Source organism: Podarcis liolepis (assembly GCF_965112155.1).
Source record: "Podarcis liolepis genome assembly, chromosome: 14".
Taxonomy (NCBI): Eukaryota; Metazoa; Chordata; class Lepidosauria; order Squamata; family Lacertidae; genus Podarcis; species Podarcis liolepis.
In genome coordinates, this window is record NC_139569.1 from 22,698,096 (window position 1) to 22,816,445 (window position 118,350).

At 42.8% G+C, this 118,350-nt stretch overlaps 2 protein-coding genes across 11 annotated transcripts; one reads left to right on the forward strand and one right to left on the reverse strand.

Moving 5' to 3' along the window:
- Positions 1-10,757: 10,757 nt before the first annotated feature.
- Positions 10,758-21,484, forward strand: LOC310692714 (lipopolysaccharide-induced tumor necrosis factor-alpha factor homolog). 2 transcript variants are annotated; one of them, XM_083473903.1, is made up of 5 exons: positions 10,758-10,944; positions 18,356-18,547; positions 18,987-19,082; positions 20,018-20,177; positions 21,125-21,484. In XM_083473903.1, exons 2-5 carry the CDS (start codon positions 18,370-18,372, stop codon positions 21,231-21,233), a joined length of 543 nt encoding a protein of 180 aa, XP_083330029.1. In that variant the 5' UTR covers positions 10,758-10,944; positions 18,356-18,369; the 3' UTR covers positions 21,234-21,484. The 2 variants fall into 2 exon arrangements, with proteins under 2 accessions (XP_083330029.1, XP_083330028.1); XM_083473902.1 differs by lacking the exon at positions 10,758-10,944 and adding an exon at positions 11,114-11,251.
- Positions 21,485-27,611: 6,127 nt separating this feature from the next.
- On the reverse strand, positions 27,612-111,442 carry USP7 (ubiquitin specific peptidase 7). 9 transcript variants are annotated; one of them, XM_083473618.1, is made up of 34 exons: positions 111,297-111,442; positions 106,263-106,363; positions 73,146-73,297; positions 67,520-67,624; positions 61,942-62,140; positions 60,390-60,528; positions 59,765-59,853; positions 59,219-59,327; positions 53,222-53,352; positions 51,813-51,867; positions 49,911-49,991; positions 49,719-49,809; positions 48,940-49,022; positions 48,666-48,775; positions 47,049-47,205; positions 45,547-45,691; positions 45,163-45,293; positions 43,742-43,876; positions 43,523-43,624; positions 42,265-42,370; positions 41,241-41,339; positions 40,699-40,791; positions 40,408-40,475; positions 39,616-39,716; positions 37,807-37,960; positions 36,990-37,057; positions 34,724-34,832; positions 34,556-34,633; positions 33,852-33,952; positions 32,835-32,934; positions 32,117-32,236; positions 31,643-31,714; positions 29,712-29,802; positions 27,612-29,193 (listed from the first exon to the last, which is right to left on the reverse strand). In XM_083473618.1, exons 3-34 carry the CDS (start codon positions 73,177-73,179, stop codon positions 29,087-29,089), a joined length of 3,363 nt encoding a protein of 1,120 aa, XP_083329744.1. In that variant the 5' UTR covers positions 73,180-73,297; positions 106,263-106,363; positions 111,297-111,442; the 3' UTR covers positions 27,612-29,086. The 9 variants fall into 9 exon arrangements, with proteins under 9 accessions (XP_083329744.1, XP_083329741.1, XP_083329748.1 ...); XM_083473615.1 differs by lacking the exon at positions 73,146-73,297; XM_083473622.1 differs by lacking the exon at positions 41,241-41,339.
- Positions 111,443-118,350: the final 6,908 nt, after the last annotated feature.

A 118,350-nucleotide genomic window follows, 5' to 3' on the forward strand; every position in this document is an offset into this window, starting at 1 on the left:
GCACAGCACATACCGTATTTTTTGCTCTATAAGATTCACTTTTTCCCTCCTAAAAAGTAAGGGGAAATGTGTGTGCGTCTTATGGAGCGAATGCAGGCTGCGCAGCTATCACAGAAGCCAGAACAGCAAGAGGGATTGCTGCTTTCACTGCGCAGTGATCCCTCTTGCTGTTCTGGCTTCTGAGATTCAGATTTTTTTTTTCTTGTTTTCCTCCTCCAAAAACTAGGTGCGTCTTGTGGTCTGGTGCATCTTACAGAGCGAAAAATACGGTAGTTAAACTATGGAATTCACTGCTCCAATAAGTAGTGATGGGCACAAACTTGAATGGCTTTGAAACAGGATTGGGCAAATTCATGGGGAACAAAGTTATCAGTGACTACCAGTTCTGATGGCTATGTGCTGCCTCCACAGGTTGAGGCCCCCCGAATACCAATTGCTGGAAAGGACAGGAGGGGGGATTTCGTAGGTAACAGAATTCTGGACTAGATGGGACTTTGGCTCTACTTACCTTATCAGCGTACATTGTCTGTAATAATCTAGATAATTACGTAGGCTACTTTGGCAGCTGCAGCATCCACCACGTCAAGACAAAGATCTGGACCAGTTAGTCTTCAAAGTGGTTGCAGACCTATAATTGTATGAATTAGTTGCTGGCAACTGCATTATACAGCAAAGTGGCCAAGAAAACAAGATGCGTTGTTCTAAGATGGAAGATTAAAAGATCTGAAGAGAGTCACAATTGAAACAGGTGGTTGTTATGTGTGGTTTGCTTCAGCTGTGTTTAAGTTAGATTAAGCATTCGGCTAAGTACTCCGCAGAGGAGAGCCCAGGGCAAGCTAGGTTGCAGCCTGTCATATTACCAACACCCAGGTGTATTTACATCCACCATCCTTTCTTGGGTTCCTGATGTCTTGCTGAGACTTAGTACATGCTAATGAGGTGGTCTTCCAAGGCAAGGATGGGGAGTCTGCTGGACCACAACTCCCATCATGCCTGCTCATTGGGCCAGGATTGCTAGGGTTGATGGGAGTTGAATCCAACAACACCTGAAGGAGATGACGCCAAACATAGAATTGTGTTTTATCCAGAAGTGATGATGACCAAACCTGTTTGGGGACCTGTGCAGGCACAGCAGGCTAGTGTGTGCATATCAACATCCACTGCTTGAGTCACCAGGACAGAAAATCATTGCAGGATGATGGGTGTTGTAGTGACTGAAGTGAGCTGGACCCCCATCGTTCACCCCGGACACTGAGGTTCAGCCCAGACACTGTGAGAAGTGAGGCTACTGGGAACCAGGCAGAAGGCCTTCTCAGTAGTGGCACCTGCCCTGTGGAACGCCCTCCTACCAGATGTCAAGGAAATAAACAACTATCTGACTTTTAGAAGATATCTGAAGGCAGCCCTGTTTAGGGAAGTTTTTAATGTTTGATGCTTTATTGTGTTTTTTAATATTCTGTTGGGAGACGCCCAGAGTGGCTGGGGAAACCCAGCCAGATAGGCGGGGTATAAATAATGTATTATTATTTTATATTATTATTAATTTATTAGGATTCGTGTTAAATATATATATACAAAGTCTAAGGTCTTAGGACCTTCAATCAATGCAGATGCCCTACAGTGGTTATTTCCTGGGGAATCTTCCAAATGCCCTGCTTATTGACCATCCATCCTGATGGTCTCGCTCAGAACTTATCTGGTTATAGACTCTGTCCAGTATTTATTGAGCATTTATTTTGATTTGTTTGTGGGGAGGTGATGCAACAATGAGCATTTACCCAGATTTCTACATCTTCCCATACTTTTCAGCTAATTCTTCAGTCATTTTCCTAACTACACACAAACAAAAAATCCATTTCCTTTTAGGAGGGGTTTCGTTGCACTAAAGGAACACAGACTGCAATCTACTGCAGTTGCAGAGACCTATATTTCCGGTACGCACTTGAATCACTCACACAAATTAATGACAGTCTAGAGGAGGCCTGGATTAAATTTGACCCACCAGTTTGTCCATTATTTCCATCCAGGGTGACCTCCCCACCATCTGCTAGTAAAACGAGGACTTCAGAAGTAGATGCACTCATCCTATTGCCAGGGGAAACACTCAGACCAGAGAGGAGCCAGGGTCCAAGCATTCTCAGAGCTTCCAGCTCGCAGGCTTCTGCTTCAAATCTCAGCTACAGCTAGGCTGGCATTGATCATGCTGTGATTTCTGCATTGCAGGGGCTTCATGACCCTCTTGGTTCCTTCCTTCTCCACAATTCCATGATTCTATAGAGAGAAGGGATTGCTTCTTGCAGCAGATTCCTAAAGTGCAACCATTACACAGCACACACTGTCCGAAAGTAATCATTAGCACCATCTCTCTCGTCCTGACCTAGCCACTGTGATCCATGCGACGGTCACCTCCAGACTGGATTATTGTAACTCGCTCTACGTGGGGCTGCCCTTGAGACTGACCCAGAAACTCCAGCGGGTGCAGAATGCCGCGGCGAGACTCCTTATGGGGTCTTCGCTGCGAGAGCACATTCATCCGGTATTATACCAGCTGCACTGGCTCCCGGTGGAGTACAGGATCAGGTTTAAGGTGCTGGTTTTAACCTTTAAAGCCCTATACGGCCTAGGACCCTCGTATCTACGGGACCGCCTCTCCTGGTATGCCCCACAGAGAAACCTACGGTCTGCAAATAATAACATCCTCAAGGTCCCAGGCCTCAGAGAGGTTAGGCTGGCCTCAACTAGAGCCAGGGCCTTCTCGGCTGCGGCTCCAAACTGGTGGAATGCTCTGTCACAAGAGACTAGGGCCCTGCGGGACCTGACATCTTTCCGCAGGGCCTGCAAGACAGAGTTGTTCCGCCAGGCTTTTGGTCAGGGCGCAGCCTGACTCCCTCCTCTGGCAACCTGCACAGAATTTTGTTTAATCGGTTGCCATCAATTTGATTTTAACTAATTTTTATAATGAAATATTTTTAGAATGTGTTATTATTTGATTGTTTATTTGATTGTTGTTAGCCGCCCTGAGCCCGGCTTTGGCTGGGGAGGGCGGGATATAAATAAAAATTATTATTATTATTATTATTATTTCAGGCAGAGGTGGTGCAAGGAGAGAGCGTAATCATTTTGTAAAACTTTCTTTAAAGTTTATTTTTCTTTTTTTAGTAATGTAAATTGAGAAACAGAGACAAACAAAAATAGCATAATCAAAGCTACAAAACGTAGGATCCGTACAAATAAATAGACATCAGATCATGTAGGAAAATAAAAGCAGCAAGTCTCATCATTAAATCCATTGGTGGGGGAAGAGATATGTGAATATCTGAATCCGACATGTAAGAAATGAAATTCCACCAAATGGCGTAGGAGTGTTCTGGATCTTCCTTAACCTCAGAAATGCATCATTGGTGAGTTATTTTCTCTGCAATAGCCAGAGTCCACATATTCTTGTACTACAGAAAATTTAAGTTCTGCAGTGTTTTCTATTGCAAAGAAGATCTCGCTGCAGCCAGCACCCACATGATAAGTTCCTTAGATCAGAGAATTACTGTTCAATCATCCCGTAAACTCAAAAAGGGCAAGTTGTGGGGAAGCTGGAATGGGGCATTTAATTTACAAAAAAAAATAATCCTCAAAAACGTCAGTCCAAAATTGCCAGCGGGCATTCCAACCATGCCAACAATCCTGTGAGCCATTTGATATCACATAAGAAGGATGTACAGGAACAGGGTTTTTGGCCGCATGTGAGAGCCAATGAGGGGTCCCTCTTTCCCAACTGTCAAAGGTTTTCAGGATTGGCTTATGACATTATTTTGCCTAAGCAGAAGAACAAAATGGTCCTCCTTCCCCATTGAGATGGGCAGATGAATCTGATTCCAACACTGGCAATGGGGCAGAATCCTCCTCTGCATCCAAAACAGAAAGCTAGTTTTGGGGGAATGGGGCTGGGGTGGACAAGCTAAATAGCCCGATTGGCTCTATCTTCCAGCAGTTGGGAATGGCTGGGTGGGGCTCAAGAGCTTTCCAAAAGAATGGGGAGGTGTTTAAACCGTGTGAAGAAAGACAGAGAGACAGACAGACAGAGAGAAGTTAGAATCATAGAATCATAGAACTGTAGAGTTGGGAGGGATCTTGAGGGTCATCTATGCTGGAGCTTCCATACAACCAAGCTGTAATGGCTCTCCTCCTCATCGTATCTTTGGAATCCATCGACCTCTGCTCTGACAGTGATTAACGACCTAAGCCCTTAACGAGGCTTCAGGTACGCTCCCCATTCCGCAGAGTACCCGAACAGCAGCAGAAGAGCGAGAGATGTGTGCTACATTGCTATGTTTATTTCTAACTACTCAGGACAGAAAATAATAGGCATCTGCTCTCTGTGAGAGACAGAGAACAACGGGAAACAAAGAAACAGGAAACCAGTAACATCAACATCCGTCTCCCGTCTCCTGTGAGACTTCCAACAGTCTGGAATGTCAACAGAGTCTTGTGACTCCAAAAACTGCACAGTGGCATAACAGGAATCTAACAATCTAGTGCAATGCAGGGATCTTTTTTGCCCAACATGGGGCTCTAACCCATGGCCATGAGATGAAGAGTCTCATGCTCTATTGACCAAGCCATCCCACCATTTTTTCTCCCTCTCTCGCAGGCCTAGAACCTCACAGGGTCATCCAATGAAGCTAAGCACTGCATGGTCCTTCAGGGTGGTCCTTTGCGCAATGTGTAACCAAAGTATGGAATTCAATACCACAAGAAGGAGTGACGGCCACCAACCTGGGTGGCTTTAAGTGAGAATTAGAGCAATTTGATGAAGCATATCAATAGCTACTAATCACAGGGGCACCTGTGAACTTGATGGACCATTGGCCTGATCCAGCAGCCATGCTCTTCTGATGTCCTTAATAAACAGCCAGGTTGCTGCCACTCACCTCATTCCACGTCATCTAAATGGTAGGGTTGGCCCCAGTAACTATTTGTGAGAAGTATAATCCGTACATGACCTGACAACTTGTTGATGTTATAGATACACAACATTAGTACACAATGCACAGCTACCTGAAGCTCGAATTTCAGTTCTAGGGCTTAAAATTTCAACACTCTTGGAGGGTGATCTGAACCTCACCCTAGCAAAGCTCTCCTAAGATAGTTTTCTGCAGTCAGGGCAAAAGGTGAGATGGTCTCTGCCTCCCATTCCAGGGACCAGCGCTGAGAAAACTTCTTGAACGAGGCACAGACTGGTGAGCTCTCGTGGAGGTAAAATGGCCATCTTGTGCAAGCACCCGCAGTAAAGATTCCAGAGGGATGATAAAATTGGAAAAGGACAATAATCATCATGAGCAATGATTACAGCCCAATTTGTTTACCTGCTGTTGCTTCAGAACTTTATATTGATTTCTTTTTAGACCGGTTGGGAGAACTGATTCCAATAACAATTTTCAAGAAGTCCAGGAAGGGGGAAAGCACAATAAATCAATCTGTGATCTTCCAGCTGATTCATAAACCCACCCAACGTGGCCCAATGGAACAGCAATGCCTGGGTTTTGTTGACACTTCCTTCAGCAAGGAGAAAACTGTGCTGACGTTATGCAGCATGAGTATTGATGGGTGCTTTGCCCTCTTAACTGAGTAGCTTTTTGTCAGGAGTGGAGAACATCTGTGTCCCTTCAGATGTCACTGGGTCCCAGCTACAGGCAGCCAGCATGGCTAAAGGTCAGGAATTATGGCATCTGAAGAGCCACATAGTTTTCACAACACTTGACCTTCAAGTTGTGCTTTTCCCAGACCTGATAAATGATGGGGTACAGCCAACTAAGTTCTACTCAGAGAAACCCCATTGAAATCAATGGACCTAAGTTAGCCATGTCCATTAAGTGGGCCTACTCTGAGCAGGACTAGTATGGGATACAGACAAATGGATTTGGAGTTAGAAACACCGAAAGCTGTCAGACCATTTATTTCAGTAATGTCAACCCTGGCTGGCAGCAGCCCTCTACAGTTTCAGGCAGAGCTTTTTCCCACCTCTACCAAGAGATGTTGGTGATTGAGCCAGGGACCTTCTGCATGCAAAGCAGATGTTCTATGACTGAGCTACAGCCCTCCCCATTGCAAAATCTGCCATATTAGCATAGGTCTCAAGATCCAAACTTACCATGACAAATGCTTTTTTAAAAAAATTAAATGTACACACAGATGTGCCTTTAAACATGTAGGCAGGGGTCAGCAAAATTTTCAGCAGGGGGCCAGTCCACTGTCCCTCAGACCTTGTTGGGGGCCGGACTATATTTTGAAGGGGAGAAAAATGAATGAATTCCTATGCCCCACAAATAACCCAAAGATGTATTTTAAATAAAAGCACACATTCTGCTCATGTAAAAACACCAGGCAGGCCCCACAAATAACCCAGAGATGCATTTTAAATAAAAGGACACATTCTACTCATGTAAAAACAAGCTGATTCCCAGGCTGTCTGTGGGCTGGATTTAGAATGCAATTGGGCCGGATCTGGCCCCTGGGCCTTAGTTTGCCTACCCATGGTGTAGAGGGCTTCCACCTGCTTTGTTTTTCTATAATGGGCGTAAGCTTTCTTTAAGCCTTTTTATTGGTCTGTAATCAGGACAGGCAGCAGTGTTGCAACCACCTAATTGCTTAAACAATAAATCTTTTGGCAGCCCATGAGATAAGAAGCAAGGACCCACACCAAAGCCCATGCAAGCCCTTCTTGATAGGAGCCCCAGCAAAAAGATAACAGATGACGTCTTGGTGTTGACAACTCCCAACAAGGTCAAAACAAAACAAGGTTTGCCAGAAAGGTGCATGTACCTGAGAGGGTGGAACTCAGGTTATTCCTTTCAAAGCCATCAGAAAAACCACATTAATTAAAGACAGCCAAAACTTTCCAAGCCTGGATATAATCAAGCTACCACAGTAAAGGCATAGCCTGCCTCTGGATGGGTGAGTTTGAGCAAATACAACCTCCCATAAAACCATCATTTGTGATACAAACACATCTGAACAACAGGAGTCAGGAACGAGGAAGCTTTCTGGAAGATTCCTGGCAAGTTGTTGCGGGTGAGCAAGAAGCCACAGTGAGCAGGCTGTGAGAAAAGGCAACACCATTAGCTCTACCAGCTTGATGATTCTATGAGTGTATGATTCATTATGATCCCCCTCTGTGTATAGGGTGGTACATAAATTCAATAAATAATCACAATCATAATAATATTTGCTCAAAAACATATAATACAATAGTGAACAAAAGTGAAGCAATTGTTTGCTAAATAGTCTCCCCGGTGTTTAGTTTCCATATGGCTCATTCCAATAGCCCACAAAACATCTCCATGAAAATATATTATTTCTTCATCACAGAATCACAGAAGGGAACCAAGGAATCATCTAGTCCAGCCCTGTCTCTTCAAATCTGCAACTGTCAGTTTGTCCATTATTGCCAGTTCAGCGCTTTTACATGAACAGGCAGTGGCTCATGAACGTTCTGACCGAAATGATATTTGCGGCCATTTATTTATTTTATTGCCTTTATAGCCCACTGTTTTCCTCCAAAGAGCTCAAGGTGGCGTACGCGGTTCTCTCCATCCTCATTTCATCCCCACAACAACCCTGTGAGGTAGGTTAGGCTGAGAGGCAGCGACTGGGCCAAGGCCACCCAGTGAACTTCATGGCGCCGAGGGAGGATTTGAACCCTGGTCTTTTCCAGGCCCTAATCTGACATTTTAACCACTAAGCCATACTGGCTTTCATTAATTAGTAAGATAGAAACTGGAGATCTTAATCCCTTCTCTATCTCATATCTAGTGAGGATGAAGTTTAACGGTTTGCCAGGAGTTAGGATTTGCTTTGGGAGCTGGAAGTCCGGTTGAGAATGTTGGTTTCTGTTTCCCTCACTGAGCAGCAGCTGCAAGTCACGGGACTATGTTTTCATTCCACAGTTCAGTTACTGTTGGATTCCCACGGGAAAGGGAGACTGGATGTGACGTTCACTGGTTTCCTGTTTCTTTGTTCTATCATTTTTTTGTTGGGAGTTTCTCTCCCAACAAAAGCTCATCAGTTTCCTGGGACTTTGCTTCCACCTGAACGCATTGGACTCCTACACCCATAAATGAGCTTTAATCAGGCTCCTCTGTGGGAATTATAGCTTGGATTCCCCAACCTTGTATGAATCCCATAGCACCAGTTGTGGCTGAAAAGTGTTTGGAAATTCATCCCTGCCCTCCAAACACACAAGCACACACAATCTGGAGCTTACATGACCCAGATCCAGTCCCAAATTGGTTCAGGGGCTGGAGCTAATGTTTCATTAGTATTTTTTTTAAAAGTCTAATTAACTATGTAGCTGAGAGAGTAAAGAGTAAAGAAGGGGAGGCTGTATCCCCATGTCTTCACTGAAGAGAGCAGGACTGAAGCTGCTTCTGCACATTTGGGATAGCTCAGTCAGTAGAGCAAGAGACTCGTAATCTCAAGGTCAGGGGTTCGAGCCCCACGTTCAGCAAAAATATTCCTTCATTTCAGGAGGCTGGACTAGACGACCCTCAGGGTCCCTTACAATTCTATTACTCTATGCTCCATCTTCTTCTCACCTCACACCCAAGACCCTGCCCCTTGACAGCCTTGGATTGCTCTGAGCAGCCTGACCTGACCTGAAGCTGTCTTGACCCAACTCGACAAAAGTCCCATTCTGCCTGAATCAAGCTGATTTGGTTTGTGCTTTGTCCAAATCCTAAGCCTAACCCTAACCCTAATAATAGGTTGCATTCAGCTAAGTTCTACTTAGAATAAGCCCATTAACAGATCTAAGTCATCCATGTCCATATATTTTAATGAGTCTCTTCTGCGTATGACTCAATATGATCCATCTCAATTACTATTATTTGAATAGAAAGATAATGCACCTCAACAGAGTGAGGAACAAGATATTTAATGCACTGCGACACCACTTTAAGCAGTTACAGCTTCCTCCCTCCCAAAAAATGGGATCTGTAGTTAAAGGCTGCTGAGAGTGGTTAGGAGACCTCGGCTCCCCTCTCACAATTCCCAGGGTTTTGTGAGAAGAGGGAGTGACTGCTGAACCACTCTGGGAATTGTAGCTCTTGGAGGGGAATAGCGGGTGTCCTAAGAACTCCAAGCACCCTTAACAAACTACATTTCCCAGAATTCATTAGGGGAAGCCATGGCTGTTTAAAGGCGTATCAAAGTGTTTTAAATGTTTCCTGTGAATGTGGCCAAGGTGACTGGTATTCCTGCTCAGTCAGCTGTCAAGGTGCTAAAACTGTTGATGGGCAACTTCAAGCCCTCCCCACTCCTTCAGCTTCAGGGTGCTTGCTTCTTATAGTTCTTAACCTTAAAATCAGATTTGTGCCGCATCTGCACTATACATTAAAGACTGCATTGTATACTGTTTTATACATATAGGGGAGGAATAGCCTTGTGATGAGAGAGCCCTTCAAAGGGTTCCTTCAAATAGAGGACGGTCCTCTGTAAATGACAGCAAGGCAACCCTACATACAAAACATGATTTTCCATAACTTCCAACATTTCTCTGATGAAAATAGGGACGTCCTAAGGAAAAGCGGGACATTCCAGGATCAAATCAGAAACTGGGACAGCTTCTGTAAATCCAGAACTGTCCCTGAAAAATAGGGACACTTGGCGGGTCTGGATTTTCTTGCAGTGAAAAGAGTTGCAAATAGAGAAGATATTCACAGCCCTTTGGGTCCCTTCCAGATCTACAGTTCTATGCTTCTATATAACTGAGCACTGAGCTGACTGTGGTCCTGGCAGATTTCAGCAGCTTCCATTGCACAGAATCTGAATTGGTCAACAGCTTTTCCACTGGGGGGGGGTATCTCTTGGGGGAGGGGATGGGGACTTCGAAAGTAAGCCATTTGTGTGTCAGGGCCATAAAAAGTTAACTTCAAAACTGTAAAACCAATCAAGTGACACATTTACACCTCTGTAGGGTGGCGCTGTGGGTTAAACCACAGAGCCTAGGACTTGCCGATCAGAAGGTCGGTGGTTCGAATCCCCACGATGGGGTGAGCTCCCGTTGCTCGGTCCCTGCTCCTGCCAACCCAGCAGTTCGAAAGCACGTCAAAGTGCAAGTAAATAAATAGGTACTGCTCCAGCGGGAAGGTAAACAGCGTTTCTGTGCGCTGCTCTGGTTCGCCAGAAGCGGCTTAGTCATGCTGTACGCCGGGTCCCTCGGCCAATAAAGTGAGATGAGCGCTGCAACCCCAGAGTCGGCCACGACTGGACCTAATGGTCAGGGGTCCCTTTACCTTTACCTAAGTTGTATCATGAGATGTCATTAAAAAAGAAAACCCGTTCTCCACTGGGTGTTCTGTTTCGAAGTTTTGAGGAGCCCTGGCCACTCTTTAAGCTAAAGAAGATGCTTTCTACACGAGTGAACTTTGAAATGGAATTTGCCCAGGAGGGTGGAAGTGCAAGCGGGTCATGTCTTGGACTTGTGCCTGTGTTGATCCAATAATAGTGAACACCTTTCCGTGTTGTGGTTCTTCTGTTTAAAGAAAGCCTTGAGCAAATGCTCCGGGGATTATCTTCAATTACCTTCCATGTCAAGCATGAACCCAAATAGCTGGCATGGGATGAATGAGCCACATCCCAGCCCTCCCAGCAAACTCGTTCCCCCACATTCCTTAATTGGATGTTTGCAACAAGCCAAGTGTATGGAGGAGGCTGGAGCACTTGGCTAACCTGGGGGGGTAATTAAATGCTACCTGCCTACCTACCTGCCAACAGTCCCTTCCTGTCATTTTAAACTGGGATAAGCCATCTGTCAGCATCCTCATCTCTACAAGGGCAACACCATGCTCTTTCCCTTCCGTGGGACAACGACAGCATCCAACCTGAGGATAAAGTGATTGGAAATTTTGGGAGGGGAAACCAGTCGTCTCATCTTGTTCACAGTCTACTGAGGTATGGAATTTCCTTGGTAGTTAAGTTTGCTGTTCCATTGAGTTGCTGGGGAAATGAAACAGAAGGTGCAGCAATGAAAGCAATAGTTAACTATGTTTTACTCTGAGTAGACCCACTGAAATGAATGGAGCAAAGCTAACCTTGTCCATTCATTTCAGTGGGTCTACTCTGAATAGGACTAGCATTGGAGACAATCCCCCCAAGGTGTGAGGTTTGTCAAAATTGATACAACACATCAACAGATCGGCCACTTGGCAGAGATTCCTAAGCAAAACATAGATGAGTCTCTTCTAAATGCTGGATGACGGTAAATGTTAATTCTTTATATCTGTGTATATTAGGGCTGTGTTTTGTTTATTTTAATATATTTATATTTAATCAGAAAAGCCTGCAATAAGCCATAGTTTGCAGTTTCATCCAAACTGGGAAACTATGGTCAACAGATCTAGAACAAGTCAGGATATTAAACCAACTTCAGTTTGTGGCTTTACATCCTGGCTTGTTCCGAAGCTGGCAACCTTAGTTTCCCAGTCTGGGTGAAATGGGGAAAACTGTGTTTAACTGGCAGCTTCCTGGCTTCTTTGCTCCTGCCACATAGGGGTGTATGCGTGAGAAAATCTCTCATTCAGATCTTGGCTGAATAATGTACTGTGATGAAACTCCAGGTGGTTCACACTGGAATTCCCAAGAGGAGGTCTTGGGCTACAACGCCCATGAGCATTGGCCATACTGGGAGGAGAGGAACACAGGGTTCCTCATCCTTGGTTCATGGCGTGTGGGCAGCACACAGCAAGAGCAGTGCAGGACTTTGCTAGGACGGGATTTTATTCCCAAGCTATGTTTGGACGACCATATCTCAGTTTATTCAGCCAAGATATGTACAAGACTTTTCTATGCCTGCCTGCAGTCCCTGTGCACCTACCTTTCAAAGAACCAAGAAAGTTGTCAATTAAACACAGTTTCCCCCGTTTTGCCCAAATGGGGAAACTTTGGTTAAGAGCTTCAGAACTAGTCAGGATGTTGAAGCCAACAGTTGAAGTTGGTTTAATAGCCTGACTTGGAACAAGTAACCAGAATTTCCCAGTTTGGATGAAACTGGAAACTATGATTTATTAAAGGCTTTCCTGATTAAATTGTGGCTCACACAAAGAGAGAAGAATCTGCCCATGCAGGGAAAAGGTTCATTCATATCTTGCAAAGCTGAAACATGGTGATTCAACCAGCTCCATAATGGCTTAATTTAGGGTTGCCATACGTCTGGAATTTCGTGGACATAGCCGGCCATTGTCCATCAGAAACAGTGTCTGGGCAGAAATATTGGGGGGGGGGGAATTTTCACTTTTTGAAATATGGCAACCCTAGCTTAATTTGTCATGAAGACTTAAGCTTAAGTCTTTCTTTAAAAAAAAGAAAAAGTTACCAGCTTTACCAGCTTGTAAAGTCAAATTTGAAAAGACTTAAAACTGGAACGGATGGTGGAAGATTAATGGGAATTCTTAAACTTGGCTTTTAACTTCTGATATGAATCTATGGTGCAGCCACACTTGGAATAACGATGGACAGTGCTGGATGCCTCACCTCAAAAGTGGTGTTGTAGTGTTTAGAGCTACAAACTTTTCATGCTGGTGACACCTTTTAGACATGCATCATTTTGTGACACAGTAATTCAATTTTACTAGCAAACCAGAGGTTAAATTAACCTCTTTCCAGCCCCAGGAGGAGCACAGGGAACATTTGCGCAACACACCTACACACAGCAGCCAACACATTCATGTGTCAAGACACACAGTTTGGAAAGGTCTGAGTTGGGGTATGGACTAGGCCTGGGAGACCAGGATTCAAATCATCACTCGGCCCCATGAAGCTCAGTGGGTGACCTAGGGCTAGTCAGTGCCTCTCAGCCTAACTTACCTCACAGGACTGTGGGGATTAAATGAGGAGGGGGAGAACCATGAAGCGCTTTGAACTCCTTGGAGAAAAATAGATGGAAAAGGTTCCGAAAAAGCAAGCAAATTTATCAAGGGGTTGGAGCAACTTCCCTATGAAGAAAGTTGGACAGCGTTTGGGGCTTTTCAGTTTGGAAAAAAGGCAGGAAAGAAGGACATGAAGAAAGGTGTATCAAATCTGAGAAATTCAACATAGAAATATTTTTCTCCATCTGGAAACAAGTAGAAACTGGTAGTCATCCAATAGAGAGAGAGGAGAAGTGAAAGGGTACCCTGATTGGTGGGTTGGAGGTAAGACTATTGGAGAACTCCATGAGAAGCGGAAAGAGGAGTAGAATTGCTACAGGTTCCATGTTTGGAGATCAGGAATGGAAATCATGCAAGCAAATACAAGTGGTATTTGCTACTGCTGCTTTTTTTAAGTCCACAAATGTTATGTACGGTAAATAATTGTGTGTCGTTGTCTGCATTGACAATACATTCCTCTGAAATGCATTGAAATTGATTACACAATTATTAATTATGCCAGCTTTGGCCATAGCGAATTGTGAGGCTAGCAGACTGCTTTTAGCGGAAACAAACCGCAGTGAAACGGAAGCAGTGCTGATAGCGGAGAACACTCGATGGGATGAGAATAGCTGCTGCTCCTCACATCCCTAGTTGCAGGAATGAATTGACACAAGCTGCCTTCTACAGAGTCATGTCTTGGTCCATCCAGCTCAGCATTGTCCACCCTAACTGAAAATGACTCTCCAAGACCTCCCACAGAGGTTTCACCCCATCTCTTTGCTGCTCGAGGTTCCTTAACTGGAGAAGACAGGACAGAACAAGGTTCATACCTGTGCAAAGCACATGCCCCTCCATTAAGGCCTCATCTGAGCTTTACATTCAAAGCATCATTGTACCACTTTAAACTATCATGGCTTCCTCAAAGAATCTTGGGAACTGTAGTTTGCTTAGGATGCTGAAAGTTGCTAGGGGACTCCTGTTCCCTTCAGGCAGCTAGCTCCATTTCCCAGAGTTCCCTGGGAAGATGGATTGATTGCTAAACCATTCTGGGAACTGAAGCTCTGGGGAGATGGGCATCAACACCTTTCAGCGCCTACAGTTCCCAATATAATTGGGCGGAAGTCATGACGGTTCAAAGTGGTATGATATTGATTTTAATGCATAGTGCATATGGGGCCTGAGTGATGTTCTCCTCCCACTGGAGGAGGAGAGGTATCTGTAATGACAGGCAAGTCTATTTCTGGCTTCATTGCACATAGTGATCTCATGGGGCAATATAATAATAAATAATAAAATTGTATTTATATCCCGCCCGCCCCAGCTGAAGCTGGGTTCAGAGCCTCTTGCCTCTCTGTCCTGCCCCTCCCTTTTCATCTAGGCAGGTAGCCCTAGGCCAGGCTTCCTCAACCTCAGCCCTCCAGATGTTTTGAGACTACAATTCCCATCATCCCTGACCTAGCTAGCTAGGGATCATGGGAGTTGTAGGCCAAAAACATCTGGAGGGCCGAGGTTGAGGAAGGCTGCCCCAGGCCATTGGGGACCAGTGCCTTGGCTTGTTTCCTCACAGGGGCAGGGGGAAAGGCATGTGAACCAGTGCTGCATGCATTTGCTCTGCGTTGAGGTTATGTAGAATTATTTCCCCCTGTATTAATGATTATGATGGTGCCTTTGAAGACCAGTTCCTGGGAATCCCAAGTGGGAGAGCTACCGTTTCACACATGTCCTGCCTGTTGGCTTTGCTTTAGGGTCATCTGGTTGGCCATGGGGGGGGGGCAGGATTCTAGACTTGATAGGCTTGCTCCAACAAGGCCCTTCTTATGCCCATAGTGGCTGTATAGAAAGAACCTTCAGGATCAGAGGTGGTATACCTCTAAATACTGCTTGCTGTGAACCATAAGTGGGGGAAATGCTCCTCCTTCTTGCTGTTGTACTTCCCAGAGCCATCCAGTTGGTCATTTTGGAAAAAGCATGCTGGGTTAGGTAAGCCTCTAGCTAGCCTGATCTAGAGGGACATGGGCGGCGCTGTGGGTTAAACCACAGAGCCTAGGGCTTGCCGATCAGAAGATTGGGGGTTCAAATCCCTGCGACGGGGTGAGCTCCCGTTGCTCGGTCCCAGCTCCTGCCAACCTAGCAGTTCAAAAGTACGTCAAAGTGCAAGTAGATAAATAGGTACCGCTGCGGCGGGAAGGTAAACGGCGTTTCCGTGCGCTGCTCTGGTTCGCCAGAAGCGGCTTAGTCATGCTGGCCACATGACCCGGAAGCTGTACGCCGGCTCCCTCGGCCAATAAAGCGAGATGAGCGCCGCAACCCCAGAGTTGGTCACAACTGGACCTAATGGTCAGGGGTCCCTTTACCTTTAGCCTGATCTAGCTAGAGGGATTTTTCTTAAATGAATAATTACTCACTAATTTCTCTTTAAGTGGGCTGTCTTCAGACTGTCAGCATTTCTTTGAGTGGAATTCAAGCATATCCGGGGAAATTTAGGTTTTGCTAAATTTGTTGCGTATTTGGCAGATTACTTGCACTGCGGAAAGCATGCTGGGGAGACCTCACGTTCAGGAAACAACGAAGAAACACAAAAATAACTTTTGCTTGGCTTTAATTACAAAAACAAAAACTCCTCTTACATCAAATTACATTACATCTATAAGTATGACCCATCCATCAACCCATTCACCAGGGTACTGAGAGAGGTGCACGCTGCTCTTTACGTACTGTAAACAATTGCTGACACAGCTTAATTAACACAACTTAACAGCACCTGCTATACTGCTTTACAGCTGTAAAACTAGGTCATAAGTTTTGCTCTGGCCTTTAAAGAGATACACATCTTGTGAAACAATAATGAACCTTAGTATTTTTCAACAAATTTATGCATCCTGCCATGTCCTAGCACAACAAATCTACACTTAAAAATAAACAGAGTTTTGTGGTTAAGAAAGTGACAGGGAAATGTATTGAAAAAATGAATAAGATGAAGACTTGCATAAACAGCCTGAGAGGAACTTGGGGCGATCGCCTATAACCACCCCACAAACAAATCAGAATGAATGTTCAATAATGCCTTGCCTTCTGCAACATATGATTGCCTTAATCACAGCACATTAGTGGTTCTGTGATTCTTCCTCACTGTTCCTGCATTATTGCCATCTAAAAGGCCCTTGCCCACCCCACAAATATTTGTGGTTTGAAAAGCTACAGGAATTTAGCAGGACATGCATCTTTTGCAAACGAAGTACTGTGGGAGCCCCAAAACTTTTGTAGGTACAAATGGTATTGAATGCATGATCTTGTGCAACCACCATGATAACATCATGAGCATAAACCTTGCTGAATGTGCAATAAAAAGGATGTTGGGAGAGGCTCGTAATCTAAACTGTATTTTAATACTTTGTTGGAAGCTGCCCAGAGTGGCTGGGGAAACCCAGCCAGGTGGGCGGGGTATAAATTTATTATTATTATTATTATTATTATTATTATTATTATTATTATTATTATTATTATTATTATTATTTACTCCATGTAAGCCTTGGGCAAGCCAATATTGGCAAACGATCAATATATAAGTCCTATGGAGAATCCCCCGTTACGTAAAAGCAAGCTACAGTCATACCTTGGAAGTCAAACAGAATCTGTTCCAGACATCTGTTCAACTTCCAAAGTGTTCAAAAACCAAAGCACAGCTTCTGAAGTTCCTGCAGCCAATCAGAAGCTGTGGAAACCCCATAAGATGTTCGGCTTCCAAAAGAACATTTAAAAACTGGAACAGTCACTTCCAGGTTTCAATTGTTCGGCGCCAAAATGTTCGAGAACTAGGCTGTCTCTATATGTGGGGCACTCAGGTCCTGCCTGTGGGGTTCCTGATGGGATGTTGTTTGACCACTGTGAGAACAGGGCATACTGGACTAGATGGGCCACTGACCTGATCCAGCAGAGCTCTTTGTAATGTTCTTACATTCAGCTTTAGATTCATCAACCTACATACTGAGGAAGGGCTGCAGCTCAGTGACAGAGCATCTGCTTTGCATGAAGAATGTCTCAGGCTTAACCTTTCACTGCACATTTCTTAAACCTTTACCATATATTTGCACTGTGGTAGTGCTCCTGTTGTGACTCACCTTGGATCATGCCATGGCCGGTGATGCTTAAGACCAGTGATGCTGACAATACTGAGCTAGATGGACCACTGGATGTAGCTGCGGCAGAGCATCTGCTCTGCATATAGAAGGTCCCTTCTTCCATCCTAGGACCTTCCCTGGTATTGACGATCTCCATCGTCAAGTTGCTTCATAAGCATGCATAGATTAACTTAGAGATTGCTGACATGAAGAAACAATTGCATCACACACAGGTGATTTAGCTCGGGTGCAAGGCTACATAGTGTGTTCAGGACAGATGCAAGGTCCAAACCACAGGCTTCTTGAGCTGCAGCTTGTTCTCAGTTGCATCAGCACTGCAAATGAGTTGCATCGTCCAACAACCATGTCATTAGGATGCCACAAGAGTCTTTGATTTTTTGCTACATTGTATGTTGGTGTAGGAGGTGGGAGGAAGAGAGAGCATTTCCTTACTGGCAAGCCTGCTTTTTGTATAATGATCCCCTGCTCTGGAACAGATAATGGTGGGGTACCTGGAAATTTTAAAGGGAAGCGGGTGGCACTGTGGGCTAAACTACAGAGCCTAGGACTTGCCGATCAGAAGGTCGGCGGTTTGAATCCCCGCGACAGGGTGAGCTCTCGTTGCTCGGTCCCTGCTCCTGCCAACCTAGCAGTTCGAAAGCACATCAAACTGCAAGAAGATAAATATGTACCACTCCAACGGGAGGGTAAACGGCGTTTCCGTGCGCTGCTCTGGTTCGCCAGAAGTGGCTTAGTCATGCTGGCCACATGACTCGGAAGCTGTACGCTGGCTCCCTCGGCCAATAAAGCGAGATGAGCACCGCAACCCCAGAGTCGGCCATGACTGGACCCAATGGTCAGGGGTCCCTTTACCTTTTTACCTGGAAATTGTGAAAGTCAGATGCCTGAAGCTGCACACCCTAGACCAGCCACTAGTCCTGCTTGCTATGAATGATGGGAGTTGTCGTTCAAAAACATCTGGGGACCCAAGCACTGGCTGCTCTAGGGGAGGGATAGAAAACTTGCGGCTCTCCAGATGTTGGACTCCAACTCCCATCAGATGGAAATCTTGGAGAGAGCCACTGCCAGTCACTGTAGCTAGACGAACCAATGGTCACATTTGGTACAAAGCAACTTCCTATGTGTCACTTCAGAAATACTTTATGGAACCACCACAATAGTTTCAAAGATGTTTACATTGGCTAATCTGACATTGGTGATGTCCTGATTTTGCACCTGATCTCCTTGGTAGAAACCTATGTGTATGATGCCTCTCTCCCTAATTCAGTGAAACATTAGCTTCCACCCCTTACCTTGCCTTTGCTGTATCACGTGCAGACAAACCACCAGAAATGGAGCAACAAAAAAAGACCGTCTCGATCCCCATGATACCCCTGGCACAGCAGCCGGAACCATTTGCACCAGGATATTCATCACCATACCCACAACAGTCATCATATAATCCGGAACCTTACGCCCAGGAACCCTATGCACCAGATCCATTCTGGCCAGAACCTTCTACTTCATCAGGTAAGCAAGTGGCAAATGTTATAGGATGCACAGAAACACACTCACAAGTGGGCAGCTTTAGTCCAAACTAAATTAGGAAGGTTGGCCACTTGCCAGCCCCACGTTCAATACCGCTAACAGAAGCTATGACCCACACTTTATCCCAGGTACTAGGATGGGTTACTCCCTTGTACGCCTCCTTCTGGCAACTCCTGCAGCCAAGCTGGCACCAAACGAATTGCTCTGCTTTCCTATGGACCACATCAGCGAGGCTGAGCAGGGGAGGTGACTTCACTGAAGGTGCAATCCATTGTCTCTTGAAACAGATGCCAACAACAACAGATGGGTTATATTGCAATTATTTAGCAGGGCTCTTCGTACGTTCTCAGCTGAAGCTGCCTGGGAAATCCTATGCAACTAAAGGTTCTTCTGCTTGTTTTTTCTTTTTATTTTGGTGCAGGTGGCTATGGCTATGGAAAAAGCAGCGATGGCTACGACTGTCCATCTCCACCACCATATTCATGTCAAGATGTCCCTTGTGATCAAGTAGGACCAAGTATGTGTTAGAAACCTATACAGATCGGATTACTGCGATGTGCTGTGTGTGGGGGATTTCCATGGGCTTGATCCGGAAACTGCAGCTAGTGCAAAATGCTGCAGCACAGTTGCTGACCAGATCAAGACCCCATCAGAATATAACACTCCTGGCTCAGTCATCTGCACTGGCTGCCAATTTTTTACTGAGCCAGATTCAAGGTGTTAGTATCTTTTTTTAAAAAAAAACAAAAACCTGTAACTGCTTGAGATCAGTTAACTTGAAGGCTCACCTTGTACCATATATGCCCGCTCAACCATTATAACCTGTGGAGCTGGGATTTCCTTTTAAAGCATCACTTGTAGGAAATTGAGCTTTGGCAGCTGGAACTCTCTGCCCATTGGCATCAGGCAGGTACCATCACTGTCCTCTTTTCAGTAACAGCTTAAAACCTGGGTAGGCAAACCTACCCAGACCGGTGTGTTGACATTTATATTGTTGTTTTAATGACCTTCTGCCCAGAGATGAGTAACTGCTGGTCTGTGGGCAATACAGGGCTCCACACCCACCCCACAGCTTCTTTCCCTTGCCAAAGCCTCTACCCAGCACCATGTTTAGACTTGAAAACATCCACATCATATGGGTGCCAATAGGAGGGCTTTTTGAAGTTATTATTTTTCTCCAAGCAAATCAAGGTAGCATAAACTGTCCCCCAGCCGTCCTCGTTATATCCTCACACCCACCCAGTGAAGTAGGTTTGGCTGAGAGACAGCAACTGGCCCAGTGAGCTTGATGTGAAGGAAAGAATTAAACCCTTCTAGCCCAACAACTCCAAGTGGCTGCTGTATCACAAACGCCGTGGGGAGGTATTCTCGATGGATGGGCTGCAGCTGGGAAGTGATAGTGGAACAAAGGTAAATGCTCAGACAGAACAATTTTGTTTTTGCAACTCCTAGTTGAAATGGACTCTGGTCCTCCGGTGGTGGTTGCGGGAATCTTCTCGAGCAAGCCAGCGTCCACCATCTGCCCTTGCTGCCGCCAGATCATTACGACGGAGGTTGTCTATCGTGTGGGAACTCTGACATACATAGCTTGCAGTGCTGTGTGTGTGATGGGGTGAGTGCTTTTTCTATACAAAGAGATATACGTACACAGAATGTAATTCCACAATTAAAGCCAGTGCTAGATGAAATGTGAATGTCCTCTTGCCCTGCAGAGAAGCTTGCCTGGTGCCAGCAAATAGGGGTTGGCATGGGCAAACAACTGCAACGCACTGGGAGTCCTTGGTTGTCCTCCTGGAAAGACCCTGCTCTTTTGACACTAGGCACGGTCTGTCTGGGAATGCAGATACATACTTATCCCATTGAAAGCAGGGAAGAGGCCATCCCTCATGGTCCAAATGGATGGATGCTCTTGAATGCTAAAGAATACACTCCACATTTGGCATTTGGCAGTATTTGGGAAAACATAAGTAATCTAGCTTGAATTTGAAGCTTTGTGAGATTTCATTCCTTGCAAAATGCATGCACACGCAACACACACAGAAGAGTGCCTCCTCCTTCAGAGGCAAGGAAGCTATCAAAAAGGGGAGATGAAAGTTTCTGTCTCTGTATAAGACAGCATCCTAACTTCCTAAAGGGAAGGGCTACAGGTAAAGCACCTGCTTTGCATGCAGAAGATCTTAGGTTCAATCCCAAGCATCTCCCAAGTAGCGCCACCTGAAATTCTGGAAAGCCACTGCCAGTTAGTGTAGACAATATTAACATAGATTGACCAATGGTTTGACTCAGAAGGCTGCTTCCTCTGTTCTTAAGAGGGCCTTTTCAGATCCTAGTGAGTCTTGCCTGGCATCCACCTAGTTATCTTGTAAGCACCAAACACCTTTTCATTTGCCCAGTCATTTAAAGAGCATTCTATCGCTGAGATTTTCTCTCTTGTGTTTTATTAGTGTTATTGGGGCTATATTGTTAAAATTGTCAAACTATTGCAAACTGTCCTGAAATCAAATTTTTGATGAAGGGATAAAAACAAACCTCTTTAAAACTTTCTGCCCTCTCTCCCAGAGGCTGCATGGGCTGCTGCCTCATCCCTTTCATGACGAATTGCTGCAAGGACGTAGACCATTACTGCCCTAAATGCAGGTACCACATCTACCGATACAAGAGACTATAGATGCCTGGAAGAAAAGCCATTTGAGGCCAACTCGCAGGGAATCAAGCTGGAAGAGAATCTCCTTTCCTTCGGTGAATTCATGCATTGACTCTTGGGACTGTTGCGGGTGCAGAATTGCTCAGCAATTTCCCACTCCTGCCAGCTTTCCAGTAAAGCTTGCCTGGAATGTGGTTGCTGCAGTCTCCTTGCCCCTGCTGACCCCAGAAGGATGAAGCAGGAAGAGGCTGTTGGTAGGTTGGTCAACAGCTTTTTGCCTGGGCTTTGGCATCCCTTGATTTCATACTTGCCTCGCATCCTTGTTAGCCTTATTCCCTGAACCAATCACAGCCATTCTTAGCCTGTGGCCTGGTTGATCATGCACAAACTCCCAAATCAGAAATTGCACAAGAACCTTTTGCACCCGTTTCCCCAAAGCTCCTTTTAGAACACACCTATTTCTGTGAGTAGAAGTTGTTTTGCAGCCATCCAGGTTCCTCCATCTGCCCCTTGAGACTCTCCCCAGACCACACCTCTCACCAGCATTGCTTCATTCCTCCCCCCCCCCCCGGCTGGAATATGTCCTTGAAATCCTATATTTATTTGCCTGAATGGATCAGAGAGGGGTGTGGGTTTATAAAAATTAGACTACTGTACAAAGGTTACACTTGTTGATCTGCCAGTTTTGCCTCTGGTCCTAGCCACTGCTGCCATGTGGCCCTTACGAGGTTGTCTCAGAAGGAATGTGGCCCTTCGGCTGAAAAGGGTCTGAGCTTAGCAAATCACTTTTCTTTCATTCTCTCCCAGACTGTTTGCATATTGGAAATGGATGGTGAAAAGTTTTAGGAAGTTTACAACAAGTTGTGACTATTTATAGAGCTCCTTACTTTGATGTACACCAAAGCTTTAGACCTTTGTGTAATTTATGCAGGAGAAATATTACATTGTTTAGAAAAAAGAGAAATGTTTCTGGATCACCTTTTGTACCTCCGTGGCACTTCATTTTCCTGTGTGCAGCCTTGTACTTTGCATTATTCAGAAATTGTAAGAAACCATTAAAAAAAATTGATATGTTGTTAAAATCAGTGGTGGTAATGGATCTTTCCTCTGTAGCTCAAACCTGACTCAGACAAAGCAGCTTTGTCTTAATGCCTCACCCTTCTTGGGATATAGGGATTCCTATGCAGGACCTGCTCTGCTGGTCTGTTGTGCAGATTACTGATACCATTCATGACATGCCCTGAAAAAGCCTAAAACGATGTACAACTGCAAAGTTAGAAGCAGCAGAAATTAACTTTGCATAAATCTGAACTTGCTGACATTATTAACTATACAATACTTCCCAACAAAACTGTGTGAAAAATTTATAGCAACAGCACTTGTTTTGACATGCAAAATAAAGTATGTTCTGTTGTTGTTAGTCTGGCAGTAGGCAAAACTGGGAATGTTTTTTAAAAAAAGGAAATGCAGAACAACCAGCTATCGAGACTTTCCATGCCAGATCTCTTTTGAGTATGACACAAGCTCTCCATTGCAAATCATGGTCTACTACAGAACAACTTGCCCCTACCTGTTCATCTCATATGATAAAAAACAGGAAAATAGTTCAGAGATCTGATTAACATGTTGTGGGTGTACTTACCTTATTCACAGGGGTACAAACTAGGGCAAGATTCTTGGTCCAAGTGATTGAGTTGGCTAGTTTTAGCATCAGCTAGCTAATAAATTAGCACGCCGAAACCATCAACTCCTGTACCTTTGAGACGTCAAATCCCACCAATTTCCTGCTGAACGTCACTGAACAAGAGAGTGTGCACCATCTAGTGGCAATGCCACAGGCTTCAGGCTTCAATACACCTCATTATTTTTAGTACAGTGCATACTGGATTTTTGTAGCACAATTGACAATATGGCAGGCTTAATTTTGAGGGGAAAGCATCACTTAATGGTCAGCTAAAGCCAGTACTGTATTTCAGGAATTCTAATAGAGGTAGCCCATCTTGACTGGGATAAATTATTCATGAAATTTCCTAAATTCTAGTGTTTTAAAAAATCATTCAGTTTCAGCTGAGATGGCTCAGCTGGTAGAGCACGAGACTCTTAAACTCAGGGTCATGGGTTAGAGCCCCACACTGAGCAAGATATTCCTGTATTGCAGGAGGGTTGGACTAGATTGCCTTCTTGGTTCCTTCCAATTCCGATTCTGTGGTTAACTCAATTATTTTTCTAGTTCATTTGTGTGTGCATGTGTAACTCTTGAGTACGATCCCGAAGATGCCCACTTTTTCTTTTCTTTTTGCTACATTTATATTTTTGCAGCCATCAGTCTGCTACCAGCAGATAAATTTTAGGTGCTCAAGAGGTGGAACCCTGCAGTCCAGGGTGGGTTAGGGAGAGATGATGTCACAGGCATAGGCAAACTCGGCCCTCCAGATGTTTTGGGACTACAACTCCCATCATCTCTAGCTAACAAGACCTCTGGAGGGCCAAGTTTGCCTATGCCTGGATTATGAGCTGCTCAAAATGGCATCCAACCACGCGTGGTTCTTCAGGACAGATAAAAGAAAGCCCTTCTTCGTGCAGTGCAGTTAAAATATCGAACTCTCTCCCCAAAAAGGCAGTGATGTCCACCAAGCGTGATGACTTTAAAGCAGGCTTCCTCAACCTCAGCCCTCCAGATGTTTTGAGACTACAATTCCCATCATCCTGAACCACTGGTCCTGCTAGCTAGGGATCATGGAGTTGTAGGCCAAAAACATCTGGAGGGCTGAGGTTGAGGAAGCCTGCTTTAAAGGAAGATTGGACAAATTCATGAAATGGAAGGCTACCTACAGCTACTAGTCATGATGGCTATGCTCTACATCCACAGTCAGAGGTAGCAATGCTTCTGAATACCATTTCCTCCAGCCCAAAGGAGGTGCTGCTGTGCTCATGTCCTTTGCAGGCTTCCCAGAGATATCCAGTTGGCCGCCGTGTGAGCAGAATTGTGGATTAAATGCAGCACTGGCCCGATTCAGAAAGTTCAGCTTATGTTCTTATCTGGTGCAAAAATCCTACCCCATGTAAAATCTCTGCATGCTGCATTTTTCATTTTGGCTGGCTCAATGTATAAAAGAGAATCTTTAACACCAGTGTCCACTCCTCCACCCTAATCTAGTTTTGAACAAGTGTCCCCAAACAGGGTGTCTTATAACAATTCCTAATACAGTATACTGTTCCACCTGCGTCAAAATATCCCATTATTCCTTTCTAAATATGAATTGATACTTCTTCCTAGGTTAGCACTGCCTGGCTGGATTTTTGGGGGGAGTGGGGTAGGGTTCAAAGAAAAGTTCATATAGGCACATCTTGATTTTTGATAAAGTGCTCAAATCTCTTTGGAAGACACCTGCTTTGGAACACACCTGCTAAGAGTCAAATACTAAACTGAACACTGATGGGAAAATATTTTAATTCTTGGCAAATGAAGAGAGCATTAAAAAACAGCAACAATCTTGGGCAATTTTATGGATGCTTCATCTGGTAAGAAAAGGGGGTATTAACACACACCAGAAGGGGTTTCATTATGGTTCTGGAAATAACCACAGAAAGACCAAGGAAGACAGGCCTTGTAAAAGTTGGCAAAGTTTACCTACAGGGCTGCCTGTAATCTGAGATTAAGACCATGTTAATATTGCAAAATTCATGTTCTAAGCAGTGCTTGTGGTCAGGTGTTCCCCTCCTTAGGAGATGCTTTGGAGATTTCACAGGTGCTGTCCACACACACTTCCAAGCCTATTTTACAACCTTAAGGGCTAGAAACCTGATTTATCTTGGGATAACTAAATTCTGAACCAATACAAATTTACATGTTTCCACAAGTGCACCTATGGGCACTTCTATTAGATTTTTATTGCAGAAGCTTGAATTTTAAACACCTGGTTATGAACATAAGGACAACGTTGCCAGGAGGGCCCAGAACTCTACAAAGCCTCTGTGCTTGAGATGTTTTTGATACCTGGAATATCTTCGTCACAATTAAGCGTCATTTAATGCAGAAACACACAACTTGGTAAAGCTCCAAAATGTTGCTACTTGGAACTCTAACCACAGGGATGGAGAATCTCGGGCCAAAAGCAGCCTTCCAAGCTTCTCATGACCCCCCCCCCCCCCCGGTCACAGACCTCACTAGAGTGGGCTTTGACCTGTGATAATGGCTCTTTATTACTTTGATGGAGGGATGAGATGGAAGAGATTCTTTTTGTGTGTGTGTTAGAAACCTCTGGCTTTTGCATGGCTGGAAGGTAGCTTACTGTAAAGGTACCCCTAACCGTTAAGTCCAGCAGCGAACGACTCTGGGGTTGCGGCGCTCATCTCGCTTTACTGATCGAGGGAGCTGGCGTTTGTCCACAGTTTTTTGGGGTCATGTGGCCAGCATGACTAAGCTGCTTCTGGTGAACCACAGCAGTGCACGGAAACAGCGTTTACCTTCCTGCCAGAGTGGTACCTATTTATCTACTTGCACTTCGATGTGCTTTCGAACTGCTAGGTTGGGAGCAGGGACCGAGGAACGGGAGCTCACCCCGTCGCGGGGATTCGAACCGCCAACCTTCTGATCGGCAAGCCCTAGGCTCTGTACAAAGTTTAAATCAAACCTATTGCTCCATCCGCCACCAGTAAGAGGTGAATGGAAAATAGTTCCCCACCCCCCTGCTCTGCCAAGACCGTTTCAAGACTCTCACAGCCCAGGGAGTGGTGTCAGTTGAGGCACAGAATAGACACAGGCCTTCCGCTGTCCCTGAAGAGGCCTGAATAGGTCTGAACTGCACATAGTGTTGCACACGCATGAGGCTCCCAACATGTACATGGGAACTGAGAGGGAACTTTCTTCATTTTCTTCTTCTTTTTTTAAAAAAGAGCAGGGAAATAAGAGTGCCTCTTGAAAAGAAATACAGAACAAAAGAAAAGCACCCCAGAAATACCAGTTTTCAAATCCATGGCCAGGGGCACAGAGATGTGATAAAGAAGTCAAGCCCTTCACATGGCATAAATCATATGTGGGTGGGAGAATATCAAAAGAAAAGGAGGTGCTCAGAAAATAGACCACATAAATAATGGTGCAAACCAGTGATGCAGAAATGGAGAACTTCTGGCCAATGCAGCCCACAATGCAGTTTACCCCAAATGGCATCCGCTTGCCATATGTGACATCTGGAATGGGGTTGGGAAAGCTGCTTTCTGCAGGGATTGACTGTGCAACTGAGTTTCCCAACTGACTTCCATGCTTGATGTCTGGAAACCCCCAGCACAGGGCTCAAAAAGTCCCTTTGCACTGAGGTTCCCAGGCACCTAGTCCACTGCCGTAAGACGGCTGGCAGCTGTACTGCACCACTTGCTTGTCAAAACTGGCTCACAGAGGTGGGGACCAAAAAGGATCTGGCCCCTGGGGTGAAAAAAAAAGGCTCCCCACCACTCCTGCTGTAAGACTTGGGCAGCGGAAAGCATTCCATATGCCGCTCCCACCCCAAAACCATTGAACTATCAAGGCAGAGAGAAGGCAAGACAGAAGGAAGTCCCTTTTGATGTGTGCTGGCAGGAAGGCGGTACTGAGAAAAGGAATTACGAGTTGATAGTGCCAGGTACATAAACTAGTGTGGGAGTGCCTCCTCTGATCCAGATGTTTAGGGGAGAAAGAGGGCTGTAGAGGGACAATCCTGCAGGGCTGGCCAGTTTGTGGAAATGGGGACAGAAGCCCAGAGAGTGGAGGGCAGCTTGGGCATCCTCTCAAACTGGGAAGCAGGTCTACTAGTTGATACTGTCTGTGAGTGCTGCCTGGCACAGCATCAGCAATCAGCTGTCATTCCTGTATTGCAGGGGGCTGTAGTAGATGACCCCTGGTGTCCCTTACAACTGTACAATTCTATGAGCCACCGTGGAAATGTGTTTAGAGGGCAAAGAAAGCAGGTAGAATCAGTGGAAATTGCACCACAACAGGATTAAGTTCTCAGTATGAATGTGGTTAACTGACCAGTGTTCCCACCGAGTGTCTGGAATTTACCCAAGTGCAGTTTGAACTATTTGGCTGCAGAGGTTTGACAGTCCTCTATGAATTTCACCACCGCATCTTTCCGTGCTACAGACACAGCTCTGCATAGTCATTTTATTGCCTATCAGTATGAACCCAGATACAGCAATGCCTCTGGAGCAGTGCCTTTCGTTTTGAGGATTAGATAACTGATGCTGCTCAAAAGTTCAAATATGATGAATGGATGACACTTACCCTTATCCCTAAATTAAGGCCAGATTTCAAATGTGGATTAACTGGCAAAATAAAAATAGAAGATTCTGTCTAAACAAAATCTTCAGAAAACTTGCAAGGAGAGTGGAAATCTTCTTCAACGTCCAGGCCATCACTCACTAAAGTAAAATTTTATAGAAAATTTTTATTCAACATACAACATTTTTTTCCAGCAAAAAAAGAAAAAAAGGCAATATACAGGAAGAATTGTTGCACACCGCAGCTACAGAAACAAAATAAAATATTGGCAGGAGGGAATGGAGGAGGGGGGAAGAAGAGAAATAATGAGAAATAATGTTGGGCGGGGGAGTGTAAATTGCTGCTTCTATATTTTTACCGCACTCAAAAACTTAGGAGAGACACATGGGGCTGCTTGTAGCTCCAAACTAAAATGGAAAAGCAGTCTGGGGATTGAAATAAAACTACACACAATGAATATTGACATCTGTGAAATTCACTTGCAGACTCACCCTGCCCCCCCCAGCCCCCCCCAAAGGAACCCCAAATGTTAAATTGTACATGTTCCTCTGTTAAATATACAATTTGTTTTCTTCCCCCTCCCAAGCCCCACCCCCGCATTTTTTACAAAGTCAACAGCTTACTAAATGCTAGTGAACATGCCCTCAGTGCTAAAAGGCTATTTTGTTTTGTCTTCCTATGTCTTCCCAGATTAACTAAATTAATTATAAAACAGATGCCTTTTCCTTCTTCAAATTCTCTGGGAAGTTGGTACTATGCTTGTAAATCTCACTGCAACCAAGGGATTTTACTCTCAAACCGTTTCTAAAGGGATACAAATACACTGCACCTCCTTTGGGGGGGGGGTTCCCCAACTTCTTCCTTGGCAAAAGGTGATGTGAGAAAAACAAATTTGACTCAAAATCCATTTATTTATAATAATAATAATATTATAATAATAAAAAGAGAAATTCTAGGCTGATTGAAGAGACAAAATCTCCCCCCCCTCGAATAAGTGCCAACAGTGTACACAATGAAGTAGAGATTGCTATTTATTGATGATGTGAGTTTCTCTTTGCATTTACAAATGCACAAAAATGTCATTTAAAGTATATAACTGAAGGAAATAAATTGGGCGTGAGCCTAACCATAGCGCCAACTAGCTGCAGTGATGGCAGGTACCACGCATTTGGGAAGTGGGGGAGGAAGGAGGGGAGGGCAAGGGAGGGGGAGGTCAGCCAGAAAAGGCTGTCCAGTTAACGTACTACAGACAATATTTCGCCAATGTCAACTGCTCTAACTCAACCCTTTCCTTCTTATGCTGACAATCTCGCTTTGTTTACATTTCCCATAAAAACTCTCATTGGCACCCAAGCTTTTATAAAACACCTTCATTTTTGCTCAAAAAGAAAAAAAAAGAAAGGGCAGTCAATAATAGATACAGAGAAGCCAAACTGAACAGCCTCAAAATAAAATTAATAAATCAGCAGCAAATCCTCTTGCTGGAGACTTCCGATCGAGTGCACGTGTACCAAAAGTCCTACAGTTGTTAAAAAGGTGCGCACACACACACACGCACACACACGCACACACACACACACATTGTTGCCCCTTTTGCCTCGAACAAACTGGAGAGGGTAAGTCAGTTATGGATTTTAATAGCTTTTTCAAGGTACGTGTAGCGACTTCTCTTTGGGGCTTTGTTGAAATGGTCAAGCCCTAGCCATGGCCTGGGATGAGACATGTTGCCTGGAAGGGAAGAAAAACAAAGAAGAAAGAAGCGAGAAAGAGGGAGAGGGAGAGACAGAATGAACACACTTTCAGATTGTTTTGTACAAAATTTAGAATGTCAAGAATTGAGGGTGGCATTCAGCGACGTGGTTCTGTCAGTGCAAAAGAACTTCCCCTCCCTGTCCTCTCTCCCTGATTCAGCTCTGCCAGCAATGGGGGAACCCCAAGAACAGATTTAGGGGGCCCATGGGAAGAAGAAAGAGAGAGGAAGTTCTGTTGCACAGCCAAGTCCTAGCTCTAATGGAACGACTTCATTGGATGCTGCACTGAGTAAAGTTGTCACTCTAACACAGGCTTCTATGACAAAACGTATGCAAATATACGGAGCTGGTGGGCTGTGTTCACCTTGGAGGGCAAGACATTGAGCAGGCCAGAGAATAAACGCCACACATGGAAGTCTGCCCCATTGATCTTCAAGGAGCCAAAAAAAAAACATAAACCCCTCCTAGAAGCAAAGTAAATAAATGGACACTCACCAGGTTGGGGCTCAAAATCTTTCAAGTTCACTTCATATTCATCTTCATTTAGATACTGGTGTCGACCCATCATTACAATGGCAAACTTAAACTTCAGAAAGAACAAATAAATAAATAAAAACGTCAGAGCTCAAATGCTAATTTCTCAAGGAGTATTGTTAAGAAAATTATTTTCGTAGACTTCAAAGCCTCCCAGTCTTGTGGTTGCATTTCCTTGGCTCTCATCTCTCAACCCAGTCTCCCTTGGAAGGTGGTGGACTCTCTTTCCTTGGAGGTTTTTAAGCAGAGGTTGGTGGCCCTCCGTCATGGATGCTTTAGCGGAGATTCCTGCATTGCAGGGAGTTGGACTAGATGACCCTTGGGTCCCTTTGAAATCTATGATTCTAACCCACAGCATGGAAACAGGCCAAAGTTAGCGTTCTCATTGAGTTGTTTACTATCAGCACCAGCCCCATACCATAGACAAGTGCCAATTCCTAAGGTGGGCAACCTGGCGACCTCCACTGGCCATGCTGGCAGCTGGGGCTGACAGCAGCTGGAATCCAACAACATCTGGAGGGCACAGGGGGTTCAGCTGTGGTGGGCTTCTTGCCTTTCCCATTGCCAGGACAGTAAGATTTGATCGCCTATTACATTACAAGCAGGATCCCACTATTCTAGCACCAGTGGAGATGGCCCCCTGGCACAGTGGTGCTGTTGCCCCTCCTTGTGCCACCGTGACTGAAGTGGCTGTCAACTGACCCACCCTTTACCATACCTCGCAGTGCCAATGCGATTCCTAGGGGAGCCCAGTGGCTGCTTGGATCAAGGCATTCACTATCTTTAATGTCCCATAATACAATGTCGTGGAGCGCCCTCAGCAGAATTATGGGGAATTAAGATAGAGGTGATACAGGCCTGATGGGAAGCGTTTGGTGGGGTTAATTTCAGAGGGGGCTCGCTCAGTGGTTCTCACCATCTGCGGAGCAACTGGCAGGGGGTGGGGAGGCCGGGCTCTACCAGCTATTGATATATGCAAGATATAATAATAATAATGATGATGATGATAATACTACAGTCATACGTTGGAAGTCGAATGGAATCCGTTCCAGAATTCCGTTTGATTTCCAAAATGTTTGGAAACCAAACTCAGCTTCTGATTGGCTGCAGGAAGCTCCTGCAGCCAATCGGAAGCCCTGTTGGATGTTCGGCTTCCAAAAATAGTTCGCAAACTGGAACACTCACTTCCGGGTTTGCGGTGTTCGGGAGCCAAAATGTTTGAAAACTAAGCTGTTCGAAAACCAAGGTACAACTGTAGTAGTAGTAATAATACAGTGGTATCTCGGGTTAAGGGCTTAATTCGTTCCGCTGGTCTGTTCTTAACCTGAAGCACCACTTTAGCTAATGGGGTCTCCCTCTGCTGCTGCACCACCACTGCACAATTTCTGTTCTCATCCTGAAGCAAAGTTCTTAACCCGAGGTACTATTTCTGGGTTAGCGGAGTCTGTAACCTGAAGCGTATGTAACCTGAAGCGTATGTAACCCGAGGTACCATTGTAGTAGTAGTAGTAGTAGTAGTAATAATAATAACAATAATACCCTGCCCATCTGGCTAAGTTTCCCCAGTCACTCTGGGTGGCTTCCAGCACAATATGAAAACATAATAAAATGTCAAACATTAACAACTTCCACAAAGGTGGTTCCGATACACAGATGCTGATGCCAGACCGAGCAGGACTTCCTAAAATCCCACCCTCAAATCGCAGAGCATCAAAATATGCAGAGAGCGACTTCCTGTGTGGGGACGCAGGGGGAAGAGGAGCACTTGCAGAATTATAAGAGACATTCATGTTGGCAGGGCTAACATGTTGGCAGGGCTAAAAGATGCAGGTCCCTTCAGAAGCTATGCTATGCTGAGCAAAATCTTCCTGAGTGATCTGCTGAGGCAATACCTTTTCAAATTCCTTCTCCTGGATGTCCAGCACTGTCTGAATCCTCTTCATCACCTCTCGAAAGTGTTCACCCTAGGCAGAAAAGCACAACCCCAGCGGTGCAAAAAAATTAATGCCAACCAAAGTTCTGAAACCTATGTGGCTAAAGATGCCACTGAACATGTACTAAAATGTAATTAGTCAAACTTGGGTATCAGCGAACCTCTAAATACAGACAAAAGGAACTAGATGACCAATTTATGTAAGGCCACCCAAATCACAGAAGCTGAATAAAATATGCATACAAGAAACAATGACCGCAGGTGATTATTGCTACTCCTGGATAATCCAGGATTTAATGCAACAAACTTTCCCTTCTAGCAACACCAGTCTTCTCCAATGTGGTGCCCTGCAGCAAACCAGGATGGCACAACATTGGTGAAGGCTACCACCTGCGTTGCAATAGTACATAGTTAAGAGAAACAGGACTCTCACCTGGTGTATCCTTAGCAAGAAAGGAGTGCCAAACGTCCCAAAAACCTCTTTCTGGAAATGAGCCACTGTGATGAGCATCTCATTCTCCTTATCTAGATCTACCTGGTCCAGGGGGATTTCCTGCAATCAAAGACAGCAGCACACATTTCGCATCAGGCAGATGTACCACCAGAAGCAAAAGAAGACACAGGCAGAAACACCACCAATGGAAACTGAGTTTTTTAAAAATGAAACTCATGAAATAATGAAAGCCACAGCAGCAGCACAACTTCTTCAATATTCTCTTTGTGTCTAGAGATGAATTGGGCCCTGATAAGGAGACTTCCTGGTTCCTCTTCATTGGGGTAGGAAGAAGTAAGCCCCACCCACCCACCTGCAACTTAGCTGGGGAAGGTTGCTGCAAATGCTAATGAGGTAGAATGGCCACCATCCATTGTTGCTATTTATTTGTTTTTTTATTTAGAAAGATTTATAAATTGCTTAACCAAACGTGGTGTTAACATAATGAAATTGGGCACAAAACACAGCTAAAATAAAATAAAATTTAAAACAGAGAGAGAGAGAGAGAATGGAGCAGAAATTTTAAAATGGACATAGTTAACTAAACTAACTTAGAATCCTGCTCTAGACACATTATGTCTGCCAATGGCCTCAATAACGAAAACTTGGAGCTGTTAACTATGATAGTTCAAATATTCACATTTCACACCATACTGACCTCTATTCGAAACGTTCGACTTGTTGCTGGTGATAAACACTCTAACAATTCATCTTCCTGATGGACACCAATTATTTTGTAACTTACAATTTCTAGCAGCCTTAACAAGAGAAGAGAAATAGATTAAGTAAAAACACTAAATTAGGGTTAGTGGTCTATATAAACCAACAGTTTCATGGGACAAATTTCCTTTTGCGCTGACTGGGCTTGTGCAAAAGCAGCTCCCAGCAGATGGTACCCAATGTCTTAAGTGGAGTAGACATCGAGTTCTGCTGAGCTAATTATTTGACCCTCCAGATGTTGCTAAACAACATCTCCCATCAACCCCTGCCAGCTTCGGTCTCAAGACCGATGGGAGTTGTAGTCCAACAACATATGGAGGACCAAAAGTTTCCCACTTCTTTAGGGAGTTTTGGTTAATGTCTGATGCTGGAGATACTTTATTTGACATTTGGAATGTTATTAGGTGAACTGTGGAAGAATTCATTCAAGAATATGGGAAAGCATTCCAGGTTTACAACAAAATAAAGATTCTGTTTTGTAAAGATGTTTAGGTACACCAGTGCTTTTTTCTAAAAAAAAATGTTTAGGAGTAGTCTCTATTCCCTACTCATATTGAAATAATGTCCCTCAATGAGGCCAGACTTAGATTCACAAAATGTTTAGGGGTATGCGTACCCCTGCATTCCCCCCCCCAAAAAAAGCACTGAGGTACACACATAAGCCTTGCTTATGTGTACAGCAGTCGCAAAGGGAAAAGGGATTATGGCTGGCCTTCTCACCCAGTCCATACATTGCAACCCTGTGCTGTTCCTGCCCTCCCCTCATCCAAAGAACTCCCTATATGCACAAGCAGGGAACTGGTGTCCAGGGCAGGACTAGTGCAGCGATCTGTTTGGAGCAGGCTGAGAAGTGTAACTTCTTTATTGAACTACCTTAATAAGAGTGACATGCATTAAGGGCTACCCACACATCCCTCTCAAGAAGTGATATGAAAGTTAATGAACAAGCACTTGCCTTAATTTCCCTGAACCTCTCTCAGCAAGTTCTACAGCTTTTTTACATTCGTCTAATAAGTCCCGTACACACCCATGCTTGTCTGGATATAGTGTTATTTCCTAAACAAACATTAAAGGGGGGGGGAGAGAAGGGAATCAGTCAAGAAATAAAATGCTATGGGAAACACGAGGAAATGAAGCATATAACATAAAAAGTTCTTGTTGCTACAGGCAAGGGCCGAGACCTGCCCAGGGACTCCTCTGAACCAAAATGAATGAGCACATCTGTTTCCATGACTTTCAACATGGGGCTTGCAACATAGGCAACTTCCCTCCAAAACACGTACAGCTTGTCTATTAATTACACCCTTTATGCGATACATAATGGACAAATTGCAACCCTGTTGTGCAGTTACTCAGGTAGAAGTTCACATAGGGAAACCACAATTTTATGGCACTGAGTAATGACATGAAAGATCAATACTTTAGACAGAAAAAAACTCATTTTCAGTTTTGGAAATTTCATGGCATTGTATTTTTGCATTATGAGAAAAAGGGATGTCAGAATTTAAATTTTGTAACTAACCAATATTTTGCAATCACTGCCTCACAGGAAACAATTGTGGGGCAAATTTTAATCTGCGAATGCATTTAAACTAATCATCCAATCCTACTTCTTTGATTGCAGGCTAGGTTCGATATTTTCAAGGAAAAACAACTTACCTCTTCTCTAAACTGGCTGTTTAACCATATGCACTTAAAACTTCTCCTGTTTTCAAAGTCTGTGATTTTCATTTTAAGCTAGGGAGGAGAGAGGGGAAAAAGAAATGTTGTCATTATGCAGATGAACCAAAGAATCTTCCTCCATATATGGACAAGAAAGTCTCCTACCTGCTGATAGTAAAGTTTCTTGGGCTGTCTAGGCTTGAAGAACTGCAGGAGATCTCTTAAAGTTCCATCATAATTATGTCTAAGAGGGTTACCTGGGCCATCTCTATAACTGAACAAGGAAGCCAGGAAAGAAGATTTTTGAAACACAAAGTTAGTTCAGTGCTCACAATCTGTACAGTTGGGTGACACAACTGAGAAAACCCCTACCCTACCCCGGTCACTATCCACTAAACTTTAGATAGCCATAAGGCCCAGAAGAGGGCCTCCAATGAGAAACGAAGGGCTTAGGCAGGCTCATATTCATCTGCAGAGTGTTTCTTGGACCATCATCTTAAGATTGACATATTACTGTCAGTGCTGCTACTATAACTTTTACCATATTGACTATAAAACTTGAGGAAGAGTTAAAAGCTGCATCACTGTTTTGTGTTTTAATTGATGCAATTATGATACTGTGCTTTGTCCCAAGCTTTTAGTCTGTGCAAGGTTCCCTCTCATTATGTTCTTTCTATATATGACAAAACTGGGAGATTTGGGGCAGAGGGCACAGAACCAGGTTACTCTAGGGCAGTGTTTCCTAAATTTTTCTCAACCATGCCCCCCTTCCGAACTTTTTTCCTTCCTGTGCCCCACCACCACCATCCTACCAGAAAGGAACTGCCCCTGGAAAATAGAGACACTTGGAGGGTCTGCAAAAGGCGCACAGGGATTTCTGTATATATGGGAGAATTTTAAAAAGCAAGTGGTCCTCACTAACCTAGTGTAAAATGATCTTGTCATCTGGAGGAGCCCTGGCTCCTTTACCTGGAAGTAAGGAGCGCCGCAACCCTAGAGTCGGTCATGACTGGACCTTTACCTTTACCTGTTAAGGCCCACTGAACTCAGTGCAGCTTTCTTCTGAGTAAAAAGGGAACCCTGACCATTAGGTCTAGTCGGGTCCGACTCTGGGGTTGGGGCGCTCATCTTGCTTTATTGGCTGAGGGAGCCGGCATACAGCTTCCGGGTCATGTGGCCAGCATGACTAAGCCGCTTCTGTCGAACCAGAGTAGTGTACGGAAACGCCGTTTACTTTCCCGCTGGAGCGGTACCTATTTATCTACTTGCACTTTGACGTGCTTTCAAACTGCTAGGTTGGCAGGAGCAGGGACCGAGCAACGGGAGCTCACCCCATCGCGGGGATTCGAACCGCCGACCTTCTGATTGGCAAGTCCTAGGCTCTGTGGTTTAACCCACAGCGCCACCCACGTCCCTTTCTTCTGAGTAGGCACTTAGTTATTTACTAGATGAAAGTCAGCAGTACGAGACGACCCTGCTTGGCTAGGCGCTGGGGTGGATTGAACCCCGCATCTTATGGAGTCACGCACAGGCTGCCAACTAGCACAGCACTGGCGGCAGCTACAAGCAGTGGTCAAAAACAGGAGCTTCAGCGATTCCCCTCTTACACTGGAAACAAACCAGGACAGCTTCAAGAAAACGCATGTGGCAAAAAAAGTGCTAGACTGCCCTCTAGTGGGTTGCCCCCTTAGCTGCTTGTGATTGGCCAAGCAGATAGCCAGCCAATCAGGATTTTTTTTAATTTAAAAAATGATTCCCCCCCCCTTTCTTCTCACTTCCCTCTGTGGCCCCCTTTGAATATCCGGGGGGGGGGGGCGGTTGGGAAACACTGCTCTAAGAAACGGGCCAGAAGCAGTTATGCAGATGTTACCTTTTTGACTCTATTTATCCTGAGGTAGTTATTTTTAGCTTGCTTTTCAATCCCATTGGATTCCCTGCCACAAGTTAGTTCCCTGTGCTTAGACTTAAGACCTCTCCAATTCTCTCAGACCCAGCACTGACAATGCTTAGGACCTGGGTTCTCATGTGTACATGTTTGTAACCAGCAGGCACATCTTCCACAGGAACTATAACTTAGATTTAGGGCTTTAGTAACTTACCCCAAAGACTACTACAGTCATACCTCGGGTTGAAGTAACTTCAAGTTAAGTATTTTCAGGTTGCGCTCCGCGGCGACCCGGAAGTAACGGAGTACGTTATTTCCGGGTTTCGCCGCTCATGCATGCGCAGACGCTAAAAAACGACATCATGTGCATTCGTGGAAGCGGTGAAACGCGACCTGTGCATGCGCAGACGTGTGTTACATTTACTTCAGGATGTGAACGGGGCTCCGGAACGTATCCTGTTCGTATCCAGAGGTACCACTGTACTGTGCTAAAACTGCATAAAAGGCACTACAGCTGAAATATTAATTCAGATGATTGCTTCTTACCCTTGGGACTTGAAAAACTGTAGTAGCATAGGGTCTGTATTCAGCCTTTGGGCGACTGTCTTTGCAACCTAGGAAAATAAATGTTTTAAAAAATCAGAATAGAAAGAAGCCCAGTATTTGGTAAAGGTAAGACAGTGAATTTGAGATTGTACTGGGAACAGTCCACAATGCTTAGGTTTTCTCACTTTTGTCTGAAGGATACTTGCTGCTAATGAGCATTGGAGCCCTTTTAGTACATGACGGGGCTCATGGTTTGCTTTAATTTTAAGTAAGACAAAGTTACCGTACACATGCAGGAGAGAACAAAGTGGAAGAGGTGACTATAACATGTCAAGTTGGAGAAGGGTGGTGCACTGTCAGAATACCCCACCAGGTACACTGAGCTAAATGAAGCAACGGTCTGGCCTGGTTTAAGGCAAGTTTCATATGTCTCATTCCAGAAATATTTTATGTGACTACCACAATCTGGAATAAAGGGGTATTATTTTCAAAGACGTTCGCCAATCTGATGGTTTTGCACCTAATTTCATTGATGGAAATGTAAGGGAGTATATTTAATACAGGAACTCCGCAACTTACGCACATTTCACTTATGCACATTCAGCTTTATGCACTCGGAGAGAAAAAAAAGTGTGTGTGTGTGTGTGTGTGTGTGTGTGTATGGCAGAAAAGAGGCAGAAAGGAGACAGGCGTCCAGGAAAAAAGGCTTTGGCAATCCCACCCACTAGGGAACCCAATGTTTTTTGACTATACACTGTTTTAGCTTTAGGCAAGTTCCCCAAAGATAACCCCTGTGTAAGTTGAGGGCTTACTGTACCTGAAAATAATTCATTCTGTTGGATAATGTGACAACAAAACCGGGATCATTGGGGATGGTCTTGTCACAGAAGATGACATCAACTCGGTGGTAAAGGTCTCTGAAGTACTCTTTTGCTGTTGGTAGCTCACTGCTATCGTTCTCAGGGTCATCCCTGTTAACAGAAAAGATTGCAGCTGGTTTAACTACACAAAGGTTGTTTAAAAGCTCAGATGACGCAGGAAGTCTTTAAAACCTTGAAGCTTTTTGCGCGGCCTTCAGAAATAATCCAAAACAGCTGCACAGATCTGTGCTGCATAAAGAGAGTTTCTAAACAAAGCACAGACAGGTCTAGATCACTGGTTCTCAGACTTTTTGGGCCATTCCCCAGCCCAGTATCCCCTACCCTATAAAAAAGCATTATTCAGAATAGCTGTTTGCACAACCCACTAAGGAAGATAATAACACAATAAAATTCAAACCCATAACAATGAATTGCACATTTATTAAAAATCCAGTTTGAAACTATTTAGTTTAATTAACTCAACAAAATTTATGAACTTGATACAGAGATGATATTGCATGAAAAGCATCTTTACACAGTCTTACTAATGAAAACATAAGTGTGAAGAAAAGTAGCTTAAAATATTTATATATAACCTCTTACCAAATATGCACAAACCTCCACCTACTGTAACTAATTTATAGGAAAATCAATAGCTATTGCCAATAATTGGCCATCTTGTGACTTGCGACAACTCAGAATAATAAATGCAAACAAACAAACAAACAAACAAACATGACCAAAGGAAATCATTTTGAAAGTGATTAAGAGCAGCAAGTTTAAACATGAAGCAAGGAAGCTGTTTGCTCTAGGCTCTAGACTGGTCCATCATAAATAATCAATCCACACACTTGGAGGGGCCCAACTTTAACACCCCCTGCTGCCCCCCATGACTCTTAGTGCCCCCCTCAGGTAATCCCACCGCCTGCCTGGGGAAAGACCTGCCCACTTTGGGAACCACTATATGAACATACACGAGCCTATTCCTTTAGGAACCAGGGGGTTGACACAGTGCTCCCTCCAAATCAACCATTTATGGTGAAAATTACATCATCTATGTGGCAAATGAAAACAGAGTCTTTGTAGGTTCAAACCAGCATTGGGAACCTTATGTCAAGGATTGCATTCCACAAACCAGGGTGAGTGAGGCCAGAATCAGAAGTGGGCAGTACTGGAGCTGATGGTGAGCCACATATTTTCCTTTTTTGCTACCTGTTTCTCTCCCCACTTTATTTGCTGCTCCAGAGAAGCGGACATGGAGCAATGGATCCAGACTACAAGAAAGAAGATTCCACCTAAACATTAGAAAGAACTTCCTGACAGTAAGAGCTGTTCGACAGTGGAATTTGCTGCCAAGGAGTGTGGTGGAGTCTCCTTCTTTGGAGGTCTTTAAGCAGAGGCTTGACAACCATATGTCAGGAGTGCTCTGATGGTGTTTCCTGCTTGGCAGGGGGTTGGACTCGATGGCCCTTGTGGTCTCTTCCAACTCTATGATTCTATGATTCTCTTCCATCTTTCTTCCAGCTGCCCCCAAACCTGCCAAAGCCACGCTCCCCTGCCCTGAACGCAACAATAATCAAATTTGCCTGGGAGATTTCTCCACTTTAGCCTAACTAGGACAGGTGGGTGCAGGGACAAGGAGGGGCTGATAGTTCCTGACCACTGGTTCAAGCTATCAAGCAGACTTCTATACCGATTCTATTTTTTAAAAAGCACTGCAAAGCTTGTGTGGTGAATGATTGTAGTAAGCCTCAGTGATAACCTACTTTTGAAACACAATGATGTCACCATCCATGAGTTCATCAAGAGCTTTGTCTAGGGAAACATCATAGTCCTGAATTCTCTCCGTTAAATTCGGCTTAACTTCCTGAGGCAAAAAGGAAAGAGATATCACAAGACAGTTATCATCAAGGAGGAACCAATTTCCTTCCAATCCAAAATTAATGTTGTGTTGTTTCCATTCATACATACACAGTGCACTGTGACAGCAGCCACAAGGGGAGGTATCAATAGTACACACACCAAACACTCCAAAGACAAAATGCAGACAATGACATCTCAGCTTCATAAGCCAAAACATGAACCATCATTTTGATTACACACAGCCCTTTTACACAAGAAAAGAAGCAAACCAGGAAGGTTCATTAATTTCAATGGGTCTACTCTGAGCAGTAGGCGGGATTCACCTAATGATGTTTATAATAGAGCAACACTGGATTCCACAAAGTATTTTTAAGCTGGGTGAAATTTATTATTCAAATGGTATATTTAAAAGGGGGGGGGGTTATAATCACATTATTGACACCAGGGAACAATTTTGTAAAGTCTGAAACTGTGTAGTTTTTGTTAGATGTGAGCTTTTCATTTTAAAGAAAGTAATTTTACAGAAATCCCAATTTTTCAAGAAATTCCTTAGTTCAGGTTGCATTGTGTCTATCTTGCAATCATGGAATTTGGAGACTCCTTTGTTGTAATGATACACAGTACTTCAGCAAAAGTTTCTAAACGAACAACCATAACATTGTGACCTAGCTTAAGGAATAGTAAGTGATGCAAACCTCATAGAGGATAAGATTAGATTCTTGGGGAAATCCTGCTCTTTCACACATAACCGGCAGCAAGTCACCTTTAAGGAAAAGAAAAGAAAGAGTATTTACCATTTACTACTCCAAATTTGGGAGGGGACAGACATTTCTTACAACATCCTGCTTTTAAAACATTACATCTTCAAGTTTATAACACAACAAAGATAAAATGATGAAGCTACTCAACCAGCTGAGTTCAGGTAGGCTGTAGCACTAACATATGCAGTTTCACAGCATTTTTCAACTATAACCTTGCGGACTTACGTATTTTGCAGGATATAGGTGTGTAGATATGTCCACAATAATTCAAACTCCGTGTCTTTGGATCATACATCTTCAGGAACAGCATTACGTCATCTACAAATTGAGAAACAAAAGTTTGTAGCAGAAGAAAGCCTCCGTTTGAGGACAGGTTGCTTTTGTGCAGGTTAAGGAACACTTTCTTTAAATCAAGAAGAGGGGAAATGGTATGGATACTTCGTTATCCAATGAAGTAGTTCCATTAGCACAGGGGTGGACAACCTCTAGCCCAAGGGCCAAATATGGTCCTTCAGGCCCCACCCCTCACTGGTTTTACTTTTCAGCGAAAATGGTTTGCCCAGTTGGAATGAGTCCTTAAACTCTGATAATACCATTTTTCTCTGAATGGACGATAGAGAGGGTGTGTACCTGCAGAAATGAACCTACTGTACACAAAGGTAAAATTTACATTCACTCTTCCACCCAGTTGCACCAGGCCCATTGGCAGACCAATTCTGCTTTACAAAGACGTCTGCAAATATGACATGAAGGCTGGCAATATCTACCCTGCCGTGTGGGAATCCCTTGGAGATGACTGCAGACAGTGCCTGGAGACAGACAGACAGTTCGTGCATCCGTACCAGTGACCACAGGAGGAATGACCACTAGGAGGAGAGCAGAGAGAAGAAACGCCATGGTACTTCTGCAGCAGCACAACCGGACACCTTCACATGCCCCAGCTGCAACAAAACAGGTCTCTCCCATATCAGTGTCTACAGCCACAGCAGGCGCTGTAACCTTCCAACAGTTTGACTTCACAACCCAAAGGTGCACTCCTCCGTTGTCTCCAGAAACAGACACATGCCAACCATGGCCCTCAGAAGGTTGTCCAGAAGGGAATGTGGTCCTCAAGACTGAAAAAAAGGTTCCACATCCTTGCCTTAATGCAACAGAACTCTTCCCTTTCCTCTCCCCATGCCCTACCAAATCTGTTCTAGAGGGTTGGGGAGAACCACAAAACAGATTTAGAAAGGGGCACAGGATGATGAGAGGGTTGGGAGGATGGGCAGTTCTGTTGCACAGCCAGAAGTCCTTGAGATAATAGAACTACTTCATTGAACACTATCCTAAGTATTAAAGAGTTTTATTATCAGTCTCTTATCTACCTAAAGGGATTTGCAAATTTGCAGTCTGTGCTGTAATTTCAAAGTGACAGTTATTTATTCACTCTCAGAGCAACTTTGTGTCACCTGAAAACTTGTACACTCCACTTCCAAGCAATTTTTTTTACAAAAGTCATAAGCTTCTGTACATTCCAATGGCTGGGATCCAAATGGCCTGGATATACCTAGTGGAATTTTTGACTTATTCACCTTGAATGGAAGATTCCCAGAGAACAACGGACACTACATGCAAAACTTCCCTCGGGTTTAAAAGAAGCTTGCCATGTGGTACAAGGAATTGCTATTTTGCGGGGAGAGGGGAGTGATTTTAACGGTGATAACAAATACACAAAAAATAACATGGATATGTGGGAAGGTAGCCACAAGGATCTTAGGAATCAGGTCAACATCTTAAATGAATGCTTACGGTCTTTGTCAAACTTGGGTAATGTTGCTCCTGTAGCAGCCATTTCTGGATCTACAGTTTCTAGGAATATTGTCCATGGATTTTCATTGTCACTAAGCTCAATCATCTGTGAAGTTAAGGAAAGACACCAGATTGGGGTGGGGAGGGGAGAGGTCACACTGTGAAGAAATGCTTTATTCAGTATATATTTGTTATGGTGGCAACAGGTTGTTTGAAAGTGTGAAATACTGCTGTGGACTACTTAGAGGAGGGGTGAGATAAAAAGATGACAAACATGCCTACATCAGCCCCACAGCTACTTAGAGAAAATAATAATCTCTTTTGGACAAATAGGTTGCCGGAGTCATTGATCAAGGTGCCCTGAAATATAGAGATGTGACAGAACATAACAAGAGCCTGGCTGCTGGATCAGGCCAATGGCCTATCTAGTCTACCACCTTGGTCTCACAGTGGCCAAACAGATACCTATGGGAAGCATGCAATCACACACCCCTTCTCATGCCACACCTCTCTTCCAACTAACATTCCCAGCAACTGGTACAGGGGAATCCCCACTTATGTGGAGGTTCTAGGGATTCCCCTGTTCCGCCCCGGCCCCTTTTTGGCGTTAAGATAGTGCATCTATCAGCAGGAGTGTGTGTGCTGATCACACACAAGTGGGGAGGCCCTGCCTGTATTCACAGGCATATTGCCTCCCACAGTGGAGATAGAACAAAGTCAATGGGGCTAGTAACTTTTAATCTGTGAAGTTATCTAACCCCCTTGTAAAGCTATAGAAGTTGTCGCCATTCACGACATCCATCTAAAGGGGCAGTGATAAAGCATTTTCCTAGTGAAGTACATCTCTACAATGAGATCCATGTTTTGGCTCTGTTTAGATCCTGCTGCATATCCACCTCTACCCTCACCCCTATATCAGAATGCACTGAGGCAAGGATAGGTGTTCTATCATTTCAAAACAAGCCATGCCTTTCTGGCATCTGAACAGCAATCTTGCCAACCTCCAGATGAGACAATTCCTTACATCCCACTTCTACTGAAGTTCTGGAAATGCTGCCCTATTATCAAGAGGCTATAAAATGATTATTAGCTTTCTGGAGGACCTGAGTTACAAAAGAATTAAGCATTCAACCAGGACTTCACTGACATGTATTAAGAAAAAGAATCTCTTATTTCACTGGTGCATCTTTTACTGCTCAATGCATAAGTGCTACAACAAAATTTAGAATTAACAGTCCCTCTACCACGGCACACTCACAGTTTTATTGCCATCAGCTTCGTTGTCTAACATGGCTGGCCTTTTTGTCCCATTACTTCGGGCTTGCATTGGCCACAACCGTATTTGATCCTGTGGAAAGCCCTACAAAGGTGATGGTGGGGGGTGACATTTAGAAAGAGGTCAGTCATTACAGAATTACAAACGGTTCCATAAAAAGTAACACAACTGATTGGCCAAGGTCTCTCACAGAAAGCTCACCATTGTTTGAGACAGGTTTTGAACGAATTCTGCTAGTGTTGAATTTTTCAGCACTTTGAACACAGTGTATTTCACTTTTTCTTCATCATACATGTCGTTGCCTTGATGGCCACAGAACTGGTCCTCTGTTACTATCTGAAATTACAAAACATGATTTGTTATTGAAATCGCCAAGCAATTGCAGGAGTTCACAACTGAAGCTTAGCCTCTTTTCTTCAAGGCCTTACCACGCCACAGGATTGAGGAACCTTTTGGCGCTCCAGATGTAGCTCCGCTACAAGTCCTATCGTCCCTTCCTGAGGCTGATGGGAGTTGCAGAGCTGAACGTTTGGAGGGCCAAAGTTTCTCCACACCTGACTTATAGGATCATGGCATGCCCCCGACCCATGTAAATCCCAGTGTGAGGATCCTAGCAGTAGCACAAAAGGACCAGGTTTCCCTATGCCAACATTAATACCCAGTTTGGGTTCCAGCATCACAGCTGTGCTCATGTGTTTTCAATGACTTCTGCTTAGTACAGAAGGCTCAAGCAAGGGGCTCCTACACTGCTCAGTAAGAATATCCTGCAGTCTAACAATCCTATGGCTATATGCGATGAAGGCCAGCCCACAAAGTGGTTATTTCTTGTAGCAAACATAAGGATTCCCTGCCAAGGCAGTTCTGCTGAAATTTTCAGGCATCCTACAATTGTAACAGGGCAAGCTAGTGTACAAACATCTGCAGTGAAAACTGGGGTACTACTGTGGTTCGAAGCATGAACTGTGACTTAGAGATTCTCTGGCTGACATCTAACCTCTTATAGGCAAGTCACTCTCTTTCAGCCGCAGCTCCACATACGTAAGATAGAGTAATAATGTTAACTTATATTAATAAAAATTATCACAAGGAATTGAGAGGGAATCTATATACATTGTTTTGGGAACTTGGAAAAAGAGTGTCATGTACAATTAGCCATTATAAATGGCAAGTACACAAAACAGGTGATGTTCTTGGCCATGCCACAATTTAAACCCAACAACACCGGTCAGTTTGGAGCAGAAGGTGGCATCATTGCTAGTCCTACTCAGAGCGTACCCACTGAAATTAATGGACAATACTAACTGAGGTTCATTCATTTCAATGGTTCTACTCTTTGAGGATAACTGAGTTGGACACAGTTTCTTATTCATTATAAAGCACTTAATGCCAAAATAGGATTCTAAGTGGTTATCAGCACAAGACACCAGGTAGCTGAGTGCTGGACTTTGACTGGAGAGGTTCAGGTTTAAACACCATGAAGCTGACCTTGGGCTGCTTTCGTTCAGACTAACCTAACTCACATCCATATACAGTGGGATACAAATGTGAACCTTATCAACAAATACTGCAAAAGGAACTGGTATGTATTCCCAGGCAAAGGATCCTGGGGTGGCAAAGCTTACCTGTACTTGCATGTAGAGGTGGGCTTCTTGCCTCTCCTTTCTCTTTTGAGCCTCTATTCTTTTTTCTTCTTGCAGCCGTTCTACTAGTTGCTGAGGAATATCATGATCAGTGACTGCTTGCAAAACCTCACCTAGAACATATGAAGTGTGACAATTATTGCGCCTTTTCAAATACTGTCATCCAAACAAAAGCATCAAGCACAATGAAAACCCTGATTTTTTGATATGTAATATTCATGCAAACACTATCCTTCCTGCACCCCAGCTCAACCAATCATCATTGGTTTGCATGCACACAGACTTTGGAGTTTAACTGTGAATGTCTGCTGAATGTTTTGAAAGATGATCCCTAGTGCTACCCAGAACTGAAGAAAATATACGTACTTAATTTTGACTCCCTGATATAAACCAACATATACGCATTGGTACAGTGCCGTACAGATAGGTCATCATCGTGGCCTCCATAGTTATGCTCAATTGCTTCTTCTTTTGTACATCTAGATACAACGTCATCATCAAATTTACACCACTGTAAAGGAAAACAAACAAACAAACAAACAAACAACATTTAACAGAGTTAAGCATCATATGTATAATCTAACCTAAAATGTCTTTAAAAATTGCATATCTGTCTCCTTGGAAGAACATGATATTGTTTTGGATGCAATATTACAAACTGACAGTACAAAAAATGAACTATTCAAATAGTCATTCAAATTACAAAACTTTCATGAAACCTTAGCCAACCTTAAGTCTTAATTAAGGGAAATCAGCTTATATGTGATGTGGTCCAGTCAAGAGAGCTGGCCTTGCTTCTGTCGGGCAGTAAAGTCTCCTTCCTAGCTTAAGTTTCCTATTTTTAAAACGGTAAATGTTGCATACCTCACAGAACTGGTCAGATGGAAAACCAAAACAGTTAAAGTTTTCTTTAAATGAGAAATGTAAGTTAGTGTGCCATCTTACATCAAAAGCCATCAATGTTTTCTCCAAAGAACTAAGCTGCAATTTTCCCCAAACCACCCCTAGAAGCATAGATTTAAGTTGAATTTAATGAAGCAGAAGAGAAATATAACTTGAGATTCTAAAAACACAAATTTAAGTAGCGTTTCTTTCACTGTGGTTCTTCAGCTGATACACAGAATGCTGGTGGGTGATATGAAGTCTAAAAAATGCTGGGCTGGGCTTCCTTTAGCTGACTTGCCGGTACATAAACATGCCTTCAAGATTAACTTCATATCGCAACAAGCATAACCCTGGGTCCTCCTCTCAGCTTACTGCATTCAAATGCTACCAATGTGCAGTTAGTTATCTTAAAGAGGAAATGGGGGAACTTGTGGCTCCAGATGTTGTTGGACTCCAACTCCTATAAGCTTCAGTTATCGGGGATGATGGGAGTTGGAGTCCAGTTGTATCTGGAGAGAAGTAGGTTCCCCATTCCTGCCCTAAAGCTCCAGATCAATATTATTTCTATGTTAGTCATAGGCCGTATCAGAATACAAAACGCAGCATATAGTATTTTCTGGAGAGCAGTAAGTGTGGAAGCAAAATGCTCAGGCATACACAGAGATTTTGCAGTTTCCCACTTTCTTTGACAGTGCACCCTCCCTGCCCAAATATAAGGGGCCCTCCAGAGTAACACGCTATGAGGCAGGAGGGCCCACCAGCAGAAGTAAAGGTGAGCCAACCATGCCATGTATTTGTGGAACTTGACCTGTACATTTTCTCTGGAGTAGACTCTCCTTCTTAGAAGCCTATATTGTAACAAAAACCTTAAGCTAAGGTTTCAAAGTTGCTCTATTAAAGGATTTTCAGCAGGCTTTTAAAAGGATACTACAATATCTTCATAGAGCTATACTTAAAAGGTTGGCTGTTTTTCCATTACTTACTTTTCCATCCCCTTTAGGGTTCAAGTAAACGACATAATGTCCACCATGGTTATCTCCACTGTGAACTAGCACTGCATGAAGTATGTAGTTTGCAGCATCCTTAGGGTCTGTTTTTTGCAAAAATTCATCAAGAGGCAGCTGATCTGGAAATTCAAACCTGTTTTTCATTTTTGAAAAAAAAGTGTGTTACATGTGGCTATTTTTTATTTTTAAAAAGAACTATTTTTGTGAATGAATGCTGACAAACAACTCTTAGGACAAGAAAAGGTTGGAAAATTGTAAGTACATCGCCTCTGACATCAATTGCACTGACTGGGCTCATAGGTGCTACGTTTCACTGGCACAAAACTTTCTGTAATCAAAGGAAGAATCCTATGGGGTGTTGCCAAAGGTCAAGAAGTAGTTTTGTAGGCTCTGAGACTAGACTCTTGTTTCCAATAACTGTACGCAAAGATGCAGTGGAGAACCAAGAGCAGATGAATTACTTTTTATTCAACATTGCAAAAATGCATAGACACAATGCTGTAGGGATGTTTCCCCACAGTGGATCTAATTCCGTGTCCATTTGTGCTGATTTCTGCCCCATCCCAACCTTTGGCTGGTACTGCATTAGCTTCTGCTAGTATTGCAACAGCTAAAGCAGCAGCCTGCAGAAGGCATGCAGAGTGAAGCTGAATATCTTTACCCCATTTGACAAAGGTGAGAAAGACAGGTGTAGGAAGATGCTTTATACCAAATCAAGCAACTCCATCAAGTTCACTATTACATACTGGGGGTGTCTAAGTTGTGGCCCTCCAGATGAGGTTGGATTCCAATTCCCAGTAGCTAGCATGACTAATGACCAGGGATGATGTGAGCTGGGAGTCAAGCAACATTTGGAGGCTCACAGGTTCCCCAACCCTGGTATATAGTGACTTGCAGCAGCTCTTTAAGGTTTCAGACAAAGGAGCTTTCCAGCCCTACCTAGGAATGCCAAGGATTGAGCTTTGGGCCCTCAGCATGCAAAACATGTATGGTGCCACTCAGCTATCTCTCTTCATAAAACATGGAGGGGCACAAGATGGCAAGACATACCTTGTGCCAGCACTGGGAGTCCTCAACTCATTCTAGACCAATCTATGTATGCGTAACTATGCACAGAATTGCAGCTGACATATTGCATCTGAAACCTGTAGTTTCATAACATCAGTGCAAATATCACTGTGCACTATATAACATCTGTGTGCTGTAATTATGCATTGTTCTTGATTTAAGTTCTCCTCAAAGTAGACCAGTTTACATTCATGGGCCTCAGTTAGTCATGTCCACTAATTTACATGTGTCTAAGTGTTGTACACAACAGGAATTTGGACAAAATGCTGGGCAAAAAGGATTTATCTCCGTGCTTCCTGAAGATAAATCCTTTTACACACAATGATTAGATTACAAACAATGATTAACAAGACTGCAAAATTATTAAGTCAATGTTCTGGAATCATCGTTACCTTGGGCTATGTGTTGCTGCTGTTCTTTGGCTTTTCAGAATAAATTTTAAATGTGGCAAGCTAGAATTCTGATAATGATTTAGCATTTCCAGGTATCTAATTTTTGGCTTTAATATAGCACAATATTGATTACCTATCATTTATCTTGATGTTCTGGTCAGTCTGGGGATCATACATGAACCTCATGAGTTGTAGATGCAACACTGGTGGCAGCGTTAAGAACTTTACACCTTTTTCTGCCTCCTGCATGTTAAAGGAAGAAACATCTGCATTAATGGTGGAATTGACCTCACCCTCTGAAACAATAATTTTACTTACAGAATTGAGGTTACCACCATGATACTTAGCATGCAGGACTACCCTGAAAACGTTTGTTATCACACAGACCTCCATGAGGAGTAGCATACCTGCAAACCATGTTCTCCTGCGTCATATTTATTATCCCCATCCAGCTGTTCCACGGCAACATAATCAATGAAGGACTCAAATACTGAAAAAGAGAAGGGGTATGAAGAAAGGAGGTGTTACCAATCACACACAGAGGCTCCATGTGCAGGAAGAGAGAAATGCCACATTCAAGCACCCAGCACAGTCCCCAGACCCTAGTTGTGCAGTGACACTAGTGCAGGTTAAAGAAAATGAAGATCCAGGATGAACAGCCCTGCTCAACTCTGTATCTGCCACAATCAGCCAGTGGAAGCTAGACCTATTCAGGCATTAGTAACTGGAGGGAAATCTCACGCCAGGAGCCTTGGTTGCAGACTCATGCCCTGCTCAAGTGGGGAGACTATTAACATGGGCAGGAGAAAGACTGCATTGACTGAATTGGTACAACCTGGTTCAGATGTCAACATATCCCAAAGGAAAAGTGAGCGTAGGAAACACGTTTGTCAGGTTGAAAAGTTCTAGAGAATCAGATATTTAGAAGTTACCCAGATGCCACTGTCCAGTCCCATGCCTCACAGCAGAGACTAGGTGCACCAGCACAAAAGGTGCTTGTAGGACAATAGATTCAACCAAGCCAAAGCCCAGAGGGAAAGGGAATGCCCCTCAGGTTCTTTGAACTTGATGCTTTTGGGGGGTGGGTTAGGGTTGATTCCCAAGAAGACAACATATAGCAGGCAATGAATATCTCAGGAAAAAAGGGCTTATCTAAACCACATGGATTTATAAACTATATACTTACTGCTTTTCTTTCCCTTTATACTTAGCTGAATGTCGTAATAATCCTCTATTCGTTCAGAACGATAGTCTACGTGTTTGCACTGGATATAAGACTGTGAACAAAAATAGGGTAAAGAGATATCAGTGCATACCAACAACAAAAGTAGCACACACAAACAGTGTCTCAAAGTTAGCTTTTAAACCAAATACATACCACCATTTTCCCCCTAAATAATTTAGGGATAGTGCCTTCTACACAGGTGCCTTTCATTTTATTTTCAACATTATCAAGCAACTGAAAGAAAGCAGAAAGTTTGCATTGGAAACACACATCTATTTAATTTATATACCCTTTAAAAGAAGCTGGGTGGGGCATGGGGGCTCCCATTGCTCTCCCATCCAGATCTGGCCCACCTCCCCTCAGTTCCAGCAACACTGCAACATTTATTTTATTTTGTTCCATTTCTGTTCCATCCATCCATCAAGTCATGACTCCCAGGGCGGGTTACAACATGACCAAAAAACACCATGACATACAAAAATAATACAAATATAGCAATTAAAACATGAATCTAACTGACTTGTTCACAGAGCAGCGAGTTAATAACTCAGATACAGTGGTGCCTCACAAGACGAAAATAATCAGTTCCGCGAGTCTCTTCGTCTAGCGTTTTTTTCGTCTTGCGAAGCAACCCTATTAGCAGATTAGCGCTATTAGCGGTTTAGCGGCTATTAAAGGCTTAGCGGCTTAGAAAAAAGGGGGGAAGCGAAAAAAATCGCAAGACTCGCAAGACGTTTTCGTCTTGCAAAGCAAGCCCATAGGGAAATTCGTCTTGCGAAGCGCATCGAAAAACGGAAAACCCTTTCATCTAGCGGGTTTTTCGTCTTGCGGGGCACCACTGTATAGCTAATTGGGAGTAAAACAAAATCCTTAAAAATTCTGGGTACAACTTTAACTGGTGCTGAAAGGTCAACAGCACTGGCATTTGTGGCACTATGGAAGGTAGGGGTTCTGTAATTGAGGTGTCACATCTTAGAACTTTGTATTTCACCCAGTGATGGGCTGGGCCTCTGCTACAGTTCTTAAACAGAGGCTGGTTGCAATAGGGAAAAGTGTTCCTTTGGGTACTTGGGATCCTAAGTCATTTAAATCTTTATATACAAACACACTGAATTGTGCTCTGTAGCATACAGGCAACAAATCAAGGATGTCAGAATTGGTATTATGAGATACCTGCTGGCTATGCCAGTCAAAATTCTGGCAGCCATATTATGCTCTAACTGCAGCTTCCAAGCAGTCTTCAATGGTAGCCTTAGGTAAACCTCACTGCCGTCATCCAGAGCTGTTCTAGCCAACAACAACTGTATCCCAATATAGGGTCTCTGCGCCACTGAAGCCAAAGGCAGATCTAGAGCCAAGAGTGCCCCCAAGCTATGAACCTGTGCCTTCTAAGGGAGAAGAATCCCACCCAAGACAGGCTATCCACTTAATTCCAAGACTGGAGGAACCACCAATCCACAGTGTTACCCAAGTGGGATTTCAACTTCAGTGTACTGGTCCTCATCCAGGTCATTACTGCCTCCAAACTACAGTGCTTTCAGATCACCCTCTCAACACTTCAAGCTACTTCTGCTTTCTTAACAGAAAATTATTTGTTTAGTTTTAATTCTAGCTAAAGGTCCTGAATGCCTTAGGGTGGCACTTTCTTAACACAGAAATATAAAGAGACCCTACTTAGAGGAGTTCTAAAAGTTAAGGTTTTCCCCGTCAGATATTCCTCCTCTATGTGCAGGAAACACAACTCTGCACATATAAGGGCAGGACACTAATAATGTCTACACAAATTCCAGGGCTGAGATTTCAACAATTAAATTAAATTTGATCACTGGCTCTAACTAAACCTGGAGTATAAGTAAAAGATGATTTAGGGTGCAATCTAGCAAGAAACAATTTTGCACAGTCTAATCAAACCAGGAGATATTCTGCAACTTCAGTTCATTTCCGTGGGGCTTGTGTGGAACAGCCTCCCTCTGGATTACCCTGTGAGTGACATGATATGCATAACTGCAACAAAACTGCATGCTAATCTTGAACAGAAAAAGGGGAAATACATACCACTCGACATAGTTCCTGAACGTCATGTTGCATGAAGCTGTCTAACGTCTCCCATCTTTATTAAATAGTGGGGGGAAAGGCACTTATAAAATGGTCACATTTGAAAACAATTGTGAAGTTATTAAAAATATACCTCGTGCTGTACACCAACAAAAAGCCCAGCTAAGAAAGACTGTGCAACCTTTGAAATCCCAGAATGAACCATTCTCTTCATGTGTGGACACGTAAGTGCATGAAGCATGAGCAGAAAACCTGTGACCTAGATCACGCCTACCATTTCAAATGGCCTGCCACTCCATATCTTGCTCATTACAGAACCGGGCTTGGTGCAGTTTCCTCTCTTCGCATCTCAGTGCTTGTGTGTGTGTGTGTGTGTGTGTGTGTGTGTGTGTGTAGTGCATCTGCATCTATCTCAAGCAAGCCCAGTACTGCAGTGGGGAGATTGCCTAATAGCTAATGCAGCCCTTGGGCTTAAAGGCTTAGCACAACTGGCACACACTTTTCTTTCATAGAAAAATTGATCCTGATTTCCCTGTGAAAAATCACCTGACTGTTGGTGGGAGAGCACTTCCAAACAGGCTTGCGCCATAAGAGGTATGCATTGAAATCGGGGCTCCCCATTCTGGACCACCACCACCACCCATTTTAGCAAGGGGTTTCAATGCAAACTGTTTTGCACTAATGGGGCAATCCCCTTTGAAGGCACACTGGTGCTGACTGGTACTGGGAGCGCACCTTCAAAGGAGGTTGCTGTAACTGCCTAGTAATCTACTTCAAACTTCAAAAGGTGTTTATCGCCTGACATCAGTATGACATCAGGAGACTGACAGGTGGGTGGGTGTTCCCACCCAGTTGTCATAAACTTGACCTTGGGTGTGGAGGAGGCTCACGGATCTGGCATGCCAGCCAGATCCAGTTCCCCACTCCTGCCTGGTCCACCCCAACAGGGAGCATCTCTCCATGGTGTCAGTCAGAGAGTCTTCTCAATTACAGTGGTTTTCCTAAACTCTAAGTTGGCTAGAGATCTTCTGTTACTGGGCAGCATATAAAGAATATGAACCACCTCTTGAGATACTTTTAACTGCAGATGCCAAAGGCAGAACTTGAGGGCTTCAGTGTTCTACCACTGGGCTATGTTCCCTCCCCATAGATTCCTGACAAAATGGTGGGCAAAATGCACATGGAAGGGTTTGCTATACTAAAAGGATCCGTCGGGGCATGCAAACAATGGCATGATCCCCTTCAGCAAGAGCCTGTCAGGAACGGACGGCTTCATCACAATTAACATACTCAGTCTTGGTTCATTTAACAGATGGTGAAAGCCACTTCTGAGAAGAAGTAGACTGAGAATCTCTGGTTAAGAAACTGGCCAGCCATGAAAAGCCATCTGATATCTTGGCAGCACTTACCCAAAGGATTTTGTCAGCTTCTTAGTTCCTACTGGTTTGTCGCTATGCTGAAGCTCATAGAACACCCTCTGCAATGCTAAAGGAACACTTTTTGATGAGTCATCTCCTTCTGTGGGCATCATGTACACAGCCTAAAAAAGAAACCAATTTAATTAGGACTACAGAAAAGGGTCTCATAGCTCACATGGTTGTATTTATTAATCCATTTCATCGTGATCAAAAATCTGTCAGACAGGCCAACATCAGTAAAACATATTTGAATAATCTGCCCATGTACTCTGCTGAAACTAAAGGGAAGGGGAAGGCCCTGCAATATCCAGCAGTTTCATCATATTGCTTACAGTGGAACAGTTGCTCAAATCAGACTGACAGCTTAATTTTCAAGATGCCCAAACTATTGCTGCATCACAGCAAGCTAACTGCCATCCTACATTCTGTTTGGGCCTTGACATTTGATGCTTATTTAAATGAACCTTCCATTATGACATTGCACCAGATTATTTATTTGGAGGGAGGGGTGTCCCTAAAAAAGGCTGCCCTTAGTATTCTCTTCTCCCCCCCCATCCTTTCCAAACATATCTGAAATTCGTTATGCCCAGAACTCCAGATGTTTCAGAGAGCAATTCTGATACAGAGGTGACCACTATACAGCACAACTCTCCCTCAGGGATGGCATGGACCCCAAGCTAGCCTGAGGAAGAACAATCTGCAGGAAGAATTAATCTTGGCACCAGATTAACCCTCTGAAAATTAGAGGTGAGTTCAGACCTCTCAAACAAGGAACCAGAATGCACAGCCTCATCATGTCTCCACAGGTGAACCCTCACCTGTAACGTTCTGAGGAGAGGAGAGGAAGTTTAACTGAAGACCATCAAGTGATGCTGGAGTGCAAGGCACCAAGCTGGGCAGCTAAGGGTAGGCTGGTCTTGGTCAACACTCGGCAGGACGGCTTTACTATTTTTGTGCCCATCTCAATTCAGACCCTTATCAGAGCATTTTACAGTGAGAGTGGGAGCATGTAATGGGAACTGTCCTAGGTCCTGTCCTGCCTGACTCTAATCAATCTGCTACCAGACACACAACACAGTAAAGTTTCCTCTAAATCATGTTCAGCACCTTGCAGAACTGGAATTATGCACAACAGCACAATTTTTTTCGCTGTATTGTCTCAATTCAATACACAGATCCAACATCTTGGGCATTTCCCTACACCAGGGAAATATTCCAGCTCCCAATGATGCAGTGGTTCAAGTACCCGAGGATCCAGCTACATATCGGACTGTATAAATCTAGGGAAACATTTGCCATAGATAATACTGCATCGTTTTTTGCTAGGGCTAAGAGAATGCATAATTAAAATTTCAAGACTAGGTATTTTCACATTGCAGAAAACAGACGCAATCTTCTAGTCATTGAGGGGGCGTTCCCACCTGGCTCAGTACAAGGCAGCTTCCAATGTTCCTGAAGGGAAGGGCGGTGGCTCAGTAATGGTGCACCTGCTTTACACATAGAAGGTCGCAGGTTCAATCCTCGGCATCTCCAGGAAGAACTGAGGAAAACTGCCTGAAATCCTGGAGAGCCACTGCCAGCTAGTGTTGACCATGCTAAGTTAAATGATCTGAGCTGGTAAGAGGCAACTTCCTACGTGACTGACAGTATGCCCATTTAAAAGCATGCAAGAAAGGGGTCAGATGGGTTTTACTTATCTGTTAATCGCCAGAAAGAGGGAGGAAACATACACCAATTCAATTCTCAGATTACATTCAACTGGGAAGGACTGAGAACACCAGTGAATTTAGACAAAGGGCCCTAAAGGGATTAAAATGTGACATGGCAAAAGGCTGCATTGTGTGGGTGACTTAATCGAAGAGCAGGGGAATAGTTCCAGCTATTCACTGGTGACACAGGAATGAGGGAGAAAACTAAAAACATAGAATGCACATGAAAGGGAATTAGGAGAGCAGCTTGTGTAGAAAAGTCTGAAAAGGAGACTAATGCAATCCAAGGCTGTGCAGAAAATGTTGACATCACAAGGGCCATGTTATGCTGCTAAACTCCCTTGGAAGGATTGCATCCTGAAAGAATTAACTGCAATAAATAAATAGTACACTTAATGGCTACAGACTCTACTATGTATTTTGGAAATGTGTGTTTGATATGCATTTGGACCCCGCTTATTTTAACCAAAGTTTGCATGAAGGTTTCTGAGATCAAGGAGCAGGGTTGGCCGCTCAAGGTGGCAAAATTAACCTTTCAATACTATCCTGATTTTAACCACTGACTCGAAAACTGCACAGTCTCTTCGGTTTCTTAGAATAACAAACAACACTGGGTTAAAGGCTGCTAGTGACAAATGAGTAGACCACGAGAAAGGAAAGTAGAACTCTGGGGGATTAATACCAGATTAGGATGAGGAGAGACTAAGAACAGGAATAGCAAGGCATATTACAAGCACGTAAAAGGAAAAAAATAGAAATACACCCTTGAAGAATGAAGACAAGCAGCAAATAAAAGGGAAACAAATAGGAAACTTAGGGGCCAGGATCATTGGTATATCTAGCTAGGTGTTGTCTACACTTACTGGCAGTGGCTTTCCAGGATTTCATACTGGGAACATTCCCAGTCCTACCTAGAGATGGTGAGGATTCAACCTGGGATCATCTGCAAGCAAAACACTCTACCACTGAGCTGTGGTTCCATCTCAATACCTCAGTACAAAGCCTGCTGATATTTCAGTGGGCAAAGTAACATGCCAGGCTGATATGCCTAGGGAAAAGGGGGAAGGGGCACACCCAGCCAACAAGACCACATCAATGGCAGGAAGTTGAGCAAGTTTTTTTTTTAAATGGCTGGTATCAATAGAGACAAAGGAGGCCATAGGAAGCGGAGGGAGATGAAGAGTAGTTCTGACCCACCTGCTACATAGCGAAATTAAACCACTGAAGTAGAGAGAAGCTGGGGAGTTAACAGGAGCTGAAAAACTTTAGGAGCTGGTTTAGGTGATAAAACAAATCTGCTTCTATAACTAGCAGATTATGAATGGAAATCCTAAACAATACAAAGTAGGTGACTGAATTTAGCATGGTAAAAATAAAGGGTTTGGGGTTGGGGGAGAAAAGCAACTGAAATCACTGCATAAATGCAAAGTAACAAAATAATTTATTTGGCAGGGTTGTCAAAAAAGGAGGTTCTGAAACTGCAACTTCTCTTGGCAACTTGGACTGTATGTCATTCACAATTTTATATCGGTTTGGGGGGGGGATACAGAATGCATATGGAACTGAGTTTGCAAAGTCTCAATTTTCTCTCTGGGTGGTAGAGTAAAATTGCCACGTGAGCTTCAGTATCCTCACACAGCTCTTTGTTAAAAACTTGCTTTTAAAAGAGTTGAGATCCTTAGTAAACCGGGCCAACATCACACCCTGCAGAACCTAAACCCCTAGCAGAGTTATTATATGGGGCTCAGATTTGGACAGGCACTCACCTTGTATCTATGGAAGCTGTCCAGTCAAAGTTCTTAAGGCAAATTTTATCTGTGCCACCCTGTGTCCCAAACGCTTCATTATGCTTAGAGGCTAATCTTCCCTCGGTAGAATTGCGGATCTGGCATAGAACACTTAACTATTGGCTTTGCGTAAATTCAAATCCCCCCAGTCTACTATCCCTAGGGCTTCAAGATTGTCACAAGAGTGCCTGGACTAAAATTGTCTATCAAAAACCTCACTCTTGTGCTTTATCACCACAAAGGCTACTTTGGGTGAGTAAAGCAAACAGTCTAATTTGTCAGCGCCTAAATGATACTGAGTATCAGAACAACTTGGCCACAATAAGGAAATTTTGCCCATGGTATGAATATTTTCCACCTTCCCATTTCAACTCTCTGGCACCCTATCTGCATAACCTAGCAATTCTAAAATATAGATGCGCTTTTACTCTTGCAAGATTGAATGTATTGTCCTCGACTGTACTTGAGGGACGATTCCAACAGACATGAAAAACACTTATGTGCCTGTGGAGATGGCAGTACTGAATCGGTGGTGCATGCCCTTCTGGCTTGCACTCTTTATAAAGACTTGAGGAACGAGAATATCACCCCTCTTTATCCATTCTGAGAAAGGCTACAGTGTCCTTTCGCTTGGCAGATCAAGATGAGAAGGTGACAGCAAAGGCTGCAGTGTTTTTACCTGGGGCCATCAGAATAAGATCCATTATTTGACTATTGATTCAAAACCCTAAAATGTATTTTATATAATTTTATATAATTATTTCTATTATTTGTATATCGTATTGTTGTCTATGACAGGACCTAATGGTCAGGGGTCCCTTTACCTTTACCTTATTGTTGTTTTACGGCTATGGCTGATGGTTGACGCAAATAAAGATTCATTCATTAATTCATTCACACCCTGCAGAACCCTAAACTTGGGTACACAAAGTAGGGCCTGATAAATTGAGAGTGGCAAGGAGAAGCAAAAGTGAGAAAGCAAGAGTTCTTTTCTTTGACCAACCTAAAAGGAAATCATAATCAGGAATGTATTAATATCAGAGAAGCCTCCCTTAGGGAATGACCATAAAAGAACCAGAAAGACAGGAAAAGACAAAAGATACCACTCTTTGCAGTAACAGGTGGTGGTTGTTTGCATAAAAGCCTAAGAAAAGCACATTCATTGCTCAACTAAAACACTGTGACAAGGAAGTTGAATAGCTGGGTGGTTGGGAAGTTACTTAAAAAAATTTGAGCTTATTGCAAGACTATGAATTGAGCAATCAGGTCAAGTGAAAGGCCAAACACTATGCTCGCTGAACTCCTGAATGATCATAGCAGACAGTGCTACCTCCAGAATGAACCATTCATCTCCTAGACACCATAGACAGTAGTAATTTGTTAGAATCAGTTGCATGCTTAACCCCAGAGTGGGGGGGCTGGCCCCATAGAACAAAATACTGGACTAAATAGGCCTTATTCTGATCCAGCAGGGCCCTTTTTTGTAGGCAGAAGGAAGAAAAAGAGAGATAATGGGCACAGACAAGGAGCTGTATCCAGTACTAGTCCTACTCAGAGTAGACCCACTTAAATTAATGGGCATAACTAACTTAGCTATATACAACCTGGTGATTTCAATGGAGCATTTAATTCACTCTTGCATCAGGCCTCCACTGTACATTTAATGAGAACATGGCTTCATTTAATCCCTATAAGCCACAGTAAGCAGCAGCAAGTTTTCTCCTCTTCTTCAAGGACTGCTGGGGTTCTAGAAGAAAACCCTTCGAGTGTCTCTTCATTGCCAAAAGGATCAATGGTACCTCAGGCAGGTTTTGCACACAAGCAGCAGCTGTTCGCAACAGCATTGGAGATAGCTAGTGACTATAACCTTTTGGTAAAATCTCATGCACACTTAACCATTGGGTAGAATAATAATGTTAAGATGGATAGGTATCAGCTAGGGTGGGGCATGTAGAAGAAATACTGAGGAGTCCGAAGGCACAAGTTACAAAGAAGCAGAATGCAGGTGACCTACAAGATGGATTTACAATTAGAGAATGCTTTAAGTTGAGGCTGCCCTGAACTTCAAAACGGCAACTGGCATTTGCTAGCTCAGAGGTGTTCTCTGCCTCAAGGATGAACTCCATGGCAACTACCGCCAACTAAGAGATCAAGCTACTCTACCTCTTCCTTCCACCGGCCTCTATTGCCATCTCTATTGTATTCTCTACTGCCAAGGCTGCCTCCCAGGACCTGGAATAGCTCTGTGGTGCTGTTTCCTTGGTGTGGTTGTGGATGCTGGTTCAGGCAGCAAGTTGTAGATGCAGGGCAGGACAAGCAGCTACTACAGAATAATTTACCAGCTGCATTCATAACATGGATTATCACCTATAGCATCCTGCACATCTCCAGTGCAATAACGTTAGGCTGCACAGCTATGGAGGGTCGCTCCTAATATCCCCATAGTCATTCAGCAGCATAAAAACAAATAAGTAACAAAAACTTTGGTTTACCTTTCGTAGCTGATTTGTGAAAAATAATGTCTGTAATAAGCTGTTCATATAGCAGGTTGCTCCCTGGTTCTTCAGTCCTACATATCCTGTATGCTTCTTGGAATCCCACCTATAAAAACCATGAATTGGGTTACAAGAACCACACACACACAAATTAATGTATTTCCAGTGTGTGAATACAATGGACAATTATTGTGGAACCAAGCTGTATCCACCAACACAACCTTGCTGGTCATTAAGGCGATATATCCATCGTGTAATATTTAGAATTTTGTTCCATGTATTCAGAAATCTGTTTCTAAATTTTATCCTTTTGAGTATGCTCTTCAAGGACCTTCTGAAGAAAGATTGCAGGGCGGACTGAATTCAAAACCACAAAATGAGCAAGTGCTGCTTAGAAGTTGACAGTAATGTGAAGTGATTTGTTGAACACTGAACACAAGACACTTACCAAATTCACAACGGATATCAAAGATTGTTAAGAAACTTGGTTACTGACCCACAATCCAACCACTTGTTCCAGTCAAAGCATCATAAGCTACTTACGCCACGCCATGTGGAGCATCAGCTTGAACGTACACTTCAAAAGTTACTTTGTCATCTTCTATATAGCCTTTATCTGGATCAGTAACTTCCTACAAAAAGTAAAATTGACAACAAGAAGATTAAAAATCAAATCACATATAAGGCCAAACTAACTTCACTTTGATGACTGGCAATCTTGAAAGCTCTTTTCTTAAAACCTGAAGTCTATAAATGCACACTAACTTTTAACAGTGAGTCTGAATGAAAGGAATGTCTCCTGCTATTCAGAGAGGAAGATCACTGCTCGTCACAATTTATGTGAGCAGGGCCACCAGTTGAGAGCTTAACATGGGACTTCTTTCTCATAATGTCAATTACATTGCGTTGTATTCTTTATCCCACCCTTCCTCAAACGATCTCAAGGAGGTATTCACAGTTCTCTCCAACCTATGAACCTGTTTTATTCTCACAACCCAGTGAGGTAGGTTAGGCTAAGAGGAAGAAATAAAGGAAGGAGGAAGGAGACTTGCTCAGAATCATTTGGTGAACCTCATGGCTGAGTGAGGATTTGAACATGGATTTTCTAGTCCAAAACTTATTCATAACCATCACACTGGCTATTGCGCTGCTGCACGCTGTTACTTACACTCCATGACATAAAGTTGGAAAAGCCCCAGTCATTTTCCTTATGAAAGAACAAGTGGCTGATACGGCGACTGAATGATTTCTCATCATCTTTGTAATTTATTATCTTGAGCACTGCTTGTGCATGACAAGACCATGACCTGCAACAATTAAAGAGATAACAGTTGACATGCTGAGCTGCAGAAAAAAGATGCTAATAAACTGTGCTTTACTGAACAAGCCTACCTTACTTCTTGCCACCTCTGGATAAATAAAAAAACTTTGCTTCAATGCTTTCAGAGCCATTACAAACTATTAACATCACGGAAAGAGTTTGAGTAGCGGCTCAGTTTCTCACAGAGCTGTTTTTATGTGTTCACTCACCATGGAATTTTTCCAGCTCGGTGCATTTTCTTCTATAGCTATCTAAGAATGCTACAACTCCTCTAAAGCAGGTAGGAATACTTTGAAAAGACTCCTGCTACTACAGGTTAAGAAACAGCAAATGGAGATGCCACTGTTCTCTGAATGTTTATTTGCTTGCATTCTCAATCTGAGGGTTAGGAGACTCCTTCAAAAGGTTGCACATAAACTCCACTATGCCTCCCACTCAACCAAGATTGTGGCTTCTAGTTCTTAGAGTGATGTGCTCCAATCCCATGTATACAAAAATCTGCTGTAGTCACCTTATTTCCATTCCCTGTTTTGTTAATGCTGTAAGCTTTGATTTTTAACAACGTAAACTGAGTCAGCCAACATCAGCTTTAGATGTTAAAACCAACTTTTAAAAAACATACAATTCAGAACCTGTGCTCACTTTTTCAAATGGACCCCTGCCTAGCAGCTTTGGTAATATTCAAGTTTATTAATTAAAATTAGCTGATTTACCCATTTTTTTATCAACTGACAGGCTCTAGTCTTTTCCTACGGGAGGCCTTTCTCCATTTAGCGTTTTTTTGTTTACCAAAAAACAAAACAAAATAGGAGCAACTGAGCATTCCAACATGCTCAGATCATTTTGTGCTCATGCATGAGGGATTTCAAAAAGGCAGCACCTCACCAGAAGGAAGCAGCAGTAAGTATGCAGCAGTGCAGCCAATTTATGCTTCAATAAATCAGCTCTGTATATAGATTCACTGAGCACTTGCTGCTTTCTTCTTGTTGGGAAAGGTCAAATAGTCTGCATCCTCATCTGGTTCATGTATTTGGTAATTAACCTATTAACTATTCAAAACTATTAAATACCAGCCTGAATAGCTTATTAATTTGGTCAATATATATCTGAGAACTAACATACATTACATTCATCCCAAATTAAGTTATGTCAATCTCAACATACTATACCCAATATACAGCAGACAACAAGGAAAACTACTTCAGACTGATCAGGCCTCTCTAATGCGACTTTCTGTCTCTTTCCTCCACATCTAAGCACATGCCCCTATACACCCTTCCTGAATGCCAAAGCCCCATTCCTCATGCTGTCCTACCAATCGACACAGAAGTTATAGTCAGAAAATGCAATAGGTTAAGATAGTGCTATACAGAAATGTATTGTGTATTAAATATCTTACGTGGAATCAGACTCAGCATTGCACTGAAGAAAGAATCCTACACTTTTTTGGTGCGGCCTGTCTGGGTAGAGTCGTGGCATCACCATAATCTTCCATGGCAGGTTCCGTACAAAGCAGGGGGGACTTAGGACTGATTCATTCAGCCTGTTGAAACGTTCAACAGTGAACTGGAAAGTTGCTTCCGACCGCCAGCTTGTGTCTGCAAAATACCAAAGATCAATTAAATGCAAATTAATCAGCTTGGTCTTTCAGTCCCCATGCAAGGCCAAAGGTGCTCGGCCTCCACTCACCGTGTGGCATTTCATCTGAGCAGCAAAACACCCCGTATGCATTGAACAAGTCAGAAGTAGAAACAGTAAGAACACTGCAGAGCAAGGATAAAGTCTTTAATAGACTGTCTATTTTATTTCTGATTTTTAATTACAATGGGAATTTATTGTGCAGAGATTTGGAGAGCACTGTACCAGTATGCAGTTGACACCTAACTTTCTTTGTCCCCTTTCCAACATCATATTCTAAGGAAGCAGTAGAAAAAGTACACTGTACCACCAGCTGCCTTTGAAAGCTGAAAATTTTAGTTGCAGCAATTTGTACCAATGCAATTTTGACCAGGGCCAGATACTTGAATCATGCACCTCTGTTATCATGCCAATCTCAGTGGCTTACAGGCTGGTTCCAAGTTCAAATGCTAGAAGTTCATCTCCTCCCTGTGTGAGTTGTCTGCCCACTAAGATTATCATTAATTCCCCACCACCACCAGTTGATGTGGATACAAAAGAGGGACTTCTTTGTAGTGCAGGACCCAGACTCTGGAACTTCCTGCCATGGGAAATGTGCCTCCCCCTGCTATGGAGTGCTTTATATTAACAAGTCTACATATCTAGTTTATGGTTGGACTGTGCATATACCGCCCCCTGCAAAACAACAACAAACAAACAAACAAACAAACAAACACTTCACGACTACTTTGCTTATAACAATTGAGCTGTAAGCCAAATTTGGCTTGAAATAGCTCAACGAAATATATACAACTACAAATATATACAACTACAAATATATACAACCCATATAAAGAAGTATACAACAAAACAAAAAAAACACCATCAGTGCAATTATGCAACAAAGCATAAGGGGGCATAAAATACAGGATGCATAAGGTTTTAAACTGTGACATAATTCGATATGGGGAAACCTCTGGTACAATATATTTTTTTAAAAAACAGCATAAAGAGGAACCCGCATAACTACTGTTACTAGATAATCAGTACCTAATAGTTGCTGACAGCACCTGCAAGGAGAATATTGTGTATGTTCAGTGATGAAAAACTGTGCAACATTTATTCTTCTCACACAAAGAGGCTGCTAAAAAGTCTGGGGGAGGGATCTTCATTTTCAGATTCAAAACATCAAAATGTAAAGTCACAGATCCCCTGATAATAAAATAAACACAGCTCTATCTTTTTAATGTAAACATTGATCCATTCTTGACAGAGTTCAGTTTGGAGGTGAACTGAATGGCATTTCACATTAAAAGAAGCTTCGTTTCAAGTTATTTGAAAAAAATGCAATAAGCAGCCACAAAATGAAATCAATGTGCATTTTTGCATTTTCAACAGCCAACTCAGCATTCCATTATGGTCTTTTGCCACAGAAAAACAAAGCAGTCAAATAGAAGTATTTCAAATGACAAGCTTTTGTTACATAGCTTTTCAATCTCGCTCTTCCTCCCTGCCTCTGGGGTCTCCCTCTTACTCTTTCTCTTTCTCTCTCTCTCTCTCTCTCTCTCTCTCTCACACACACACACACACACACACACACACATTCCCAAATGAATTTCAATTAGTAAAGGCACAGTTACTCCCCCAGGCCAGATTTTTACTTGTGAAATCAAAGTTGTTATGCCACCATGAACGTCTTCTGAAAGCCTCCCTCTTAAAATGCCAAAGTATTCCAATTTTTAAAATTTATTTCAGAATCTATAAACTGCTCAAAAATACTGAGCAGTGCAAAAAAGTTTATAACATGTAATACAAATGATAAACCAATGTTTTTGTAAAAAAACTTGGAAGTCAACATGAATCAAAAGATGAAGTTTTAAAATGAACTGACCTGGAAGGCTTGGGGAAAAACAAATGTTTTCATCTAATGTCAAAAACATAATGTTGGTTGGGGCTTCCTTCATTGCTAAGGAAAAGAACTTCAGAGAACAGGTGCCACAACACTGAAAGCATGCATTTGAGCCACAAGGCTTGACAGGGAGGTGTGTGGCACCATCAATCAACCTTCATTCATAGATCAAAGTGACCAGGGTGAAATGGGAGAGGTGACTTTTCATAATACCCTGGTCCAGAACCATATAAAAACATAAGAAGAGCCTGTTAGATCAGGCCAATGGCCCAGAATCTAATCCAGCATTCTGTTCTCACAGTGGCCAACACTGGAGTAGTTGTAGCTGGTATACCAGCCAACACTAGCAAAGTGCCCTCCACAGTGGTGGATCAAGGAGTACTCTCAAGCCTCACATAAGTTATTTCAAAGGGAGTAATGGCCCATTCACATCTGGCATTTGTGATGGCTGTCCTCAGTAGGGTGGCTTAATCTCTGATTAAGCAGCAAATTATAACAACCAGAAGAAGTTTTTAAAGGCCAAACAGTTGAAGTCCATACATCCCAGTCCCACTAGCTCTAGAGTCTAGACCAACCTATTTATGTGCTTCACAAGGAATGAACTGAAATGAACTGGCTGAAAGCTCCCATGCAGCTAATCATTCCAAGTGACCCAAGTAAATTAAGCCAAGTCACAAGTGATGGGGAAGGGCACATACCTCACCCAGGATTGTTAGTGATCATTTTAACTCTATATAATTCGCTTTCATTCTCTATGAAGAGCAGTGAGAGTGACCACAAGGAAGGGCACAGCCCATCCACTTAATATGTTATTGACCCCATAATAATAATCCTCCTATTCTGTTGACTGTAATTTGTTTTTAAATGATTTTAAAATTGCATTTTAAAATTGCTGTAACCCACCCTTGGACCTTGTGGTGAAGGGAAGATAAGAAATCAAGTTATACTGAATAATAATGATTATGATTATGATGCTATCTGGTCCACGTTAGGAAACTGTACACCACAAGCAGTGAGCCCGGGCTTTAGATTCAAACTTCCTGAAGTTGTATTTATCATTTAAAAAAGCACCAAATTTCTCCATAGAGCCTTCAAGACAACTTTAAAGAAGGACAGTAAAGCAAGAATTTAAATTGGTTATAAGGCTTTTTTTAAGCGGATTTTTGTACTTAATTTTATGTAAATTCATTTAAATATGAATACATTGTTCTATCTGGAATTAAAAAAAAGTAAGAACAATTAAACATCAGTTTAGCAAGTTTTTTGTGGGGAGTGGGGGTAGGCTGTATGCTGGAGTTCCTTCCAATTCCTAGATCCAAGAGGAATTCAACTGCTGGAATAGCTAGACAAGTTTCTTGCTAATGGTCCCCTAAGTAGGGGTTATTAAGGCAAAAGGAAGTGGCCCTGTGCCAGAGGGCAAATAGGTGGCCCCCCCTTCCTCAACTGTCTGGTAGAAAGACAAAAGTCAGAGGGGGGGAAGAGGGAGGGAGGGAGGGAGGGAGGGAGGGAGGGAGGGAGGGAGGGAGGCAATAACTTGTTGGGGTGTTAATGCTGTGAGTCCCTCCATCATAGGCTCATGTATATATCATGTGTAAATAAATTATATATCCTAAAGCTACCACAGTCTCTGCTGTCCCTCATTACAAATAAAACAAACCATAGGAACTCCTGGAACCTTGCACCTCTTGGAGACTGGGGTGGCATGAAACAATATAATCAAGACTACTTCAATCAAAAGAGTCAAACAGACCACCTTCTGAATTAAAACCACCAATGCAAGCTTGGTCCTTCTATCAGATAGGCAGGTGCAAACCACTACAATGCAATGCTCCCTGCTATCATCTCAGCCAGGCAGCCTATAAGGGTCCCATTAAAAGCCTTGCAGAGGTCTGATACTTTGAAGAAGCAACATCTCACATAAAACTAGAACCTAGAGACATTCAATGAAGCTGAATGGTGGGATGGCCAGGAATGACCAAAATTTAAATACTTCTTCACACTGCATGTAGTTCAAAGTGGACTAAAAATGTGTCTGAATCCCCACAAGATGGAAACCCTATGGATGGGTGATTCCCAGATCTGGGAACTGAGTTTTGAACCAGCTCTGGATGGGGTTGCACTCCATCTGAAGGAGCTGGTGGACAGTTTGGGGGTACTCCTAGATCCACTGCTGTCACAAGAAGCCTTAGTGACCTTTACCAACCTCAGTTGGTGTGCCAGAAAAGGATAGCCTTGCCATGGTGGCCCATACATTGGTAACTTCACTGGGGACTCGAAGAGAAAGATCAGAGAGCTCCTTTGCCTTGTCCTCTGGCAGCCCACTTAGTTTCTACACTAACCTGCTCACTCACCTGCATATAATTCTGTGTGCTCACCTGCATACAATTCTTTGTCACCTACGACTACCAGACAAAGGCTTTAATACAAGACTGATGTAGCCACTTATTAACAACTTCAGAGTCTTGCTAAATGAAATATTAAATTGAATACAAAATATATAATAAATGCAGACTACAAAGAGCATACATGGCAGGCCCAGCCCACAAGGAATGCTTCCGAAAACAGGAAGCTTTGTTATTATACGTTTATTTGAATGGTGCAAAAGACAGCCTGACCACTATACTGACTTATTCCCAAGGTACTGGGTTACAGTTAAAACATTGGTGCAGTCACAAAGTAATCTAGGAAGGCATCTGGAGATTCCTGCAGATGCTTAAAGTATTGACAGAGCTATGGCTTCCTGCACTGTATTGCTCACATGATTAAGACCCACGAAACAGACAATAAGCCACGGCTAGTTATCCCACTCACCCCCCCCAGCCCAATGAGCCATATTTTACTGGAAGGCAAAGCCCTTTTGCCTATCTTAGGCAAAAAGAGCAATACTTTTAACAACTTGCGAGTGAACAGGCCATAAAGTGAGTTGGATCACAGCAAATGTCCATTTAGTCCAGCACCCCAGTTCCCACACTGACCAATCTGAGTCTTCAGGAAGGCCACACACAGAAACACACCCCTGCCAGAAATTGGTATTCAAAAGCATGCTTCCTCTAAACACAGAGGTCACATGTAGCCATCATCAGGCAAAACCACAAACAGCCTTTTTCTCCTCCATGAATCTGCTGTAATTTAAAGCCCTCTTACCCACTAGCCATCAGCAGCACATCCTGTGGCAATGAGTTCCATAAAAAATAATGAACAGTGTGCAGGAAATCTTTTATTTTTCCTGTTTCATTAGATGACCTGAGTTATTGTCTTACAAGAGAGGAAGGAAAAACTCTATATCCATTATTTCTACACTATACGTTGATTTGTAAACTTCTACCATGTCTCTCAAATACATACATGAGGATGCAAACGCCTTTCAGGTCCATCAAATGGATATACTACTCACTGCAAAAAACAAGCGAGCTCCCCACCCGCATCAAAGCAAGTAGAAGGGATGACTCACCATCTTCCATGTCTTCTTCTGTGTTGTTGTGACCATCAGCCATTGCTACATTCCCATTGATGACTGGGTTTTGAGTAATTCTTGGTGGATCATCAGCATCTCCAGCTTATTGGGATAAGGAAAACAGAAATAGATCAGTAACCTGGATCTTGGCAGTAGTACTGACAAATTACAGTGGTACCTTGGGTTACATACACTTCAGGTTACAGACTCCGCTAACCCAGAAATATTACCTAGGGTTAAGAACTTTGCTTCAGGATGAGAACAGAAATCATGCTCTAGCAGCACGGCGGCAGCTGGAGACCCCATTAGCTAAAGTGGTGCTTCAGGTTAAGAACAGCTTCAGGTTAAGAACGGACCTCCGGAACGAATTAAGTACTTAACCTGAGGTACCACTGTATGCAGACCTAAAACATAGCAAAATTATGCAATATAGTAAAAAGCTAATATTTCTTCTAAAATAAATTAAGATCTTACTTTGGGATCTTCACATTTGGTTGTATCAAATGTGAACCATATTCTGAGTAGCCCCACTGAAACAAATGAACGTAACTAATTTAAGTGCCTTATACTCAATGGGTCTACTTTAAATAAAGCTTATTTAGATACAACCTTCTGTGCCCACTACACTGTCAGAACTAGCCTTTAGCAGGCTTCTGACTCCATTACTTTGTTTATACTATGCTACTAAAAGTTATCTAACTTTATGCAAAAATGTTTCCATATTTTATCAAGAATCACTGTTAAAGTCAAGCTCCATTTTTATTATTTCCTTCCTTCCTCGCAGCAATGCAATCCAGCAAGAAATGCAAAGCAAGTCTCAAAAGCTGCATTTCTCCAGTTCACATTACACATTTAGCCTTCAAAGCCTATTCAGCACCCAGGACAGAGCTATACAATGTTAACACTGGTCTATGGTACAATGATGGTGCCTTCAGTGCTAACACAAGAGAAAGCCTGTTCAAGTAAAGATTTTCAAGATTAAAGGAAGGCTGACTTCAGCACTCTCACGGAGTCTTAGAGACAACATACACACAGTGCTAAGGACACATTTTAAAATCTTTTAGGCTGTATTAATTATGGACTGTGGCCATTTTCTTTTCATGAACTGTTTGTTGTAACTTGTACGTCTGAATGAGAGAGAGAAGTGTTGTTGCTTTTAACCAAGATGCATTGGTGTTTGCCTCCCCCTTTAAGTATGCTTAGAATAGGTGGCTTTTAGGAAAAAGCAGCCAAGGAGGCCTCTGATCTACATCCAGAACACATCAAGAGTGGTTTGTCCTTGGGATGGCTATTTTTAGTGATAAAATGGTACAGGATGAAAGGGTAAAAGTTCTACTGCACCCATGCTACAGTCCCAATCCAGCTGTTTTTTCTGAAGAGAAGGCAGCTTCTGTGAACAGCTTTTAAAAAAGCATGCTTAACATGAATGGTGCTCTGGCACTTAAGTCTTCACCAGCTCTAGACCTCACTCATTACACAATCCACCTGCTGCATCTTCCTGCTCTGGAAAGGCTTCCAGGTTAGTCTGCAATGCTAAAAGCTTACTTCCTAAGAGTGCGCACTTCAAGTCAGTTTTTCTCTGGTAGCACAACTCCAAGATCTATACTCTTAAGAAATATTTCCTCACAGAATGGGTGTTGCTGAGTCCTCCCTGTGAGAGAACATTTATTGTTGCTGTCACAATTAGACAGATTACTTTCCTCTCTTCTTCCACCCAGGTTTAATACCCTGCAATGACTTAGCATGCACCTTCATTTTAAGAGGATGTGCTCCCCGTAAAACAACACCTAAAAGCTCAACGTTTAGTTAGATAACTAGAGGTATTCACCTGATTTGTGCACCCTGCAAATGGAACCAGTTTAAAATACATAGACTGAGCATGTTTTCTGTGCTTCAATGAATAAAAAGCTTGGCTTCTGGGTCACAACGTGAGCCTTCAGCAGCTTCAGCATCCAAACCTATACAAAATGCCAATAATGTCTACAGCTCCACCTTCCTTACAGCACAGCTGTGAGAATAAAAAGGAATTTGAAAACTCTTTGAAAGCAACAATTTAATAAAGATCCACCATTATTCCCTGAAACATCAGGAGAGCACAGAAGCCTAAATAACAAGATTTGGGAAAGAAGTGGGGGGTAGTTAAGCTCACATATTCCAGAGGCACTTTCCCATTTAAAACATCTCCTGCCGCTGACCCAAACCAAATATTGTTCTAACACAGAGCTCTGAATAAGCCATTTTACAATATGCAAGACCAAAACACTTTGCAGAGATGGGAATCAAATGGAGTGGAAGGCTAAACTGGTATTTACCATCCAAGTGTGATGCAACAAAATTATGGTAGTGAACATGTGTGTACTATTGCATTCAGTGGCATGCCAGAATAATTGTCCCTTTCAATAGACTGATGCATGCCCCTCAAAACACCAGTGGGAGTTGGGGGTGAGTTGTTCAAGTCCAATGATTTGCTTTAAGAGATTTCAATAATGTAGATCTGTTACATGCATTCTCTGACCACACAGACACTGCCTACTTTCTTCATGCAGATCCAAGTTGTTGCAGAGCAGAGCAAAAAATATGAGTTTTTTAAGCTCAAATCTATACTAATGTAATAAAACCAACACTGAAACCAAATGTCTATGGCTATGGAAGTGATAAATTCTCCAGGCCAGCCTGCAAATATGGATTGTAAACTCGGGGCAGATCCACACCATATATTTAAAGGATGTCCAATGCACATTTAAAGCACATGACTTCCACACCCTTCCCAAGGATCATGGAAACTGTAATTTGTTAAGAACGCTGGGAATTTGTAATGTGGAAAAACACAGTTTCCTGGATTCTTTGGTAGGCATCATGTGCTTTAAACGTGAATTGGATGTGTTTTGAGTGTTTGGTCTGGATCTGTCCCTGATCTTCCTTCTTTTGAAGCCTTCTGCATAACAGATTCAAACTCAGACTGCAAAGGAAAACTATATATAGTCAAAGAAATGTTTACGCTTGGTGCTAAACAAAGCTATGCCTGGCCCAAACAACAAATTTTTGTGTGAACACTTGTATATAAATTTGCTTTGTCTTTTCTCTATCACCTCCCCAACTGTTATCCATGTACCATATTGGCCCGAAAATAAGCTGCATCAGAATACAGAATACAAGCCACACCTTTAAAAATGAAAAAAAATATACTCGGATATAAGCCACTCCATTCCTCGCTGCTCCTGGCTGCATACTTTGGGGGGGGGGGAGCCACACTGTGTTGCCAGCGACCTTTCCCCTTCCTTGTTCTCTCCCTTCCCAAACTTGGGGGAGAGGACAGAAGACTATGTGTCCCGCGGTCCTGGCTGCATACTGTAAGGTTGTGAATATAAGGCGCACTTTAACTTTTCAGAGTCGGAATTTGGTAAAAAAGTGAGGCTTGTATTCAGGCCAATACAGTATATACCACTTTGAGCTCCTTGGAGAAAAGGTGGGATAGCAATGTAACAGGAATACAGTGGTACCTTGGGTTACAGATGCTTCAGGTCACAGACACTTCAGGTTACAGACTCCAATAACCCAGAAATAGTACCTCGGGTTGCTTCACTGGCAGCGCAGCGGCAGCAGGAGGCCCCATTAGCTAAAATGGTACCTCAGGTTAAGAACGGACCTCCGGAACGAATTAAGTTCTTAACCCGAGGTACCACTGTAATTGAAAGAAGGCACTGGAATTCAAGTAAAATCCCAGGCACCTGCTTGTATGTGACTCTCAAGATCATTTAGCAATCTGAACTGTATTTCCAGGGCTGGAAATTAGTTGTACTGAGATACAAGTCTTCCTACTTAACTAAAAGAAAAGCTTGTTATTGAAAAATAAGTTTTATAAAAATGATGGTTGCCACAGGAGTTTCTCCTGCAACCAGTCCAATACAGATCCACACGTAAATAGGGTGAAAATGGACCAATGCATTACCAACAGAGCTTTTGGTGTGGCAGAAAGGGGGAGGGGACAAGAGTCTTCAAAAGGACCCTCATCCAAAATCTATAGGCATGCAACTAGGACCAGATGGTGGCCAAGAGCTCCCTAGAGGCTAGTTACTTAAAACCTCTCATCCCGATATATCCATTTCTACCAACCCCTTTCCCACCATAGCAGCCCATCTACAGCAAAATATGTGCTTGCATCCCCTAGGACACTTAAGGATTATCTTAGTTTCACAATGGTGTGCCAAAGTCTTGTCACTTACATTTAAATGTCTGTCATGGGAATAAAAATATATCCTCCAGAGATATACTCAAGTGAAGTACAGCAAATCATTTTAAAATTAACATTTTCACCTAGAGATGTGAAGGCCGGGGGGGGGGGGGTGTCCCATTTTTGTTAAAGCCTTTTTTGTTTTTCTGAAAAATTGGAATAAATTGAGAATAATTGGATTATTAAATATTTAAGACAAGGTGTTCAGATATTTGCTCACTCAAAATGATTTCCAAAACTGTGCAACAGGAAGACAATTCCTGTACATTGAGGACAAGTAGGTCTTGAGCTGTACAATAAGAGTATAACTCTCAAAGTTGAAGTTATAATAGCACTGCTTCTGCATTTTGAGTGAATTACAAAGCAAGCAGCATACTGAGGGCTTGATATTGGAAAGGTACTGTCAGATGTTGCAGAATACAGAACATATTCAGGTATTTGGCCAACAGATGCAAGTCTGGGATTCTGCCAAACGCATCCCTGCTGCAACATAGTGGCTAGGCCTGTGCACAATATGGTCTCTGACTCCTCTTGCTTCTTACCTACTTCAAATTCCTCCATCTTCTGCAGCATGTGAAAGAAACTGATGTTGGAAATGCACCAAATCAAGAAATAAACTGGCATATGAAAGGGTAGAAGCTAGTTTCGATCTGGGCAAATTTTCAGTTTTTCAAAGTCCATGATAAATATGATGACAAATATGAGAAAAGAGAAACTGATAGTGATAGCTTAGAAAAAGACTAAATATCATGTAGTGTTCATTGATTTTTGTTTCCCTTCCCCTCTTTCCCCCAGTTCTTTTTATGGAAATGCATGCTTTCTACCTGCTTGACAGGAGGACTGGAGGAGACACAACAATTTGTTTTACTATAACGTTGAAGGTTTCTATTCTTATTGTTTTTGCCTTGTCCTCATAAACTGGCAAAACCAAAGGGATGCTAGGTTCCTTACAGTGTAACAGCTTCTACATCCAAGTGTAACAAAACCTTAACAAATTAAATCTGTAAGTACTGTCTGAATAAGCTGTATTTTAAAAATATCAGACATGATAACTTTATGGTAAACCAAGTGATACATAATGCACTTAATATTCTTAGAGTAACAGTGTGGCTTTCAACATCTAAAAGAGTGCTAAAAAAGTAGTATTGCATTTTTTTTCCGGTTTCTCCAAAAGAAATCTGCTGCTCCTCTACTTCAAAAGAAGGGAGGGCATTTTCCCCCTCATGAGAAGGTGTATCTGTTGCATAAAAATTGATCAGAATTCTCTCTGGCATCAGGAATTGCACAGTTTGCAAATATTCCCTTGAAGGACTAAAGCATCTTAATGTGGTTTTCGATGTACTTTTGCAAACAAAAGTTCTGCAAAGCTTAAGCCAGATATTAAGATCTCACCTGAGTTGAAGACATAGAGTTCGAGTAGGCTCATGATGATTTAAAAGTGACGGCAGGTGGAGATCGTTCCTACCAGTGCAGAAATGTAGTGGTAAAGAGTGGCCTAACATCTATCTATTGTGTCCAACCAGCTTGATGATCAGCTACATCACCTAGAGAGTTGCAAGAGAAGCGATTAACCCACCCAGACAACGTCCGTGGTTCTCAAGATACAAGATAAAGTTCCCTAATCAGGAACAGCTTCTGAAATTATACAAACTCCTTCCCAATAGCTCTCAGCTAAGTTGGGTCAAACCAATGTAGTGTGCCCTCTTCTAAATGTGTATAGCAGGGAGTGCTACTGTAGCTAGTTATGGAAGCTTCAAGGAGGGGCTATTCAGTCTCCCTTTTAATCCAAGGTACTCCCATTCCCTTTTAATCCAAGGCACTTTGCACTGCACTGTCCACTAACATGGTAAGTGCTATGAAATTTTCTGCATGCTTGGCTCATTCTCCTGTGCTAGTCAGGGGCCAGTAGCCTGTAGCCCAACTAAGAAAGCCCTGTAAGCAGCCTCTATAACACTGCTGTTCTGTATAAGTGGCTGCAAATGCTGTTCTACTGCCAGTTGGTATGTTCCTAGCACCCGGAAGTAGCTATCACTACCTTCAGATAACCAGATGACTGCTAATTTGTATGGCTTTTCTACAAAGATGGAATCAACCAAATCAAGGAACATGAGTTGTTTTTTTTTTTAATGGGGGGAGGAATCTGTATTACTCAGATGAGTTAAGACTCACTTGTTTTTCGCTCTTAAAAGAAAATGCATGCTTTTACCACTATAAGAGCCTCAGAGGTTATATCCAATACATTTACACAACAGCATATTACTGCTGTTAGGAGAAACAGGGCCTGCATCTTTTCGCCCACCTAGGAAAATAATCACCAAATTTGGGGAATGTACTAATTGCAAGAGAGCTTCCATAAAACTCTGAACAATTCAAACAACTAACTAAACATGAGAGAAAAGTATGCTAAATGGAGATAGCCAAAGTTTTACTGCACCCAAATCAATCAAGCCAGTGCTGCTCAAGACGATTTTGATGATGGAGGAACGGGGGGAGGCTCACTTTCTCAAAGGTGCTGGCTGCACATTGTCGTTCAGGAGAATTTGATTTGATAAGGCTCAGTAACCATAAAGTTTATAAATCACTTGCTCTGCTAAGCACAACTGGTTTTTCGAATACTGGAGAGTAATGGAGAAAACTGGTAGTTGCTCTACTATTCCTTAAGCAGGTAAGTCAGAATGCTGGACCCAAGAGTTCCGTGACAGTTGCTGTCCCTGGTTCAGCCACTGGCTGGAAGCTAAATTTCAAAAAAGCTCTTATCTCCAGCCACACATACTTTTTTCGTTTTAAAGTCCCATAGGGCAGGAGACATGGAAATGAAATTTACAAGTAAGAAAACATACGAAATCAAAGAAACAAAACAATAATGGGAAAATTAATCTGAATTACTATCTCATCATCTACCTTCAGAGTAAGCACTGAATATTTCTAACTTCGACAGTGTTTTAAACATAGCATTTACTTTCTAAGGGAAATGCACACCATAAAGTCCAGACTATACCAGATGGAAAACAAACCAAAGAAGCAGCGCATTTGCTGCACAATCCTATACATGTTTACTTGGAAGTTCAGCTGTATCTGATAGGGATCATTCCAAGGAAAAGATATAGGATTGCAGCCAAAAAGGACATTCTTAAGAGAGAAGGAGTGCAACCTAACAAATCAGCAGCTGTGCAACGGATTTTTACTGCAAGGCTCAGAGAAATAAACAGAGTTTGAATGACAGGAAAACTCGGTAAATTAAAGCAAAGGGCTGAATGAGGTCAAACTAATTAGTACACCAAAAAGTGGTATTTACTTCACACATAAAAAATACCAACAAACCCCACCTCCAAGCAGGAATGAAATTCTGAATGCCCACAAAAGTATGCTTCTATGCTTACTTAATATATAATACTTTCTTATAAAAATAATCTAATCTCTTTAATTTATGCACAATCAGAGTGGATCCCCCCCCACATAGTTTTTATAATGTGTGAATGTAAGCAATGAAGGTTCCAATCTGAGTTAATGATCATGTACGTGTCTTACAACTGCTAATACAGTAGATAGATAGATAGATAGATAGATAGATAGATAGATAGATAGATAGATAGATGATAGAGATCTAGCAAATGCAGCTGCATTGGTCCATAAGAAAAACGCTCCTAAAAGTTGAGTAATACCTTTATTAAAGGTAAAGGGACCCCTGACCATTAGGTCCAATTGTGACCGACTCTGGGGTTGCGATGCTCATCTCGCTTTATTGGCCGAGGGAGCCGGCGTACAGCTTCCGGGTCATGTGGCCAGCATGACTAAGCAGCTTCTGGTGAAAGAAGAGCAGCACACGGAAACCCCGTTTACCTTCCCGCCGGAGCGGTACCTATTTATCTACTTGCATCTTGATGTGCTTTCGAACTGCTAGGTTGTCAGGAGCAGGGACTGGGCAATGGGAGCTCACCCAAAATGCCACAAAGGTGTGGGAAGCTTCTGAGTTCTCCAGAGCTATTAATCAGTCAAGATGTAACACAAGCAGGGTTTGGGGAGAAAGAGGGGAGAACAGTACAAACTCAGGCTGACCTTTCAGCAATGAGGCCAACTTGTAGACTCAGTTCCAAGACTGAAGAGTTAGGGGTAAATTCCATTTTTACCACCCTAAATAGGGATTTGTTTTGGTGCTGAAAAAATAGGACTCCAACCCAAGCCAAAATTAGTAAATCCATGAAACTGTGGAACAGAGAAACTGATAAAAAGAAACTATTGTCTATTAAGCAATGTAACAATGTTGTTAAACTATCTATCAGATGTAATTACACTCTGCAGATAAAACATGAGCTAACTATTTACTATTGTTACTTGCTTAAAACAAAACAAATTTCCTCCCCTTTATCCCACATTTTGATGAGCTGCATGAACTATGGGTGCTGAAATTGCCTCATGAGCCTGGATAAAGTAGTAACAGCTACAATGATGCAATGCTTGTGAAAAAAGGAAATGCTGTTTTGCATTGCGTCAAAATGTAAGAGACATCAGATTCTAGCATGATCTAGCTTGATTGCTGGGAAAAGCAAGCAGAACTTGGTGCCAATAAAGGGAAGAATCCATAGCTATCAAATTCCCTGGAAAGGAAGTTTTCACCTCACACTACATTCACTCAAGGTGCTTTGGAATCACCTTATTCAAAAGCAACATTGATTTCCTGTAAAAACATTTTCTTGTGAGGGAGGCAGTGAGCATGAAGTAACATTGTTTTATGTACTATACAGAATACAGGGAAGGCTTGTGACCTACATCATGGCTTTCATACCTGCATCTATTTTACTGAAACTCATCCAGAGGCAGAAGCAGAGCTGCTCCAACCAGTTCTGGATCCTGCCAATGCAGATTCTTTGGATACAAGTCAGCATGCTAGGGTGGTGGTTCAATAGGGCTGAGACAAAATGAGATGCTTTGCCAATCACCCTTCCAACACAACTGGAAATTATATCCCACATAAATTAATCCAGAATTAAGACACCGCCTCATAATTGCTAACCTGGCTAAGAATCCTCACTTGATTCATAAGTGTATATTGGAAGAGGGAAGGAAATCACTTGGTTACTTTTAACAACCTTTTGTGAGCAAAACAACATGGTCACTGGGTAATTTTCTGCATTAAATGATATTGTCCTTGTTGACCATTCTGGGGAAATTAGTCCTACTGCAAAGTGAAATTGGAATTAAAAGGCTGAATTCAATTTTAAGAAAAAAAGAGGGACTGACAAAAAGTTATACAAAATTATAATTGTAATCAGATCAGCCAAAGCACACATTGTATTTTCTGGGGCCTGTCTCCCTATCTCAAAATACATTTCTCTCCACTACACGGAGCACTATATGGTGCTCTCTTGGCAGTAACAATGGTAGAAAACTGAACTTTCTGAATATAGTACCAGTACCACAGATTTCAGCTGTGAGAAATTGTACTTCTATTAACAAAAAAAGGAGCCAAGGTCTGCCAAAAACCTTGAAACACCAATGCAATCCTTTTCCAATCTTAATTATTATGTGTTTATATTGTGTATATATAACTGTTGCAAGCTATTATTTTTTTAAAAAGGAAATCATGGTAAGTATCTAAATGAACAAACAAACAAACAAACCCACAAACCCATCACACTGAAATAACTATTTTTTATAATCAATTCCATTCTCCCCTAACTTTATTATGGAGAACACGAAATGTGCTTCACACTGGGACCAAACTGCTGCCTCCCTCTCACCTATCAGATGAGATTCCTTGCCACCAATGGCTACCAGGTGAGTGCTTAAGTATATGGCTGATTTAAGCACACACCCTATGATACATTTACAGTCTGCCTCAACCCCACCTAGTCCTGCCTCTGGACAAAACAACTTATTTGTTGTATTCTTTCATTTGAAGTTCCTAATTTTGTCATTTGCAGTTAGAACTTTGTTCAAGGTGCTTTGGAGCAATTAAGTTAGATGCAGCTCGCTCCCTCCCTCATTCATTCATACATGACTTTCATTAGTTTCAGCAAAACTTACTGCCTATTTGGGAGTATCGCTATAACCAAGATGCTGTATCTTCAAACTCAAACACTAAAAGTACACAAATATAAACTATTAATGAAGATGAACTTTTAATGACTCTCCCCTCAGCGCAGCTTAAGTTGTATCTAAGTCTACAAGCATCAATCAATTTAATCAATTGATTCACAATAACTGAAATAAACATTATTCTGTCTTTTAAACCTGGATCTTCCACAGGACTGATGGACTTGAACTTATTTTAACTCCAATGTGTTAGCACACTGGTCTACACCTGGTGGGTCAGGATCCATTACCAGGTCAAAGGCCTGATCTAAGGTGGATGGTAACAGCAGCACTACCACCATATAAACATATGGTAAGAAATGGGTTCCCCAAATGCATGTTTGGGTTAAAGGTTCATCGCAGGTCTGAAAAGCTGAAGACTACTGTTTTAGGAAATAACAGAACACTCCATATTATTTCTCTACTATTGATGATGATGGAAACATTAAAAGATGGCTTTTCATCTTATTTATTTTATTCACAGGGGAACAAAACAATACAAATAAAAATAAAACAATATAGTCTTATGGTAAAAGGAAACACAGATGGATTTTTTTAAAAAAGTGAGCAAAATGTTCACATCCCAGAGATAAGGTAAATCTTAATATGATTATTTGTAGGGGTGCATTTACAGTTGCAAAATGCTGGAAGAACTTGAACCATCTATTGTCAGAAGCATGGTATAATAAAGTATAGACAATTATGATGGCAAAAAAATTGAACTAGTAAAGTTTGGGCATAAAGACAACAAAAGGAAATATTCATTTAATGGAATTTGGTCTGCTCTCATTGATTTCTTTAATAAACAGGATAAGAGTTTTTTAAGAAAAAAACTAGTAAAAATAAACTGGGGGACATCAATATATAGAAATTACAAAATCCTATAAACAATTCTGTCATAAGGCAAACAAGCAAAACCACAATGACAAAAACTAATGTTTCCAATTTAACCAAATACTTTGGTAAAAAATAAACATAGGACTTTAAACCACCATGGGTCTTAGCAGCACTTCCCATCTCATTTTTTATCTTTGACAACCCACTCATTTTCCCTCTGTTTCTCGCAAAAAGAAGGCCCCAGGCCCTGTTTGTGACAACAGACTGTCTCATTCAGTGGCCTTTGAGCAATTTTACACCTTTCACCCCCCCCCTGTCCTCCTCACCCAGGTTCTCACCTGGGTAATATGAATCTTTGCCCATAAGCATCATCAGCAAGAACCTCCCACCCCTTGTTCAAAGTATAACTGAAAGCTTTTGCTTAACATTTGATTATAAGTAGACCGAGAGCCTTCCTCTGAACTCCTCAAAAAGCCACCCTTAATGAGGTTTTGCAACATGTGTTTAAATTTTCAAAATCAGACGAAAGAAATAAAGTACTGTATTACGTTGGCTGGTAGCCTTAGCATGCAACAATTGAGAGGCACTCTGTGTGCTCTCTTTTGCCCAGAGTTAATGCCATTAACACTGTAGCACAGGTGGCAATTTGTGATCTCTAAGCACTGCTGTCAATGCTACCAACAACCTACCAACCTCTTTCATACGTTACAGTCACTGCACCTCCTATATTCATCACTGCTATGGCTCTTATTACATAAGCCCTCCTGACAAGAATCATAGAATCAAAGAATCTTAGAGTTGGAAGTGACCCCAAGGGTCATCTAGTCCAACCAACTGCAATGCAGGAATCTCAGCTAAAGCATCCATGACAGATGGCCATCCAACCTCTGCTTAAAACCCTCCAAGGAAGAAGAGTCCACCACCTCTCATGGGAATCTGTTCCACTGCTGAACAGCTCTTACTGTCAGAAAGTTTCTTCCAAATGTTTAATTGGAATTTCCTTTCTTGCAGCTTGAACCAATGGTTTGAGTCCTACCCTCCAGAGCAGGAGAAAACAAGCATGCTCCCTCCTCCATGTGACAGCCCTTAAGATATTTGAAGATGGCGATCATATCTCCTCTTTTCCAGGCTAAACATGCCCAGCTCCTTCAAGGCTTAGTTTCCAGACTCTTGATTATCTTGGTTAATAATCATAATCATAATAATTTATTATACCCCACCCATCTGGCTGGGTTTCCCCAGCCACTCTGGGCGGCTTCCAACAAAGATTAAAAATACATTAAAACATCAGTCATTATAAACTTCCCTAACATTGTTTATCTCTTTGACATCTGGTGGGAGGGCATTCCACAGGGTGGGTACCAATACCGAGAAGGCCCTCTGCCTCCTTCCCTGTAACTTCGCTTCTCGCAGTGAGGGAACTGCCAGAAGGCCCTCGGCACTGGATCTCAGTGTCTGGGCAGAACGATGGGGGTGGAGATGGTCCTTCAGGTACACTGGGCCAAGGCCGTTTAGGGCTTTAAAGGTCAACACCAACACTTTGAATTGTGCTCAGAAACATACTGGGAGCCAATGTAGGTCTTTCAAGACTGGTGTTATGTGGTCTTGGTGGCTGCTGCATTCTGGATTAGCTGTAGTTTCCAGGTCACCTTCAAAGGTTGCCCCACATAGAGTGCATTGCAGTAGTCCAAGCGGGAGATAACCAGAGCATGCACTACTCCTGCAAGACAGTCTGCAGGCAGGTAGGGCCTCAGCCTGCGTACCAGATGGAGCTGGTAGACAGCTGCCCTGGACACAGAATTGACCTGCACCTCCACGGAGAGTTGAGTCCAAAATGACTCCCAGGCTGCACACCTGGTCCTTCAGGGGCACAGTTACCCCATTCAGGACCAGGGAATCCTCCACACCTGCCCACCTCCTGTCCCCCCGAAACAGTACTTCTGTCTTGCCAGGATTCAACCTCAACCCATTAGCCGCCAACTATCCTCCAACCGCCTCCAGGCTCTCACTCACACAGTACCTTCACCACCTTCACTGGTTCAGATTTGAAAGAGAGGTAGAGCTGGGTATCATCCGCATACTGATGAATACCCAGCCCAAACACCCTGATGATCTCTCCCAGTGGCTTCATGTAGATGTTAGAAAGCATGGGGGAGATGATGGAACCCTGAGGCACCCCACAAATGAGAGCCCAGGGGTCTGAACACTCATCCCCCAACACCACTTTCTGGACACGGCCCAGGAGGAAGGAGCGGAACCACTGTATAACAGTGCCCCCAGCTCCTCTAGACAGTCCAGAAGGATGTTATAGTCGATGGTATCAAAGGCCGCTGAGAGATCCAACAAAACTAGGAAACAGCTTTCACCTTTGTCCCTAGCCCACTGGGGATCATCGACCAGCGCGACCAAGGCAGTTTCAGTCCCTCCTCTGCACACGTTCCAGCTTGTCAACATTCTTCTTAAATTGTGGTGCCCAGAATTGGACACAGGACTTCAAGTGTGGTCTAAGGCAGCATAGAGTGGTACTATCACTTCCGTTGATCTGGACCCTATACTTCTGTTGATGTAGCCTAAAATAAAATTAGCTTTTTTTGCTGCTGAATCACACTGTTGACTCATATGAAGCTTGTGGCCCACCAAGACCCCTAGATACTTTTCATATGTACTGCTAGTAAGCCAGGTGTTCCCCATCCTATATCTGTGCATCTGGTTCTTCCTGCCTAAGTGCAGAACCTTACATTTGTCCCTATTGAAATTCATTTTGTTAGTTTGCACCCAGTTCTCCAATCTGTTATGGTCATTTTGAATTCTGATTCTGCCTTCTGCAGCATTAGCTACCCCTCCCAGTTTGGTGTCATCTGCTAGTTTGATGAGCATCCCCTCAAGTCCTTCATCCAAGTCATTTATAAAGATGTTGAACAACAATGGGCCCAGGACAGAATCTTGCGGCACCTCACTTGTCACTCTTTTCCAGAATGACAATGAACCATTAATGAGTACTCTTTGGGTTCCGTCGGTCAACCAGCTACAAATCCACCTAATAGTTACCTCGTTCAACCCACATTTTACTAGCTTCCTTGCGAGAATATCATAGGAGACTTTCCCAGAAGCCTTTCTGAAATCAAGATATACGATGTCCACAGCATTTCCCTGATCCACCAAGTTTGTAATTCCATCAAATAAAGAAATCAGATTGGTCTGGCATAACTTATTTTTGAGAAACCCATGCTGGGTTAGGTCTTAGTAATCACAGCATCCTTTTCTAAATGCTCACAGACCGACTGTTGAATGATCTGTTCTAGGACCTTCCTTGGTATCGAGGTCAGCTCACCAGTTGGTAGTTACCTGGGTCTTCCTTTCTCCCCTTTTTGAAGATGAGGGGAAGACGAGGACAACATTTGCCCACCTCCAGTCTGTAGGGACCTCACCTGTTCTCTAAGAATTCTCAAAGATAAAATAAAAAGGCTCTGAAATTACACCCACAAGCTCCTTTAGTACCCTTGGATGCAACTCATCAGGCCCTGGAGATTTGAATTCATTTAAAGTAGCTAGGTGTTCCCTTACTACCTCTTTTCCTATTTTGGGCTGCAGCTTCCTCCTTATATCATTTACTCTGGTATTACCAGGTTGGGCATCGCTTTCCTTTTGGGTGAAGACAAGAGGCAAAGTAGGCGTTGAGTAGTTTTGCCTTTTCTCTGTCACCCAATAGCCAGTAGTTTACCTCAAGTATTTTCCTCTCTCTTCTTGGGCCTCGACCTTCAACAGGAAGAAGTGATGAAAAGACTACCTGTGCCCCAAGTCTCTTCAGCTCCCTGCCCAGTGTCCCATAGTCCCTTGCTATGTGTGGCAGTAGTACAGTGGAACCTTGTGTTACGTAACATCCTCCTTGTGAAAGCTTCGGATTGAGCTCTGCTAACCAGGAAGTAGATGCTCCCGGTTGCAAACTTTGCCCTGGAATGCGAGCGGATATCACGCTGCAGCGGGAGGCGCCATTAGCGAAATCGCGCCTCATGTAACGAGCGGTTTCGGCTTAAGAACGGACCTCCAGAACAAATTAAGTTCGTAACCAGAGGTACCACTGTATTTGTACCCACATGAATCAGAAAAATGGGTAGTGGTCAATAATGGGAAAAGACTGTTGGGAAAAGATGTTATTGGGGTAGGTTATGTATGGGGGCACTGCATTGCTGCTAGTGCTATCATTATATATAAGATCACTTGACCGGTACCCTTTTTGATATAAGCTTAGTACAGTGTGTCTATCAATTGTTTCTTGTTGGATGGATGGTTGTGGTATGTATGTGAATTGAGATCTTTGTCCTAGGGAGTGTTTGCCCCACTTAAATGACACGTTGTATTTTGTGAAGTTTTGTGAATTTAGGGAGCAAAGACCAGAAGGTATCTGCAGGCAAGGCTGTGAAAAGCAGCTGTCTGAAATCTGGAGATCCACTGAAGACATACTGACCTACACAGATGAAAGGTCTGACTCAACACAAGACAGCTTTGGATGACCATAAATGTTCATCTTAATTGTTTCAAGGCACCTTCAAGTCTAGTAAATGCTTACAGGTGACTACTTCTTTCATACTACCAAATAGCTTACTGCCTAAGAAAGTTTATCCTGAAATACATTTGTGGCCTCTTAAAGACTAGTAAGACTAATTTTGGCTGTAAAATATTGAAAAGTACTGAATTCCTCTGGAATTCACCCCAAATGTAGCAACTGAAAACATCAAGTGAAGACAGAAATCTAGTCTGCTCACCAAAGTAACAGGTCAAAACTATAGGAACCTAGAAAGCTGCCTTATATTGAGTCTGGCTGACAGCAGCTTTCTGGGTTTTCAGACAACCATCTCTTGCAACCTTACCTGGAAATGCCAAGGGTTGAACTTGGGGTACCCTGCATGCAACACAGATGTTCTGCCACTGAGCTATGGTCCTTCTTTATACAGTACACTCTGAAATGAATGCTATACCAGCATAATTCATCAGGAAGAAAAGTGACAGGTATAAATCCAACACCATTATTGATCAGAAAAGCTACAGAAGATCTTTTCCAGCCGATGGCATTTTCCCATCTTTCTTTTTGGTCATATTTGTACCTTGCCTTTCCTCCAAAGAGCTCATGATGGCATACAACCAATGCTCGTTCTATCCCCATCCCAATCTGAATGCAGTCCTGAGAATTTAGTTAGAACACTGAACATGGGCCAAGGAGATCCTATCTATTCTTAAGCCTGTATCCAGTAAATATACATATTTAAAGACTACACTCATCACCAGCTACGGCAATACAGTTACAGCATAAAAATGCTGGACACAAACACCATGAGCTACTACCTTTCAGAATACTGAAGAGCCTGAAAATGTAACTGTGCAAATGTTGAATCTCCCATCAGAGGAGGATTGCTAGAAATAACTTAAAATAAGAGGGGAAATTTTATCTGTCCCCACTCCCAGGCTAACTTTAACAGCTGGGTAGAAGAATCCACCTGTCAAGAATATAATGCCCACCCATCTGGCAAAATCCATTGCACTTGCTTTAAGGTGGATCTCACAATCCTTTCCAAGTAGAGAAGAGTGGGAGCTGAGCACTCTTTATCACAATCTCTCCCAGATCATGGCAAGTGCAAATCCACTGCCATAATGTACTTGGAGAAGGAATTGCTGACAAAATAAAAATGAGCAGCTCAGATCAAAGAATTTGTTGTCCTGTGAAGGGGACCTGGTATGACAGTGCACTGACTTTTCCTTGTCTAGTGTCTGAATTATTTAATACAATAAGGAAGACTAATCCAAGGCCGGGAGGTAGGGGGGAGTTAACGGCCTGTTTATGCTTTGAGTTATCAAGATACAAAAATTCCTTAATTCCAATCATTCTCCAGTTGGCTTAATACTATCAAAAAGAGTTAGAAATTACCCTGTGGATTCAATGCAGGTTACAGCACACTGAAAGCTATTGCTCAACCCCCCCTCCTACTTCTTAAATTCCACAAAATCCCAACAGCATTGAACATTCTGATCTAAACCAGCTTCTCTTAGTCACTTTTAGTGACTAAGTACCTCAACCTCAAAGTATCAGTGGCCTTATGGTGCATAAGCAGCTCGTTTCCAAAAAGTTGGAATGCAGAATGTAAATTGGCTATGTGTTCATCAAATAGTGCACTTTATATCAAATTCAGAAATTAATGCACATTCCACAAGACCTCTGACACCATTTGAAAATTTAATTTTACACACAAACAGACATGCAAAAAACCCCACCTTCTATCTATGCTTTATAGAAAAAATAATGAGTTAGCAATTGGACGATGCAATTCTTTATAACAACAATGGAAATCTGACACAGGTATCAAAATTAAGGAGGTGGACTGGAATAATTTGTGGGCTAAAAAACATTTAAATTACTACATCGATGGCATGTAGCTATATATAAAAAAATACTCCCACCTCTGCTGGAGAGGCTGCAACAGGATAGGTACAACATTCCACATGTTGGGTAGTGTGATTACGTACAGCCCTTCTGGCAGAGTCCATTTATGGAAATAAACCACATTGCAGGTCAACATGTGGAAAGTACCCCAAGTTTGGGGCTGCTAACCATTTTAAGAGAAGAGCAGCTTGACCTCTTTTAAAAAGAATTACAGTAACCATTTTTCTTCTGGTGGCAGCACACATAATAGTAGTACAGAACTGGAAAGGAATGGAATATTTGCATACACCTTGCTGGAAACAGAGTGTATGGGTAATTGCTTTATCAGAAAAAATTAACAAAGAGACTGCACACATTGAACAATACAAGAGATGCAGATGACTTTACTGAAATTTGCCATCCTCTGATAAAATAGTCAAATGATAATCCTGAAGAATAGCATCCACTGGAATCACAAACTGGACTGGGGCAAAACTTAATGGACTGATCTGTCTTGCAGGGGACAAGTTGGAATGGAGAGGGAATTTCTGTAATTGTGTTTATACACTGAAAACCGACAAAACTTTTTACAAATGTCAAGAAGCTGCTTGTTCCTCTTTGGTGATACTATAGACAGAGTTGGTTCATGCATCCACAATTGATGCAGAGGGCAGAGGGTACTTGCAGGAGAACACTAGTGTCTGAGATCAAAGGTTGAGTTTGCAGCAGTGACAAGCAGGGGTAGAAAGGAAGACAACAAAAACAGAGCTGGGTTGTAAAAGGTCACAGTTTTATTACATACAGCTTCTGTAGACTTCGGCGTAAAGCAACAGAAGCATAGTGGCCGACAGGCCAACTACTCAGCCCACCCTCAGGACAAACTGTAAGGTAGCCCAAGACAGCATATGATTCAATCACTATTCTGTGCACAGGCAATAACTTGGGGTGCTGTATTTCAGACTGCTTTGTGCCCGTAACCTCTGAGGTCCTTTAAGTGCCATCATCTATGAGAGCCTGTGAGGAGTCCATCCCTACGTACTCCCTCAAAAATGTTGTCTCTGTCTGAAGCCCAGTTATACACTTTTGAGAACAGCAAAGCAATGCTTTACATAAGGGATAGTCAACATGGTATCCTATAGATCAGGGGTGGCCAACTCCCAAGAGACTGTGATCTACTCACAGAGTTAAAAACTGGCAGTGATCTACCCCCTTTTGGGAGGTTCGGGTCAAATTTGTTGAGTTTTTTCAGGGAGGAGGCAAAATGCTGAGCTTTTTTTAGGGGAGCCACAGTTGTTCAGCTTCTTTGGGGGGAGCCAATGATCTATCTGTGATCTACCGCAGACGTCCAGTGATCTACCTATTGGACATGCCTCCTATAGATGTTATTGGACCAAAACTCCCCCCAACTCCATCAGCCAGGAAAAACAGGATATGTAGTTCGGGGGAAATTGGAGAGTACCACGTTGGCTACCCTTGTGTTATATTTGCTTTGCTGTGAAGAGACTAGGAACCCCAGCCATCACTCATAACAGTCTATGGATCTGGAAAAATTCCTTCCCAGATCCTAGAACTAGATCAGGAATCTCAGAGGTGCTCATGCCCTTAACTGACATGCAGACCTTACCTACAAATTAGTTTTATTTTTATGCACTGTAACTGCTGTCATGGCTGTCCTTCAATGCTCATATAACTACAAGATGACACTTAAACCAACCTTTTTCAGTGTAGATACTTCACTGAGTTGCAAATGTATTAGCAAGCCCCTATTTTACATGAGCTACACCCCACATAATATACCTAGGGCTGCTCTTTTCTCTTTTGCCATTGAATAAGTCCCTGCAGGAAAGGAAGGAAAACTGCTCTGCAAAATTTCTTTCATGACTTTGCCCAGATCCCACTTGCTAACTACTCCAAGGACTCCTACGGAATAGCAGGGAAAGGGGGAGGAGGCAGAGGCAGAACACAAAGAAGTGTGTTGCAAATGAGATATAGAAAAATCTCTAGAGGCATGACTCCAATTTGTGTTCTATTTTAAGATGGCAATCGAACTTTTAACTGGTTAACTGCACCAATTAATCGATTACCACATTAATTCCAAATGAGTTTGTTTACAGACCTGGATCTCTTGCTGACAAAAAAATTGAGGGCAGAGAAAAACTTCAAAGAGGCCAATTCATTAGATAAATATTTTCACTGTAATTCTGTTGATCAAGTAATCACAGTATATTATTCTGAAGTTTAAATATTTTCTTTTCTACATGTGCATTGATTAGAGTATGTAGACCGTTAGGTCCTGGAACAGTCACTTTCTAGAAAAGAAGCAAGTTAACCCACATTTATATCTATACAGCCTTTTATATCATGCATATATTTCACAACTCTCTGCTTGCTATCTCAATTATGGAAGAGTCTTCATTTCAGTTTACATGGTGAGACTACACATAAAACTATATAGCAGTAAGAAGAACTTAACAGCAACCTTTGCAAAACTGGTACCCGTTAGATGTTTTTGTCGACAACTCCCACCACCACCGGCCAGCACAACCATTGGCAGTCCAAAACATCTAGAGGGCACCAGGCTGGTGAAGGCTGTTTTATAGGAAAAGCATTTACAAAAATCAACAGGATTGTATGAAAATCAACATTTTATGCTTCACAGCACAATGGTCCTACAAAATGTGTTAAATTTATCACATTAACAGTGGCTAACATGCTATTTGTGCTAAGTATTAAGCAGCAGGAGGAGGAAGATACAGCCCAAAAATTATCATGGCCCTTTGCATGGTGAGCAAGATTTTATGAAGAAACCCAGCTGGCTTAAGATGTTGTCATCACTTTTGCTGTCACAAAAATTTACACAGGGGCTGGGAACACATTGAAGCCACCTCTGCTTCCAGGTCAGATCTGTTCTGAACCATTTACATTCAGTTTCTTACGCATATGGAAAGGGAGTGTTGTAGCATGAATTTGGTTGAAACACACAGACTGCATAGCAGCTCATAACTCCCAGGACCTGCTGCAAGCTCAAAGAAAGACACAATTTCCCCACCAGCTTCCGTGCCTCCTGGCCTTATGGTCAATAAAGAGTAAAAGTACTGCATGGTAGCCTGCTACACAGCAGTAAAGCGCTGGATCTGAATCTTGCTCCATCTCCCTTCTATAAAGATTATTAAGATGCTGATTAATGGTCTCAAATGAACATTCAGGAAGTCATGATGAAGGACATTCAAAACCAGCCTCTGCCCTTGGAGCACATTTACAATCAACCTTGTGCAAGGGTCTTACTGTTCACGGTCCTTTCTAATCATCTGCTTATCTAAAATCTTCATAGACGTCAATGTTGTTACCATAATAAATACGCAATACACAACAGACTTTACAACACTTAAAGCTTCTAAGTTTGATGTAATATATTCTCTTACATAGAAAAGCAGCTTCTAACACAATGTGTTTGATAAAATACCATAATTCAGTTTAAGAAATTGTATGTTTGCAATAAATTCAGTTTTCCTTTAAAACTAGGTTGTTGTTTTTTAAAGGGGGGAGGGAATGAATTTAATTTCCAACTTAAAAACAATGAGATGTATTCTATCACAGTTGCACAATGCATTTGATCCCTGGAGTCACCCTATGTTTTGTGATTGCAGGAGTTTTATTGTACAGTAATTAGAAGGTTTTAAAACTGTTTTAAATGCTGTATTTTAAGCTGTGTAACCCACCCGGCACCTTAGTGTGAAGGGAGGATAATTAGTAACAACAGTAATAATAATCCTGAGACCATATGACTTAAACAGGATGGGTTTTTAAATTACACTTTACAATTTACCTCATAACGGAGTCCAATAACAGAGCAAGTCAAACTGTATATAGAGTAGTACTGTACAGGGTGTTGTGGTAGTACATGGGATGGAATGTCATTGCCTTTTCAGGCTTGGTTTGGGAGGGAGTAACTGGACTTCCAGTAGCAGCCAAGAAAACATATGTAGCAATTATTTAGAAAAGAATATTTATATACCACAAAAAACCAAACATCATAAAAAGTTAAAAACAAGTTGAAAGCAAAAATAAATTAAAAACAAACCTCAACAGACCATTGTGGGGGATGTATTCTTAATTGTCTGCATAGGCCTGGCAGAATAAAAGTTTTCAGCATGCTTTTAAAGGTTGGCACAGAAGGGGGCTGCTTAATCTCTACTGGCAGGGTGTTCCATAGGACAGGACTGATGATCTCTCATTGTTGTCCGTGGAACCTCACCAACTTGGGGAATGAACAAAGACACTCCTGCAGATGATCTAAGTGATCAAGCTGGAATATAAGGATTCAGGTGATCTCTGGGATATCCTGGACCCTGGTTGTTCAAGGCTTTGTAAATCAATACAAGAACCTTGAACCATGGTTCAGTAGTAGTAGATGGGCAGCCAGTGCAGCTGTTTTAAACGTCACATGTTTTTGACCAGAAGCTCCCATCAGCAACCTGGCTGCAGCATTCTGCGCCAGCTGGAGTTTCTGAACCAGACCCAAGAGCCGCCCCATATGCTCTACTTGCAGGATGCAAGCCTCATTTACATGTGTGCATGTGAGCTTGTAAGTATCCACTTGCCCGGGCTGAGTAAAAGTCACCCCCAGGTGATTAAACATTTTTCATAAACTGGATAAGAGTTATTTCCTCCTCCTCAAAACTGTCAATGACAAACATAGCAGTGTGCAGACAAGCAAGTTAGCAACTGCTGTGAATTTATTTGCAAGGTTGATACAAATACACAAGTTGGTTAACTGTATACAATACAAAGAATAAATACAAATGTTAAGAATTAACTCTGCTCAGTAAAAAATTGAATTAATCTGCAAATGTTATAACAAGGAAAGAGATCTTCCTTGGGGAAAAGGAAAGAGGATGATTTGGTTCCATCCTTCGATTCTATTCTACAAGACATATTTTGCATCCGCATACAAGCTGCAGGACTTCAGAACAGTGCTGTCATTGTTCCAGTTTTTCTAGTAATAATGCATATTAATAAATAACTCTTTGAGAGAGTTGGGGCAAGTTGCAGCTCATCACCAGTCTACTCCTGCCTCTGCACCTTCACTGCCAATTCCAAACACCCTGTTGTGTCATTTAAGGTACTGGCTAGACTGCTTTAACTGCTACAGTTTAGATGCACAGCACAATTTCACTTGAGTAAGTTAATTACCTGTACTAAGTTAAGCCAGTCTCAAGAAGAACATTATTTTACAATAAAATAATGTGTGTTCCCGGTACACACAATATATAAATGAACTAAGTTACTAAGCCATATAGGAACCATTTGGAAACAGTATGGTTGCATGCCACACCAACCTCACAGCAGTGTGAGATTCCAGGGGTTCCAAGCACTTACCCAGGTTTGATTTTCTCAAAATGAGGGGTAGTAGAGACTGTGGTGTCTTTATGATATATGGTTTATTTTCACACACACACACACACACACACACACACACACCAAACCTGAGCATATGATAGAGGGGCTTATAGCATTAGCACCCCAAAAGCAGGAAGGTCTTGCTTCTCCCATAGCCACAGCCTTGTATTCCAGCTGAAATCAGGCATGGCTCTGTCTCCTAGCTGCCTCAGCTAACACACCTGACTCTGGCTTTTTGTATTTCTAACTACCAGACAGTTGAGGGAGGGGGCACAGTCATTTGGCACACAGCCACTTCCTTAACAATTCATACTTAGGGGGCCATTACAAAGAAACTTGTCTAGCTATTGCAGCAATTGAATCCCTGTTGGATCCAGGAATTGGAAGGGACTCGAGCATACATCCTTCCATCCCCACTCCAACTAAACTCACAACACTATGTAATTGTATTTCTTATTTTTCCAAGCAGAACAATGTATTCATGTTTAAATGAACTTACATGATCTTAAGTGTCAAAATCTGTTTAAACAAAAAAAAAATTAAAGTTAAATTCCTGTTTTGCTGTCATTCTTTCAAGATGCCTTGAAGGCTCTGGAGAAATTTGGTGCTTTTTAATTTTTTTTTAACTATAAACACAGCTTCAGAATGTTTGCCATGATGTGCCATTTTCTACTGGCGGTTCCCTCATTGCGAGAAGCAAAGCTACAGTGAATCAGGCAGAGGGCCTTCTCGGTAGTGGCGCCTGCCCTGTGGAACGCCCTCCCATCAGATGTCAAAGCGATAAACAACTACCTGACATTCAGAAGACATCTTAAGGCAGCCCTGTTCAGGGAAGTTTTTAATGTGTGAAATTTTAATGTATTTTTGGTCTCTGTGGAAGCCGCCCAGAGTGGCTGGGGAAACCCAGCCAGATGGGCGGGGTACAAATAATAAATTTATTATTGTTGTTGTTATTATTATTACTGTGTACAGGGTGACCTGTTGGACCAAACAGCAACATAATCACTGTTCAGGTAGGTGGCCGTGTTGGTCTGATGCAGTCGAAATAAATCAAAAAATTGTTCAGTAGCACCTCAGAGACCAACTAAGTTTGTTCTGGGTACGTCAAAGTGCAAGTAGATAAACAGGTACCGCTCCGGCAGGAAGGTAAACAGCGTTTCCGTGCACTGCTCTGGTTTCGCCAGAAGCGGCTTAGTCATGCTAGCCACATGACCCAGAAAAACTGTCTGCGGACAAACGTCGGCTCCCTCAGCCAGTACAGCAAGATGAGCGCCGCAACCCCAGAGTCATTTGCAACTGGATTTAACTGTCAGGGGTCCTTTACCTTTTAAGGTGCTACTGGACAATTTTTAAATTTATAATCACCGTTATTATTCTTCAGTATAACATGATTTCTTATCTTTCCTTCACTACAAGGTCCAAGGGTGGGTTATAGCAGTTTAGAAATACAGCTTTGCCCCCCTCCCCGAGTCATAACAGTATATAGCTAAGTTTAAGTCACACTCACAATATTTTCCGGTGAAATGAGAGGAGAATGTAACTTCAGACTTTCTGCCATGGTCCTGCCTTTCCCAAACTTATGTGTGGGGTTTCCACCCCTCATCACACACACATATATTTTTAGAAATCCCTTAGGGAGGTGGTATTCACTGAAGTGCTTCTACTACTGCAAGGATTTCCTCTTGTGCAATGGAGCTTCCTCTCTCCCTTCTCAAATATGCTCCAGAAGGTTGGGGGGAAATCCAGAACAGATTTAGGACACAGGTAGGCAAAGGAAGGAGAAGTTCCACCACAAAGCCAGAAGTCCTTACACTAGTGGAAGCATTTCATGGGCTACCACCTTTATAGTTTGCTTAATTTTTTAAAAAAGTCTCAAAGTGCTACACAACAGGATAAAACAGATAGGTAGATACATATACACACACAGCATCAGCAGTTTTTCTAAGAAAGTTAGTAGCTATCCTATACTCCTTTATACTTAGTAAAGCCTATGGAAGATGCCAAATTGAGAACAGAAAGTGAAGGGCCAAAATCAAATATTCTGCTCCAAAGTAGCCTGGTTTGGGGGAGGGGATGTATACAAAGAAGCAGCAAGAAATTACTGCTTGGTCTTCCAATTAAACATCAAAATGCCACTGGGCATGAGCAAAATCAACAGCAGCCAGGATATGTCTAGCAATAGACAATTGGTGGAAATATATTTAACAAGTGTTTCAGTTCTGCAAATGAAAGTATATGATCAGCTAAGAAAAGCCTGGGTGCTTCCTGATGAACTACATATGCAGCAAGACACTATCTCATCTTTAGTGACTCTTCCTGACAGAACAAGGAAAAAGCACAAATCTTAACAACTGAGGCTCCACAAGTCATAATTACATCCAATGACAACTCCTAGGTTCCAGATCATTAAGAATGGTTTGAAGCTGACTAATTTCAATAACCCATAGTTAACACAAACTTCACTTTATCCAGGTTCAGACATAGCAAACCAGTTGAGCAAGAGGAGCCTTCTAATCTCCTTCTGGTCACACAGGGGGGGAAAGCACATGAACGCAAGGCTCCTGCATCTACGGAATACTAAACTTTGGTTTAGCAATATGCATGAAACAGGCAAACATCCCTATGGACTTCAGCATGCATTTCTAAGCTATACGTTATATTTTTATTTACTGTGTCCTCAAGTGCACACCGCTATTCTTCAAAGATCAAGCAGTGTGTTGTATCCAACAAAGTTTTACTCAGGGAAGACCCACTGAAATTAATGAACCTCAGTAATCATGTCAGTTCATTTCAGAGGGTCTACTCTGAGTATGAGTAACTTTGAATACAATCCAATGTATATTTACCACACTGACAAAGGGGCAATTATAACAGTAGAAATCTTGACAACTACCGTATTTTTTGCTCTAGAAGACTCACTTTTTCCCTCCTAAAAAGTAAGGGGACGTGTATGTGCGTCTTATGAGCAAATGCAGGCTGTGCAGCTATCCCAGAAGCCGGAACAGCAAGAGGGATTGCTGCTTTCACTGCACAGCGATCCCTCTTGCTGTTCTGGCTTCTGAGATTCAGAATATATTTTTTCTTGTTTTCCTCCTCCAAAAACTAGGTGCGTCTTGTGGTCTGGTGCGTCTTATAGAGCGAAAAATACTGTATTCCCCTTGGAAATGAGAGTTATAAATATGCTAGTCCAAAGTATATTATCCTAGAAACCTTATGCATCACTATAATGACCAACATCATAACTAGTGTGTATGAAGCATACCTAGTCAGTTAACAAGACTGATTTGGTTTGACATCAGATTTATTTATTATCATATTTTAATACAATTTACTATAAAATTGCTGTTATCTATTAAATTGTGTGTCTGTCAAGGACCAGAGTGATGCCAGCTTACCATTTACCTCTTTCCACCAACCTCCCTCCTGAAAGTTTACAACACTTCTGATTCTCAAGTGCTATACAGGTCCAGCATTTACTAGAAACACTAATGGCAGAAAGAAGTGTTTCAAAAGAGAAAGGAAAGCGAGAAAGTTTTGCATTGACCCTTTGGTATAAATGGATGTCTTCCTTTCCCCATCCTCCTACATTTCTATATCATCCTCTCAAGCCTTAAAACTATAGAGAAGTCTGAAACAAAAGTTCTGATTCTTTAAATATAATTTATATTCAAATATTTATAAAATATGTTAACTGAATTTCTGCCACAAGGCAATCAAAGAAGCAAACAACATCAAAATCCACCTTGCTTAAAACCATGTTTAAAACAAGCAACAGCAGCACTCATTTCAATAATTCAAAGAGCGATAACAAGCAAAACCAAGTGCATTTTGCTTCAAAGGTAGACTAGGATTCTATTTTTATGGCAACAAGACTTGTGAAGAGTTGGACATCTTCCAGACATATACAGGTTCACCAAGCCAAGATCCAGGTAGTCAGTGGATTCATTTTGGAGCATTCACCCAGCCAATTACCCAAAGTGAGCTGAAATAGTCATGTGAAATGCTTCTTCTAAAAGAAGGGAAAACTCCTTTCTCCTGAACAGCACTAGGATATCTTAATGTTCAAGAACAGCTAGAAGTTTTTGATCCCCTCACAGTACAATTAGAGGCCCGTGGACTCTCTCATCCATGTCTCTGAGCTGCTGGCAGCATTATTGTATATTGTCTTGAGACAACTGTGTAGAAGCTGATTGATAAATTAATTAATTATGATATTAGTAAATAACAACCCAAAAGGCAGAAACAGCATCCCACTCTACAGTACTGTAGACTGCTTTGCAGATGAAAACTGCTCCTGTCACAACAACTATTTTTACTAAATTCTTCACAGTGAACTGAATCCACTGTTTTTATTCTGCATCAAATACGTATGGTAAAAAATGAAAAATCTGAAGCTTTGTTATAAGCTATTGCCTGATGTTACAAGTTCAGTATTTGATCACATTTCTTCTGTATACAGATAATCTTTTGTGGTGGTGTGCTATTTTGCAGTGCTGTAAAATCAAATTGCAAAATCAACAATACATTGATTGGAGTTTTTTAAACTGGATATTACTGAGAAAGGGAAAGTAATTAAGAACAGTGGAAGCAATAAAAGAATTGACTTATAAATGACTTGAAGGCAATATCAGAGTCTAAACACAAGAGCATTAACAACAAAAAGAAAAACATGTTTGCTGCAATAAAGGAGAAAGCTTTTGAATAATTCTAAGAAAAGTATTAGGAGTATTTCCAGAAGTCAAGAGGAGAAAGAGAATAGGTCTGCATCAGCTTTAGAACATTCTAAGAAAATGTTGTCAGCATTCTTGCTTACAGTAAAGCTTTATGTAAATACCAAGACAATATATTCACAACCTTTGTCTAGGACCCCATTCCCATATATAATCAGTACCGATTATTACTTGGAGCAGCATCCTTAGTAAGGTATAGAAACCAAGATCTCATGTCAAGTCCAAAGGTCTCCTTACACAGCCCAAGACATCCCTGCTGCCTTGGCTACAGTTGAAAACCCTCTCTTGTTTGACCCCCCTTCTCTGTGGTTCTTTTCTTCTGTTGGTTCTCTTCCTAGTTTTCTAAGTTTCATTTCAGTATTCCCATTTGGGGAAGTCCTTCCCGTGTTTTCCTTCTCCGGTCTGGGGCTCCTCACGTGTGGATCATCTCATATGGATTTGAGCACCACCTTTATGTGGATGGCAGTTCTGCCTTTTTAACCCAAAACATTCTCTCTTCATCCCCATATGGTCAAGTGCATTTTCTCCTCTTCTCTTCTGCAGCTTGACTGTGGTAAAAAGATGCAGCCCTCTTCTCTTTTACAAACAGAAAATGTTCATAAGAGCAACTGCATTGTGGTGGAATACTCCAGGATTCCTTGGAAAGTTATCAGAAATCTTTCAAATATCAGTAATAGAGCTCAAGTGAAAAAGGTCTAAGTTCATACATACTGATGTGGGAGGGGTCAAACAGTTGTAAATAACAAAGAATTTTTTTTAATGTTGGCAATGTAAAAATTTGGCAAATAAATGAATAAAGTGGTGTTTTAATTTACAACAACATCAAAACTAAGTACGTAGAGGACACAGGACCTTCAAGCATGAAGCAAGATCAAATTGGCCATTGTAACCAAGGTCCAGACCTGAATTTGCAAGATGCTCTGTACTTTTCAGCTAGCAAAAGGTTAACCAGTACATTTCAAGATACTCAATCCTTAAGTCCCACTGAAAGGGGAGGAGAATGACCCATTAAAGTTCAGCTAATGCTCTGGTTGATGTAGGGAACTAGAATACATACTCTGAGCCTGTGCCTTGATACAAGGAGATATAGAAACAGCTCTTTCAACAATAAATTTGTACATGTCTCTTAACTTGCCACAAAGTAACACATGACTAGTTCTCACTCTATTGGTAAACCTCTAGGTGGGTTGTACCATTTCAGATATTAGGTGAAGTCTCTCAAGATACAGTAATAAGAAGTTCCTGCATATGAAACACAAAAATCTCCACACACACACAATCATATCACATATTTGTTTTCATGTACATTAATATCAGAAGACCCAGCTGGATCAGCGCAAAGGCCCATCTAATTCAGCATGCTATTTTCACAGTGCCCATGGCAATCCCATCTTAATTCTACCATAAGTAGCAAAAGTGACAACATTTTAGCTCTATTTTAACCAATCGCCCTGCACTTTTATGGTTTAATCACCTTTTAGGCTAACACCGAAGCCAGTCTGAATATTTTTATTATTCTTAAGGATAGCAACATCTTGATCACCTTTCTGCAGGGATGCCTTTGATTTTCTGATCCCCAAAGTCTTTAATCTTGTTACTGATCAAGATACAGAGAGAATAGATGGTGGGTTTTAATACTGTTTCTAAGAAGTCATCAGCACTTTCTGCATAGAAGAAAAGAAAACTTTTTTGTTGTTTTTATATCTAAATATGATGCAGCCTTCCTTATTTTAAACCACTATGGCTACAATCTTATACACAATTACATGGGAGTGAGCCCCAGGTAGACCGGCACAGGACTGCACCTTTAAGACCTGGAGCATGATCCCTGGGAGTGTTTTCTTCCTTCCCCCACCCTGGGATGACTGAGCAGGGTCAGTGCCCTATGACTACATATTTAAGAGCATTACCCAGAGAGAGGATTCGTCCCGCATCGAGAGCCCTTCCCCATCCCAATGCATTTTCTGTAAATAACCCCTAGTACGAGCAGAGCAGTGGCCCAATTAAAAATGGCGAGCATCTCGCGTGGCTGGCTGTGTGCAGGATACAATAGAAGGGGGCTGGAAGCTTTTAGAAAGAAAGAAAAAACCCAAACGCCAAGCGGCTGCCGGAATCAACAGTCGGGGGAGGGGGAGAAAGCAGCATTCCTGAGCGCAGCGATCTGTCCCAAGAAAAGGGATATCACCGAGGCCCCCCATTGCCAGAACCAGTTCGACACCGTTCCTTCTCCACCCCCCACCCCCAAAATACACTGCAAAGAAGCACCTCCTGCTCGAGGTCAACCGATCTCGGAGCCCTGCAAAGAAGCAATATTGGGGCACCCGAAGTGTCCGCCGCTTTCTCAAGCTTTGCATCTAGAGAAAGATGCTTTGCTCATAATGTTCACGGCAGAGCTCTCCACAAGAAGTGAACTCCCAACTTCCACGAAAGTCAGGGACAAACTCCCCTCCCCCCGGTTTTTCTCTTTATGGGAAACACCTCTTTTCTCTCCCCACCCCCAATTTAGAAGCCTCCGGGACACCGCCCCGCGCCCCGCCCCAAGAGCGCCAAACCAGCTCGCATACACAGAGGCGCGCGCACCCCGTTCCCCAGCCTGGAAAACAAGCAGAGCAGCCACCCCCACTGCTTCGCCGGCTTCCTAAAACTTTTCAACTTCGGCCTCACGGCGCACACAAGAGTCAAATGGAAGCGGCTCTCCGATCTGGAGAAAGCCAGCCCTTATATTTCCCAAAAGCTCTTTCCAAGTCGGCTGGTGGGATAGGACCTGGAGCAGCAGCCTTATCTGCCCGGTATCTTCAAGGAAAAGCAGGCATGGCCGGTGGGGCAGGAGGCAAAAAGGAGGCACCAGCCCTAAAGGGGAAGGAAGGCTACAGGGAAAGGATGCAGGCCACAAAACTAAGATACGTGTCCCTGTAGTGGATGAGGAATAGAGAGGAATTAAGGGTGTATTTCCAGAAGACCAAGCAGTGCCTTGTGCAGGGAGATGCTGCAGGGATTACTGAGAACGGAGAGAGCACAGAACCAGGAGACCTGTAAAGGTCAAGGCAATCCAAAGGTTGGTGGGTAAAATGGGTGCAGAACTATGGAATACAGAGATGATGTGTCTCTTTCAACATTCAACTGAGTTGGAAGAGAGAGGTATAAGCTTTTTTATATGCCTAAGGAAGAGAAATTGGAAAGCAAGATCTGAAGGCGTAGTTTAGGCACAGAGTTGAAAGGAATCAAAATATGACTACACGGATATGTCATGGATAAGAACATGGATATGGTGCTGCAGGAGTATCGCATTAGACTGTGTGGAGGCACATGCAGAGTAAAGTGATGAGATAGCTGCAGGCTTGAAAGATAAAGTGACTGGAGTTCTCACAAAGTTGAGATAATGCCAGGAAGGGGAAAACTGTGGGAGGGGGTACTATAAAGTTAGGAAATCAAAAGCCTACATAGTATTAGGGGCCAAGGGGGAAGAAAATAAGGAAGAGAGTCAAGGTATGCAAAGGGGGAAAGTGTTTGGGAAAAGTGAGTGTATGGGGGAAAGACAGAATCTGGGGGCTTTGAAACGGAGGTCATGGATCTAAGTGTATGAGAAAAGGGTGCATGGGGGGAGATGCTGAAGAAAGCAGAGAAACTTAAAATAGAAGATACAAAAGCTGAGAAAAAGTGTGAGGCCCCTAAGGTCGGCAGGAGAAGTAAAAGATAGCTAGATACAATATGCGGGAGGGACTGCAGTAGGGGTGCAGGAAGCAATAAGTGCCAGGATGGGAACATAGTTGGAAAAGGAGAAATCATAAGGGGAAGAACAGGGGTGTATGCTCATTATTTATTTCAAAGAAGGTTTAAAAAACAAGAGGGAGGGGAGAGGGACTACCACCATCCAGTGCCATCCAGGATGTTGAGGGGGGCGGGTGTATGTGTCTGTGGAGGAACTGCAGAACCAAAACAGAGGAGTCACCGTCCTGGGGGGAGGGAGGAGAGTGGGAATGGATTGCAAAAGACACTTGAGATGAGGGGGTGGGGGGAGGATGCTGAAAGGAGGGAGAAATGGGGGCGCAGAAAGAAAGTGTGGGAGGTGGAGTAAATGCAGACTGCAATCTGCGAAGCAGGGGAGGCTGCAGCCTCCACACACAAACAGCGCAAAATCCCCTGCCCCTACCTTCCATCTCCATGTCCTCGGGCTCGCTCAGCTGCTGCTCCCCGGGCTTCTGCTGCTGCTGTTGTTGCTGTTGCTGGTGGTGGTTCATGTCGGGCTGCGGGAGCTCAGGCTCGGCGGCCTGGGCCTTGGCTGAGGGAGGAGGGCGAGGAGGCGGCGGCGGCAGGAGCTGCTGCGGAGGCCCCGCGTCGAGCGGCGATGAGCGCTGGAAAGGCAGGAGCTGCTGAGGCAGAGACTGGGGCTGAGTCGGCTGGCGGCGGGGCGGCTCCGCGGCCTGGAGCTGGTGAGGCTGCAATTGCTGCTGCTGCTGTTGGGCTTCGGGCTGCTGCTGCTGCTGGACTCCGGCGGCGGGCAGGGAGCGGGCGGCCGCCGGGGGAGGCAGCGAGACGCGCACGTATTTACTGGCTATTCGCCCAATGGCGGCGGGGGTGGGAGTGGGAGGAGGAGTGAGGAAGGAGGAGGATGGAGGGCCGAGCTCGCCTCAGAGCGGGTGCAGGCTGAGGCAAAGTCCCGGTCCGGCGGTGGCTGCGGAGGAGGAGGGCGACGTCTAGGCCCTGCTGCTGCTGGGTCTCCTCCTCCTCCCCCCGGGCTGGGCCGGCTCCGGTGAGGAGGGAGGCCCGGCGGCGCGGGCAGCGCCAAGGCGGGCGGGCTCCTTCGACGGCGACAGGCGGCGTTGGGAGCGAGTCGGGCCTGCTCCTCCTCCGCCGCCTTCGCTGCCTCTCAAAATGGCGGCCGCGAAATGTCACATCCGCATGGAGGATGGGGGCTCCGCCGGAGTGTCGCGGCGGCGTGAGGAGGGAGAGAGAGAAGGCCGACCGGGTGACTGGCGAGCTAGCCAGGGAGGGCAAGAGGAGGAGGTGGCCGCCGCGGCGGTAACAGCAGCAGCACCGGAGGACGAGATGCTCCGCCTCGCCTGCTTCAGCTCGGCCTGCAACGGCCGGGAGGAGGAGGAGAGTGAGCGAGAGAGTGGGAGGGAGCGAGGGACGAGCTCAGGACGACGGAAGGAAGGAAGGAAAGAAGGAAGCGGGAGGGAGAGAGAGAGAGCAGCGCCGCGGCAGCCCCGGGAACAGCAGCTACCGCCGCCACAGCGAAAGGGAAGAGGAGGAGGAGGAGGAGCCACTGAGGCGAAGGCCGGCCGGGGCGCGGAACGCCACCCCCCCAACACACGCACAGACCCACACGCTGTCCCGGGGGGAGGGTCGGAAGGAAAGAGTGAGAGCAGAATATGGGGGAGGGTGGAGAGATTGGGAAGGAAGAGGGGTGTATGGGGGAAGGAGGGGTGAGATTGAAAGAGGGGGTGGGAACAAGGGGGGGTAGAGGTAAACTAGGGAAGGTGGGAAGGAAGAGAGGTGCACTTAGAGGGTGCTGGCGGTGGGTGAGACTGGAAGAGGAGGGAGATGGAGGGAATGCGAAAGTTGGGGGTAGAGGAGAGAGAGATGAAAGGCAGAGGGTCCTACGGCGGGGGGAGGGGAGTAGGACGGGTGTAATTCGGAGAGGGAGGGGAGGGGATGCGAAAAGTTGGGGAGGTGTAAGATGAAAACAAAGGGGACCCTGGAAACATTACGACGGGGCATTAAGGATGCACTTGGGGGGTGCTTAGTGGAGGGGTGAGAAGATGGCAATGGGAACAGCAGGGAGGGGAGGAGGAGGGAGGTGTGGGTGTCTTGGAGGAATGAAGGAGAGCAGGAAGGAATTGGGGTTTATTTGGAGGGTTGGGGGCAGGGGTGCCTGGCGGTGGGCAAAATTGAAATGGGAGGTAAGGGTGGGGAGAGCAGGGAGGACTGGTGGGGGTGTACCCGAGGGAGCGGAAGAATGGGAAGTTGCTGGGTGGGGGGATGTGAGAAGAATAGAGTACAGAGAGATGCAAATGGGAGACCCTTGAAGAAAGGGGCAACAGTCAGGTGTGAGGAGCTGGAGGAATGTGGAAGATGGCCAGGTCAGAAAGCATGCCAGAGGATAGAGAAGAAGGTGGGGGTTCTGTTGAAGCAGTGTAAGACTGATGAAATGTTTGGAATGTGAAAGGAGGGGAAGTCAGTTGTGGGAGAGGTATAAGGGGAAGGTTTGGAGGAGGTAGGTCACATTCACACCATACATTTAAAGCTCGATGATACTAGTTTAAACAGTCATGGTTTCTTTCCCCCCCCCCCCCCCGAATTCTAGGAGCTGTAGTTTGTTAAGAGTGCTGAGAGTGGGTATTCCCCAGATGGGGCTACACTTTTCAGAGTGGTTTAACAATCACATGAAACTGTGCCCTTAACAAACCACAGCTCCCAGAATTCTTTGGGGGAAGGCCATGACAGTTTAAAGTGGAATAATAGCGCTTTAAATGTATGGTGTGAATGCGGCCTTCGGACACTTAGGGCAATCTTGATAAGGAGAATCAAGTGGAACGAGATGTAAAAAAGGAAGCTGGGGGCTGGTGGAGGTACCAGGAAATAGTGGATTGGTGTGGTTCAAACAGGGACTGGGGAAGTTGATTTGGGAGTTAAGAAGGGGGCTATGAGACTCTAGTGTGGGAAAGAGCATAGAGAGGGTAGTGTTGGGGAGGTGGGAAGAGAGCGCCACCATCAGGAGATTTAAGGAGGTTGTAATGAAAGAAACTGAAGATGGTTAGGGATATTATATGAGAGATAAAAATGAAGGAAAACTTTGTGGGATATGTGAAGAGCAGGACAATAGCCCCAAGGTCCTCTTTGAAGAGAAGGGAGTGGGCGATGGCTTGTGGTGGCAAGGTATGATGCAGAGAAGGAAGAACATAGAAGTCAGAGCATTACTCCAAGACGCTCTCCAGAGTTTCAGATGGATCTTTCCCAGTCACACCAGAGATTTATCTTGGAGTCTCTTTCACAGCAGGGGAGTGCTTTCTCTAAGATGTTGCTCTTAAGTGCTGTTTCCAGAGAGCAAGCCAAATCCCTCTGCTGCAGCAAAAACATCTCAGAGGCTTCTAGCATCTTAACATTGGGAATCTGCTTCCCTGCGGATGTTGTAGGACTCCCTTCAACTCCAGAGATTATTTATTTGTTTGGGTAATTTAAGTATCACCCTTTGAACCGGCCACATGGCAGTTTGCAATAAAACCAGGGAGATAAGAATGCATAACAACAATAAAAACAGCATTAAAAAACACAACAAATCACTGAATCACAATTACTAATAGCAGCAGCCTTTCCTCTTTCTAAGATGCATCATGACTATTTGCCTGAAGCTATAAAGAGATGAGGTTTGTTGCACCTCAATAGGAAGAGAATTCCACATGCAAAGAACCACCACTGAAAACCTTCCTGGGCCCTCACACCAGGTATGTCATCACGTGTAGAGACCTCATCTGATGTCAAAACAAAGTCAGGTTGATATGGAAAAAGATTTGGTTTGGAGGGTCACAGACTTAAAGTCGAACTCTTAATAATTATTGCAAAAAACCCATGGACTAGAGTGGACGGAGTGAATTCTGGATGGGGAAACTGATGTCCTTATAAATTTGTTGATCTTTATGGTGCTCAAGACTAAGAAACGTATGAAAAAACAGCACATGTGTTGCCCCCTATTTTTTTTTTATCAGGTAGAACAGGGAAGAGTAAGGAGAACTGGGGAAGTAAGGAAAAAGAGAGGTTGAACAAAATGAGATATTATAGATAGGGATTGCAGCAGGCAGAGATGACAGCTCATTTTAACAATTCAATGGTTTGCATTCCAACTCGGAAGAAACCTCCACTGGTTGAATGAGGCTTAACTGTTAGGTAAGCTCCAGCTTCCTTCTGAGTAGATATGCGCTATAAAAGTGCCACAGATAATTTATAATCTTCAGCTTCATAATTCTGTGGAACAGGTCTCAGAAATCTCACAACAGAATTTAACATCTAATGCAGTTCCAGAGAGCTCATGGGAAGAAATAGCCCTAATCCTTTAGCAAGGATTCACAAATACACTTGCCACGTCACTGCTGGTGAGGACAACTTTTGCATAAATAGAAAAAAAGCTGCTTTATAGAGAGTCAGACCATTTGTCCATCTATTGTCTATACTAGCTGGCAACAGCTTGTCAGGATTTCAGACAGGAGTCTTTTCCAGCCTTCTGTGGAGACACCGGGGATTGAACCTGGGACTTTAATGAGTGTAGAGCATGTTTTCTACCACTAACACCATCCATATGTAGTCAGAATGATGAGCTTAAATCCAGTGCCTTAGACCACAGGCCAACCCTACCACATCCCACTTCAAGGAGAGCCCCTGGTCTCTTAGGCCTGGAAGAACATGAGAACTTTGCAATACCGGGCTTGCTTCAGAAGCACAAGAGAAATGCAAGGACCTTTCCCCTGATGCCGCGTTGAATCTCAGAGTTACTTGGAGAGCTGTTGGAAGACTTCATGCTTTACTTTTAATATCTGAGCTTTGGCCTTATGGGGATTCCCCTCCTCCTCTTTTTTTGCAAACGAAGGGAAGGAGCTTGCTATTGACAGTTGTGCTGGGTCTTGAGCTCAGGGGAATGCCAGAAGACCCCCGTTCTCTCCTTCTTGAAAGGGAGGGTAGGATCATGGCACAAACAAATTTGGCTGGTTACCGAGTTAAGCTAAGATTTGTAGACCCCTAGCATTCATGCATACATTTTACTATAGATTTGATGGAGATACAGCCACAGACTTCTGTGTCATGAAAGGTTGTGCAACCCCTCACACACAAAACCCCCAAAGTGATAGCTTTGCTAAAATCTGAAAGAACCCTGTGGCAAACAGCCAGTGCTTGTGAGAAGGTGATGTTGATGATCTTGGGCAAAGGAACAGCTGCAGAGAGTTGCAGTTTCTACCCCATAGCTTCCAGCATACTCTCCTCCCCTTTTTCATTTTTTAAAAAAATTTACAGCACATTTACAGCTGCTCCTGTAAACCTGGCTTATTGCCAGCACGTAACACTAATTCTGAAAGAGCTGCACTGCTGCCAGTACGCTTCCAAGACCGTCTCAAGGTACTTGGTGGTGGACTCCAGCTTCGATGCTTCTCTTATTTGCAAGCTTTATTTGTCAAGCTTTTTGAAAAGTACCCCCAATACAATTTACATAGCAAAAGCAGAATAAAAACTACAAAAGGCAAAACAAGCAACAGCAAGCTTAAAACAACACCTAGAACCGATAATTATTTTTTAAAAATGCACTCTGGACTTTACATGAGGTTGTCTCCAGCTAAGTTCTACAGGAGCTAAGTTCTACTCAAAGAAGACCCATTTAAATTCATGGACATGACTAATTTAAGTCTAGTAGTTTCTATTGGCTCTGAGTAGAAATTCGTTGGGGACAATTCCTGGTGCCTAAAGGATAGCAATGTAAGAGTCCGCAAATATTCCCAAGAAAAGAATTAAATAATTCATGCCTCTCTGGAAAAGATTCTGTGGTAGCTACGCACCTTACTTCGGAATTTTGGGAACACACAGCTCTCGCTTGACAGATTCCGAGGGGAGAAAGTGGATTGGGGCCTTTATGCATCTACTTGGATACTCCCAGTAGGCAGTGGCGTAGCGTGGGGGGTGCAGGGGGGGCCGGCCGCACCGGGCGCAACATCTGGGGGTTAGGGGGCGCAAATCCACAGGTTAGGGGGCGCAAATTACTTGCCTTGCCCCGGGTGCTGACAACCCACGCTACGCCACTGCCAGTAGGACATATCGAACTAAGTTTTACCCAAAGTAAACCCACTGACATTGATAGGAATAGGTTATTCATATCTACTAATTCCAAGGATTAATCAATCCGATCCTAACTGGGATTGCTAGAAAATGTTTTACTGAGTTCAATGTGAGTAACTTTCAAGTAACTGCATGTAAGGACTGCTCTGTAACTGAGTAACTGGTCAAAATAAAAAAATTCCTTCCAGTAGCACCTTAAAGACCAACTAAGTTAGTTCTTGGTATGAGCTTTCGTGTGCATGCACACGAAAGCTCATACCAAGAACTAACTTAGTTGGTCTTTAAGGTGCTACTGGAAGGAATTTTTTTATTTTGACTATGGCAGACCAACACGGCTACCTATCTACTACTGAGTAACTGGTGATCAGTTTCAAGGAGTGAAATTGCACTGATTCTGGTGTGTCATTGCATACAGTACTTAATATATTTATTTTTCCAAAAATATACTGTATGTGGTAACTGTAAATTGAATTCTACAATCCTCAGTATCTTAAAAAGCTGGCTATGCTTTGGTTTTGTCAGTATGCAGATTTGTTTACATTAGACTTGATTGAAAGGCAGATGTTGCATTATTTCACTGATAGCTCTTGTGAAGCCAAAAGTGCAATTTGCCTCACTTGATGTCACCATAAATATGTCGCCTGAATTTTTTTGCCTTTGTGGGCAACCTAGTCATAGCATATTTCTAAACTATTCTAGTACTCAAGGGCTTTTTGTTGATTACTATTCTGTTTTTTAAAAGAAATTGTTTAAACTGAAATATATTTACACCCTGCTTATTATCATAATACAATAGAACCAGAGGGATGGAATGAATGTTTTATAAACCTTCAAAATCTGGCTTTCCCCCCATGGGTCTTGGCAGTGCTTTTTTATGGGGGGGATGCAGGGGTACGCATACATACTCCTAAACATTTTGTGAATCTAAGTTTGGCCTCATTGAGGATCAGCATTTCAATATGAGTAGGAAAATGAGAGTACCCCTAAACATTTTTTTAAGAAAGAAAAGGCACTGGGTCTTGGAAACCAGTCTTCATTTTCTTAATTTCTTGGGACTGTGAGATACCTCTATTCCGTAGATTTAAACTATATAATAAACAATAACAATAATAATTGAACTGGTTTAACAGTCATTGCTTCTCTTCCCTTATTTTGGAATGGGAGCCTAGTGATCTCCAATACCTTCACCAAACTACAGTTCCCAGGATTCTTTGTGGAAGTCTTTCATCATGCATGACTTACTTGAGAATAGCCTCCTAAGGTCCCAGTCGTCTGCAGAAAGGGCTGAATGGATTAACTTCCCAAACATGAGTATGTAATAACCTTGTCCTCCACAAATTCCCCTGCAATATTTAAAAACAAAATACAGGGCATGACATGTATTAAGAACATATACTAAAATGGAGTTCCTTCTTCTCAATTTCCCCCAGTATGAATTACTGTGAAGGCCTTATTCACATAGCACTTTTGATGTCCGTGATGCTTTGCAGAGCACGAGGAGGAGGAGATGGTGGTGTTTGCAATGTACCTTTCTGATGCTGGTGGAATATTTCAGATTTGATAAACCTGATAATCCAGTACCAAATACTGCTGCCCTGGGCTATGAAACAAATGATACTTTTCTATCAGAGTGGCCTCAGGTGTCAGAGCATCCACATATTCCCTAAAGTAGATACATGGGAAGCTACTTTCAACTGAGTCAGTCCATCTAGCTCAATATTGTCTACACCAGGCATAGGAAAACTCGGCCCTCCAGATGTTTTTGGCCTATAACTCCCATGACCCCTAGCTAACAGGACCAGTGGTCAAGGATGATGGGAATTGTAGTCCCAAAACATCTGGAGGGCTGAGTTTGCCTATGCCTGGTCTACACAGACTGACATGGACTTTCAGGAGGCTTTTCCAGTCCCACCTGGAGATTCCAGGGATAGAACACAGACCTTCTGCATGCCAATAAGCTACAGCCAATCTTTAGGGTCTTCTATATTTGAAAACTGAAACTTTATATTTAATACATGTTTGAGAAACTATTTTTTTTAAAAAAGGCTGAAGGAATAGTAACCAAGCTGGCTCCAACTTTGAAGCGCTTTGTTGGTTTGCTTTTGGCTTTTAGGTTGTCCCTCAAAGTTTACAAGCATGTATGAATATCAATCCATAAACCCAACACAATTAAAATATCCAATTCCATCCAAGAAACATAAAAGCCAGTGCATCAACAACAGCAGCAACAACAACAAACATCTAAATTAGCCTCCAACCAATTTTCCTTGAAGTCTCGAAGACCCATTTCAAATTTAGGAAGGGAAAGTATTTGCCTGGTCTCATTTGTGATAAAATTCAACAGGCATTTTAAGCGAGTTTTTGCTCTGATTCTTATGGTTAATCTTAACTAATTTCATCTTGACAGGAATTTTTGTGTGTGTAATATAAATACGGTAGATTAAATTAAATAAATTAAGAAACAGATTAAAGTCTTAAAGTAAAAAGTTTTGGCTTTTGCCTTATTCAGCCATGTGGATGTGAATCAAAGGGCATTCTAGCCAAGGTGGCAGTTACAGAACACTGAGGATGGAATATGTAGTTGAGTGTTATCAGAGATACAGGTTATCTTTCTGGGTTGATGGCACATTTATGTCCAGAAATACGCTCTTGTTTCTAGTGTCCTTTGATCAGACAGCATCTTTAAAAGGGGACTCTGGCATAAAATTGCTAAACTTGACAGTTGCGGCTGGTGGGGCCGAAGGCAAAGAACCCAACAGCAAGTAGACCCAGAGCCAATTGCAAGCAGGACCAGCTAATTCTAGCTTTGTCCCCATCTTCCTCCCTCCTCAATTCTATCTGGATGGCACTGAGACTAAGGCCTCATCTGCACTATGCATTTAGAACAGAATCATTCAACTTCAGGAAGTCATGGCTTCTTGTAAAGAATGCCACGCACTGTTGTATTTTCAGGGGTACAGATCGTCCTTAGGAGACCCCTATTCCACCCACAGAGTTACAATTCCCAGAGTTCCTTGAGAGAGAGGAATTGACAGTTAAAGCACTCTGGAAATTCTGTGCAGAGAATAGGGGATCCTCTAGCAACTCTCAGTACCCTGACCAAACTACAGTTCCCAGGAATCTTTGGGGAAAGTTGTGACTGTTTAAACTGGTATTATATTGCTTTAAATGTATGGTGCAGAGCGATTGTAAGGAGGAGGAAGCTGACACAGGCAGTGCCACTCCTGGGACTAATTGTGAGCAAGGAAGGAAGGTGAGGGCTGAAGGCAGGCTGTTCCTCTTGTGCCCAGTTTACCCTAATGCATGCTCTGGTTATCTCCCACTTGGACTACTGCAGTGCGCTCTACGTGGGGCTACCTTTGAAGGTGAGCCGGAAACTACAACTAATCCAGAATGCGGCAGCTAGACTGGTGACTGGGGGCAGCAGCCAAGACCATATTACACCGGTCCTGAAAGACCTACATTGGCTCCCAGTACGTTTCTGAGCACAATTCAAAGTGTTGGTGTTGACCTTTAAAGCCCTAAACAGCCTGGGCCCAGTATACCTGAAGGGAGCCTATCTCCACCCCCATCGTTCTGCCCGGACACTGAGGTCCAGCGCTGAGGGCTTTCTGGCGGTTCCCTCACTGCGAGAAGCAAAGCTACAGGGAACCAGGCACAGGGCCTTTTGGGCAGTGGCACCCGCCCTGTGGAACGCCCTCCCACCAGATGTCAAAGAGATAAACGACTACCGTACCTGACATTTAGAAGACATCTGAAGGCAGTCCTGTTCAGGGAAGTTTTTAATGTGTGACATTCCAACAATCTTTGTTGGAAGCCGCCCAGAGTGGCTGGGGAAGCCCAGCCAGATGGGCGGGGTACAAATTATTATTATTATTATTATTATTATTATTATTATTATTATTATTATTATTAATGGACCAGCCTCCACTGAAACTGGATGAAGGGTAGAGAGGGATTTGTAATGCATAGAAACATTGCCACTTCCAATTTTGCCTCTCGTCGTACCTACCACCAGCATGTGGGCCCCAGAAGGCTGCTTAGAAGATAATGTGGCCTTCATGCTGAAAAAAGGCTTCTCAGCCCTGTACATTTCAATTTGTGCTGCCATGATGGAGACCCATCAAAAACCACAGGCGGGAGAAGCCTGTGGACCTGGGATTCGGCTGGCACCTTTTGCGCCTCCCCTACTCGCGAGGAAACCCAGCTACGGGGATCCGGAGCGACGTGGGGTGAGCGGCGCGGTGCTTCGAATTGATTGCTCTTTTCACGGAGTGAAGCCGCATTGCTGTTGCCGGAGAGCGCTGACTTTTTTCCTGTGGACAATTGGACTCTAAACAAGTACCCGTGAGTAGAACGGAAAATTGGATTATTAAACTTCGTAATTTGGCACCGGAGCGGGAAGGTCTAAACAGGAAGTCCGCCTTCTGCTTTGTAAATAGTTTGAAGCAAAGACATTGCAAGCTAAAGTCTGGAAAGTTATCTGTAAAGGACTAAATTTCCATCGGTTAAAATTACAAAACCCCCCTTGGAAGCAGGAGAAGAGGGGGGAAATCTTAAATTGTTCAAGCCTGCAGGAGAGGGAGTAAAGAAAGATAAATTTCTATCATCTTGAACCTGGGAACGGGCTGTAAAAAATAGACGTTTTGGGAAAGTTCATTGACTGTGAATAATAACGTATGTTGACAGATAGTCAAATAAGAGAAACATATTGACTCCAATGTTTCCTTTTGCACTAAAAAGGAACAAAGATTTGAAAAACGAAAGCAATTTTGTTGCTGGATCTGCTTGTAAAAGGATGGATACAAATTGAAATTGTTTCCTCTAGAGGGAGCTTTTGAACTGTTGTTGGAGTGGACCTGGGGAACTCTACAGCTGTAGAGATTAAGGATCGTGAGAAACAGACATTGACCTTGGACAAGAATGTTGACACAGGAAGCCTTAGTGTCTGCTTTGTGCAGGACAAGTGCTTTGTTGGAGCAGCTCCATGCGAAGATGGATTTGATGACTACTGCAATTGATAACTTCAGTCAAACAGTGAACACTGATATAGAACCTGCTCAAGAACTGACCCAGGAATCTGCCCTGACAGGGCAAGCTGCGGAGAAGACAAAGGAGGAGGTTGTTGTTGAACCCCAAGTAATACAAGTTGAGAGAGATGCGGCCTTGCAGGAACATAAGCTGTCGTTTCTGATGACTGAATCTGGAGTGAGTCAGATTTGGAGAGACAGAGTCCTGTCGGGACTGGAGATGGCAAGTTGGCAAGTTGGTCATATCCTCCTATGCAGGGATGTCCTGACTTTTGGGATTTGGTTTTGGGCCAGGAGGAGATTGGAGTGGTCGAGGCCCTCAGCTTTGGAATATTTTTTGGATTTTAGTGCTGACCATGGAGAACGGGCTGACCGGTCGAGAAGGGATAAAGACATTCTTAGGTGGTTCCCCCGAGATCTACTCCTCAGAGACAAAGGAAGGAAATTAAGTACAAGACCAGCAGAAGACAAAGTAAAGTGCAGGTACAATTATGAAGAAGATCTGCAGAAGGGACATGGAAAAGAGTTAAGAGCCTCGGACATAAGATCACCAGGTTGATGGACTAGATGGAACAGACAGAAAGGACTGACAGATCCCGAGACCAGGAAGAAGAGATGGTGGATGAAGATTGGAAGAAAGTTTAAAAATTCATTTAGAGAAATATTGTAAAATTAATGACTGTTAGGAAAATCTTGGAAGGAAACTATTAGGCTTTAGTAGAAATGTTATAAGGAGTAATGTATAAATAAGTTTTTAAGTTCTAAGGTTGTTTTTTTAATGGCAAGATAAGGCTAAAATAAATTAAGACAACTAAAGGACAGAATACAGTGAAAGATGGAAAGGATTTGCTGAGATAATTAATAATTAGAATACAAAAAAGGGAGGTGTGAGGAGGTCGATGAAACAAGTTAATGAAGATAAGGATATGGGAATACTGGATTTGTTTTTAAATTTATTCTCTTGCTCTTGTTTTTGATTTTAGTGTATTGTATGCTTTGTACTTTTTATTCTCTTTTTATTGATTTGTATTGTTTAATCTCTTTTTTCTTGCTTTTCCTTTTCCTTTTTTCTTATGTAACTTTAAATTCCCAATAAATATCATTAAAAAAAAATACATTTCAATTTGTGTAATGCCTGGATGCTTAACCTCCAATCGCTGTTGGACTACAACTCCCACCACCCCAGACTTGCTGGGGCTGATGGGAGCTGGAGTTTCCCATCCCTGTCCTAGAGCTTGTCATGTACCTGGAATATAAAGACTTGGGAGGCTGTGGGGTCAAGGATCCTCTACAACTGCTGTCTCGGTGCTGGCTGAAGTGCGTTGGAAAAGGTACCCAGGTGAGTGAGCCACCAGTGTTCTGAAATTGGAATCTGCACAAATGTGGCGGAATGTTCAGCACACAACCCTGCCTCCCCATTGGCTGTGGCACAGCTAAGAAAGGGAAAGTGTGGTAAACAGAATGCTGAGCATGGCAACAGACAATAGGGTGGATATGTGCATGTGTGTGTGTGCATGCATGTATGCATTCATGCATGTACTGTAGCATCCAGGGGGTCAAAATATGAAGAAATGGCTCGTGAAACCTTCCTCCTTAGAATTCTCCCTTGCAAACTGTGAAGTCTAAAATTTGCTAGATATTTCCCGGCTATTATTCACTGAATATTTGCCCTGGGTCCAACATACATTCATGGGGCCACTCCAGCACATTTTGCTGCCTGAAATGAAGGATAAGGTGGCGCCCCCAGATTCTGCATGTGGAATCCAACCATCCTAGGTTGCATCGGCACTGTACGCTTAAAGCAGTATCATACCAATATAAACAGCCATGGCTTCCCCCAAAGAGTCCTTGGGAACTGTAGTTTTGCTGAGGGTGCTGAGAGTTGTTAGGAGACCCCATCCCGCTCAGAGAACTACAGTTCCCACAGGTCTCTGTGAGGAGGTATTCACTGTTGAACCACTCAAGTGATTGTACCTCTGTGATGGGAATAGGACTTGAAATGCTAAAATTCTAGCAATTTTTGGAAAGACATTTGCCAACATTTGTTACAGGGTTTATGGGGACAATTTTGATTGCTGCTTTATTGTGGATCTGCATTTTAGGTATTTTTATTACTTATATACAGTATGTGTGTTTGTAAAGTCCAAAGAAGTAGGAACCACAGAGTTTTGTAATATTGAACTTTGTACGGGATGGGGACAGCGAGAACAGGACCACACTTTCTATTTCCAATTCCAACCTCCACACATTCAGTTTAACAATGTCCGTAGAGTTTATGGACATAGAGTTTATCTCTTAGTGTGGCAGCACCCATACTTTAGAACTCCCTGCCTAATAACATCAGGCAGGTGCCTTCCCTGTACTTTTTTTGTTGCCTAAAGCATTATTGTTTCTGCAAGCCTATCCAGATATGTAGATTGCTGACATGTTTTAATTTGGTTTTTAGCTTAACACTGATTTTATGTCTTTAAGATATCAATGACTTTGCTTCTTCTCTTTCCATGGTTCATTTTACATGTCATAAATTCTTGCATATTTTACAAAAACTATACCATTCAGTATTCCATTCTTCCATCCATCAAAACTTATTTACACTGTTGAATTTATCTTAATGCTGTCAGCGTTTTCAGCTGTACACAATTATTTCCAATATATTCAATAAACGTTTTACAATCTTCTTTAAATGTATGTTCTTCTTGTTCTCTTATTCTATATGTTATGTCTGCAAGTTGTGCATATTCTGTCAACTTAAGTTGCCATTCTTCTTTGGTTGGAACCTCACTTGTTTTCCACTTTGGGGCTAACGAAACACGGCCCGCAGTAGTAGCATACATAAATAACCTTTTCTGACACCTGGGAATTTCAGTCCGGATTATACCCAGCAGAAAGGACTCTGGATTTTTTGGGGAAAGTACTTTTAAACATTCCCCCCCCCCAATTAATATGGATCTTTTCCCAATACTCTTTTACCCTTTTAAAAGCCCATCACATATGAAAGAACGTTCCCTCCACCTCTTTGCATTTCCAGCACTTATCTGATTCAGTCTTATACATCTTAATACCATCTGTGAATTATTTTAGGTAGTTCGCCTTCAAAGAACAACATGCTGTAAACTTCAAGTCACTTTTCCAGTTTTCCCATATTCCACAAGTTTTTGTATCCATTCTTCCTTTGCTGGGACTTCTACTTCTTTCCATTTTGGGGCAAGTAACATTCTTGCTGCTGTAGTAGCATACATGAATAAGTTTCTGTACAATTTGGGTAGTTCTGTTCCTATAATTCCAAAAAGGAAAGCTTCTGGGGTTTTTTTTTACAAACATTATTGCAAACATCCTTTTCAATTCATTATATATCATTTCCCAGTAAGCTCTAACCTTACTACAAGACCATCACATATGATAAAAAGAACCTTCTTTCTCTTTACATTTCCAACACTTACTTGATTTAGATTAATACATTTTTGCTAATTTATTCGGTGTTCGATACCATTGATATATCATTTTCATATGCTGTAATTTTCTCTTAGACCATAACATGCTGTAAATTTTATATCCATATTCCACAATCGTTCCCATGCTTCCATGTCTATATTATGACCAATATCTATTGCTCAATGTATCATTGCGGATCTAACTTGCTCATCCTTTGTCTCCCATTCCAATAATATTTATACATTTTAGACAGCACTTTTACATTACATTCCAGCAGGTCTTTCTCCAGTTGTGATATTTGTTCCCCAAACCCTCATATCCTATCTTTCTTAAATCATTCAAATAATGATATTGTATCTGTGTTGTTAATTTTCCTGATAATTCCTTAAATTCTTCTAATTTATACTCTCCTCTCTCTTGTTTTAACAAATTTCTATAAGTTGTTCACCATTCTATCATATACTTTTTCTTTACCACTATAGCTTCCAACGGTGAGAGCCAAAGTGATGTTTCTACCTCTCTTTTTTTTTGTATTTATCCCATACTCTATACATTTTTTTCCTAATTATATGATTGGTAAATCCTTTATGTACTTTTACTTTTTCATGCCATCAATAAGTGTGTCAACGAAAAATATTATCATGACTTTCTGAGTCTAGAATATGTGAATTCTCTAATGTCATCCTTCAATGAAGAAAGATAGGATACCTCATGGTATAGTCTCATATCTGGCAGGGAAAAACCTCCTCTTTCTTTTGCACCTATCAATATTTTATATTTTATTTTTGTTTTTTCTCCTTGCCAAATATATTTAGAAATATCTTTTTGCCCGCTTTGTGTTTAAACAATCTGTCTTGCCAATCACCGGAACTGATTGAAACAGAAATAATATTCTTGGAATATTATTCCAAGAAATGCAGAAATGCATTCATTTTTATAGTCGACACTCTGTTTTATAGTCAATTCATTTTGTTCCAAATTTCCTTTAATATCTTCCCATGTTTTTTAAATAATTATCTTTATACAAATTTATATTGTTTGTAGTTACCCATACAGCTACTTAACCTTTCCTTTGATCTTTAATGCAGATACATCTTGGAATTTATTTTTACTCTCAGCATTCATATTTTTATCCAAGAGTTTGGTTTTATATTTACTAATCTTAAGACCTGCTACCTCACCAATTTTTTTTGTATCTTGTAATACTTTTGGGATTGACTCTGTTGGTTCTTCCACAGATAGCTCCACGTTGTCTGCAAATGCTTTTAATTTATATTTTTGTCCCACTCTTATGCCTTTAATATCTTTATTACATATTATTATTGGCACCAATACTTCTAAAACTATTATAAACAAAGGTGACAATGGGGACAGCCTTATATTGTTCCTTTAGTTATTTTACAATTCTCAACCAGGACATTATTTACTATCAACTTAGCTGACTCGTCAGCATATGTTGCCTTGACTCCTTTTAGAAAAGTGTCTCTACAACTCATATATTCTAAAACTGTAAATAAAAAATCTGTGACTTTTAAGCAACTGAAATGTACCCCCCCCCTTTTATAAAAAAAAGTAAAAGTGACCTCTGTTGCTCCACCTACCTTTATCACTGGCCACACCTACCACTGCCACACAGTCCCCAAAAGTTCCCTATCAGGGAATGTTTCCCTATGCCTAAAAACATTCCTTTCCCCTGGGGATATACCAGACCCTCCAAGTGTCCCTATTTTCCAGGGACAGTCCCAGATTTACAGAAGCTGTCCCAGTTTCTGATTTGATCCCGGAATGTACCGCTTTTCCTTAAGATGTCCCTATTTTCATCAGAGAAATGTTGGAAGGCATGGAGTTATGTGACCCCCGAACCAAGGAGATAAGTAACTATGCAACCCTCACTCCTCCCCAGCCTGCCAGCACCTATAACAATTTTTAACAATTTGTGATTTGCCACTGCAGTTTTTTCTTGGGGATATAAGGATGCCCTCTGGTGGATAATATATGGCAGAACCTCCCTCTTCCTTTTCCCTATTTCCATTTTAAGGACTTGCTTGAACTTTGCACTTTACCTCTTGGTAAGTCTGGCAAAAGGGACACGGGTGCCGCTGTGGGTTAAACCACAGAGCCTAGGACTTCCCGATCAGAAGGTCGGCGGTTCGAATCCCTGCAACGGGGTGAGCTCCCGTTGCTCGGTCCCTGCTCCTGCCAACCTAGCAGTTCGAAATCATGAAGTGCAAGTAGATAAATAGGTACCGCAGCGGCGGGAAGGTAAACAGCGTTTCCGTGCACTACTCTGGTTCGCCAGAAGAGGCTTAGTCATGCTGGCCACATGACCCGGAAGCTGTACGCCAGCTCCCTCGGCCAATAAAGCAAGATGAGCGCCACAACCCCAGAGTCGGTCATGACTGGACCTAATGGTCATGAGTCCCTTTACCTTTACCTAAGTCTGGCAAGGGATGGATCCAGAAGGTGGTAACGCACCCTAAAGCACAGGTAGGCAAACTAAGACCAGGGGGCGGATCAGGCCCAATCTCCTCCTAAATCCGGCCCGTGGACGGTCCAGGAATCAGCATGTTTTTACATGAGTAGAATGCGTGCTTTTATTTAAAATGCATCTCTGGGTTATTCGTTCATTTCCTCCCCAAAATATAGTCCGGCCCCCCACAAGGTCTGAGGAACAGTGGACCGGCCCCTTGCTGAAAAGGTTTGCTGACTCATGCGCAAAGCCCCTGCCTTAACACTTCTGTTCTTATTTTGCCAGAGGCACCCAGCGAGGTCAAAGGCAGAGCAGCAGTTCCAAACCCTGCATCTTCTGGATTAAGGGGAAGCCACTGAAGGACCTTCCCCAAGCCAAGTGAGGGCTGTAGCTCTGTTAGTAGTGTGTCTGATTTACATGCAAAGGCCCCAGCTCCAATCCCTGCCCTCTCCAAGTACTGTATAGGATCATTCCTCAGCTGCAACCCCCAAGAGCAGCTGCCAGTAGGGGTAGTACTGAGTTTGATGGAACAATGGTCTGACTCTGGATAAGGCAGTTTCCTATGTAACCACACACACTCCAAAAATTAGTGCTGTCTATGGGAGCTGGGGTGCCATCGTGTCTAAGAGATCCCGGTGTGACCCAGGAAGTGCTGAATTAGAACTTGAAATGGGTTCCATTGGTTGCTTGAGACAAATCACTTGTTTCTCAGTTCTCCCCACTTCTCCCCCCAAAACGCAATATGGGGATATGACTGCAGATCTACATTACAGGGTTGTTGTAATGGGTTACAATGAGGCGGTGCATGTGCTGTGCTTTGAACACTCTTGTTGGCGGAAAGGGAAATTATTATTGTGGTGTGCCAAGGAGAATTTGTTTGGAAGTTCACCTGCTGTGGGAGACTGTGGTATCTCTATGCTTGCAGAGGAAGAGGAAACGAGAACTGTGTTGTGATGGGCGCTCTTGGTTTGTGATAAACAAACATGGTGACAACTTGCTGGAAAAAGATATTGTTAATCCTCACAGAACTCTAGCCCAATAGTTGCCATTAATTTGATTTTGAGTTGATTTTAGAATGCATTTCAATTGATTGTGATTTTATCTGAACTGTGTTCCTTTTATTGTTGTTGGCCACTCTGAGCCCGACTTTGGCTGGGGAGGGTGGGATATAAATAAATTATTATTATTATTATTATTATTATTATTATTATTATTATTATTATTATAGTATTATTATTGGTTTGGAAGGTCAGTTTTGATGGTATCCTTGGTCCTGGGTCTAGTAGAAGAGGCTGCTGAACTGCTCAGACAAGTTTCTTTGTGAGACAATGGCCTTAGCTGGCCATAGAAGTGCTCTCATCAGCATCTCAAAGAATGAGCTAGGTTGCCATAGCTACAATTAAGTGATGGTACTCTCTGGAAGGGGTGCATCATCATCATCATCATCATTATTATTATTATTATTATTATTATTATTATATCTCACCTTTTCCCCAGAACAAACTAAAGACATAAAAACACAATGATTAAAATGTAATCAAAAACTAGCAGAATTAAGATAATATACAACGGTCATGGTTTCCTCCAAAGACAGACCTACAATTTTCAGCACCCTTAACAAACCACAGTTCCCATGTTTGTTTGGGAGAAGCCATGTGCTTCTCTCAACTGTATCTTCCCTCAACTGTCAACTACAGCAGGCTTTCCATCAGGCTGCCAGAGAAGGAAGAGATGGAAATGGAGAGCTGCTCCTTCTGCTCTGCTGAAAGACCAGGAAGTTTTGGCTCCCTCTACCCTCTTCCCAAATTTGCTTGTTACAGCTGGTCTTGTAGCTAAGATATAGCGCTTGAGTTTGTTTTTTCCTCCCTCCTCATCCATTTTCCTTTTGTGTCATATCTTTTAAATCATAAGTCTGAGGTCACAGACAGCCTTAGCACTGGCAGACGCTTCAGTTGAAGGGTCGGATAAAACACTTGAAGGAAATGTAGCTGCAGGAAGCACCAAGTTTATTAATTGTCTACTGCAACACTCCCCCCCACCCCCAAATGCAGTGAAGGAAAGGGTATTGTTTGAAGGGCAGCTGCAAGCCACCATTTTTATTTCACTATAAAGCCCTGGAGCTCTCTGGAAAATGGTGGCCACTCAGTGCCCTAAGGTAAGAGACTAGAGTGATGTCAGCAACAACCCTTCTTGCTGTGAGATTTTTGTGGGTGAGCTGAGAGATTGCTTAAGACTCTGAGTGAAAGCCGGGGTGGGTGGGTGGAGTACTGGGTGAGAGCCAGGAGGTGGAGCGGGAGGGTGTGTCCAAAGGCAAAAGAATTGGTATTGGTTGATATTTATTAGTAATTTTGTATCAATGCCACATGTTTATATGTCATCTCTGTATTTTTGCATTTTT

Excerpts from the sequence above, each read along its gene's own strand:
- LOC310692714 (XM_083473902.1), top strand. Across the intron at positions 18,548-18,986 it reads AGAACCTTCTACTTCATCAG|GTGGCTATGGCTATGGAAAA; the intron begins GTAAGCAAGTGG and ends ATTTTGGTGCAG. Across the intron at positions 20,178-21,124 it reads AGTGCTGTGTGTGTGATGGG|AGGCTGCATGGGCTGCTGCC; the intron begins GTGAGTGCTTTT and ends CCTCTCTCCCAG.
- USP7 (XM_083473617.1), bottom strand. The coding sequence starts at position 99,442 with ATGAACCACCACCAGCAACAGCAACAACAGCAGCAGCAGAAGCCCGGG. Across the intron at positions 47,206-48,665 it reads AACATCAAGATAAATGATAG|GTTTGAATTTCCAGATCAGC; the intron begins GTAATCAATATT and ends AATGAAAAACAG. Across the intron at positions 41,340-42,264 it reads ACCCAAGTTTGACAAAGACC|TGGTCATTCCTCCTGTGGTC; the intron begins GTAAGCATTCAT and ends CTCTCCTCCTAG.